Here is a 144,179-nt window from a genome sequence, read left to right as displayed (position 1 = left end):
GACCCGAACCCACGGGCCCAGTTAGCCAATGGGGAACAGGGGGCGGGATGGGAGGCGGGAGCAGGGATCCAGGAAGGAGCGGGGAGAGGGGACGCAAAGAGGGTACAGGGGCCTGGGGGCACAGAAATTCCTTTGTGGGGGGCATCTGGGGTCGGCTTGCCCTGCGCAGCACTCACCTGCTTCCCGATGGAATATTATAGCATATTGTGAGAGTTGCTATCCTGCCACTGCACTGATGCGCAGTGGCGCATATCCCACCATGGCACTGATGGCTGCTGCTGGATGGAATATTATAGCATATTGTGAGAGTTGCTATTGTGCCATTGCACTGATGCGCAGTGGCGCATATCCCACCGTGATGGCTGCTGCTGGATGGAATATTATAGCATATTGTGAGAGTTGCTATTGTGCCATTGCACTGATGCGCAGTGGAGCATATCCCACCGTGGCACTGATGGCTGCTGCTGGATGGAATATTATAGCATATTGTGAGAGTTGCTATTGTGCCATTGCACTGATGCGCAGTGGCGCATATCCCACCATTGCACTGATGGCTGCTGATGGATGGGATGGCTGGTGCTGGATGGAATATTATAGCATATTGTGAGAGTTGCTATTGTGCCATTGCACTGATGCGCAGTGGCGCATATCCCACCATGGCACTGATGGCTCCTGCTGGATGGAATATTATAGCATATTGTGAGAGTTGCTATCGTGCCACTGCACTGATGCGCAGTGGCGCATATCCCACCATGGCACTGATGGCTGCTGCTGGATGGAATATTATAGCATATTGTGAGAGTTGCTATCGTGCCACTGCACTGATGCGCAGTGGCGCATATCCCACCATGGCACTGATGGCTCCTGCTGGATGGAATATTATAGCATATTGTGAGAGTTGCTATCGTGCCACTGCACTGATGCGCAGTGGCGCATATCCCACCATGGCACTGATGGCTGGTGCTGGATGGAATATTATAGCATATTGTGAGAGTTGCTATTGTGCCATTGCACTGATGCGCAGTGGCGCATATCCCACCATGGCACTGATGGCTCCTGCTGGATGGAATATTATAGCATATTGTGAGTGTTGCTATTGTGCCATTGCACTGATGCGCAGTGGCGCATATCCCACCATGGCACTGATGGCTGCTGCTGGATGGAATATTATAGCATATTGTGAGAGTTGCTATCGTGCCATTGCACTGATGCGCAGTGGCGCATATCTCACCATGGCACTGATGGCTGGTGCTGGACTCTTACAGCATATTGTGTTGTGAGAGTAGCTATTGCCCTATGTCAGAGACACAATTTGCCGGAGTTGCTATCACACCCTAACGCCATTGCACTGTTGCGCCTTCTCAGATTCCTGTAGCGGCATGTTAGGCGGAAACCTGTGCAGCTCCCTCTGGGACCACTGCAAAAGATTTAGGACTACAGGTGTTGCGATGAACCCACTTGGTAGCAGTCTGTACCACACAGATTCAATTGGTAGCTGTGGCTGAGCAGTCAGACTTCTCTCAAGAAAAGTTGGTCAGTATAGGGAGCATACAAGATAGGGTAATTCTTCGCAGCAAAACGAGTAAACACGCAACCAGGCTTTAGTATAAAGGTAGCAAGTTATTTATTAATAACAGAACATCTACGGAAAGTACTAAAGCGAACCACGGCAAACAAATCAAAATACAATTACTCTGCAGAATGGAATAAAGCTCAATCCCCGAAAACACAATATCGACAACTCCAGGTCCTACGGCACCACTTATTTTCAGACAGAGGTGTATACCTCAACCCAGATGACACTCGAATATTTAGTGAGGAAGGGAGAGAAGAGATAGGCAGGTAATGAAGTCAACACGGTTCGTACTGAAGCAGGTAAAAATGCAAGGCAAGAAGGCATTAATCACACTAGATCATACAGTTCGGCGGCCAGGCCCACTCGGTGAGAGGTATGGCACGATGTCCTGGAAAGTCTCTATGGGTGATGCGTTCAAGTCTCAGTTAGCAGTTTGATTAGCGACAGGTTGAACCAGTTCAGAACAAAGAGTGAATAAAGCTTGGAGGCAACCCAACGGAACGGAGAGGAATCAGATACCTCACACGGACCGATCGATAAGGGAAGCCAGGCGGTTACGGTACCTTGTTGTGGAAGACCACTCCAGCGGGGGCAGTTGTTCCTGGTGGTGGATGCACGACGGGTCTTGGCCAAGAGAAGAGATGTTCTCGTCGTCGAAGAGAAGATGTCCGGTGTACCACCAGGGAAGAAACCAGCCGCGGAGGGCTTCGTCACAAGGCACCACCTTTCGATCACGATGCCGGAGTAGTGGCTATCCGGTTGCCGGGTGCTCTGCACGGGCAATTCGACCACTGCGTCCAGGGCGATCAAAAAGCACAAAGAAGAAGAAGACTGGTTGTTCCCACCAGCCAGGGAAAGAGCCTCTCCAGCAGGGAGATCTCTTCTGTCGTCGGGAGATTGTGAGACGGTTCCGCAGGGCTCCACCGGAGGTGTCGTCGTGCAGGTCGGCTCAGCGTTACCCTCGTCGGATTCTTTAGGTCCAGTGGTGACGTTCCTGAGATCCAGTCCCAAAAGCCCTGCTTTTATGCAGACGTCCCCCATTCATTCAGCCTAGCTTGTCAATCAATACATGCTAAGTGGTGAGCGGGAAGGCTCACCACCTGGGCCAATCACTCCAGAGTGCGACCTGAGTTGGCAAGGCAACTCGGTCCAGGGTGCCTAAACCCCCTCCCACACCCCTGAGGTAACCCAGACAGAATGGCGCCACTTTGGAGGGTCTCTGTCCAGAGGCCCGCCAAAAGTGGAACAAAAGGGCTCAACCTTTGGTTTAGGAGTCACAGAGAAAAACACAGACGCCATTTTACAACCCGAGTTCTGGCAGAAAATACCACTCGATAAACCTATTTAAGATAAGTAGATCGGTGGTACGTTGGAGATTAACGAAAAACAGTATCAATCTTCAACAATGGGACGAATCCCATAGGGTTATGCTCGGGGTCGAACATAACAAGTAGTTTCCACTGCCACCAGCCAAAACTCGACGAGGAGGGACGGGACAGTGCCCCCTCGAGTAACAGATCCAGGAGTAATCGAATTACCCCTACTAGCACGTCCACAATAAGATGGTTGGTACTAGTTCTGTTAGTAAATTTAGGTCTAGTAAAGCCAATGGTGACTTTACATGCCCGGGGAGACGGTAGTCAGTCCCCGGGTATGGAGTCTATGGTGGGGGGACCAGCTAGTGTGCCCCCGTGTCACGACACGTAGGGTGCGGAGTGACACACATAGAAAAACTTATGAGACCCTATGGAGTAAAAGACCCCATAGCCCATCGAACACATTGACAACTCAAAGGAATCACACACATACATGTCCAAGAGTGAGAGGAAAAGGGTCACACTCTTGGCAGGCAAGAGTGAGAGGAAAAGGGTCACACTCTTGGCAGGATGGAAAAAACAAACTCCAGAAATCCAGCAAAGCTGCTGGGGGACTCACTAGGTTAGGAAATTCAGCCTAAACAGAGAATTCTCCCTAACACTCGCCCCCCCCAGACTAAGGGACAGGAGGATTTAATCCACTCCTGGATGAATCTCATACCTCTAGTCGATGATATACATCCTAGAGAGACCATCAGCATTTTGGTGGTGACACCCTGACCTGTGCTCAATGGTGAAATCGAACCCTTGCAGGCAGATCGACCATCTCAGTAGTTTCGGGTTTTCCCCTTTCATTTGCATTAACCATCTCAAGGGTTGGTGGTCAGTCTGAATAACAAAAGTAGAACCATACAAGTACGGCCTAAACTTCTTCAGAGCCCACACGATAGCAAAGCATTCTCTTTCGATTGTTGCCCACCTTGTTTCAGGATCCTTCAGCTTGCGGCTGATGTAGCAAACGGGGTGCTCCCTACCTTTCCCATCCAGTTGACTGAGTACGGCACCTATCCCTACATTGGAAGCGTCTGTCTGCACAATGAAGTGTTGGCGGTAATCAGGAGCTCTGAGTACTGGGGCTTGGCAAAGAGCCTTTTTCAGGTTTTCAAAAGCTTGATTGCACTCCTCGTTCCATTTAACCTTTTTAGGGAATTTGGGCGAGGAGATGACATTCAGTGGAGAAGCTATGGTCCCATAGTTCTCTATGAAATTCCTGTAATACCCGGTGAGGCCTAGGAAGGCTCTCACCTGAGTCTGAGTAGTCGGTGTTGTCCAATTTTGCACAGCTTCAATCTTACTGAGCAAAGGCCTTATTTCTCCACCGCCTACCTCATGCCCAAGGTAGACTACCTTACTCTGTCCAATTTGGCATTTACTCGCCTTTATGGTCAGATTGGCTCGTCCAAGAGCCTGCAAAACATCTCTCAGGTGGGTTACATGTTCGTCCCAGGAATTGCTGAACACTGCTATGTCATCCAAGTATGCCATGCAGAAGTCCTCCATCCCGGTTAGAACCTGGTTTACCATCCGTTGAAACGTAGCAGGTGCATTTTTTAGTCCGAAAGGCATTACCGTAAACTGGTATAACCCAACGGGGGTAGAAAATGCAGTTTTCTCCTTGGCATGGTTGGTCAGGGCTATTTGCCAATAGCCTGACGTCAAGTCAAATGTGCTGAGGAACTTGGCGGCGCCAAGTTTATCCACCAACTCATCTGTCCTTGGCAAAGGGTGGGCATCAGTCGTGGTGACTGCGTTAAGAGCTCTATAATCCACGCAGAATCTAAGTTCTTTAGATCCGGCCTTTGGTACTAACACAACTGGGCTAGACCATGGACTAGTAGAGGGCTCTATTACCCCGAGATCAAGCATCTTGCTGACCTCGCCTTTGATGTGGGTTCTTACGTTTTCTGACATGCGATATCCTCTGCTTTTGACAGGCAGACAGTCACCAGTGAGTATCTCGTGCTGGCCCCAAGGGGTCAAGCCTGGTGAGAGCGAGAACAGAGAGGCAAACTGATTCAACATAGACTTGCACTCTTCTTGTTGCTCGGGTGTCAGATTGGAGGAGAGATTTACTCCTTCCATTTTTTCATCTAAAGGTAAGCCTCTGAGGAGATCCGGAAGAGCTTCACTCTCTTCTTCTTCCTCGGCCGATGCTAGAAGCAACGCTCCTACATCAGGTCGTGAGACATACGCTTTAAGTCGGTTGGTGTGAAAGACTGTCGGAGCCTCCTTGGGGTTGCCCAAGTCCACCAGATAGTTAACCTCGCCGAGCTTACCCACTACTCGGTAGGGTCCCATCCATTTATCTTGCAAGGCCCTCTGCCTTGTGGGGATCATAACAAGAACAAGCTGGTTTTGAGCGAACTCAACCATGTTAGCCTTTTGATCGTGCCAGTGCTTGACCAATGCTTGTCCAGCTTTCAAGTTATCGCTTGCTTCTGTCATCAGGTGCGACATTCTCCTCCGGAGACCTATCACGTAGTCAGTCACTCTGACTGGCTTGGGGGAAGGAGCACTCTCCAACCCCTCCTTAATCAGGGCCAATGGACCTCTGACGGGATGACCATAGAGCAGTTCGAAGGGAGAGTAGCCTACTCCCTCCTGAGGGACTTCTCTATAAGCAAAAAGAAGGCATGGCAATAGAAGGTCCCACTTACGTTTAAGGGGTTCTTCTAGAGCACCTATCATGCTCTTCATGGTTCGGTTGAACCGTTCTACCAACCCATTGGTTTGTGGGTGGTAAGCCGTTGAGAACTTGTAAGTTACCCCGCAGGTTTTCCACATGGCTTCCATGTAGTGGGACATAAAATTTGACCCCCTGTCAGAGATAACTTCCTTAGGAAATCCGACCCTAGTAAAAATACCAAGGAGGGCCTTAGCCACAGCCGGAGCTGTAACAGTCCTCATAGGAATTGCCTCAGGATACCTAGTAGCATGGTCTACTACAACAAGTATAAACCTGTTGCCTGAGGAGGTTGGAGGATCAAGGGGACCAACGATATCAATCCCTACTCTCTCAAATGGGACTCCCACAACGGGAAGAGGCACTAACAGTGCCACATTCTTGGACCCAACCTTACCAGAGATCTGGCAGGTATGGCAGCTTCTGCAGTGTTTTTCTACTTCGGCCCCCATCTTTGGCCAATAGAAGTAGAGCGAGAGCCTTTCCTTAGTCTTCTTGAAACTCAAGTGACCAGCCAAAGGAATCTCGTGGGCTAACTGCAAGAACTGTGGTCTGTTTTCTTGGGGTACTACAAGGCGTTTGTAGTCTCCAGGTGCAGACTCGGTCGGTTCACTATAGAAGAGGCCATCTTCCCAGTGCAACCTATGTTTCCCAGGCTCTTGCCCTTCAGCCTGAGTTTCTGCCTGACGGCGAAGACCTTCCAGAGTTGGACATTCTCTCTGTCCCTTACTGAAGTCCGCCCTGCTGGGTCCACCTTCTGCCAGTAACGACTGCAGCTCAGGATGGTCAACAGGATCCAGATCTCCAATGAGTTCTTGGCCTTCCATTAGCTCTTCTTCAGAGTCTAATTCTACCATACAGGGTTGTATTTCCCCCTCAGCCTCAGCTGGAGGTGGAGTTACGGGTGTGACGTTGGACAACCGCGGGGAAGTCCGTGTCGGCTGCATTGGAATGTGGGCTGTTGGTTTCGGTTTAGAAGTTTTAGGTTTCCCTTTTACTTCTGTGTTCCTAGAGACAGCGGCCGCCATTTCCAATGGAGCAGGAGTGATTTCTTTCTTCATCATCTCCCCGAGAGTTCCGCGCAGGGTCCTCTCTCTTGCAGGTCTGGTTAGCTCCTGTAACCGTTTACTAGGAGGTCTGGGAGTATGCGATACAACTCCAAGAGTTTTCAAATCGTTACCCAACAGTACGCGTCCTGGTACCTCACTCTGTATGCTGACAGGTATCTTTACAGTCATGTCGTTACACTGGATGAGAACTGGTAATTGGGGAAGCATCTGCACAGGCCCTCCAGCTAACTTGGTGAGGCGTTTGGGTGCCTTAGCAACATCCTCAGCCTGAAAAAACGATTTATCCACCACAGTTATGCTGGCCCCAGTGTCCCTAATGGCAGGCGTCTCCTGACCATTCACCTGGACACTGTCCTTATAATACTCTTTAGTATTATCGGGGATAGAATTATAGACATCTAAATTCTGTTGTTCCCACAACCCCAGAGATACTAAAGAAACGCTGGCTGAGACTCCAATGGGTTCGTCAGCTAGCGGTAGAAAGTTTCCACTTGCCATTTGGACTTCCTCCTCTGGAGCGAAGGCTAAGGAGACAAGCTGGACCCCTGAAGGTTTACCCTTACATCTGGGATCTCCTTTCACGTGATCAGTCGAGCCACAAACAAAGCATTTCCCGAATGCTTTCTGGAATGGTGGCTTGTTCTGACCTCCTTCCGGTTTGGCACCAGAAGACATACTATTCTGCTGTGGTTTTCCCGGTGGCTTACCCTTCTGGTTTTGTTTGGGGCCCTCTTTGGAATGTGAGTTATTCGAATTCTCCTTTGAGTCTTTTTTAGGATGTTTTCCCTCGTCCTTTTTCTGAGTTGCCCCAGAATCCTTGTGAGTAGCCCTGTTGGCAACCCACAAGTCAGCAGCCTTAGCTAGAGTCCTGGAATCTAATTCCTTCGAGTCAGCCAAGTGCTGTCTGAGCTCGGGAGAACAGGCATCATAAATCGACTCCAACATAAAAAGATTTCGCATACCCTCGTAAGTGTTAACTTTGTAACCCTTAATCCATCCCTCTAAGTTTTTCAACCCTTCACTCACCCAGGTAGCCCAAGGGGTACCATCATGCTTTTTGAGGGTTCTAAACCTCTTAAGATACTGGGAAGGGGTCTTCCCGAATCTAGCTATCAATGCTAGTTTCACACTTTCGTAATCCGTCTTATCCACCTCCCCCAATTCCATTACCACATCAGTCGCAACAGGAGGAAGCCTAGAGAACAACCAGGGAAGCAACGCATTCCCGGTGATGTCCTGGAGCCCATGATTGTATTCAAACAGTTTCAGCCAATCCAACACATCCAATCTCGGTTCGTACATACCCACTAATTCTTCGGCATCCGGGGTCTTTTGGGACTGGAGCTCCTAGAGGAACCAGAGGAGAGAGAAGCATTTTCCATAGACAACTTTTTCATTTGTAACTCATGATTAAGCTCTATTTCCCTGAGTCTTAACTCAGCTTGTTTCTGCTCAGCCTGGGCATTCATTCGTCTGAACTCGAGCTCTTGGTTTCGTTCAGATTGAGCCAAGAACCGTGTATGTTCTAATTCGAGCTTCATTTTGTCAAGTTCAAAATAAGCAGGATTACTTGTGGGACCTGGTATTGGCCCCGTAGGCACAGTTGGTAAGGCAGGTAGAGGAACAGGTGAGACAGTTTCGTTAGCCTCGCCGTCCTCGTCAGCCTCTTCATCGCTATCATCAGAATTACGATTCAGATCAACACCATTACTGTTATCTACAGTTGCTGGAGAGTTTGGTTCTTCTGAACCAGTACCCAGACTTTGGTTCGCCAGCAATCTCTCTATCAGTTCTAACTTCTTGCCTTTTACAGGAAGATTCTCTTGTCTACAGAGAGCTCGCAGACTCTCAGTATTTTTATCTGACAAAGACTCTTGGCTGTAAATTTCCTTCGTAGACATGTTTTTTGAAAGTTGCTTTTGTAACGTTTTGTGGTTAGTCGTCCTACAGCGTCGAAAAACACTCTAAACTGTATACTCGATACTAATCCCACCGCTGCCACCAGTGTTAGGCGGAAACCTGTGCAGCTCCCTCTGGGACCACTGCAAAAGATTTAGGACTACAGGTGTTGCGATGAACCCACTTGGTAGCAGTCTGTACCACACAGATTCAATTGGTAGCTGTGGCTGAGCAGTCAGACTTCTCTCAAGAAAAGTTGGTCAGTATAGGGAGCATACAAGATAGGGTAATTCTTCGCAGCAAAACGAGTAAACACGCAACCAGGCTTTAGTATAAAGGTAGCAAGTTATTTATTAATAACAGAACATCTACGGAAAGTACTAAAGCGAACCACGGCAAACAAATCAAAATACAATTACTCTGCAGAATGGAATAAAGCTCAATCCCCGAAAACACAATATCGACAACTCCAGGTCCTACGGCACCACTTATTTTCAGACAGAGGTGTATACCTCAACCCAGATGACACTCGAATATTTAGTGAGGAAGGGAGAGAAGAGATAGGCAGGTAATGAAGTCAACACGGTTCGTACTGAAGCAGGTAAAAATGCAAGGCAAGAAGGCATTAATCACACTAGATCATACAGTTCGGCGGCCAGGCCCACTCGGTGAGAGGTATGGCACGATGTCCTGGAAAGTCTCTATGGGTGATGCGTTCAAGTCTCAGTTAGCAGTTTGATTAGCGACAGGTTGAACCAGTTCAGAACAAAGAGTGAATAAAGCTTGGAGGCAACCCAACGGAACGGAGAGGAATCAGATACCTCACACGGACCGATCGATAAGGGAAGCCAGGCGGTTACGGTACCTTGTTGTGGAAGACCACTCCAGCGGGGGCAGTTGTTCCTGGTGGTGGATGCACGACGGGTCTTGGCCAAGAGAAGAGATGCTCTCGTCGTCGAAGAGAAGATGTCCGGTGCACCACCAGGGAAGAAACCAGCCGCGGAGGGCTTCGTCACAAGGCACCACCTTTCGATCACGATGCCGGAGTAGTGGCTATCCGGTTGCCGGGTGCTCTGCACGGGCAATTCGACCACTGCGTCCAGGGCGATCAAAAAGCACAAAGAAGAAGAAGACTGGTTGTTCCCACCAGCCAGGGAAAGAGCCTCTCCGGCAGGGAGATCTCTTCTGTCGTCGGGAGATTGTGAGACGGTTCCGCAGGGCTCCACCGGAGGTGTCGTCGTGCAGGTCGGCTCAGCGTTACCCTCGTCGGATTCTTTAGGTCCAGTGGCGACGTTCCTGAGATCCAGTCCCAAAAGCCCTGCTTTTATGCAGACGTCCCCCATTCATTCAGCCTAGCTTGTCAATCAATACATGCTAAGTGGTGAGCGGGAAGGCTCACCACCTGGGCCAATCACTCCAGAGTGCGACCTGAGTTGGCAAGGCAACTCGGTCCAGGGTGCCTAAACCCCCTCCCACACCCCTGAGGTAACCCAGACAGAATGGCACCACTTTGGAGGGTCTCTGTCCAGAGGCCCGCCAAAAGTGGAACAAAAGGGCTCAACCTTTGGTTTAGGAGTCACAGAGAAAAACACAGACGCCATTTTACAACCCGAGTTCTGGCAGAAAATACCACTCGATAAACCTATTTAAGATAAGTAGATCGGTGGTACGTTGGAGATTAACGAAAAACAGTATCAATCTTCAACAATGGGACGAATCCCATAGGGTTATGCTCGGGGTCGAACATAACAAGTAGTTTCCACTGCCACCAGCCAAAACTCGACGAGGAGGGACGGGACAGTGCCCCCTCGAGTAACAGATCCAGGAGTAATCGAATTACCCCTACTAGCACGTCCACAATAAGATGGTTGGTACTAGTTCTGTTAGTAAATTTAGGTCTAGTAAAGCCAATGGTGACTTTACATGCCCGGGGAGACGGTAGTCAGTCCCCGGGTATGGAGTCTATGGTGGGGGGACCAGCTAGGGTGCCCCCGTGTCACGACACGTAGGGTGCGGAGTGACACACATAGAAAAACTTATGAGACCCTATGGAGTAAAAGACCCCATAGCCCATCGAACACATTGACAACTCAAAGGAATCACACACATACATGTCCAAGAGTGAGAGGAAAAGGGTCACACTCTTGGCAGGATGGAAAAAACAAACTCCAGAAATCCAACAAAGCTGCTGGGGGACTCACTAGGTTAGGAAATTCAGCCTAAACAGAGAATTCTCCCTAACACGGCATCACTCCATGTCGCGAAGGGCCAGTGCCTCAGAATGGCATTGAATGGCAAGCTTTGGACCCTTGCAAGGACACGTTCCCTATGGCCGGCATGTGCCACCCAGGGGGCTCTTCCCTGGATCGAAAGCGAGCAGAAAAAGATTTTGCTGAAATCAAATCTGATTTAAATTCATGACGCTTCCCCTCCTTGGAAAGCAGACAGCTGTGCTCTCCACAGCTGCATGAAGAGGCTGCGAGTAATGCACATTTTCACAAGGTCACCCATCCCTTTATCATCAGCCACAGTCCCAGCAAAGCATCTCAGCTGTGCTTGCATGCTAACAGCACCGTTCTTTTATGTCTGACAGGCGAGGCTGGCGCGTGACACATGAGCGAGGCCTGCACAGGCCTCTGCTTACCTGCAGTACTTGCAGGCTGGAGTCATATAACACATTCCGTGCCTCGCCAGGCCCAGAGATGCAAAGAAAGCAGCACACCTTGTCCGCCTTATTCTATATGTTGGTAATGTTTCATTTTAGATTCTGAGTGCACACATTTTGCACATTCTAAGAGGCTTCCACACACACTGCGAAATATATGAATGCAAGCAGCAGCATGGATTAGCCTAAAACGAACCATTGCTTTTTAATTCAGTAAACTGGGCAATCTGTCAAAACCCTCGAAGCCAGAAATTCCAATGAATAGAGAACGGAGCAAAGAAGGGGTTAAAAGGCGAAATGACGTTTCAGACATCCATAATCAGGTAGGAAATGCATCGGGGACATTATGCCAAATGTTTTCATACCAGTTTGAGGGATTCTTATTCAAGGTATTGGCATAGTTGACCTAATGCCAACTTGACCTACTCCCATCTGACAGCATCTTTTTGGCCTAATGCGGTAGGTCAAATGGTACACTTTAATAAAAAAAATGGTTGTCGGGTTGGGTAAGGGAATAGGTTGAGGTGGGGGGCAAGTTGGGGGGGCGGTGCGCAGGGTCTCCCCCCGCATTAGGGGAGGTTGCGGTGGGTCTCCCTCCACAGTAGGTCAAATAACTTAGGCCAAATGGGCAGTAGGTCAAGTTTTTAAGGTCAAACAACCCATATCCTTTGTCAAGGCTCACCAAATACACTAGAGCGTAATTCCATATTCCGGCTAACATTCTCCGATGATCTGCCCTTTTATCATCATTACATTTCTGCTGTTTAAGACTTTTTGACAAGTCTTTAGAAGCTATATGTGCTGCCTGCATCTGCCAGCCCATGATCCGATTTTATGCATGTACCAAATATCAAGGTATTCTCCATCTTTGATTTGTGTTTGCAGGCGTGTTTAGAGCGTGAGCAAAGGTGCCGTTTAAGCAGTGAAGACCCTTATTCCACCTGGCAGCTCCATTGTCCATCAGGATCTAGCAAGACCACCTTCCTCATTTCAGTTAGTGTCCGGTTACCTTGACAACCATCACAAGATCTTTGGGACCATTTCTTGATACTTGCAGCTCATCGCCCCACTCTTGACTGCTTAAACCCTTGATCAGCTCATCGTGCCACATGACAACAGTGGAGAGTTATCCGCTTACGTCCGGTGCATAACAGGCATTCACATCCAACTAGAGATTATTAATCATATCTCTGAGGGGGACCAGTCCTCATGTTCCCGCAAATCGAATACTTGCTAAAGGCATCTCCATAGCCTTCTTCATGCCTACCTTAATATCATCAAGGAGCTTGGTCTCTGGGGAAGAGTACTTATGGCCCTGTGCATTAGCTGCAAGTCTATGACCCTGAGATGTCTTTTCATTCTTTCATATACGGTTCCTCCTGGCACTGGAGTCTTTTTTCTTATACATGTGCGGATGAAACCCTAGTATGAAGAACCAATCCTTCACTTTATGATTGGACGACTGGCAACAGCTCATTAAGGGTGTCAGTATAAAATCAAATCTGGGGGTACAGTTTATATTTTAAAAAACCTACCACAACCACCCACAAAGCACAGAGCACAATGTTTACCTTTCGTTCATGTCATTAGATAAATATTTCAATATCTTACATCAGTCCACTTTCATGAATTTACTAATATTCAGCATATAGAGCTTTGTACACAATTAATGTCATCCCTTATTGTAAACAATCCTATCTCCACACCGAGGGTTAATGGCTGGAACGTGATGAATTCATATTAACCATACACATTACAAATTGCTTTGGCCAACCCTCCAGACCATCATTGTTCAGCCTGCCATCCATTACAGAAGGGGACAGACCATATGCATTTCAGCCTTGACTCCAAGAGATCTGCCCAGCGCAAACCTCTATGTCACAGCCTTTCTGCATAATGCCAGGAGCAACTCCATTCATGTTTAGGGTTCATCCAGTGTCATGTGTGAGGTGCAGTTTCAAATTCCAGGTACAGCAGGTTTGGGATCCATGCCTGGACATACCCATCCAACTTTGGGCGACATAGAGCAAACTGAAGATGGATGGCTTGTAACAACTTTAATTTATGAACTATTACTCAGTTTTGAAGATTTGTTTTACAAAGAACCTCCCCTTACCTAACATTCTGTGCCATTACAATCCCCCCAACATTTTCAGACAAAAATCAGGCTGAATTAATCTGAAAACTATTTGTTGTTTAGAATAATTCCTCAAAATTTTAGGTGATCCCCTAACTTTGAATGCTGAAGAAGTCACAAACAATATTCCACACAAATACCAGCAGCTTGTCTACGGAAAAGGTACACAACTTCCCCGCTAATATCTCACTAATATCTACATTCACAGTGCACACAAAAATCCAATTGTATAAAAATTAGTCAGAATAACTATTCTATAGAAAATATAGTAATTTTCAAAATTTTAATTCAAATTATCGACACTACTTGACAGCACATCTTCAAAGAAAACACAACATTTTTTGTATTTGCAAAACTTTTTCTGACATCATCGACAAGCATTGGCGTCAGATTAAAACATTGGCTTCGCATATACCTTTCCAATTTCATGACTGCGTCTACTCTAAATATTGGGCATTGTTGCCTTCTAGTTTGGACATAAAATACAAGTTTGGGTTCAGGATAAAAGCTTCTATTTTGTAGAGTACAATATCTAAATTCATTTAAAGGGTCCCAAAAGCAAGAGAGTATGCAATTTATTAAAGAAAAAGAGTCAATGCATCATGTTTTTGTCACTAGGAGTCCACTTATTGCAACATCCTTTCTTTTTCCTATGCAATGTTATTTAGAAAAATGACATTAGTTAGTAAAATTGACATCATTTTTGTGGCAATACAGATGATAAAACCCTCTTATCTATTCCGCTTTAAGCGGTACATAACTCTATTCAAGACTTCTCTTTTGTTGTATGAATTTCACAGGTCAATAAATTTATCAAATTCTGCAAATATGTGTATCATGTTGTACACCATGTCACAAACCAGGATATACATTGCCTCTGTTAAAACTCTGTGATTAATTAATGTTTGGCTTCTGCAAGAGAATAATATGCCCTGCACAATCCAGATGTGCAGTGCATTCTATTTTAATATACTTTCACAACATTTCCCTTACAGACCTAGTTTTGATTGCTATTAGTGGCTTAACACATTCTTGTGATACATATCTAATTGCACAGGGGTTATTGTTACTAACATTTGACTTGTATTTTGAAAGCCCCGGGACAAGTACTAACTAATAGCCCTAAGCAGCCTATCAAGTAAGCTTTGCTCCCAGTCTGACTTCTGCTTCTGAAGTCTGTCTCGCGAAATCAGTTTCTGTTCTGGAAAATACTTCTGCAGTGGAGTCCCTCTTCTTCAGGGGATTCAATAAATTACAATCAGGTGGAGCCCAATCAGCACTTCTCCTGTCAGACAAGCTCCCTCACTCTGCAGATTTCCCAAGAACTCTCCTCTGTGTGGTTGGCAATGCATTCTTAATAATCTCAATCCATGCAGCATTGATTGACAAAGCAATTTCTGATTGGACAAGGCATTTGATAGGTTTTCATTAGCTACTAACACTCCCAATTATCATCCCATTTACTTCGATTGGTTCAATGTATTTTACCAGGTGACAAAGATAGGTATAGGTAAGAGGGGCCCTTGTACTGACACCTGCTGGAGGCACTACTAGTTTTTGATCATGTGTCCTGCACTTACTCCTCCTCCCCTTGCCCTGACACTTTTCCCTCTCCCCTCATCCCTGCACTTGTGTGTGATCTCAATGGCACTTGCCCTAGTAAGATTGTTGTCTTGTCCTCCCTTTGTTTACCCTCCCTAATCACGCCTTGAAACACTTGTCTATAGGGGCGTTATAAATGTCATATCATATATCATTTCTCTTCTCCCTCTCTGGAGTAATGATCACATTGGAATGAAATATTTATTTCCTTGTATGGGTCTGCACCATATATTCAGAATCACAAGAAATAGTGGATATCCTTTATGATCCAATAACTGTGAGAAAGGTATTGAAATATGTCAATTGATTAATAATTCACACATATTCATTTAGCATGTTTATATGTAGATGATGCAGAGTGATTTGCTGAATTCAAAGTTATAGTAGATAATATGTTTTCCTTATTTGGTGAGTTTTTAATTGAACCCTTTAACTTTGTTTTTCTTAAGCGGTGTATTGCATGTTTATTGAAGTTCATCATTAACAGAAGAAAGTGCTTTGCAAATATAGTGAGACCTCAAGCCAGGAAATAGACGCATAGAAGAAAATGACTTATTGCTTTGCCTTGCGTCAAAGGTTTTGTTTATTTGCAGATCTGGTCTTTTAAAGTACAATCATCCATACTGTAGGAACACTCCTGTGACATTTGACCCTGAATCTCTCATAAAGTACAAATACCCATGAAGATTTGGATTTTGGAATGGATCGCTTGAATTGCATGTACCTTTAAAACCATCTTATATGCTCAGAATGCCTACTGCTGTGTCTGTTTAGTTCAGCTAATTGATTAATTACTGATTAATGGTGTGTCACTTTTGCCAAAATGCTGACCTCTGAACTTTCTGCCTTGAGAAATGAGCTCTGATAAGCCCATGCCAGATTTACAAGATTCTGGCTGCATTGAGCAATGTACAACGGCATTCAAGTAGAAAACAATGCATATGTAACTGAATCTGCATAATCCATACTGAACATTGACTTGTCACATTCTCGCAGAATATGAGAATACACTGGGAGAAAGAGTTTTTTCTTTTGAGGTTTTAACATTATAGGAATGAAAAGCCACACACAATGCACTGTATTTGATGAAATTTCTTACAATTATATTACACTAATATTCATTAATCGTGAAGGCTGGAAGGATTTCAGTCAACCATAGCTTCTGGCATTGTTCTGAGCAACCCTCCAGACCATTTCTTTTCAGCCAGCCATGGGGTTATAGAAGTCTGGTATATGGTGCATGGTCTAGTGGTTCAAGTTTACACCTCCTATTGGTGACAGTTCCAGTCTGATCTGCATAGGGTTGGTCTCCCACTGCAAGGGCACGGACATTCTAAATACAGTTGCATGGAAGATTTTCCTTAGCATTGTCAGTGGTAAGTTTAATTCAATACCATCCACCATGAAATGTTTTGCTTATACTTCTATCTGACCATGTAGAATTGATTGTTACTGAAAATGAGTTCTAGGTGTGTTTAGGAATTTGCTAACAATCTCTTAAGTAGAGCATTTCGAAATTGACAAAATCATCTTGTATCCATTTCATTGACAATCAATTCAAGTGAGTCCTGTCACACTTTGTTGAATGGAGAAGGAAGTCAGGCAAAGTCTATTTGACTTTGTGTCCTTATGTTGCCACAATAATCACCATTATTCCAACATGTAAGAAGCAAATTATCTGTCAACACAGCAATGCCTGAGTGTCTTAGTCTTAATTTTTTGGCGTATCATACAATATCAAGTAAGTTGTGTGTGTATCCTCTTTACTGCATTTGCCATAGGCTCCAAAATGATGTCAGTTGGGGTAGTTCTGGTACCAATATTGTGGGACTTTTTCTGACTTAAAAGCAATCTGCTCTAATACTATAGGCCACATCACACTCCTGCACAATTTTGTATAAGCTGTTTGTCGTATTAATCATCATCTTGTGAAAACAACATGTATCTTGAACCTCATCAAGTGAAATTAGAGCTTGTGGTCTGACCACTAAGAAGCTATGTAGTATACCCCTTTTATTTTCTTTATAAATCTTACTTAATTTTACTTAATTTTACTAACTTACTTACTTAATTTTCATAGATGCATTTAGATATAGCTTCCCCTAACCTGTCACTTTTGGAGATGTGGGAGAACAGTGTTAGCCAAACAAGAAGGACAGCCCTGAACCGGAGTCTGTGGCAGCATGAAAGGAGTCTGAGGAAGCATGGAATGAGGAGTATGACCAAACAGTTGCATAGTGGTTGTTATATAATTTTATATACAGAATAAACAGACATATCTATCCCTAACTAGGGGTAGTTTCCCTATCTCAAACAAACTAAAAACTCAGGCTCCAGAAGTAAAAGTAGTCGGAATCAAAAGTTCAAACTCCTATTCTACCCCTACCTCTCAAACACAAATCCTAATCTAAGAAAAATAATCATCTCTAAAGCCCAGGAGAATGATTCCCGTCTCCTCGGTATGAGTCTCTCAAGGTGTATCGTTCTCAATCTCAGGAAATGTTCCAAGGTTCACAAACAAAGGGGACGATCCCAAGTTCACAACACAAAGAAACATAGTTCCACGATTAATAGGTGGGGCTCAGAGAATGATTCCCTTCTCTTAGTGTGCTCCCCAGTTCGTTGATAGCCTCTTCCAGCCTATCTTATCTTCAATTAGTTTAACAAATCTTTTAAATCCCTCGAAGGGCTTCTTCCTCTCTCTACTTTCTTTACTTTAACTTTCCCCATTGGGACGATGGCGAGGTTCCCCGAGTCCTCCTTCATTTTCCAGTACCACACTTTTGTGGGTCTGGTGTGAAGACATCAGGAAGTAGACACAGACAACTGTGTAAAGCTTGGGTTACACACTTTTATTAAAATTAAAAGGGGGTTGGAAAAAGGCCTAACTTGCCCTATACTCAGGTGGGATTTCCCTTCCCAATTGAAACTAATGATAGTCTGTGTCAGGAAGTACAAAGCAAATATCTGTCTGTGTCCAAAACCTATGCTTGCCCTCACATCTACTTGTTCATAATGTGTAGGGTTGTCAGCATCAAAATGAGAAGTGTTCAAATAAATGTTCTGACCATCTTCCAGCTTGTGATTGGAAAAGGGGTTTACCCTTGCACAAGATTCAGGATTGTTCACTTTGTCAAAAAGAGAGTTTCCTTCCCCTAAACGTTCAAGTCTCTCAATGTTCCAAAACAACACATTTCATTGCCATACTTCCCAGCTTTTCTGGCTGAGTTGCCTTTCACTAATTTCACGAATATCACAGAGTTCAGTTCATTGTTCATTAATATTAGATCACACTAGTTTTCCTTGATCTTAAATCACAGGCTTGCAGGTGAGTTAAGAGGCGTTTCCTTTAGGTGGGTATACTCGGTCTAGGCGCAGTTGTCAGACCACATGGTCCACCCATTACAGGTCACACAACTAACACACCTTACTTGCTTCTTCTTCACAGTGGTTTTGGATGTATCCTCTTGGAGCTCTGTGCCACCATTCACTCAGAGCTTTTGCCACTGCTTATCCTTTCTGTTTACACAGTTTGTTGCATTCTTATGGCACTTGCCAATGCATGTTTTCCTCTATTTACACAATTCACAATTGCTTAAATTCTTATGGCACTTGTCAGTGCTTGTTTTCTTCAGTTTACACAATTCACAATTCCTTACATCCGTATGGCACTTGTCAATGCTTGTTTTCTTCAGTTCACACAATTCACAATTCCCTATGTTCTTATGGCACTTGCTGATGCTTCTTTTCATCAGTTTTCACAATTCACAGTTCCTTATATCAGGACATTTCACCAACTGGTTCCAATCCAATTAGCAATCAATTACACTTGCTTTCATTTGGTTCAGTATTCAAAACAAAAAAAGTTGAATGTCATTCCATTCAGTCATATTGAATAAAGCAGCACCAAATTCCCAGTTTAGTCTCCTGCTGGGAATTTGCACCCTGTGCACGAGCATTTTCACAAGTTCAAAGACCTCTATTTCATGCATCTCAACCGGAAGAAATACCTTGAGTATTGGATTTGGCCGACATTGTCTATACCAAACATTTTTATCCTTTCAGATTCAAAGTAAGGACATTTGGTGATAAGATGTTTAAGAGTTTCTATTTGATTTTCATAGAGCAGAATCGACACATGATGTTGCTAACCCCTATCATCTTTTAGGGCCAGTGCTTTCTTCTCTCTTTAGTTCTGAAGTGATTGAGTTTGAACTTCATATAGAGCGCTCGTGCTTTGTTCCAAGGAAAATGTTGCAAATATGCTCAGATCCTTTGTGTATAAAGCATGCATATTCCTGATGCAAACTATAATTACCCAACACATTCATTGTTGTCAACCAATCATAAGTTTATAGTTGCTTTTTCACACTTTCCATGTTCTTCTGCGCCAATCTTAAGCAATAAGGTCTGCATTCTTGTTTCAAAATCTAACTACAGATGGGGGAGGGGTATCCCTTAACATACTGTTGAGATCTTCATACAAGGAATATCTTGGAGGGTCAATAAATGTGTAATAATTAAGTAATGACCTCCAAAGAAGATCACAAGCTAAATCCCAATCTGTGCCTTATGATCTCGTTGGGCAACGAGTTGGAAAGGCACCCTTGAATACAGTTCAAAAATGCACTCATTTCCCAGAGACACATGAACAAGCCATATAACAATCGAAACACAACTGATCAGGGTGACCAAACGAGGAGAACACGCTCCAGTATTCACATTTATAAAATTAATGACATTCTTTTGTGGTTTCAACAAATGAATTTCAGTTTTAACCAAATGTTTCAATACATACAGTCATAACGAGACAAAATTTCAACAGGACAAACAATATTGAAAGTACAATGACTATACATAATAGAGTGACATTTTAGTCCATTCATTTTGAACTGGACAGGCATCTGAATAACAACAATGTAACATTCTGGGATCAGGTAATCTGGTTCAAGATTAACAATGTTAGTGTAAATCAATTTACAATAGTAGCAGTGTTGACATCAAACACTGAGAATGATGTTGACACAGAAGTGTTTCGGCCAATTAGTAGCTGGTCTATTGTGCTGAGAAATGGATAGCCTTCATCAGGACAAAAAGAAGGAATTTGGTGACGGAGTCCTGTTTCTCTCGGGCAGAAAATGAACAGAGGATGGAGTGTGAGAGTGTGTGTGTTTATTTGGTAGTGGTTCAATAACTCACATAAGGCATTCAATGTTTATTATTTAAAAAAAAGAGAGACCTCACTCCATGTGGAGGGAGGTGGTTATTCTTAGAGTGTCGGCATAGTTTTGCTGGGTATTATCGAGATCCACTTTGCAGTTATTGATGGATAAGAATGCTGTGCGGCTAGATCTTCTTACTCCTCAAGTCTCTAAAAGCAGACAGTGGATAGTGTGTAACACCAATCAAGTGCACACGTCCTGTGCCTACCCAGGGATGTACAGCCCCATAATTACTCCCACTGTCTGCTTTTACAGACTCCGGGAGTAGGAAGATCTAGCCACAAAACTTCTTATCCACCATTAACTACAAAGTGGATCTTGATAATACTGTGCAAAACTATGCAGATTATGCCATTGAGGTGGGTTTCCCCTTTTAGAATGCTTATCGCATACGTACAGACACCATCAGTTAATTGCAGCGCTTTCCTCAATAGCATGATAAATTGATTACTTAACTTTCTATTCCATCTGAGCGACAGCCCATCATTAAAACTCTAGGAGGACCAGAGTGGACTTTTTCTCATGAACTGAAGAACTGTAATTTAGATTAAATTGGATGATCATGTGATCTCCTAAACAAGGATTGATTATGTCACCTTTTCACACCTCGTTATTATGGCTGTCGAGGCACAAATGTGATCAATCTGCGATTTAGAGCTGCCTCTATATCATATAACTCAGTACAATATGTTATGCGTCAGACTTGGGGCCTCCACAGGCATTTATCTACTGCACTTTCAGCCCTTTGCAATGGCACATGCACAGAACGATACGTTCATTGCGATTGCGTTCCATTTCATTTGTATATCATATGTACATGGTGTGGTCACAGTGTTCCTGGTGCAATGTTATGCTGTCCTGATGATGTGCAGCTGACTGTGATGAACAGGGAGTCTATGATGAACTCCAGACATGGATTCTGCAGCAGTGATCCCAGTTGTGCAGACTGGAGGGGGATATGTGGTCAGTGTACTTCATGCTTGCTAAAAGCCGGTGTCATTGTGGAGAGTTGTTCATCAACATTGGACTGGTAAGTGGGTTGATTGGCATGGCCAGCCTGTGGGTGCTGGCAGATCTAATGGGGTAGGTGGAGGGAGGTATCCTGTCAGCAGGCTGTCTGGGGGGTAGTGGCAGACATGAGGGGGGTTGGCGGGTGGTGACAGGAATTGAGGGCGTTGCCTGGGGTGGTGGCAGAGGTGAGGGGGCTGGTGGGTGGTGTGTGGACTTGAGAGGGCTTCCTGTGGTGGTGGCAGAGGTGGTGGTGGAGGTGAGCAGGCTGGTGAGTGGTGTCAGGACATAAAAAGTATGCCTGGGGTAGTGCTGGAGGTGAGGGTGGCTGGTGGGTGGTGTCAGGACTTGAGGGGGCTGTATATGGGGTAATTGCTCAGACATAACTCAATACAGCCATCCAAGGATTGAAACACGCAATTGTGCATGGAAGAGACCTTTATTTCTAACGGCAGATGGGGAGCAGGTGCAAGTGGATCTAGGTCACCTGGCCTAAGCCCAGTCGACTGGTGCCTTCCTGCCTGCCGCTCTTTTTCACCACTTAGCAAGCCCCGCCCACCTGGTGACTTCCTTCTTGTCGCTCTTTTCCACCACTTAGCAAGCCCCGCCCACCTGGTGCATTCCAGCTTGCCGCTCTGTTTCCCTACCTAAGGAGCCCTCCAGCCCCTTTTCCTTTGCAGATGGGGAGCAGGTGCAAGTGGATCTAGGTCACCTGGCCTAAGCCCTGCCCACCTGGTGCCTTCCTGCCTGCCGATCTTTCTCACCACTTAGCAAGCCCCACCCACCTGGTGCCTTCCGGCTTCCCGCTATTTTTCACCACTTAGCAAGCCCTGCCCACCTGGTGCCTTCATGCTTGCCGCTCTGTTTCCCTACCTAAGGAGCCCTCCAGCCTCTTTTCCTTTGCAGATGGGGAGTAGGTGCAAGGGGAGCAAGTGGATCTAGGTCACCTGACCTAAGCCCCGCCCACCTGGTGCCTTCCTGTCTGCTGCTCTTTTTCACCACTTAGCATGCCCCGCCCAACTGGTGCCTTCCTGCTTGCAGCTCTTTTTCACCACCTAGCAAGCCCCGCCCACCTGGTGCCTTCCTGCTTCCTGCTCTTTTTCACCACTTAGCAAGCCACGCCCACCTGGTGCCTTCCTGCTTCCCGCTCTTTTTCACCAGCGCATGAGTGTGGGGAGCGCACGACTGATTATGGACTGAACGAATGTCCTACCTCGTCCAGTATGTAGACTGGACGAGTGGATAAACTACACGAGCATATAGTCTGGACAAATGTCTAGACCTGACGAAGTGTGCGGCCTGGACGAGGGTGCGGTCTGGACGAGGGTGCGAACCAAACGTAGGGTGCGGACTAGACGAATGTGTGGAGCGGTCAAGTATGAGGAACGGACGATTATGTGCAACGGACGATACTTAACATGCCTTGGAATGAAGGAAACTCTTGAAAACATACATCACGCCACACCCCACGCTTACCCTCTCCCTTACACCACCACTCATCTAGAACGCAGAGATACTATGACACCATTCGGTATAACTGTTCCCATATCTACATCTCCCGCTTACTCCACATCACTCTAAGTAAACATTGCTGGTTTCTCACCACCCAGCCAGGCGTTCTTCTCAGGCCTAACGCAGCCAAACTCGTTCCGGATAAAGCCGACCAGAACGAACACATACTCCTGATCTCTCAACCACCACACCTACAGCTAAGAAGCAGCTACCACTTGTTTTCGCACTAGCTGCACACATACATGGTGCGCACACGCACTTTTTGACTCCCCCCTACTCTCTCTACTGACCTGAACTTCGGTTCCCAAGGGCGTTCAACCTACCAGCGCCTTCAGACCATACCAATGGTATATAAGGCGCTATATAAATGCAAAATAACATAACATAACTTAGCAAGCCACGCCCACCTGGTGCCTTCTTGCTTGCCGCTGTTTCCCTACTTAAGGAGCCCTCCAGCTTCTTTTGCTTTGCAGATGGGGAGCAGGTGCAAGTGGATCTAGGTCACCTGGCCTAAGCTCCGCCCACCTGGTGCCTTCCTGCCTGCCACTCTTTTTCACCACTTAGCAAGCCCCGCCCACCTGGTGCCTTCCTGCTTGCTGCTCTTTTCCACCACTTAGCAAGCCCCGCCCACCTGGTGCCTTCCTGCTTGCCACTCTGTTTCCCTACTTAAGGAGCCCTCTAGCCTCTTTTCCTTTGCAGATGGGGAGCAGGTGCAAGTGGATCTAGGTCACCTGGCCTAAGCCCCGCCCACCTGATGCCTTCCTGCCTGCCGCTCTTTTTCACCACTTAGCAAGCCCCGACCACCTGGTGCCTTCCTGCTTACGTTCTTTTTCACCACCTAGCAAGCCACGCCCACCTAGTGCCTTCCTGCTTGCCGCTCTGTTTCCCTACTTAAGGAGCCCTCCACCTTCTTTTCCTTTGCAGATGGGGAGCAGGTGCAAGTGGATCTAGGTCACCTGGCCTAAGCCCCGCCCACCTGGTACCTTCCTGCCTGTCGCTCTTTTTCACCACTTAGCAAGCCCCGCCCAACTGGTGCCTTCCTGCTTCCTGCTCTTTTCACCACTTAGCAAGCCCCGCCCACCTGGTGCCTTCCTGCTTCCTGCTCTTTTTCACCACTTAGCAAGCTCCACCCACCTGGTGCCTTCCTGCTTGCCGCTCTGTTTCCCTACCTAAGGAGCCCTCCAGCCTCTTTTCCTTTGCAGATGGGGAGCAGGTGCAAGTGGATCTAGGTCACCTGGCCTAAGCCCCGCCCACCTGGTGCCTTCCTGCCTGCTGCTCTTTTTCACCACTTAGCAAGCCCTGCCCACCTGGTGCCTTCCTGCTTGCCCCTCTTTTCCACCACTTAGCAGGCTCCACCCACTTGGGGCCTTCCTGCTTGCTGCTCTTTTTCACCACTTAGCAAGCCCCTCCCACCTGGTGCCGTCCTGCTTGCCACTCTGTTTCCCTACTTAAGGAGCCCTCCAGCTTCTTTTCCTTTGCAGATGGGGAGCAGGTGCAAGTGGATCTAGGTCACCTGGCCTAAGCCCTGCCCACCTGGTGCCTTCCTGCCTGCCGCTCTTTTTCACCACTTAGCAAGCCCCACCCACCTGGTGCCTTCCTGCTTGCCGCTCTTTTCCGCCACTTAGCAAGCCATGCCCACCTGGTGCCTTACTGCTTGCCACTCTGTTTCCCTACTTAAGGAGCCCTCCAGTTTCTTTTCCTTTGCAGATGGGGAGCAGGTGCAAGTGGATCTAGGTCACCTGGCCTAAGCCCTGCCCACCTGGTGCCTTCCTGCCTGCCGCTCTTTTTCACCACTTAGCAAGCCCCACCCACCTGGTGCCTTCCTGCTTGCCGCTCTTTTCCACCACTTAGCAAGCTATGCCCACCTGGTGCCTTACTGCTTGCCGCTCTGTTTGCCTACTTAAGGAGCCCTCCAGCTTCTTTTCCTTTGCAGATGGGGAGCAGGTGCAAGTGGATCTAGGTCACCTAGCCTAAGCCCCACCCACCTGGTGCCTTCCTGCCTGCTGCTCTTTTTCACCACTTAGCAAGCCCCGCCCACCTGGTGCCTTCCTTCACCATCACCGTCTTGTGGCCAATGCTGGATTTGACTTTTATGGACTTCATTCACGGTGCGTCACTCTTTCTCAATTCTCATGCTGGACTTCCTTTGCATCTTGTACTCATGGTGGCCCCGAATCATGCTGTTCCCATCTTCATCTTGTATCCTGGCTTGCAACATTATTTGTTACTACTGACTTCTGCAATTGTATTCGCTCTCCATTCTTGCTTCTCCACTCTTTTTGACTGCTTACTCTATGTTCTCCCCTCCTATCCCTTCTCCCTTGTCCTATATCCTCCCCTTACTTTCTTCTATGCACTTACTCTATCAGAATTGTCCCTGGACCTAATATGATAGCAACCTCGTCTGTTTCCTCCACCCTCCCATTACTGTTTTTTCCTCCCAGCACCCCTCCAGCAAAATCTGAAATATCATCAGGGCTAGTATGATAGTCGCTTGTTTTGTTCCTCCCTTTCTGCACCCCTCTCCCTCACCTTTTGTTTTTTCCGGCTCTACCAGAAATGTCGTCAGGCCTAGTACGGTAGTTGCCTGTCTGTTTCCATTTCCTTCCCAGTCTCCCCCTCCCTTCCTTATCTATGTCTTAGCTCTTGCACTATCTGAAATGTCGTCAGGCCGAGTACGATAGTTAATTTCACATCCTTACTGTTCATGTCCTGTAAGAATGTGGTTGTATTTTCCCTTGTTCCCTCCTTTGCCTTGAAGCGCTTTGAAACATATTGTGTATAGGCGCTATATAAATAAACAATCATATCATATCATATCATATCATAACGGCCTGGAATGTTTCTCCTGACAACCAGGGTGTTTAGCTGACAAAAGAAAGTCTCAAAGTTCTTCTATCTCTATCATATATTTATAACCAGACATAAATGACACACCAGTCCTGTTCTAACATACAATCTAATTGGTCTAATTTCTATGAAAAAATAGATTGCCCTCTCTTATTGGGTATGCATGCTGCCTGAAATGCATCATTATTTCATCTTCCAATTACCTCATAATATACTGACCGGCATAAAACGTGTTATTCTCATTTTTAGTGAACACAGGACATGTTTTGCAAATTAGAGGCAGGATGGAAGCAGTTTTTCTTGCCACTTTCAATTTACACTGTATCCCTTCCCTAATGCACCTGCCTGGGATATGAGCGGTATGGCTGCATCAATGAATAATGCTCCTAACGTTTACAATGTTGGAGAGAAGGGCATGACATGGGCCCTGAGTGACATGTTCACCTGTCAACCACCAGAGGGGAAGGGGTAGTCGCTTATGATCTACTCCTCTACAGGGCTACCTGGGTTGGTGGCAAACGTGAGGGAGGCTGGTGGTGGTGTCAGGACATAAAGCAGCTGCCTGGGGTAGTAGTGGCGGAGGTGAGGGGGACTGGTGGGTGGTGTCAGGACTTGAGGGGTCTGCCTGGGCTGGTGATGGAGGTGAGGGGGGCTGTTGGGTATTGTCAGGACTTGAGGGAGCTGCTTGGGGTGTTGGACATAAGGGGGGCTGGTTGGTGGTGTCAGGACATGAGGGGGCTGCCTGGGATGGTGCAGTGGTGAGGGGGGCTTCTGGATCTTATCAGGACATAAAGGGGCTTCCTGGTGGGTAGTGGTGGAGGTGAGGGGGCTGGTGGGTGGTGTCAGGACTTGAAGGGGATGCTTGGGATGGTGGAGGAAGTGAGGGGGGCTGGTGGGTGGAGTCAGGACATGAGGGGGCTGCTGTGACTTAGAGGTATGTGCCAGCGTTCTGTGTGCCTTGGGAGTGGGGGGGATGGTACACAGTTTCACAGGGGTGTGCAGTTACATATGGGGGACCTCGCACGGTTTTGCTGGGGTGCAGTCGTTGCTTACGGGGGACCTGGTGCAGTTTTGAAGGGGTGCAGCCGTTGCTTAAATTGGACCTTGCACAGTTTCATCTGGGTGCCCCGTTACTTATGGGTGACCTCACACACTTTCACAGTGGTGTAGCCATTGCTTACAGGGGATCTCACACAGTTTTTGCAGGGGTGCATCTGTTGCTTACTGTGGACCTTGCATCGTTTTTCAGAGGTGCACTGTTTCTTATGGGGGACCTCGTGCAGTTTCGCTGGGGTGCCCCCATTACTAACAGGGGACCTCATGAAGTTTCACAGGGTTGCAACTGTTACTTACAGGGGATTTTGCACAGTTTCACTGGGGTGCCCCCTTACTTACGGGAGACCTTGCGCAGTTTTGCTGTGGTGCAGTCATTGCTTACGGAGGACCGTGTGCAGTGCAGGTTGGTCTTTGGCTAAGGTTTTGTTTTGCGTGGAGGCATGTTGTGGGAGTTCCTAGGACAGCTCGGATTTCTTTGCGTGTCAGGTTGCTTTGCGGTATAGATTCTATGAATATGCGGTACGCGCAACGGGTCTATGTGGAGTCTGTGCGCTTGTTCTATGAATCAGGCCATGAAAATGCAAGAGATGATACTTTGACTATGCATTAAAAGGAATAAAATACCCCCAAATGTACATAAAAATGGTATTGTAATTTATCTCAGATTTCTGTGACCTTGTAAAGGCACTCAGTCTGTGTTGCCCTCTCTCATCTGTTTCTCCTGCAGTTTCTCTGGACAGTGTGGTTCCATGCTCCAGATCTTGCTCTGGTCTGCGTGGCCGGCCCTCTCTCGTCTTTTTCTCCTGCAGTTTCTCTGGACAGTGTGATTCCATGCTCCAGATCTTGCTTTGGTCTGCGTGGTCGGCCCTCTCTCATGTGTTTCTCCTGCAGTTTCTCTGGACAGTGTGGTTCCATGCTCCAGATCTTGCTTTGGTCTGCGTGGTCGGCCCTCTCTCATGTGTTTCTCCTGCAGTTTCTCTGGACAGTGTGGTTCCATGCTCCAGATCTTGCTTTGGTCTGCGTGGTCGGCCCTCTCTCATGTGTTTCTCCTGCAGTTTCTCTGGACAGTGTGGTTCCATGCTCCAGATCTTGCTCTGGTCTGCGTGGTCGGCCCTCTCTCATGTGTTTCTCCTGCAGTTTCTCTGGACAGTGTGGTTCCATGCTCCAGATCTTGCTCTGGTCTGCGTGGTCGGCCCTCTCTCATGTGTTTCTCCTGCAGTTTCTCTGGACAGTGTGGTTCCATGCTCCAGATCTTGCTTTGGTCTGCGTGGTCGGCCCTCTCTCATGTGTTTCTCCTGCAGTTTCTCTGGACAGTGTGGTTCCATGCTCCAGATCTTGCTCTGGTCTGCGTGGTCGGCCCTCTCTCATGTGTTTCTCCTGCAGTTTCTCTGGACAGTGTGGTTCCATGCTCCAGATCTTGCTTTGGTCTGCGTGGTCGGCCCTCTCTCATGTGTTTCTCCTGCAGTTTCTCTGGACAGTGTGGTTCCATGCTCCAGATCTTGCTCTGGTCTGCATGGCAACGATAATTGCAGTTGGAATATGCCGGACACAGGGCCAAAACGGCTGGGCAAGACCATTTCTACTGCTTGGTCACTCAGTGTCGGCTTGTCCTTTGGCAGGGGTCAGCGCACCGACACATGCATGCTCTATACACAACACATCACTCTCCAGGGGCATAAGGGACCCAGTGCAATTCATAGCCAGAGCATTGATGGACTGAAGGTTAGAACAGTCGGCTGGATCAAGCAGGTGAGAGGGCTGGGCTTGGGGTCATCACTAATGCTCGACTTGCAACACATTGTGTTGTTCATTTTCTTTATTTCAGCCATTTAACAATGGCAAGTCATAATACATCTTAGTATGGGGTATTCAACATCATGTCATTTCCCAAGACAAAGCTCAACATCACTGATGCACTATTTAAATATTTATTCAGCCAGGATAAAGTCATCATCAACAAACACTCTGTACTTCAAAGCTGGTGGTGCATTTTCGTGCATGGCATTTTCTGGCTAGTAACCATTAGTGTTGTCACAGAAAACAATCACGGGACTCACGCTCGGGTGAGGTTAGTTCAGTAAATCTTGAATATTACCACTGCAGAGTGAATGCAGACACAAACAGCACACAATCCCCAAGCAATCCAAGCCTGATAACCAGCGCCTGTATTTATGGTTTTATATCGTTTTACTGCAGTGAATTTAATGCAACAAACAGATGATTTTATGACCTCGCTAAGGAGTAGAGCCAAGCCAACCCAGGCACCCAAGTCCACTGGCCCAGGCTTCAAGAGGTATCAACACATATGTGCAACTTCAAAAGAGTGAACAATCAAAGTGCCTCATCAGGTTTTGCGCTGAGCAGCAGAAAAGCGGCAGTAACGCTATTACCGCTGCATTACCGCTCCACCCAATCCCAAGTTTGGCCTGGAAGTTGGAGATTTACCTACAGCCCTGAGCTGGGGGTAAATCTGCAGCTTTCTGCCCATTTTAGGTGTTATTACTGCCAGCGATATTAAAGCCAGCGCTAATAGCGCTGCAGCTTTCTGCCCATTTTAGGTGTTATTACTGCCAGCGATATTAAAGCCAGCGCTAATAGCGCTGAAAAACCCAAGAGTCCTATGAACTCATGACAAATGGGGACTAACAGCGCTACAACTTGTGCCAGACTGAGTTGCGGTAACACTAATTGCGTTGGCCGGTATCCCAGTGCAGTTACCGCCGGGATGCCGCCCAACTCATGATGAGGCCCAAACTATTCTATCATCATTTGTTTGAAGTGACTTTTGTTTGTGCAGCATACATCCACTTTAGGTGGTGTAAGCATATTTATAAAAATGTTGCTAAGTCACCAGGATACTAACGTCTGAGTAAATACAGTATTAGTTGTCAGGTTTAATTGTGCCATTCTGACGGCGTGCATAAAATTCAATATTTTTTCTATTTTTTTTATTTTATTGTTTCAATGTGTGAACCAAGCTGGAGAGCAACGCACACAGTACAGAGTGTGGGTTGGCAGTGTTTTGGGTGGCATCTTTTAACAGTAGCTCAGTACTGTGATCTGTGAAGGCGCAGGAGTAAGAGACGGGCACGAGGGTGGCATGTTGATTTGCAAAGACTATTATTAATAACAAAAAGAGGGTTTGTCCTGCCTCAACAGAACTAGCTAATGAAACTGTTGCTGTCAGAACGTCCAAAGTAAAGTTTGCTGCGATGTGTCGTAGTCCTAAACATAAGGTGAAAAGGGAAATGTCCACCTGCAGCCCAGCTTTTTAGTCCAAAACAAATGTTCCAAAAAAGGTTTATCAAAACAACTAAAAGTTCTGCAAGACTCAATGGCTTGGCTACCTTTCCCTTGAGTCTTTCCACTTTGTTCAAACTTGTCTCTGTGTCTTTAATGGTTGAGATAAGTCCTTATATTTGATTGTCAGGCCTGGCTCACAGACCCAATAACACAGAAAAATGTCCTGGGCACCTTTCCACGCCGCTCTGGGTCACAGGCCCCTTAGTGAGCAGACGCAGCTCTCAGCTACTGCACCGTAGAAGACCAGCCTGGCTCTCTCTTCCAGCCTCTACTAAGAATCTTCTTATCAATTACCACAGGTCTCTGACCCTGTTCCCAGTACCCCTCCTCTTGGTCCGCTCTACGGCCAAGTGGGGTATTCATCGTTCTTGTCTTCACAGTTCACTTTCGGCCACAGCCTTGGTTTACTCTCTTGCCAAGATCTCTGAGTGTCAGTTGTGTTTGCACTCTTTGGGATTCATCTTTATTGCGTTATGGGGTGCGCCTCACCCGCATGGGTTTCAAACCCCCTTCACTTGGTTTCTTTTACAATGTTCCTTATCGACCCACAACATTGGTTTACTGCCCTGCCAAGGTTTATAAGCACCACCTGTTTGCAAAAAGTTCATATCTCTCTCAATTGCTGCTTAAGCTCCCGATGTGGGTCCTGGACCCCTTCACTTGGTTGTGTTCCCAATTCCCATTATCTGCTTTTTCTTCATTCCACTGTCTTGACCTACTCACCAGCCAAGGCCTGTGAGTATCTCCTGTAGATGCAAAGTTCGTATTCTGTTCACGTTTCGTCAGGGGTACATTACCCAATGTGGGTCCCAGACCCCCTTGACTTTGAGACTCTGCCCTGGTGAAAATCCCTTCTGTGCTTTCACTTCGGTCTCTTGCTCCCTCGGGATCTCCCCAACCCTGGGATTAGCCACCCTTTTACCTGCAGGGTCCTGGCCGTCACCCTCCGGTTGTTCGCAGGTCTCCCAGGGACTTTGGTGGCTTCTCAGGTTCTCCGGGACCTTCTTCGATCCTCCGAGCTTCTCCTCTGGAGTTCAGCAGTTTTTTTCCTGCACTTGAGCGACCCCTCTGGTGTTCTGTCTGCCTGGCAGGCCCCTCTGGTGTTCTGTCTGCCTGGCAGGCCCTGCGTGAGTGCGTCTCTCTCCGAGACACACTCCGCTTCCCTGCCGTATCAGTTTTCATGGTCGTTCCAACCTCTCGACCCTTGCCGAGCCGACTCCGAAGACAGCATGGCTCTCTTCCCTCTCTGTCTTTGAATGACAGCTAGCCAATAAGACCATCAGAAGGACTAGAGCGGGTATTTTGGGTCTAGTCATTGATCTGCATTACATGTGACCTCTTACTCGTCCCAGTAGTTTCTATATATTACAACAATACATGGGGTACTGGGTGATGGGGAATTGAAGGGGATTTGAGAGAAGGTGGCAGGGGGAAAGAGATACTGTGTTTTACTGAGATGGTCATTACTCTCCATGGTGTCCTCCCTCCCCATGAGATCCTTCAATTGAGTACCACCCCCAGGGGGACTATTGGATAGCTGACTCATGGGATGGGGCTCCCCCATCTAAAGTAGTGAAGATACCTTCGATGATTCATCATCGAGTTATGGTCTGTGCAGTGACATATTTGTCAATTGGAATGAGTCCTAGATCAGTTGTTGTTGAAAAAGCCCTTTTTTTGAGCTATTTGTGAAATTGTCGAATTGTGGGGGCATTCCGAGCTAACTCCAGTGTCGAATTCCAGAGGGTGGGTGTGTGACAAGAGAAGGATTGTTTGCAGGTCCTCTCTTTGCTGATGAATTGTGATTCAAACCAGTTGGTCGATTTTCTGTGTGAGGAATGTGTGCTACCAGATATGTGGAGCTTAGCCACAAGGTAACCTGTTGTGGCACTTGTGACTACTTTGTAGATGATACATGCAGTCTTGAACATTATCCTGGCCTAAAGCGGAAGCCAATATAGTTTGCACAGGATGGGCGAGATTCAGTCAAATTTCCGTGCACCTGCGTCCCATCAGGAGGGCATTTCCCCCATCGATGTGTGAGACCACAAGGGCTTGCACTACGGTCTGGACGTCCTGCGGTGGGATGAAGGATTTGATTTTTGCAAAGAGTGGAGATTCACAGCCAGGCTGTTTGGGCCTTCTTGAAAGACAGGCTGATGTCAATGATGAAGCCGAAGGATTTAGCTGAGTCTGAGAGTTGCGGATCAAATCCCTCTAGACACACATCATTGAGCCATTGTTGGACAAGTTGCTGTTCAGTGAGCGGACTGTTGAGGATAAATTCAGTCTTGGATGGGTTTAGTTTTAGGTGGGCAGTTGACATGAAACACTATGGAGTCTTTCTAGGAGCTACATTTGTCCTAGTGCTGAATATAGAATGTAAAGCCCTATTCTTTTTTCAGTCAAATGCTCTTCTCATTTTTATTTATATTTACAAACAAGTGCAGTTTCCATCAACCTTAAGACATTCATTTGCATATATCTACATTTTTCTTACAAAATATGAGCTACACATGTTCCTAATTTGAGCCCTCATAGACAATCAATGCTCATATGGGACTCATATCAGATAAGGGCCTCTTGAGATGGTATTAATGTGTACAGTTTCTTAGTTCGGCTCCTTCTGTCAACCAATGCTCTTTAACCCAATGTTTAATTTAGGATTTACTGTGCTCATTTGAGTTGATATAAACAAAATACTTTTATTTTCACACAGATTTCAACAGTAAATGGTGCTTTTATTTTATGATTCACACAACCTCTGAAATGTCCTCTTGTATAATCACTCTCCTTGAATACACAGAACTCTACAAACATCCTTTCCCAGAGTATTTCTTATACACTTGCAAGTTCAATGATACTTATTAAACGCTACTGCACGCCTGAAGCAATAGGACCTGTTGCACAGGAGCTTAGGTGCAGCTAGACACTGCTCATCTGTACCCTCCACACACTGCATCACTTGCTTTTGCATTTCAAGTCAGGCAAGTGTTCAACCGTAGCCTAAAGACCTCCAATAAGAGTCACTTCTCACCTGCAACGAGGCTCGGTTTTCATACCAGGTAGGGTTGTGGACAGCTATACCCCATACACATACTTGCCAACATGACCCATTCCAATATGTATGGGCTTATCCAGTCCTGTTTTTTTCTTTGCATTCTGGGACTTGTAGTCTGAGTTTTATAATGGGAAAAGTGGAACTGCAAGTCCCAGAATGCAAAGAAAAAAACAGAACTGGAGAATCACCTACAGATTGGAATGGGTCATGTTGGCAAGTATTCATACATGAATGAGAGGCAGTTCATATGAACTCAGGCACACATGATTTTCCAGAACATTGGTGACACAGAGTTTCGATCCTTCCTGTGGAAGGAGGACAGCTCCAGGAGCTGTGAGTTTGGTCCTCCAACCAATGATCTCATTTTATTTTACCCATGCCGCATACAGTTCATCATCACATCCCTTAATGCCTTTCATGCAAGTCATTTATTAGTTATTCATTTCAAATTCCATATCCTAAAATTGAAGACAAAAACTTTGAGTAATGGCTTGTTTCGAGGTAGATTGTATTTCATTCATGTTATGTATTGTTATGTTAATGGTATTTATGTAGCACACCATCACCAATGGAATTGGTCCCCAGGCGCTCTGGCAAATCTGTAAACGAGAAGGTGGGATGGGTTAGAAAGGTGAACGAGTAGGATAGTGAGAGGAGTGGTGTACTGTTGACAGCTTCAACTCATTGGACACCGGGTGCTGACCTTTGGTGCGAGTATTGGATCGGTGTCAGTCCGCGTGTGCTGTTGGTGCGGCTTATGTGTTGTTGCGGTGTGGTGAAGAGTATGCAGCTTGTTGTGCGAGAGATGGTTGTGTGAGTTTTTTCAGTGATATGAGTATGCAGAGATTTTGCGCTTATATTGGTTAGTGGGTTATATGACATTTAACATGCTGACATTCACAGATCTGTCTACGTGTAGCACTTGCTGACCTATATAGTTCCATCTAAGTGTGACACATGCTAACATTCACAATCCTATCTAGATACGGCCCAGGCTAATGTTCTCAATTTTAAGTGTGGCACTCACTAACATTCACAATCCTATCCAGATACGGTGCAGGCTAATGTTCTCAATTCTAAGTGTGGCACATTGCTAACATTCACAATCCTATCTATATACGGCGCAGGCTAATGTTCTCAATTTTAAGTGTGGCACTCACTAACATTCACAACCCTATCCAGATACGGTGCAGGCTAATGTTCTCAATTCTAAGTGTGGCACATTGCTAACATTCACAATCCTATTTATATACGGCGCAGGCTAATGTTCTCAATGTTAAGTGCGGCACTCACTAACATTCACAACCCTATCCAGATACGGCGCAGGCTAATGTTCTCAATTCTAATTGTGGCACATTGCTAACATTCACAATCCTATCCAGATACGGCGCAGGCTAATGTTCTCAATTCTAAGTGTGACACATGCTAACATTCACAATCCTATCCAGATACGGCGCAGGCTAATGTTCTCAATTCTAAGTGTGATACATGCTAACATTCACAATCCTATCTATATACGGCGCAGGCTAATGTTCTCAATGTTAAGTGCGGCACTCACTAACATTCACAACCCTATCCAGATACGGCGCAGGCTAATGTTCTCAATTCTAATTGTGGCACATTGCTAACATTCACAATCCTATCCAGATACGGCGCAGGCTAATGTTCTCAATTCTAAGTGTGACACATGCTAACATTCACAATCCTATCCAGATACGGCGCAGGCTAATGTTCTCAATTCTAAGTGTGATACATGCTAACATTCACAATCCTATCTAGATACAGCGCAGGCTAATGTTCTCAATTTTAAGTGTGGCACTCACTAACATTCACAATCCTATCCAGATACGGTGCAGGCTAATGTTCTCAATTCTAAGTGTGGCACATTGCTAACATTCACAATCCTATCTATATACGGCGCAGGGTAATGTTCTCAATTTTAAGTGTGGCACTCACTAACATTCACAACCCTATCCAGATACGGTGCAGGCTAATGTTCTCAATTCTAAGTGTGGCACATTGCTAACATTCACAATCCTATCTATATACGGCGCAGGCTAATGTTCTCAATGTTAAGTGCGGCACTCACTAAAATTCACAACCCTATCCAGATATGGCGCAGGCTAATGTTCTCAATTCTAATTGTGGCACATTGCTAACATTCACAATCCTATCCAGATACGGCGCAGGCTAATGTTCTCAATTCTAAGTGTGACACATGCTAACATTCACAATCCTATCCAGATACGGCGCAGGCTAATGTTCGCAATTCTAAGTGTGATACATGCTAACATTCACAATCCTATCTATATACGGCGCAGGCTAATGTTCTCAATGTTAAGTGCGGCACTCACTAACATTCACAACCCTATCCAGATACGGCGCAGGCTAATGTTCTCAATTCTAATTGTGGCACATTGCTAACATTCACAATCCTATCCAGATACGGCGCAGGCTAATGTTCTCAATTCTAAGTGTGACACATGCTAACATTCACAATCCTATCCAGATACGGCGCAGGCTAATGTTCTCAATTCTAAGTGTGATACATGCTAACATTCACAATCCTATCTAGATACGGCACAGGCTAATGTTCTCAATTCTAAGTGTGGCAGATTGCTAACATTCACAATCATTTCTAGATATGGCACAGGCTAATGTTCTTAATTCTAAGTGTGGCATGTGCTAACATTCACAATCCTATCTAGATGTGGTGCATGCTAATGTTCTCTATTCTAAGTGTGGCATATGCTAACATTCACAATCCTATCTAGATGTGGTGCACGCTAATGTTCTCTATTCTAAGTGTGGCACATTGCTAACATTCACAATCCTATTTAGATACGGCGCAGGCTAATGTTCTCAATTCTAAGTGTGGCACATTGCTAACATTCACAATCCTATCTAGATGTGGTGCAGGCTAATGTTCTCAATTCTAAGTGTGGCACATTGCTAACATTCACAATCCTATCTAGATACGGCGCAGGCTAATGTTCTCAATTTTAAGTGTGGCACTCACTAACATTCACAATCCTATCCAGGTACGGCGCAGGCTAATCTTCTCAATTCTAAGTGTGACACATGCTAACATTCACAATCCTATCTAGATGTGGCGCAGGCTAATGTTCTCAATTCTAAGTGTGGCACATTGCTAACATTCACAATCATATCTAGATATGGCGCAGGCTAATGTTCTTAATTCTAAGTGTGGCATGTGCTAACATTCACAATCCTATCTAGATACGGCACAGGCTAATGGTCTCTATTATAAGTGTGGCATGTGCTAACATTCACAATCCTATCTAGATACAGTGCAGGCTAATGTTCTCTATTCTAAGTGTGGCATATGCTAACATTCACAATCCTATCTAGATGTGGTGCATGCTAATGTTCTCTATTCTAAGTGTGGCACATTGCTAACATTCACAATCCTATCTAGATGCGGCGCAGGCTAATGTTCTCTATTCTAAGTGTGGCATATGCTAACATTCACAATCCTATCTAGATACGGCGCAGGCTAATGTTCTCAATTCTAAGTGTGGCATATGCTAACATTCACAATCCTATCTAGATACGGCGCAGGCTAATGTTCTAATTTCTAAGTGTGGCATATGCTAACATTCACAATCCTATCTAGATACGGCGCAGGCTAATGTTCTAATTTCTAAGTGTGGCATCTGCTAACATTCACAATCCTATCTAGACATGGCGCAGGCTAATGTTCTCTATTCTAAGTGTGGCATATGCTAACATTCACAATCCTATCTAGATATGGCGCGGGCTAATGTTCTAATTTCTAAGTGTGGCATATGCTAACATTCACAATCCTATCTAGATACGGCGCAGGCTAATGTTCTCAATTCTAAGTGTGGCATATGCTAACATTCACAATCCTATCTAGATATGGCGCGGGCTAATGTTCTAATTTCTAAGTGTGGCACTCAATAACATTCACCATCCTTCTAGATACGGCGCAGGCTAATGTTCTAATTTCTAAGTGTGGCATATGCTAACATTCACAATCCTATCTAGATACGGTGCAGGCTAATGTTCTAATTTCTAAGTGTGGCACTCACTAACATTCACAATCCTATCTAGATGTGGCACAGGCTAATGTTCTAATTTCTAAGTGTGGCGTATGCTAATATTCACAATCCTATCTAGATACGGCGCAGGCTAATGTTCTCAATTCTAAGTGTGGCACATTGCTAACATTCACAATCCTATCTAGATACGGCGCAGGCTAATGTTCTCAATTCTAAGTGTGGCATGTGCTAACATTCACAATCCTATCTAGATACGGCGCAGGCTAATGTTCTCAATTCTAAGTGTGGCATGTGCTAACATTCACAATCCTATCTAGATACGGCGCAGGCTAATGTTCTAATTTCTAAGTGTGGCATGTGCTAACATTCACAATCCTTTCTAGATACGGCGCAGGCTAATGTTCTAATTTCTAAGTGTGGCATATGCTAACATTCACAATCCTTTCTAGATACGGCGCAGGCTAATGTTCTAATTTCTAAGTGTGGCATATGCTAACATTCACAATCCTGTCTAGATATGGCGCAGGCTAATGTTCTCTATTCTAAGTGTGGCACATGCTAATATTCATATATAAAATATTATTTTGTACAACCCAGCCAATGATCACCTCCTGTTTTCCATTATTCTTTTAATATTCTTTTTATATGTTTTAATCTACCTATTAATAGAAAGCATTTTTAATGTGACCCAGCACCTTTGGTAGTTGAGGGGACCTGTCAAGAGGTGCTGTAGGCAGTCCTTGCGGCAGCAAGAGAGTTTCTGTAGGGAAGGACTGGGTGGACTATGCGAAGCGGCAAGTGGAGAGCCATTGCCACGGCAACAGAATGGTGCCATGAGCACTCCACGACAGCCTTGCATAATCACAACCACTTGACACTTCTTGACAGGTGGTCACTTTGCATTTAAGGAAACTAAGAGAAATTAGTAGAACACTGGTATAGAGGTTCAAACCCATCTCCCTTCGTAATCCTGTAGTAATGCCATGGGGATCCAGTTGTGGTAACGGGAAATGGTTTTGGTGATAAATCACCAATTTACTGCCAATTTACTGCCAATTTACTGGCAGACTTGAAATGAAGCCTGAACTGCGCGAACTTAAGCACTGCACCTTGTCATGTGGTGAATTTTCTAAAAAGGAAAGTTAATCCAGGAGGCCACAAGGACACTATTTTACCCAAAGAACGAGGGTTTCATCTCCTCATATCAGAAAGACATCCATTGAACACCACTGAGTGTGTCCTGCTTTAGAACTGGAATTGTATTCTCCTGGAGGCAGCCTCTCAGAGTGCCGTCTTCATTTAGAACTTTGAAATCCCATGGCTGGATTTCAAGACCCCACCCACCTTCCCCCTTGCCCTAACTAGCCCGTTTGGTTTTGCTTTTTTAAGGGATCCTGCCACTAAAAACAGACCAGTGTGCACAGAAGCACAAACATGGTAGCCTAACTATCTGCAAATTGCATGCTAAAGTGAGAACTAAGTCTATTCAGTCAATGTCGTCTGCAAATTGCTCACAATACTTCACCTGGGACCTCCAAAAACCTCTGAAATAAACCCAACTCTTTACATAGCGTAGCCAGGATTGTCTAACAAGCGGGGCCCAAAGCTAATGTAGTTGGGCTCACCACAGTAACATTAACATCTGCAAATGGCAACACATAGTGCTGCTGAGTGGGCAGTTCCAGATTTTGAGTGGGCCTTAATACCCTGTCTACGCCAGCCCTCTTTAAAGTAAATGAGCTTTTTTGGCCTTCCACAAATATATCCTGATTTAGTAACAAGATATATTGCAGTGATGGCTTTTTTTCGCCCTGAAATGTGATGTATGGATATGAAAAATAATGTTAAAAAAAGGTATAATCGTTGAGTCTGAATTGTTCTTCCCTGATCTTAATGATATTTAAAAGATAAGTATGGCTTAGAGTTCATATAGAGTGCTGTACTTTTTCATCAGATTAAAAAATAAAAGGGCAAGTTTGATTTCAGTCTGCAAGACCTGCACAGCGATTTTAATAACTTCCAAGAGTGGTTTTGGAATCCGGCGGAGGGCGCAGAGTTTCGATCACACGCTAGGCTGCAAATGAAAAATGCGGGCAGGGCCCAACATTGATTTTTTGACACATTAATCGGCTGTATGGAAAAAAAAAAGAACGAAAGATCAATAGCAGGAGAAGCATTATATTTATTAGGTTTTTGGCCTGGTCGGCGCAGTGGAAGCAGGCGATAATGAGTAGGTTTTCTCAGAAAGCACTTTAGAGAAAGGCGCCGAAGGTTGCTTCAGCTGAGCGCCATCTGATCTCCAGATTTGAGGCAGGTGAGGACATTGAAAATGGAAGATATTGGGATTTTAAAAGAATAGACTCGTTTAGTCGTTCTCCAGAATCACCTGGATTGTGTTTCAATCAATATTCAAACAGAACTAGAAATCACCCTCATTCAGTTCTGAGCCTTGCATAAGAATTTGGGGGCGGAGTCACGCAATGGCGTGTTTACAGCTGAAATGTACACCCTGTGTAACTTACACACTGATCTGGTTACACATTACGACAGAACCTTAAAGAAATTGCACAAGGGTATGTGGAAATTGACAAAGAAAATGAAGTAAGAACTGCATAAGGAGGAGGGCTGTTGGCAATGTGTTTGTTATGTAGGTGTGGAATATAAAACACGTATATTTTGAAACATTATCTTTCAAGTTCCTTTCTTTCAATACTGCCTCGAGGGCGTTGTTTATGCCTCTGGTATACTTCATAGTCACCCTCTCCAAACCCACCACCAATGTATGGGATTTCCCACTGGTTCTGCATGCCATCCTTGTGTAAGGTAGTTGAGATAACTGTGGAAATCAGCATTTAAAAAAGATTTATGGTATCTATGCATGATCGCTTATGCTAACCTTCACCTGCTTTATTCCTTCCTACAACTCCTCAAGAAACTGCCATGTACTTGGATGTAAGTTACATGTTTGCAGTATGTACAATATGTTCACATGTCACGCTTGAGCACATGGGGTTTATTTTTTGTGAATGGGACAAAATTGAAGAATGCATCGTTCACAGCTTCAAACTTTTTTCAGCAATCATTTGCATGCTTCAAAAGTCATGTGACACCCATTCATTGTGCCCTAATCTCACTGCACCTTTCATTTTCAAGTTCCAGTTGAGCCCAATGGTGGACCTTGCACTTTACTAATTGCATATAATGTATCTCCACGCTTATGCAGTTTCTGAAAAAAAAATATTATTTTTATATTACCATTGTGTAGCAATTAATATTATGTCTACCATGCACGTTCATATTTCACGCCTATGTACATCTTCTAAGTCACATTCCCTTGGGTAAAGAAAACAATGTAGGCGTTTTTATGGCACCAACATAATTTCAAGCAATGCAATAAATACATGTTTAAATTACATCACTGAATCAAAAAATGCTCTTTAACCTAGGTTTTTCTGAGTACTTTTCAGGCATTTTTTACAAACATGTTTCAGTCATGTCTTGTGAGACCTTCCTCAGGGGGCATTGGATCGTGGGGACTCTGGCATGCTTGAATAAACTTGACACCAGATATTCATCATTCAGCATTGACGGCAACTTAATCAATGTATCAAAAGAGATAAAAACATTGGTAGTCTACCTCGACTCAACATTATCTCTTAAAAAACAAGTCAGCAGTATGGCGCCCTCCGCAGCTTACATAAATAAATTGATTTACAGCTGTAAATCATACTTATCTACAAGTAACTGCCTAACGTTAGCTAGAGCACTTGCATTGTCTAAACTAGACTACTGCAACACACTATTCCTAGGCTTCTCTGAACATAACCTAAGCAAACTCCAGGTTCATCAGAACAACTCACAAAGAGCAGCACTCAGCCTACCCAGATCCTGCAGTATCTCCACTCACAGACACAATGTCAACTGGTTGCCTATCTGCGACAGAATCATACTACGCACCTTGGCCATCACGCACAAATGCCTCACTAATTCAGCCCCTAAATGCTTGTCCGATGAAATCTGCAAACACCAACCCTCATGTACCACCAGATCCGCTCACTCTCACAACCTCGTGGTTCCAAGGTTCAACCTAAAAACAGCAGGAGGTGCCAGATTCCCAGCCCAAGCTGCCAAACGATGGAAATCTATTCCCACCCCTCTCAGACAAGAACCCTCCTTTCTCACCTTCAAAGCTAGAATAAAGAATTGGCTGAGCAACACGCCCCTACTCTAAGATGTTACTGTATTGGTAATCTGACCAATGTTTACCCTGCTATTGTACAATTGTATGCGGTTGTCTCATTTGCTTCCAATGTTTATTGCCTCATCATGTATGTATGTAACCTCTAAGACTCTGAAGTGCCCAGTTACCCTAGGGTTCGGTGTGCAATATAAATAATTGACAAATAAAAAATGGTGTCAGTGTCAATGGAGAAATAATAGATAAAGCAGAAGAACTGACATGGTCACTCATTTTCAAAGTGAAGGTAAGCAATGACATCAATATGGACCGGAAGAGGCGATCTTCCTCACAAGAAGTGCGGAAATAGGCCTAAATGAAAGATCCGAATAGTTTAAGACAAAACATAACTTATTCACCACGTCACCAGCAATAATACACAGTGATTTGAATCACCTTGTGATCTGTACATGACTCCTCAGAGGTAGAGCTGAATGTGAGACATAGGAATACCAGCATATAGATTTGATCTACCACATAATAATATGAAGTAGGTAGGAGAGAAATTGCAGAAGTAATAGCAACCATTGAACAGTAATTAAGTAATCAGGAAGACAATGTAAACAAATTGAAAAAAGGACCTGAGGAAAACGTGAATGAGACCTGATGATGCCATCACAAATATAAAACACGTGAGAGGACAGGGGCGTGGCTTGGAGCGCCATCGATGTGGTCGCTCCTCTGAGGCCGCCCGTGGGATGCCCGCCGCCGCTGTCGAATTCCGGCGGTTCTAAGCAGGGTTCCGCATCGCCAATGCCATCTAAAGCGACCGGAACCGACATGGCACAACCTTGCTAAACATAGCCTTCGACCGAGGAGGCGTTCTACCAGAATTTAGCGGCTGAACTTCTCCCCCGTCTTCGACCGAAGAAACCAAGATGGCCGCCAATCCGGAACCCAGCAGCACACGCCACACTCGTCGGTAGCGGGACCCTAGAACGCCGAGGAGCTGGAGAGGGGGAGCGGTACTTAAAACAGAATCATCCAATTCGTACCAAGGCGCCCCGGAACACTCCGGATTGCTGCCTCGGCGGCTACGGCTTACATACACCCGGAGGGACCAAGAGAGCGGGCCTCCACCCCTCCACCCGCTACGCAGAACGAGTCGGGACCCCCGCGGCCATCTTGCATCATCCCCGATGGAGACCCTCTCCCCATACCAACGTTTCCTGGGGCGCCCCTGCCTACTCACCCAGACCTAGTCCAGAGCGGGGGCCGAGGGGGCGAAGCTCTCCAACTGCAGTCTCCCGCCATCCTGGACCTCGCTGCTACTCTCTTAATTAAGACCGCCTGACACGAGCAGCATGTCGAGGCAGACGAAGGTGAGCAAGGGCACAGATATCTCCGCCATGTTCACAGCTCCAGAGAAACCCAAGAAACAGGATCCTCCTAAACTGACCCCACAGAAGCCACAAGAGGATAGGGGCGCTCTCGCCACCAAAGGAGACCTGATAGCCTTCATGGCGGACATCAAATCTGAGTTCCGCGCCTGCCTCTCGGAACTCACCGCTAAAGTTGACCAAACGGATCAGAGGGTCACAGAACTCGAACAGAGGTTCAGAGAGATCGAGGACCATTCCCAGGATCACGCTACCACACTGGGGGAAATGCAAAAATCTATCGATTTCCTGCATCACAAATGCGAGATCCTGGAATTCAAACATGAAGACCTTGAAAATAGGGCTCGTCGCAATAACCTCCGCATTCGGGGCATCCCGTCCTCTATCCCCGACAACAAGCTAGCGGAATACGTGGGAAGCTTCTTTGAGGCTTTACTCCCGGATCTGGACAAATCACAACTCCTACTGGACCGGACCCACAGACTCCGCCAGCGCCGTGGGACAGATTCGGACCCCCCTCCAGATGTGATCACCAGGGTCCACTTCTTTACGACGAAAGAGGCAATATCAGCGATCAGTTGCCAAGGAGAAGAGATCACTTTTCAGAGCACTCCACTTCAAATCTACCAGGACTTTTCACCACTCACTCTCCAGAAAAGAAGAGCACTTCGGCCTCTGACATTGTTCCTCCAGGAGCAACAGATCCGTTACAGATGGCTGTTTCCGACATCTCTCCAGTTCACATATAATGGCACCCTACGCCGAATCAGCCACTTGGAAGACGCAGAGAAAATCTTGCACCCGACCTCACCCCCCAATCCTAGAGGGGACCGAAGACTCTGGACCGCCTCCCTCTCCAAAACCCGACCCAGCGGAATAACAGAAAGAGATGAACGGGGATGCTTCCATGGTCCCAGGCTCCGTCAGCAAGTAAGCCGGGACACAGATACCCCTGCTTGAAGCAGGACCCGCCACCTAAATTGCAACTTTAAACACGGTGGCGGCGGGCCACACCCATGGTTCATACCCACCCCAAGGATACTTTCCATCTCTTGTTCCTTGGGAACCCACAGTACTCGATACGTGATGGGACAGTTGGCCCTTTTGGCCTTAGGTATGACCGTACTGACAATGTCGGTCTACCTCCCTGTTAAAGTTGCGGTCCCCCGTTGGGGCTCCGCGTTAAAACCTCAAGTGCAGAATGATACCAAGAGTTCCCCTAACAGACATGGCAGTTGAACCTCCACCCCAGGACCCCCCCCCCAAACCCAAGGAACGGAGAGTGAGCCTTCAGAGGAACTTCAGTCGCTTCGGATCCTCTCCCTGAATGTTAATGGCCTGAACTCCCCCAATAAGCGAAAGGCAATTCTACTAAAACTTTGCGACGAAGAGGCAGCGATAGCTATGCTTCAAGAGATCCACCTGCTACCAGCAGATGTATCCCGCCTTCGATCCCGGCTATTCCCGCTCCAATTCTTCGCCTCTGGCACAATGTCACGATGCCCGCTCCCGGGGAGCCGGCTCAGGCCCTGCCTGTCCCCGAAAGCGGACATCAAGTCCCCGGGGAAGGTCCCAGCAACCCCTTATAGGGGCCCTTTGGACAGTGTTCTGGCGCCTATGGCGCCAGGCTCATAGAAAACGTCAGTCCTGGCGCCATAGGCGCCAGGCTCATTATGAAAGTGTTTGGGTGCACTTACCTGATGCAGACCATGCTGCAGAACCCCGGCCTCCTTGAGGCCTGAAAGGAACTACTTTACCTGTGGGACTCATTTACCACCCGGGCATGGTCGGGGAAGGATACATACCTGATTGGAGGAAGGACACATTCTAGGAACTTCTTCCAAGGCTATTTAAACCACACCCGATCAGCCACACGTGCTTCGCCTTGTTCTGCATCTAGCAGCTGGACGCTCACCGTGTCTGCTCCTGCATCTTGACTTCTGCCACACCTGCCAGCATCCTGAATCACCTGCAAAGGAAGGGAACAAGAGAACAGAAGAAGGAAAAGGCCTCACCTGCTAAATCTGCATCCCAGAGACATTTCGCCGACAATCCTGAAAAGGAAGACATTTATTTTTAAAAGCACATCGCATCGATCGCTGCAGCGCCGCATTCTACTCACCTTTACAGGGCGCCTCCATGTTCAGCAGCGTCCATCCGGATTCGCAGTCGCGCCCCCGCGCCTAGGGAGAAAAAGACAAGAACAAAGGTGAGAGAAAGAAGGGAAAAGGGAAACTAAAACTCCATGTCAAGACTTACCTGTTGGGTCATTCCCTTTTCATTTCGGGTCCGCGCCGCATCCAGGCATTTTCGGACCCCGGCCCCTAAGGGGAAAAAGACATAAGCGTTAATGAGTGAATGAAAAGACATTACCAAAACACTCATTAAAGACTTACCTGATTTCCACAAGGATTTCACCGCTCACCTCGGGTCGGTGCCTGTTCCCCGGCATTCTGTACCCCGGCCCCTATGGGGAAAAAGACACTAGCATTAGAACATTAATGCATGGACACAAGGGGAACCACTTATAGAAAAACTTACCTGGAAGCCAAGCAAGTTTGGTTCTCACCCATCTGAAAATCCAGTGACGTAACTGGATACCAACGCGCCCCTGCATCAGAAGCAGGATGGAGAGCTCGTCCTTCCAGACCCTAAGGTGAGACGCTACGGGGAAGCACAGAAGGGTTTTGAGGAGGGTGTGAGGGGTAAGTGGGAGGCCGATTGCATTACCCCGCAGACAGTTAACCCCCTATTCTCACCTACAGAAGGATATTTCTGCGAGTCAGACAAGCCAGATCATGGGCCCGGTCCAGTCCGTCTTCCGAACCCTGCGCATCACCTTAGACGAGGTCACAGCAGCGCGAACCAGGCCAGCGCCCCCGTGGGAGTCAGGTGAGCGTTACACACAAGTAAAAAAGGAGGTACGGCGATTCTCTTCAGGAAAGACTTGAACCCACAGATTCTGGAAACGAAAATATGCCCAGAAGGCCGATTTACAGCGATTAAATGCCCCCTGATGGGAGACTTGTATACCCTTATCTCAGTATACGCTCCCAACACTGGACAGTCACACTTCTATGACGCCTTGGGCACATCTCTCGCCACCTTTGTGGAGGGCCAAACAATCGTCGGTGGGGACTTCAACAGGGTTCCCAACCCCACCAAAGACCGATCACACCCCCCGACTCCAGGCGACTTCGCCCAAGCACTCAGCCTCCTTCGATTCTTCAGGACCCTGGAGATAATAGACTCATGGCAGGTGTTTCACCCTGACGAAAAAGATTTCTCCTTTTACTCTTTTGTCCATCGCACCTTCTCAAGGATCGATTTGTTCCTGATCTCCCCGCATATGTTCCCCTCAGTCAAAAAGGTCACCATCGGCACAAGAGCGATCTCCGACCATGCTCCAGTGCTCCTGGAACTCCTGGTTCATAACCCTAACCCCAACATCCCGCGTAAATGGATGCTGTACGACCCGATCCTCAATGACATGGCCACCAGAGACAAGATCGCAACAGGAATAAGTAACCTCTTTAAGGAAAACCCAGCCTCAGACACCTCATTAGCGAACAACTGGGATGCCATGAAGGGAGTAATCAGGGGCTCCCTGATAGCCCAAGGTGCGGCCTACCATCGAGATAGATGACAGACCCGGACGGCCCTAGAGCACGAATTAAGAGAGGACGAGGCACTCCACAAGGAAAAAGGCTGGTCCCCCAAAACACAACGTATCATCCGTACGGCATGGAAAAAACTGGAAGCCCACTATGCGGAACAAACCGCCCAACTAATGGCGAAGGCCAAACATTCATATTATGCGAAGGGCAACAAGGCGAACAAGTTCCTGGTGGCCAAACTAGCCAAGCAGAGACACATCAACGCGATCATGGGCCTGCGTGACGCCAACGGGGTCACACTATACTCAGAGCCCGAGAAGCAACGCCTCGCAATAGATTACTTGGCCCAAAACATGAAGGCAACCCCACGAAACCTATCACAACAGAAGGAATACCTGCAGCAGTCAGAAGTGCCCCGGCTCTTCGACGCAACGAGAGACGAACTGGAGGAGCCCATTACGGGGGAGGAAATTGAGGAGGCCATCAAATCACTGAAAACATGGCTTCTCAACCAGGTTCTATAAGCTATTCAGAGCACAACTGACCCCCCATCTAACTACCCTATTCAACTCCTTCAGGGAAACGGGGGCGGTGACCTCATCGATGCAGGAATCAACCACCATCCTCCTACCCAAACCTGGAAAAGACCCAAGAAGCATAACTTCTTAGAGACCAATCGCACTCTTGAATATCGATGCGAACATATACTCAAAAATTCTGGCAACCCGTTTGAATCGCATCTTGCCGAAGATCATCCACCCCGACCAGGCTGGTTTTATCCTGCACCGGACAGCAGGTGATAATATCCGGAGAACCCTGAACCTGGTGGACCTCGCCTCCCGGAACTCCCAAAAACTAGTCTTGGTGGCTCTCGACGCAGCTAAAGCGTTTGATAAGGTGGATTGGACGTTTATGAGACACACCCTAGGGGCCTTCGGCTTCGGACCGGCTTTCCAAACGATGGTTCTAACTAACTATGATTGCCCTAAAACAAGCCTGAGGATCAACGGCCACAACTCGGCCCCAATCCCCCTATCATGTGGAACCCGGCAAGGATGTCCACTGTCGCCCTTGCTCTTTGCACTCACCATGGAGCCCTTCGCACAAAAAATTAGGCGGAATGACCAAATCAAGGGCATACAAAGTGGCCCTACACACCATAAACTGGCCCTATACGCGGATGACATTTTGCTTACGATTTCGGAGGCCCACTCATCCCTCGAACATGTGATACGCGAAATCACCAGCTTTGGCGAAGTCTCAGGCTTCACCATAAATTTCGATAAATCATCCGCCTTGAGTATTGGCCTCACCCCAGCAGAACGAGAACCGTTGACTAAGATGTGCCCGATAACATGGGAAAGGAGCACCATCCCCTATTTGGGGGTCTACATCCCGGCTGACCCAAGGGAGACATACAAAGCCAACTTTCCCCGACTCTTCAAGGAACTGGAAGGCGACTTGAAGCGATGGGAGACCCAAGAGATCTCACTGCTCGGGCGCATCACTGCATGCAAGATGAGCCTCCTTCCGAGATTCCTATACACATGCGCCTCATTACCGGTGGCGATCCCCACGCCAACTCTCCGAGGGATCCAGAGGAAAATGCTGAACTTTATCTGGAGAGGTAAGAAAGCGAGAATCCCTCTCTGAACTATGTTGGGGAGTCCCAGATTGGAAGGGCTGGGGGTCCCAGACCTACAGGCCTACAGAGTGGCAGGCCAACTGGCCCGGGTCCAGGCCTGGCAAAATACGACAAACCGCCCCAGATGGGTGGAGCTGGAACAATCACGGGCACCCCTACCCCTGCGTTTTCTACCACACATCCCGCCCCCCCTCAGGACCCATTGGGGAGAGCTCCTGCTTTCAACTAAACACACCCTTAGCACTTGGGACTGGGCGCTAAAACGAAAGGGAGTGCCAAGAGGACTGAGCCCACATTCCCCGGTCTTTCATAATCCAATGTTCACACCGGGTACGAATCCTCGCAATTTTCGTAATTGGATCCAAGGTGGGCTGGAGACCATAGACCAGCTGTATATAGGGGAGAGACCTCTCACATTCGCCCAATGCAAGGAGAAGTTCCAACTCCAGGAACGGGATAGCTTCACATATATCCAACTACGCCACTGGTGCTCGCATCTCCAAACCTTGCAAGCAGCAACACGCCCTCCCACTGCCCTAGAACTCACCCTAGGAGACCTTCCAACCCGCGGCAGTGTATCCACCCTGTACAGACGCTTTCTAAGCGACTTCCTGACCACAAGAACCCGATGCATGGCCCAATGGGAAGCGGACCTGGGTCACCCGATAGAGGATCAAACCTGGGTTGACATATGGACCAGAACACATACCTCGTCCACCTGCATCACCAACAGGGAATGCGCGTACAAGATCACGCTGCGGTGGTACTATTCGCCCCTCAGACTTCACCATATGAACCCCCAGGTGGACCACTCTTGCTGGAGAGGATGCGGCCACCCAGGCTCTTTCTTCCACATGTGGTGGGACTGCCCGAAGATCCAACCATTCTGGAAAGCTTGCCTAGGGTCCATCTCACAAATTACCGGAACAATGATTCCCTTGAAACCAGAACCGATCTTGCTGGGAGCTCCAATCCCCGGGATCTACCCGCGCTCCGGACCCAGAGCGAAACTACTAACTCACTGCTTACTAGCAGGGAAAACGGTGGTGGCCCGAACCTGGAAAACCCCGGAAGGCCCCCACATTGCCCAATGGTGGACCAAACTATGCGACATTCTGATAGCGGAGAAGGTGACGGCAGCACAAGTGGGAACTCTACATCGCTTCCAGAACATCTGGGCTCCAGTGCTGCAATTCGACCAGCGCTTCCCCGCCCTGACCTACAAACCCACCAGGGCCCACTGGATCTTAAAAAACCAGGAGAGCCCGGAGGAAGACACATAGTCGCAGAGGCTCAATCCGGACTGCCCGGGAGGGAGGAGCCCGCTCACAGAGCCTATGGGACGGATGGACCAGGGGGAGGGTGGAGGGAGAGGACGCAGGGGGGATAAAGGACTGGGAGTCAACTTGCCGATATAACCACTGCATATAATGTCTGTACTTATCATTCTGCCTTGATTTAAAATAAACAAAGTTAAAAAAAAAAAAACACGTTAGAGGACGGACAATGTAGAAGCAAACTTAGAATACGGGCGGTAGTGAACAGCGGAAACGAAGGCTAAAGGAGAAACGCTAAGGGAGGAGTATAATCGCCATTTCTACAACACAGATCCCTGTGAAAGTCAACAACAGGAAACAGACTACGGAGGACGTGGGAATCATCTAAAAAAGAAGGCGGCAGACCGTGACAAGTGGAAAAGTATGCAGGAGCTGAAATTCAGGATCGCGGAAGGCAACCCAAGAATAGGATGTGAGCCAGGTATACACCCATAAAAGTATAAAATCTAAAAAATCTTAATATCTCGCCACTACAGGGGTTAGAACATCCATCCGTAAATAAATAGAAACGTTATTAGAAAACCGCCACGATGCATGCTGAACGACTGCTGGAAGAAAAAGATAAGATTGGGTGGCCAGTATTTTGGACCAAGTGCCATGTGGAAGACTACAACTTAATAAGGTAAAAGAAAATGCAGATAAAACGGGATAAATGACAGAGTGGGTGACTAGCAGACTAGAAAGGCAAATGACATCTGGTTTCCATCTACAATCATACAGATTAAAGAAAAAGGTGTAATACGAAAGAAAAACTGCAAAACCGATGTAAAGACCTATTTGCAACTTAGAACTGGCGGACATAAGAGTGGGAAAGGAAACTCACTGCATGGCTAACTCATAGGTAATTATGAAAGTGATAGAGGGGGAGTTAAAGAAATTGAAATAATTAGAGTGATGAGGATTTTGAGGAGAGAGTCATGTGAGCATCATGTTGTGACAAGTTTAAAAACAAGTTTAAAAACAAGATTGTGAAGGATGGAACAGTGGAAAAGGAAATATGATAGGGATTAATGCACCCATCAAAAGGTTAATTAAAGTAACCATTAGGTGTAGAAATTGAACTACATCCAAAGACCGGTTACTTTTTTAACCGTCTTTTTTCCTTGTTTTCACAGACCATCATCCAGAGATTGACCCAGAGCCTTAACAGAAAGGACAATGAAGGAAACCTAGATACCAGGCAAACTTTGAGGACAAGCGGAAATCTAGAAACAAAAAATAGTGTTGTTTAATTGTGTGTTTTCCCCTGAAGAATTTCCTGAAAATAAGTGTGAGACTTTAGATGAGGAATGAAACATGTCAGGTGTGTTGTTTGAAGGATGAAAGAATGTATGCCTAAGTGATAGGCCATCAATGTGAAAGCAATCAGGAGACTATCAGTCAGCACCACACATTATATGTGACAGAAATCATCTTTGTGTTATTAGGATCACCAACGCAAGAGATTTAACAAGAATTGCTGCATGACGATTTGCCCTAGAGATTGGCTGTCAGAATAAGAAAATGTTGCATTTTAACATAGGTTTTTTGAAAAAAAACAATAATGAAAAACATTGTATGTCAATGAAATGCCTTGCTAAAAGAACAATAAGATATGATATATATTTTTTAATTAAATTAAAATTGTCATTTTTTTCAATATAAAACCGAATAGTGGTGTGTCTAAGTTCAATTAGTAAAGACATGCACCTAGGGTCAAAAACTGGATGAGGATGAGAGAACAAGGGACCCTTTGCACATATGATGCTGTAGACTGTGTACGGAAGAGGGCTGTTGCAAAGTGGTCCCAGACAAAAAAGATTGGTCATTATTCTCTATTCTCTTGGAGTTGTGAGTGTCAATGGAGAAACATATTTTTTCTGGGTTTTTCATACGTGTATATTTGCTTTTGGGGATTCACGTGTCTCTCGCATTCCAGTTACGACCACCTTCTTCAGTCGAAAGAGTCATGATATCCACAAAGGAGGGAACATTGGTTGATATTGGATCTAAATAAAAAAAAATACACTTCAGCAACTTTAAATTCATTCTGGCTTCCTTCGTTTTCAAGCTATCACTATTTTTTTATGCATTTATCCGTTTTACTCTTTTTTTTCATTAGGGCGGGTATACCTGAATAAAACGTGACTTTATGCTTATTCCAACTAAATTAATGTTGGCAAAAAGACCTCATTTAGTATGGAAATAGTATTTCTCTATCACCTCATACATGTCGTTCTCTCCAAAGTAAATGGTGTTTTATTTTGGCTATTGCCACCTAGTGACACTGTTTCACCACTGAGATAATGGATGGCAATTGTACATTTACCATTTTATCAAAGCGCAATGCACTGATCCAATGTCACATACTGTTTTACTCTGAAAGTCATGGCCCACTTACGTGTCCCAGTTCTAGAACTGGAGATCCACCGCCTCCTAATTTCACGTCTTTCTAATTGCTGCTGTTCACCAATTGTGCTCTGCCATCATGGTCATAACACAACTTTGGTGCCTTCTACTGTTTTTAGTGTTTGCTGTCTCCTACTTATGCATGTCATCTTTCTTTGGCGATGTGGCTCTAATACTTATACTTCACCCAAGGAGTTTTCCTCTCCTTGTGCACTTATTTGTCAAAACACCTGACTTGCAATTTGTTATTCCCTTGCCCTTGGCAGAAGACGGTACTGACTCCTCCTTCAGTCCCAAAGCTCCACTTTAACACTTCCGGGTTAAGTGTTCACACTGGAGTCCACTGTTATAGTGCCACCTGCCTCTCAACCCTGCAGCTGTTCAGTCTCCTCATGTAAGACCCTTGTGTGAGCCCTTTGTCAAAAATATGGTCTCCTATAAAGTAGGGTAATTGAGTTCATGTGCTGTTCCTTTCAGGTAATTCTCTGTGTGTGTGCTGTTTGTGTAATTTTCCGCAATTGGTGCTGGCACCACTGCCTGCCTTGCACAACTGTGATGCTCCACGATTGTGATTTTGACCTCACACGTAGCCTTCACCCGTTTATTTTTGTGTCCTCATCACCATCGCCATATTGCAATATATGAGCATGTGAATGTTGTCGATTTCCACTTCTGGCCTACCCCAGTATCTTTTTCGACACTTTTCTACGTTTTTTGGTAAGCAGTACAGGTGCCAGGGGGATGATGACTCTTCAGTGGAGGAAGCCCACCGCGTATCTGGCAGAATGGTCTCCTTCCTTATCTTGCAGGCATCCATTTTAACCAAGATAATAACTCAATGTTTGACTTCTCTTGAAAGCAAACAAGGGGACAGAATATATACACTATTCATTTTATTTAAGGTTTACAAGCGTGCTAGACATAGCGGTTTTGGCACGCGTACTGCAGGATAAATGGCAGAGCGAACAGAAATGAAGACAATTGCTTTGCACCCCCTTTTAGCTGCAATCCTTTCTATAATCGTTCTTGCAAAAAAGAAAAATTCTGGATAGTTTTGACTAGTTTTGAAAGTGCGGATGTTTTTGCATGTTTTATGTTTCGCAATGTTCTATGTTATCTTTTTTATGTTGTGCGACAGTGTGTGGAACGCACTATTTATTTAGAGGCGTCAAGCAGTTTAATACTTATACTTCACCCACCATAGTCCATTTACTAGCATTGACGTTCCAGTACAGAAACAGAACGGGTTTGGATGACCTGACCTAACCAGCAGAGTCAGTGGTGAAGAATCATGGGAGTTGTAGTTGGACCTGGAGGACGACATAATGAATAACCATGACAAAGAAAATGTAATCAGGCAGGGTTTTCAAAGTCCTGGGTGAACTAATTTCAACAATTTCCAAAAGTAAACTGTAAATTGAAATAAAAAAAATTAAAAAAAAACTTTAAATAAATTTACATTTTCTTGTGACTTTGGCTTCTTTAATCCACCCAACATTTTGGTGACTTTTATTTCACTCCCGCCAGGTTTAAAAAATATATATATTTTTCATCTTATCCCATGCCTGCTATGATGTGAAAGCAGCCACAGTGAAGGTCACTGTTTTCTTTTAAATGTAAGCTGCAGAAATGAAGGAGTGGTCAATGTAGAGCAGTGTTGTATATCTTTGTTTTAAAATTTACCATAAAAAAAGACCCAATGTATCATTCGCTTTTTAGAAATTCCCCCAAAGTTTCAGTGGACTACAATATTGACAAGACACCTGGAGTCAGTCCACTGGCTCCATTTAGAAGTTAAAATACAATGGAAGCCAGCTTGTTTACAATACATGGCCAAAATTCTTCTTCTTCACTTGCATTACATTTACCTTCATCACCCTCTCTGTCCCCTTTCCAAAATCTCACCTACATCCTTGCCTACACCTTTCTCAACCAATCTCACTCTCTTAAAATTCCAAACACTTCTATCTTCTGTACAAACTGCCACATGTATTACCTGCACACTCTTTGATGTGAAGGCCACCTCAATGGCCCTTGTTGTAATGATACAGGCAGTTTTATCCTTAAACAATCTCTCACTTTTACACTTGTTTTCATTGTACTTCTCCTTTTGATATATATTGCTTTTGCATGTCCTTTGTTTCTACTTGATCCTTTTCTTACAATCTTCCCAATCTATCTCGGTCCACTTAGCCTTCTGTAATCAAAGTGGGCACAACTTTGTTTTGGACTTTCTACCTCTACTCATCTCAAAAGCAGATAAACATGTTCTGCAATGAGGTGAGAAGATGTGGGCAGTGACTTTTAACTAATTTCCTCTTTCCAATCCTGACCATTCACCCATCTCCATTTGATGCTATATGTTATATCTTTGTTGAACCTTTCCATAGTTCCATTGGTTTGGAGGTGATAGATGGTGCTGCATTTATGTCTTATACCATTTTCAGACACATAGTTATTAATATCCATGGATTTGAACTTTATAATACAATATTTAAAACGAGATTTGAAAACAAAAGAGGATAAAGATTGCAAAGAAAAAGGGCAGCATTCCAGTGCTGAAGCACAAGTAGGGAGGCACAAGTAAATCAGATCTGTGGTTTACAGCTGAGCTAAAAACCCTCGAACTTTGCCGGAGACAGGCTGAAAGGATATGGAAGTATGTCTATTTATCTGAGCATCGTCTTCTCTATCGGCGTGCCATCCTTGATTACCAAAAAGATATTAGGGTGGCAAAACAAAGCTACTTTAGTAGTATAATTGAACAGGCTATAAACCAGCCTAGAGCTTTGTTTGCCCTTGTTCAATCTCTCGCTGTACAGGCTAAACTCCAGCCTCGCTAAACTCGCAGGAAATGTGTGACTCTCACTCTGTTTTTCAATGAGAAGATAGTTAGCATCCAAGAAGGCATTGTTAAATCTTGCCCATTTTCGTCACATAATCTCTCTTCTTCGTCTGATGTTATCACTGCTGCCAAATTGGCATCACATTGGTCTTCATTTCCAGTGTTTTCAGAGGAGGAAGTACTGCTTGAGCTAAATAGCCTCAAATCTGCTTCCCTTCAGGATTCGGTTCCACTATCTGTACTTAAAGATAACTCTGGTGAGATTGTGGTATGACTCACTGAGGCTGTCAATGACTGCTTTACGTCCGGGATCTTTGATGCCAACTTGACATTCCTCTCTTGAAAAAGCCTGGCCTTGATCGGGCAGTGCTCTCTAATAATCTGTACTCCCTAGTTTGAAGAAATTGTTGGAATCTTTGGTGTCCCCTCTTCTCAGTACCTTTTTGGAATTGTCTAATTTCATTTCAATCGGGTCTTGCCCTGGCAGGTGTACAGAGTCGGTCCTGGTCTCTGTTGTAGACGACTTGACTTGTCTGGTTGACTAGGGTGGGGTGGGAGCTTTGATTTTGCTAGATTTAGCTGCTTTTGATACCATCAACCATCACACCCTGATCTCTTGCCTTTCTACCGCTGGCATCTCAGCCAAGTACTGGTGTGGTTCTCCTCTTTCCTGACAGGTCATTCTCAGTCTGTTTCTCTTCCACCTTTTTATTCTCGTGTCTTCTCTCTTTTATGTGGTGTTCTTCAGGGATCTTCTCTGTCTCCCATATTGTTTAATATATATATATATATATATATCCAACCTCTTCTGGCTATAATGCATGCTTTTGGTCTGTTATGTTATTCCTACGCCAATTACACTGGTTAGCCATTGGTGAGTGGATGGTGAGAAATTGGCTTAAGCTCAACAGTGGAAAAACAGACGTGTTGGTAGTGGCTACAACCACTCCCTCCTTGTTTTGGACCCCAGAGTTCTGACCAGAGAGTCGTGGCACTTTTCCTCAGCTGGTCTCTGCAGTGAAAAACGTAGGCATAAAAATCTCTGCCTCTCTTTCTATTGCTGACCAGGTCTTTCTTGAATGCCGAAAAGCTCATTTTAAGTTATAGACTTTTTAGAAGGTCCTGCCATGTATTCCTGCTAAATTCCATGCCCCTTTTGTTTCCTCCTTAGTCATCAGCAACATTGACTATTGTAATGCCCACTACCTGGCTCCCCCTAAGCATCTTCTGCGGCGTCTCCAGCTGCTGCAAAATTCGGCTGCCGGAGCCGTTCTTCACCCTGAGGCATTCACATGACTCTGCTGTTGAGGCATCTTCATTGTCTCCCAGTGGAGCAACATATTAGGTTAAAGGCATTGTGCATAGTACACAAGGCCTTCTACAGTTTAGGTACCGAATTCCTTCAGAAGAAGTTTGGGCTGTACATATCTGCCAGGTCATTGCGCTCACAGGATCTGAAGATCATATAGCCCCAAGAGTCAGGCTTGCCTGTAGGGGCGGGCGCGCTTCATCATCAGCGGCAGCTAAAGCCTGGAACCAGCTCCCTCTCCCTCTGCCAAGCATTGAATCGCATCTACTTTTCTGTCAAGCGCTTAAGACTTTTCTGTTTTAGCTTCATGTGGACTTGACAGATCTTGCTCTAGCTTAGCGCCAAGATGCCTTTGGGTTTATGTTACGCTCTACAAGTTTCCTTAAAATAAGGTAAGATAAGGTAAGGGGAAGAATGGTAGAATCACAGGGAGGACTAGGGGCCGTTAAAAGAAAAGGAACTGGGAGCAAGGAGTGTGAGTAAAGAACAGAATAATGAAAGCCAAGTTGATAAAGAGAAGAAAGAAGGATATAATGGTTGACTGTGTCAAACGTGACAGATAACTTGAGAAGAACTAAAGGGAAGATGACTTAGAATAACAAGATGAAAGGAGAGAGTCAGAGATAGCAAGAAGAGCCGTTTTGGGAGAGCCAGAATCCCAAAGCCAGGAAGAGAGTTCTGAGTCACAAAGCTAGAAAGTGGTATTACCCAAATTGACCAATCACAATTGACCTTTTGACCCAATTGACCGAATTCCAGTGGACCTAATTGATCTTAAATACAATTGACCATTTAGTTATTATTATATATATGTATAGTGGGTTGGTTTGGGTTTATAATATTTATGGGGATTGGGTGGGAGGTTGCGGGGGGGTTTCGATTGGGTGGGGGGTTGCAGGGTTTTCCCCCACATATATATATCCTAATTGACCTTTTAAATTTGGTCAATTGTACAGAATTTCAATTGTGAATCGGTCTATTGCAATACGATCAATTTGTATACAACCTAGAAGGCTAGAGTGTGGACAACCCATTTGAGCAGCTTAGAGAGGAATGGGAGAAGTGCAATAGGAAGGAAATTAAAGGGGGAGAGGCATAAAGTGTGGACATTCTAAGACTAGGAAGAATAGATGTTTGTTACATAGCAACAAGATAAGGCAAAAGGGTAGGATAAACAGATGGGATTAAGACGGGGGCATGATAATCACTAGGAGCAGTATTTGGATGAGCAGTCAAAAGAAAGAAAGTGATATCAGCCTCAGACAAAGGGTGTAAGGAGGACATGAAGGACATAGGCGGAGAAGAGTAAAGAGATGAGGAAGGAGAGAATGAGAAGGAGATGACGAATGAAGATAAGTTATTCTAGAAGAAAAATAGTTCACAAAATCAGAAGTAGAAATAGAAGAGAGAGAAGAAGGGTTGGGGAGAGGAAGAGAGGATGCAATTTAGATTCTTAAATAGACAGCACAGGTGAGAAGCAAGAGTGAAGGATGTCATACATGTCCACAAGAGTGGAAGTGAGAAGCTAAGAGGCGTTATCAGGGTACAGAGAGAGTAAAGTGTCTATCGAAGGAAGAAGAGAGGTAAGTGCAGAAGAAAAAGATGAAACTTGGAATGACCAAAGGCCACGATCAAAGAAAGTAGTAGAGACAGAAGGTAGATAAGTGTTAAAAGGAAGAAGGAATGGAAATGTCAGAACATAATAGTCCAAAAAGAAGTAAAGCCATCACCCCGACGAGTCACCCTCAAACTTCTTGAATTGTGGAGTAGTTATTCCCTGCACCATTGCAATTTCAAATTAGTTTTCTGCTATTCCTATGAAAGCAAACAGCTGATTTTTATCCATCAGTTCTGGTACATCATTTATTGTTTTCAATGGGTCTTTTCTTGGCTCAGTATGTGTCCCAAGTATTCCATGCTGTCTCAATTGAATGTACACTTGTCTTTGCTTAAATTATGTCTTTGATCATGTGCCTCCTGATCTCTCCCATATATTAAAATATAATTCTGGAAACAAACAACTCTGGGTTGTTGTCAAGGCGAAGTCCGTCCCAACGCAGAAGTAGCAAGAACTCCTACCTCCCCTTGACGGTCTTGGCGCCTGGATTGGTTTAAACTCAGGTCACCGCGACCCTCACGGGGAAAGAGGGTTAGGGTCCACGGATTGGATGGGTTTCGAGGTTGTAGGGTCACCGGATCAAGGGTTAGGGAGAGGTTATGGATAGGATAGGGGTTATTGGGGTTAAAGTGCTTCTCTCAGCTTTCTTGAGTCTGAGCTTTTTTCCTTTTCATTAGCAGCTTTTAACATTTGGACTTTCATTCATGCGTTCATATCTCATGCATGCAATTCCTTTTTGATTAGCAGCTGTTTTGCATTTGCGCTTTCATTCATGCGTTCATATCTCATGCATGCATTACCCCTTAGACTGGAGTCCAACACTCTGTTTTTGTCCTCATTCACAAAGTTTGCCCCAACCTTGGGTTTCTTTAGACACATTATTCTGTTTTGAGTTCAATATTCAGATTCTACATATACTAGATTCATTACAAGATTCACAACATTAATTCTAATACAATGCTTTGGTCACATTAATGTACTTAGCTCTAGTCTTCCCAAGTGCTTCTTCCGCCCGCCGACTCCGCTGACTGTGAGCTGGGAAATCAGGTCTCTGAAGGTGGCGGTAAACTCCTGACAAAAAAGGAGATAATTAGCTTTGCCCCTTTTACACCTTCTGGCTTTTCATGAGTACTCGTAATAGCGAATACGGAATTGAACTGCCCGCAACAGGCGAGCACCAAGTTACGTTAACACTCGCAACCGGCAAATGCGCATCACATGCAGTTTAGTGGATTAATGATTAGTTCGGAACCATTCACGGGTCTCCCCCGAAGTTCAAGAGATTCCCAATTGTTATTGGTAACCGGAGTCTTTTTCCGACTTTAATATCCCTTTAGCAAGCGTTAAATAGCTGACAATGTACTTATCTTTGAGGTCGCAGGGCCTGGAAGTGTATCCGGCAGCGAGGGCGGCCCGCGAGAAGCTTCACTGGAGCTCGGTCAAATGCGTCCTCTCGGTAGCTGAATCGAGCACGGACAAACTTTCGGGTGCTGCGCATGCACGATAGCCTCCTCGCGCATGCGCGTTCTGTCGGGCGTTGTCCTGGGCGTTTCCTGGGCCGGCTGGGCTGTAGTCCATGGCCCGAGGCTGCTGGGAAGCGTAGTCTTCCTTGGGTTCTGCCTCCTGCACACCTTTTACCAACACACCAGGAGCATCTGCACTGGGGACAAAGGTGACAGCGACTTAAGGAGGTTCCTCCCACTACCCCTGCACCTCCCTTACCCTTGTTTTGGCCTCGGGGACGTGGCTTGGACCGGGGGTTTATGACAGTACATCCCCTCCCCGCAGAAGGGCCAGGTTTCGTGGGATGGTTGTGGTGGAATAAACGTATTAGCCTAGGGACATATAAATTGGTGGCGGGTTCCCAGGATCTATCTTCAGGGCCGAACCCCACCCAATCGACCAGGTAATGCAACTTTCCCCCTCTCACCCGTGAGTTTAGTATGGCTTTAACTTCGTACTCTGGGTACCCTTCTATGAAAACCGGTGGAGGCCTCTCCATGCGTGTATTGGGTTTTGCTGGTTTTAGGAGCGCTACGTGGAATACAGGGTGAACCCTCATGTGATCCGGAAGATGAAGTCGCATTGCCACCGTGTTAATCACTTGTGTGATGCGAAATGGACCTACATAACAGGGTTTCAACTTTCGGGAACCTGGGAGGTGCAAGTGTCGTGTTGAAAGCCAAGCTTTATCCCCCACTTGGTATTTTGGGTTCGCACAACGCTTTCTGTCAGCGTACTTTTTGCTTTTGTTTTTGGCTGTGATTAGGTTCTGGTGGGCTTTTTTCCAGATTTATGTTAGTCGAGTTACTTTCGTTTGCACCGATGGTAATGTATCCGGAGTACGTTCTCCACTTGGTTGTATGTATGGGTTGTATCCGTATGTCATTAAAAAAGGAGAGTATCCTGTAGAGGCAGGCTGAGAGTTGTTATAGGCTAGTTCTGCTAACCACAAGAGTTCGACCCAACCCTCCTCGGTTCCACGTGTAAAACAGCGAAGATACTGTTCCAGCGTTTGATTCAGCTGTTCCGTCTGCCCGTCGGTTTCTGGGTGGTAACTACTAGACATCTGTAGCCTTATACCTATCTTCTCACAGAAATGTCACCACAACTTGGACGTGAACTGCGATCCGCGATCCGAGACTATGTTTCGTGGTACTCCATGCAGGCGAACAACATGTTGGAGGAAAAGGTTTGCAAACTCTTCCGCTGTCGGCAGGCCGCAACTAGGTATGAAATGGGCAAGTTTGGTAAATTAATCTATTACCACCAGTATCGTGGTTTGTCCTTGATCTGGGGGTAGTTCCACTATAAAGTCTAACGGCACCGTATGCCACGGTTGGGAGGGAGTGGGCAAAGGCCTCAGGAGTCCTGCTGGTTTTTTATGATCCGTTTTCTTTTGAGCACATATTTCGCAATTTGCCACATATTCTCGTACATCTCTATGTAGGTTGGGCCACCAGTAGTGTCGCTGTAGTAGTTCTCGTGTTTTTTTCATACCCGGGTGACCTGCCAATGGTGAATCATGACACCATTTGAGGGCTTGAGTCTGTAGATTCTTGGTTGGTAAATATATTGCTTTGTCTTAAAACGGTATACCTCCTTGCAAAGAACGGTTTAGGTTTGGATCCTCCCATTGGAGTAACTGTTTTGCTGTCATGGCATTCCCCACCTCTTCCAACAAGGCATTGGTTACACTCCCCACAATCTTGATTGAAGGCACAATGGGTTTTGCTTCTTCATCTGGTCTAGGAGAAACCGGTAATTCAGGATATCTGGAAAGTATGTCTGCTTTCTTGTTCTCTTGTCTGGGCCGATATGTTACCATGAAGTCAAAATCAGCGAAATACATCGCCCATCGTAGTTGTCGTGGGGTGAGAGCTCATGCTGACTTTAGAAATTGGAGATTGCGGTGATCCGTCAGCACCGTTATGGTGTGTCTTGCTCCCAGTAGATAGTGTCGCCATTCTGCGAACGCCGCCTTTATGGCTAGCAGCTCACGGTCTGCAATCGTGTAATTTTGCTCTGCAGGATTTAGCTTTCGTGAATAATAAGCTACCGGGTGTAAATGTCCTGATTGGTCTCGTTGAGATAAAATCGCCCCAAGAGCATAACTGGAGGCGTCAGTTTCCACTAGAAATGGTAACGTTGGATCTGGATGTAGCAGAACGAGGGCTGTAGTGAACGCCTCTTTTAACGACTTAAAACTATGCTCTGCCTCGGAATCCCACACAAACGGTTTCCCCTTTGTGAGTAGACGGGTAATGGCTAGGCTTTTCTCTGCGAACCCATGAATGAATCTTCGGTAGAAGTTTGCAAATCCCAGTACAGACTGTAGTTGCTTGACATTTTGTGGGGCTGGCCAATCCAGAATTGCTTGTACCTTGTGCGTATCCATTTTTACGCCTTCAGGAGAGAGTATGAAGCCGAGGAATTCCACTGTGGTCTAATGAAATGTACATTTTTCCAATTTGGCGAACAGATGGTGTTCTCGTAAGCGTTGTAAAACGGATCTGACATGTTGCACATGTTCTTCCTTGTTCCGGGAGTAAATCAGGATGTCATCGATATATACAACGACGAAGATGTCTAGAAAACCACGTAGGACCTCATACAAGAAGTGCTGGAAGGCGGCGGGTGCGTTGCAGAGGCCGAACGGCATGACCTGGTACTCATAAAGTCCAAATTTTGTTCTGAAGGCAGTCTTCCACTCGTCCCCCTCACGCACCCGCACCAGGTGGTAAGCACCCCGTAAGTCTAACTTGGTGTAAATGGTGGCTCCTCGAACTTGATCCAGCAGGACCGGTATCAACGGTAGGGGGTATCGATTTTTGATCGTAATACGGTTCACCGCACGATAGTCGATACACGTCCTGAGATCTCCGGTTTTCTTTGGAATGAAAAACAATGGTGATGAGACAGGGGATGCGGAGTGACGGATGAACCCATTTTTGAGGTTAGCGTCTATGTATTCCTTGAGATGCTGGTTTTCTGATTCTGTTAAGGCATAGATTTGGCTGCACAGCAGGGCAGCCCCTGGTTCCAGATCTATCCTACAGTCAAATGATCTATGTGGTGGTAATTTTTCTGCCGCCTTTTTGCTAAAGACATCCTGAAAATCTTGATAGTCTTGCGATAACCCTACTAACGGCTCGCCATTGTTTTCCTGTGTGGCTCCTAGAACCAGCACCACGTGTTCCAATTCTTTGGTGCACTGAGTCCTGCTAAAACTAGAAGAAAAACAAACTGTTCTGCGTGCCCAGTCAATTACCGGGTTTTGCAGCGCTAGCCAAGGCAGCCCAAGAATGAAACCAAACTGAGGGGCAGCAATAATATCGAATCGAATGTGCTCTTTATGTCCTTGGATGTTCAAAATCATCTCCTCCGTCTGCTGTGTCACTGGCCCAGATGTTAACAGAGATCCATCGACTGAACGAACCTCTTCATGTATATTCTTAGTGGCCACTGGTAAACCCATCTTAACTGCGTAATCGGAATCCACATAGTTACCAGTAGCACCAGAATCCACCATTAGTGTAATCACCTGATCCCTTTGGCGTGTCTGCAGAATCCCAGTAACGGTAACATGGGCTTTGTGAACCTAGGTCACATTACCCAAGTAATGCTTGTGGGCGTTATGATGATTTTGGCTCGGCAGATCCCCCCTCCTTACTGGCGAGCGTTGGCTTTTCCCGACGAGGTGGCATTTCTTGGTTTAACCCCACATTCTCTCACGAAATGTCCGGTCTTGCCACAATACATACATAGTTTTTCTCTTCTGCGCTTTTCTCTTTCTTCTTTAGTTATCGGTCCCCGAACCGTCCCGATTTGCATGGGTTCTACTTCTGAAGACTTCGCAGCTGCCTTGCCTGATCCAGGGGCAGTTCTTGGGTAATCCGTTCTGGTTGGATTCTGTTTTACCTCCCATTTACGTCTGTCTTGCCTCCTTTCGCCTTGCCTGTGGTCTAAACGCAGGGCTAACTCGATCATTCCTGTGCAGCTAGTTGGTTGTGGGTCCACTTGCACTATTAGGTCCTTCAACTCCTCCCTAAACCCTTGAAAAAAAAAGGGCCAGTCTTTTTTCGTGAGGCCACTCAGCTTCAACTACTAACCTGTTGAACGTGGTCACATACCAAATGAGTTCCCTACTTCCTTGCCGCAAAGTAAGTAACTCCCGATCACGGATCAAAGAGGCTGCCTTCCTATCAAACATTTTGCCGAACTCTTCCTGAAATTCCCCCCAGTCGTACAGCAAGGCATCATCCTTCTGAACTAAGGGGGTTGCCCAAGCCGCAGCGTCCCCCGTGAGGTAAGAAATCACAAAAGCTGTGCGGGACTGGGCTAAACGAAAGATCGATGGCTTGGTCAGGAAATGCAGCTGGCATTGGGTCATAAATATGGAGAACTTTTGTGGATCACCCCCATACCTTTCCGGGGTGGCTAAGGGCATGGGCGGCTCTGTGGTCACTTGCACCTGCACCGGGGTAGGAAGGTCCTCTTCAGGAAGGGGCCTAACTTGAGCAGTGAGATCTTGCACACGCTGGGCTAGCGTTGCGTAATCCTGCCTTGTGGCATCTAAAGCATCTTTTAGCTCATGTAGGACGCAAGCTATATCTTCCATGATCACAGAGTTCGAGCTACTTGGGCGTTTAAAAATACGTGGGTCCGTGCTTCTGTCAAGGTGAAGTCCGTCCTAACGCAGAAGTAGCAAGAACTCCTACCTCCCCTTGACGGTCTTGGCGCCTGGATTGGTTTAAACTCAGGTCACCGCGACCCTCACGGGGAAAGAGAGTTAGGGCCACGGATTGGATGGGTTTCGGGGTTGTAGGGTCACCGGATCGAGGGTTAGGGAGAGGTTATGGATAGGATAGGGGTTATTGGGGTTAAAGTGCTTCTCTCAGCTTTCTTGAGTCTGAGCTTTTTTCCTTTTGATTAGCAGCTTTTAGCATTTGGACTTTCATTCATGCGTTCATATCTCATGCATGCAATTCCTTTTTGATTAGCAGCTGTTTTGCATTTGGGCTTTCATTCATGCGTTCATATTTCATGCATGCATTACCCCTTAGACTGGAGTCCAACACTCTGTTTTTGTCCTGATTCACAAAGTTTGCCCCAACCTTGGGTTTCTTTAGACACAGTATTCTGTTTTGAGTTCAATATTGAGATTCTACATATACTAGATTCATTACAAGATTCAGAACATTAATTCTAATACAATGCTTTGGTCACATTAATGCACTTAGCTCTAGACTTCCCAAGTGCTTCTTCCGCCCGCCGACTCCGCTGACTGTGAGCTGGGAAATCAAGTCTCTGAAGGTGGCGGTAAACTCCTGACAAAAAAGGAGATAATTAGCTTTGCCCCTTTTACACCTTCTGGCTTTTCGTGAGTACTCGTAATAGCGAATACGGAATTGAACTGCCCGCAACAGGCGAGCACCAAGTTACGTTGACACTCGCAACCGGCAAGTGCACATCACATGCAGTTTAGTGGGTTAATGATTAGTTCGGAACCATTCACGGGTCTCCCCCGAAGTTCAAGAGATTCCCAATTGTTATTGGTAACCGGAGTCTTTTTCCGACTTTAACATCCCTTTAGCAAGCGTTAAATAGCTGACAATGTACTTATCTTTGAGGTCGCGGGGCCTGGAAGTGTATCCAGCAGCGAGGGCGGCCCCGCGAGAAGCCTCGCTGGAGCTCGGTCAAATGCGTCCTCTCGGTAGCTGAATCGAGCACGGACAAACTTTCGGGTGCCGCGCATCTGCGATAGCCTCCTCGCGCATGCGCGTTCTGTCAGGCGTTGTCCTGGCGGTTTCCTGGGCCGGCTGGGCTGTAGTCCACGGCCCGAGGCTGCTGGGAAGCGTAGTCTTCCTTGGGTTCTGCTTCCTGCACACCTTTTACCCCCACACCTGGAGAACCTACACTGGGGACAAAGGTGACAGCAATTTAAGGAGGTTCCTCCCACTACCCCTGCATCCCCCTTACCCTTGTTTTGGCCTCGGGGACGTGGCTTGGACCGGGGGTTTATGACAGTTGTGCCCTGAAAAATCATCCGGAAAACAACTTTAGCTGACATTAACCCAACAGGCATGTGAGTGAATTGGTCCTCCAGAGTGATGAATCCAGTCAAACCTTAAGAGCTGACATGTAACATTATTTGATGGTACACTGATTTCAGGTCAAGTGACAAAATCAACCGGGCATCCCCGAACGTGAACTGCACCTCTAAGATGTTTAGGAGAGGGTCACAGTTTGGTTTTATGCCTTTGTTCAACGTGCAGAAGTCTATACACAATCTTGTTTTTCCACTTGTTTTTGCAACTACCACCAATCGTGGTATCCATTCTGCCTTGATGTTTCGATGATCTCAAAAGTCCATCTTTTGCCATCTTCTCCAATTTTTCCTTCACTTGGTCCCTAATGGACAAGGGACTGTTCCTTGCATTATGCACACTGCTACTGACTTCAGGTGCAATCTTATTTGGTGGACACATATTTTTCCTCAAACACTTTGCCTATTGCCAGTTAAATATTACTTCTTCCTCATTTGCATCCAATGTTATGCTCAACTTCTTTTGAAGTAGCCATCACAAAGGAAGTGACATCCCTTTACTCTTAACATACAGTTTTCCCATATCTTCCCTGCATCGTAACTCTTAATTTGCTGAAAACCACTGTAGAATCATTAACTTGGCTTAAATATACGTTTATCCAAGAGTTATTGTCCTCCAAACATGTGATCGAAAATGTGTTCTTGTAGAAATGTATATTTAACACCTGAGTCTGTGATCATGCACAAGTGGATTGCGTTAAGATCAACCACATCCTTGAGTTCTTCCAGATCCTCCTCTTCATCTTCGATAATTAAAATGGCTTCCACTTCTCCCTCATTCATCTCCTTCACCGTGTTAATGCTGCGCATCCTACAACATTTCGACAGATGTCCTCTCCTCCTGCACTTGCGACATGTCATATTTACTGTTGGACATGTATGACTATGGGCTATGTGTCTAGTGGCATCACAACTATAGCACCTACATTGATCTTTACTGCTTCTGGAATTATTGAGCCTCATCATTCGACAGGGTTGTCTCATCGCACCTTTGCTGATTGTTCCACTAGCAGGCATCTTGTTCACCACTGCTATGTTTCCTCCTATCGACATCTTTTCCAGCCCGTTCACACACCTTTTCATGTGTTTCACTTCTTGAGCAATCCTAAGAACTCCTCTAAATAAGGATTCCTTTTGGCTCATAGCTGTTCCCTTATCTTTCCACCCCTGCACTCCAGCATGAATTGGTCCCTCAATCTTTCATCTGTTTGGGACCCAATATGACATGTCCTTGCTAGTCCCATTTGCGCTATTAAAATTGTTCTACTATCTGGTCTTCTTGTTGGCCACATTTGCCAAATTTGTATCATTTTAGTTTGACACTAATTTTAGCTTCACAATGTGTGTCTAACTTGACAATTCATTTCTTATATTCCTTGAGCTCCCCCGACTCTTCAGTGTTCAAGTTAAGTAAATCATTGAATGTGTGTTGCGCAGCAGTGCCTAGACAAGGCATCATTAGCAAATTCTTTCTCGCTCTGCTGTAGTTCATTCGGCACACTGCATAAGCATAATGTTTAAAGGACTTTTTCCATCTCTTCCAAGGTTTTGGCAGTTCTCCAGGAGGGGAGAGAAGGCTATGGCTGGAGAGATCTTTTTGGTACTATTCTTTTCTAATGTAGGTTTCTGTTATTTCCTTTTACTTTTCATTTAAGCTTCAGCACTTTTTTCTACTGAAAAAACACCTTTCTCCTGAATCCTTTACAGAGTGACACACTAAGCGTTATACTCAGCGCTCTTCAGACGTTTACACAGTAGTTGCCAAGCAACCCTTGGCAGCATTCTACAGTGGTGCATGGTGGCACGAGAGGTCCTTGCTTCTAATACTGGTACATATAGGCTCCGTCACACGCACTACCCTGGACCCGTTGCCTGTCGCCCTTCGCGCCCATGGCCACATGTTGCTTGTAAATGGCACTAATGCCATGCCGCTCACCTCTTCTTATCGTGCCAGAACCAATGCACTCCATATTACAGACACTTTGCACTGGTGCAAGTGCAAAGCTTGCACGGTATTAGCACTAGAGCAAAGTTTGCCCTATTTTTAAAAACACTGGGACACATTAAAAAAACGATTGCACCCCGACAAGTGCAGTGTGGCATATTAAAGGCACCAGTCCTAAAACTGCCCTAGTGCTAAAAAGATACATTTATGATCTATTTTTGCAATGCTATTAGCACTGGGGCAAACTGCCCTGGTGTAAAAATGTAGTGGACATGCATCTTTTTTGCACTTTTTTCTTTTTTCCCCTGGTGCTTTTAACATGCCAAACTGCACTTGTCGAGGAGCAATGGTTTTTTAATGTGTTCCAATATTTTAAAAAATATGGCAAATTGTACCCTAGTGCTAATACCGTGCAAACTATGCACTGGTGCAAAGTTTCTGTGATCTGGCCCCAGGGATATATGATATGATAGGTTAGTTATAACGCTCTTAATACCCAGAGGTTACTAAGCGCGGACACGGGGAACAAGCCTGTGTTGCTAAGGGTCCTCTTGCTTCCAAGGCGAGCACGTTGCCCGTGAGCTATCCTTGCGAGACTCTGATATAACACTCTCTCCTGTCAACCGTCCCCTCCTTCCTTTCTCTCTCACCTCATTCATTCTGGATCCCTTGCGCATCCAGAATGCAGCCTGCAGAGTAACCTGCCTACACAGCACCTGAAACCGCCAGCGCGGGGTTGTGTTTTTATTTGTAAAATATCTAAAAAGTGACTTTTATAGCAGGTAATTTATCAGACAGTTTTTCATGATTTGTAGGTGTATATTTGTATCTTCACAAGTGTATGTTGGTGTCATTATGCAAACTGGAAAGGGATATCAGCGTGACGTGTCTATTTCTAATTAATAATGTCAATCTAAATGCAGCGTTCTTGTATTCTCTCCAACTCTCCCTTTCTTCTGGACATTGCAATGTTCTTTGCACACCAATCGTTCCCCACAAAGCCTTCTGCTGCCCCTCGAGTCAAGTCTGTCCTATGAAACATTAATGCATGCATACATAAAAGAATTTGCCACAGAATTCCACATCCAGTTAACCCCTTGTGCTCCTCAGAAAAGCCCTGGCTCCTACCGATCGCGTGTAGTGGCATCTCTCCGAAGGTGGCTGTATATTCTGAGGCGATCCAATTGTTTGGACCCCCAACCCCCCGCCTTCCTCCCCCGCTGCTGGGGAAACCCGGAAGCTCAGCACTGACTGCCAGAGTACTTGCCTTTCATTCAACTCCTGAGACGCAAGGGTGTTGCTAGGTATGAAAAAGATCCGGGGCTGCGCTAATGTCGGGACTGTCGGGACTCTGGGCTAGCTAGGCTTTTAGTTGTAGGCCCTGAGCTTCTATCTGGGCTAAAACCAAAAGACCCGGGGCTATAGCCCCCCTAACCCACCCCCCCTAGCAACGCCTCTGCAGTCCCGTCCACTTCCGCATTTCGTTGGGCTTCCAGTATGTTCAGAAATTGCAGCATACCAGACCCCCTTCCTACATACTATTTAATTATGTTTAGGGTTTTTATAAGATGCTGCATTCAAATGACAAGCAGCATAATAGCCCTATAGGTGAGGGTGGCACAGGGAAATAAAGCAGAAGAGTGATGATATATGACTGATTTACAGAAAGTGGCAACCTATTTGGGTTTACGGGACTGGCACGGGGCCTATCAGAAGATGCAGTCTTCTTCTTCTTCTCCTTCTTCTTCTTCTTCTTCTTCTTCACCCTGTTCTCCTTCTTCTTCTTCTTCTTCTTCTTCTTCTTCTTCTTCTTCTTCTTCTTCTTCTTCTTCTTCTTCTTCTTCTTCTTCTTCTTCTTCTTCTTCTCCCTGTTCTCCTTCTTCTTCTCCCTGTTCTCCTGCTTCTTCTTCTTCTCCTCTGCCTTCTCTTCTTCTTCTTCTTCTTCTTCTTCTTCTTCTTCTTCTTCTTCTTCTTCTTCTTCTTCTTCTTCTTCTTCTTCTTCTTCTTCTTCTTCTTCTTCTTCTTCTCCCTGTTCTCCTGCTTCTTCTTCTTCTCCTCTGCCTTCTCTTCTTCTTCTTCTTCTTCTTCTTCTTCTTCTTCTTCTTCTTCTTCTTCTTCTTCTTCTTCTTCTTCTTCTTCTCCCTGTTCTCCTTCTTCTTCTTCTTCTTCTTCTCCCTGTTCTCCTGCTTCTTCTTCTTCTCCTCTGCCTTCTCTTCTTCTTCTTCTTCTTCTTCTTCTTCTTCTTCTTCTTCTTCTTCTTCTTCTTCTCCCTGTTCTCCTTCTTCTTCTTCTCCTCTTCCTTCTCTTCTTCTTCTTCTTCTTCTTCTTCTTCTTCTTCTTCTTCTTCTTCTTCTTCTTCTTCTTCTTCTTCTTCTTCTTCTTCTTCTTCTTCTTCTTCTTCTTCTTCTTCTTCTTCTTCTTCTTCTTCTTCTCCCTGTTCTTCTTCTCCCTGTTCTCCTTCTTCTTCTCCTCCTCCTTCTTCTCCTCCTCCTCCATCTTCTTCTTCTTCTTCTTCTTCTTCTTCTTCTCCCTGTTCTCCTTCTTCTTCTTCTTCTCCTCTTCCTTCTCTTCTTCTTCTTCTTCTTCTTCTCCCTGTTCTCCTTCTTCTTCTCCTTCTTCTTCTTCTTCTTTTTCTTCTTCTTCTTCTTCTTCTTCTTCTTCTTCTTCTTCTTCTCCTCTTCCTTCTCTTCTTCTTCTTCTTCCTCTTCTCCCTGTTCTCCTTCTTCTTCTCCTTCTTCTTCTTCTTCTTCTTCTTCTTCTTCTTCGTCTTCTTCTTCTTCTTCTTCTTCTTCTTCTTCTCCCTGTTCTCCTTCTTCTTCTCCTTCTTCTTCTTCTTCTTCTTCTTCTTCTTCTTCTTCTTCTTCTTCTTCTTCTTCTTCTTCTTCTTCTTCTTCTTCTTCTTCTTCTTCTTCTTCTTCTTCTTCTTCTTCTTCTTCTTCTTCTCCCTGTTCTCCTTCTTCTTCTTCTTCTTCTCCTCTTCCTTCTCTTATTCTTCTTCTTCTGCTTCTTCTTCTTTTCATTGCGCAAGGTTAATAGAACATTGGGATCCACAAGGACGCACGATTAAGCGATGTTAGCTGCCAGTGACGGCTGTCAGGCTTCTGCCCAGCCACTCATGTCACATATGAGGGATAGCTGTAATGGTAATGCTACATGTAGTTAATTAGGGTTCCAGAATTCTGCACTGCTGGGACATCCTGCTATTCCAGGAGGCGGCAAGAACACCCTTATTCAGAGGTTAAAGTCAGCAACGTCACTTAGGGGTCGCCAGTAGTCACACATGTGACCCCTGAGGTCTCCCTTGCTACCCCTGTGGTCTCCCTTGCTACCCCTAAATAATTGTATTTTTAAAAAAACATTGTTTTTTTTAATGCAAGCTACTGGCCTGTGGCCAGTCCCAATTGGATCTTTGCTTCTGGAGTGGCTGGCTTTCTTGTTCAGGACTCTTAACAAAACAGGGGTTCCACAAGTCTAACACTTTCAGCACTGACCCTAAACAAGAAAGAAAAGAAATAACAAATAATGTGTCTTTCTGGAATTCTATACTTTAATAATTGCTAGATTCATGAAAGGTTTCTTTCAGGCACATTTCAGGGGGTGAGTCACTGATTTAGTCTGTTCTTAAATACCTCAATTCTGCCTTTCATCTTTCTGACATTGATAAATGAGTACCAACACAGGTTGGGTGATATTGTATGTATTTTTGTTCTATATAAAGCGCTTAAGCGTAGCTGCTATATAATAACACATCATTATGATTTGGCCATGGACGTCTGCTTGCATTCATAGTAATTTGGTAATATGGGCCTATACACACTGATCCTAATGATACATGTGGCGATCCATTCTTGTATGAAATGTATATCACATTATAGTGATATCGTAACCATATTTTTCGTAGTGTACAATGCTATGTCATGCCACTTCCTGTTTTGTCAAGGGGTGAAAGATCATGTTCCATCGATTCCCGCGATATCACTTGGAGGTGGGGTCAAATGCCATCACTTTCTGTGATGTCATCAGAGGTCAAGGGGTCGTGTGATGTCGCGTCCGCTGCCCTGGCATTTTGGTGAAATGACGTCCTTGGGCAAAGTCTATCAGAAAATGTGGGAGCTCACAGCCACGTGCAGCCTTTTCAGTCAGAATCTCGCAGACTCGCCTTTCTGTTTCAGCTGGACTGGCGAGGAGGGTTGGTGACTAAGTGGACCCTCCCTGGCATGGGGGATGTGTACACAGGAGTCCACAGGCAAACGCAAAAACAGCGGGGCTACGCTGTCAGTGAGAGGAAAGGTGATGACTACTGGGCGAACCTTAAAGCCAGTGCATTTAGTGAAGGTTGAGAACCTAAAATTGTACCAGGGCCCAGCAGAAAACAACCAGGAACATCTGCCAAGCCAGTGCACTGCTTGATGGGTGCTGTAGTCCTGATTGTCCTTAACATGTGAGGCAATGGATGTGCTGTGCAGTGTAGACTACTGTACTGCTTGATGGGAGTTTTGATCCTGAGACCCCTTCAATATGTCAGCCAGGGGAACGGGTGCACTGATCCTTCAAGTGCGCTGCTTGATGGGAGTTGTGGTACTGAGACTCTCCAATATATATCAGCCAAGGGAGATGATGCTCTGTGACAGTCCTGAGAATCCCCAGGGTGTAAGCCAAGGGAAGTGGTGAACCGACCAGCCAAGTGTGCTGCTTGATGGGACTTGTACTCCTGAGACTTTACAGCAAATTCTAGCGGCTGTAAGAATTTAAGGAGACTACAGAATACACGTGTGGATCGGTTTCTGGGTCTTCTCAGAAATTCGATGCAATACAAACATTGAGTAGCATGAAAGGGGGAGGGAAAGGGAATATTTAGGTTTCACAGTAGTGATGTGATTTATAGGAAATGCCTCCATAGAATAAGGTAAATGGGACACAGGGGAGGGCTGGGAGTGGGTAAATGGGAAGAAAGCTGCTGGATGGGAGGGGAGGGCTGGGAGTGGGTAAATGGGAACCAAGCTGCTGGATGGGAGGGGAGGGCTGGGAGTGGGTAAATGGGAAGCAAGCTGCTGGATGGGAGGGGAAGGCTGGGAGTGGTTAAATGGGAAGAAAGCTGCTGGATGGGAGGGGAGGGCTGGGAATGGGTAAATGGGAAGCAAGCTGCTGATGGAAGGGGAGAGCTGGAAGTGGGTAAATGGGGAGCAAGCTGCTGGATGGGAGGGGAGGGCTGGGAGTGGGTAAATGGGAAGCAAGCTGCTGGATGGGAGGGGAGGGCTGGGAGTGGGTAAATGGGAACCAAGCTGCTGGATGGGAGGGGAGGGCTGGGAGCGGGTAAATGGGAAGCAAGCTGCTGGATGGGAGGGGAGGCCTGTGAGTGGTTAAATGAGAAGCAAGCTGCTGGATGAGAGAGGAGGGCTGGGAGTGGGAAAATGGGAAGCACGCTGCTGGATGGGAGGGGAGGGGAGGGCTGGGAGTGGGTAAATGGGAAGCAAGCTGTTGCATGGGAGGAGAGGGCGGGGAGTGGGTAAACGGGAAGCAAGCTGCTGGATGGGAGGGGAGGGCAGGGAGTGGGTAAACGGGAAGCAAGCAGCTGGATGGGAGGGGAGGGCTGGGAGTGGGTTAAGGGGAAGCAAGCTGCTGGATGGGAGGGGAGGGCTGGGAGTGGGTAAACGGGAACCAAGCTGCCAGATGGGAGGGGAGGGCTGGGAGTGGGTAAACGAGAAGCAAGCTGCTGGATGGGAGGGGAGGGCTGGGAGTGGTTAAATGGGAAGCAAGCTGCTGGATGGGAGGGGAGGGCTGGGAATGGGTAAATGGGAAGAAAGCGGCTAGATGGAAGGGGAGAGCTGGGAGTGGGTAAATGGGGAGCAAGCTGCTGGATGGGAGGGGAGGGCTGGGAGTGGGTAAATGGGAAGCAAGCTGCTGGAGGGGAGGGGAGGGCTGGGAGTTGGTAAATGCGAAGCAAGCTGCTGGATTGGAGAGGAGGTCTGTGAGTGGTTAAATGGGAACCAAGCTGCTGGATGGGAGGGGAGGGCTGGAACGGGTAAATAGGAAGCAAGCTGCTGGATGGAAGGGGAGAGCTGGCAGTGGGTAAAAGGGGAGCAAGCTGCTGGATGGGAGGGGAGGGCTGGGAGTGGGTAAATGGGAAGCAAGCTGCTGGATGGGAGCGGAGGGCTGGGAGTGGGTAAATAGGAAGCAAACTGCTGGATGGGAGGGGAGGGCTGGGAGTGGGTAAATGGGAAGGAGGCTGCTGGCTGGGAGGGGAGGGCTGGGAGTGGTTAAATGGGAAGCAAGCAGCTGGATGGGAGGGGAGAGCTGGGAGTGGGTAAATGGGGGGCAAGCTGCTGGATGGAAGGGGAGGGCTGGGAGTGGGTAAATGGGAAGCAAGCAGCTGGATGGGAGGGGAAGGCTGGGAGTGGGTAAATGGGAAGCACGCAGCTGGATGGAAGGGTGGGGCTGGGAGTGGGTAAATGGGAAGCAAGCTGCTGGATGGGAGGGGAGGACTGGGAGTGGGTACATGGGAAGCAAGCTGCTGGATGGAAGGGTGGGGCTGGGAGTGGGTAAATGGGAAGCAAGCTGCTGGATGGGAGAGGAGGGCTGGGAGTGGGTAAATGGGAAGCACGCTGTTGGGTGTGAGGGGAGGGCTGGGAGTGGGTAAATGGGAAGGAAGCTGTTGCATGGGAGGAGAGGGTGGGGAGTGGGTAAACGGGAAGCAAGCTGCTGGATGGGAGGGGAGGGCAGGGAGTGGGTAAACGGGAAGCAAGCAGCTGGATGGGAGGGGAGGGCTGGGAGTGGGTAAACGGGAAGCAAGCTGCTAGATGGGAGGGGAGGGCTGGGAGTGGGTAAACGAGAAGCAAGCTGCTGGATGGGAGGGGAGGGCTGGGAGTGGTTAAATGGGAAGCAAGCTGCTGGATGGGAGGGGAGGGCTGGGAATGGGTAAATGGGAAGCAAGCTGCTGGATGGAAGGGGAGAGCTGGGAGTGGGGAAATGGGGAGCACGCTGCTGGATGGGAGGGGAGGGCTGGGAGTGGGTAAATGGGAAGCAAGCTGCTGGATGGGAGGGGAGGCTGGGATTTGGTAAATGCGAAGCAAGCTGCTGGATTGGAGGGAGGTCTGTGAGTGGGAAAATGGGAAGCACGCTGCTGGATGGGAGGGGAGGGCTGGGAGTGGGTAAATGGGAAGCAAGCTGTTGCATGGGAGGAGAGGGCGGGGAGTGGCTAAACGGGAAGCAAGCTGCTGGATGGGAGGGGAGGGCAGGGAGTGGGTAAACAGGAAGCAAGCAGCTGGATGGGAGGGGAGGGCTGGGAGTGGGTAAACGGGAAGCAAGCTGCCAGATGTGAGGGGAGGGCTGGGAGTGGTTAAATGGGAAGCAAGCTGCTGGATGGGAGGGGAGGGCTGGGAATGGGTAAATGGAAGAAAGCGGCTGGATGGAAGGGGAGAGCTGGGAGTGGGTAAATGGGGAGCAAGCTGCTGGATGGGAGGGGACGGCTGGGAGTGGGTAAATGGGAAGCAAGCTGCTGGATGGGAGGGGAGGGCTGGGAGTTGGTAAATGCGAAGCAAGCTGCTGGATTGGAGGGGAGGTCTGTGAGTGGTTAAATGGGAACCAAGCTGCTGGATGGGAGGGGAGGGCTGGAACGGGTAAATGGGAAGCAAGCTGCTGGATGGAAGGGGATAGCTGGCAGTGGGTAAATGGGGAGCAAGCTGCTGGATGGGAGGGGAGGGCTGGGAGTGGGTAAATGGGAAGCAAGCTGCTGGATGGGAGCGGAGGGCTGGGAGTGGGTAAATAGGAAGCAAACTGCTGGATGGGAGGGGAGGGCTGGGAGTGGGTAAATGGGAAGGAGGCTGCTGGATGGGAGGGGAGGGCTGGGAGTGGTTAAATGGGAAGCAAGCAGCTGGATGGGAGGGGAGAGCTGGGAGTGGGTAAATGGGAAGCAAGCAGCTGGATTGGAGGGGAAGGCTGGGAGTGGGTAAATGGGAAGCAAGCAGCTGGATGGAAGAGTGGGGCTGGGAGTGGGTAAATGGGAAGCAAGCTGCTGGATGGGAGGGGAGGACTGGGAGTGGGTACATGGGAAGCAAGCTGCTGGATGGAAGGGTGGGGCTGGGAGTGGGTAAATGGGAAGCAAGCTGCTGGATGGGAGAGGAGGGCTGGGAGTTGGTAAATGGGAAGCACGCTGTTGGGTGTGAGGGGAGGGCTGGGAGTGGGTAAATGGGAAGCAAGCTGTTGCATGGGAGGAGAGGGTGGGGAGTGGGTAAACGGGAAGCAAGCTGCTGGATGGGAGGGGAGGGCAGGGAGTGGGTAAACGGGAAGCAAGCAGCTGGATGGGAGGGGAGGGCTGGGAGTGGGTAAACGGGAAGCAAGCTGCTAGATGGGAGGGGAGGGCTGGGAGTGGGTAAACGAGAAGCAAGCTGCTGGATGGGAGGGGAGGGCTGGGAGTGGTTAAATGGGAAGCAAGCTGCTGGATGGGAGGGGAGGGCTGGGAATGGGTAAATGGGAAGCAAGCTGCTGGATGGAAGGGGAGAGCTGGGAGTGGGGAAATGGGGAGCACGCTGCTGGATGGGAGGGGAGGGCTGGGAGTGGGTAAATGGGAAGCAAGCTGCTGGATGGGAGGGGAGGCTGGGAGTTGGTAAATGCGAAGCAAGCTGCTGGATTGGAGGGGAGGTCTCTGAGTGGTTAAATGGGAAGCAAGCTGCTGGATGGGAGGGGAGGGCTGGGAACGGGTAAATGGGAAGCAAGCTGCTGGATGGAAGGGGAGAGCTGGGAGTGGGTAAATGGGGAGCAAGCTGCTGGATGGGAGGGGAGGGCTGGGAGTGGGTAAATGGGAACCAAGCTGCTGGATGGGAGGGGAGGGCTGGGAGTGGGAAGCAAACTGCTGGATGGGAGGGGAGGGCTGGGAGTGGGTAAATGGGAAGGAGGCTGCTGGATGGGAGGGGAGGGCTGAGAGTGGTTAAATGGGAAGCAAGCAGCTGGATGGGAGAGGGGAGCTGGGAGTGGGTAAATGGGGGGCAAGCTGCTGGATGGGAGGGGAGGGCTGGGAGTGGGTAAATGGGAAGCAAGCAGCTGGATGGGAGGGGAAGGCTGGGAGTGGGTCAATGGGAAGCAAGCAGCTGGATTGGAGGGGAAGGCTGGGAGTGGGTAAATGGGAAGCAAGCAGCTGGATGGAAGGGTGGGGCTGGGAGTGGGTAAATGGGAAGCAAGCTGCTGGATGGGAGGGGAGGACTGGGAGTGGGTACATGGGAAGCAAGCTGCTGGATGGAAGGGTGGGGTTGGGAGTGGGTAAATGGGAAGCAAGCTGCTGGATGGGAGGGGATGGCTGGTAGTGGCTAAATGGGAAGCAAGCTGCTGGATGGGAGGGGAGGGCTGGGAGTGGGTAAATGGGAAGCACGCTGAAGGATGGGAGGGGAGGGCAGGGAGTGGGTAAATGGGAAGCAAGATGCGGGATGGGAGGGAAGGGCTGGGAGTGGGTAAATGGAAAGCAAGCTGATGGATGAAAGGGGAGGGCTGGCAGTGGGTAAATGGGAAGCAAGCTGCTGGATGGGAAGGGAGGGCTGGTAGTGGGTAAATGGAAAGCAAGCTGCTGGATGGGAGGGGAGGGCTGGGAGTGGGTAAATGGAAAGCAAGCTGTTGGATGGGAGGGGAGGGCTGGCAGTGGGTAAATGGGAAGCAAGCTGCTGGATGGGAGGGGAGGGCTGGGAGTGGGTACATGAGAAGCAAGCTGTTGGATGGGAGGGGAGGGCTGGGAGTGGGTAAATGGGAAGGAGGCTGCTGGATGGGAGGGGAGGGCTGGGAGTGGGTAAATGGGAATGAGGCTGCTGGATGGGAGGGGAGGACAGGGAGTGGGTAAATGAGAAGCAAGCTGCTGGATGAGAGGGTAGGGCTGGGAGTGGTTACATGGGATGGAGGCTGCTGGATGGGAGGAGAGGGCTGGGAGTGGGTAAATGGCAAGCAAACTGCTGGATGGGAGGGGAGGGCTGGGAGTGGGTAAATGGGAAGCAAGTTGCTGGATGGGAGGGGAGGGCTGGGAGTGGTTAAATGGGAAGCAAGCTGCTGGATGGGAGGGTAGGGCTGGGAGAGGGGAATTGGGAAGCACGCTGCTGGATGGGAGGGGAGGGCTGGGAGTTGGTAAATGGGAAGCAAGCTGTTGGATGGGAGGAGAGGGCGGGGAGTGGGTAAACGGGAAGCAAGCTGCTGGATGGGAGGGGAGGGAGTGGGTAAACGGGAAGCAAGCAGAGGTATGGGAGGAGAGGGCTGAAAGTAGGTTAAAGGGAAGCAGGCTGCTGGATGGGAGTGGAGGGCAGGGAGTGGGTAAATGGGAAGCAAGCTGCTGGATGGAAAGGGGGGCTGGGAGTGGGTGAATGGGAAGCATGCTGCTGGATGGGAGGGGAGGGCTGGGAGTGGGTAAATGGGAAGCAAGCTGCTGGATAGAAGGGTGGGGTTGGGAGTGGGTAAATGGGAAGCAAGCTGCTATTTGGGGGGAGGGCTGGGAGTGGGTAAAAGGGAAGCAAGCTGCTGGATGGAAGGGTGGGGCTGGGAGTGGGTAAATGGGAAGCAAGCTGCTGGATGGAAGGGTGGGGCTGGGAGTGGGTGAATGGGAAGCATGCTGCTGGATGGGAGGGGAGGGCTGGGAGTGGGTAAATGGGAAGCAAGCTGCTGGATAGAAGGGTGGGGTTGGGAGTGGGTAAATGGGAAGCAAGCTGCTATTTGGGGGGAGGGCTGGGAGTGGGTAAAAGGGAAGCAAGCTGCTGGATGGAAGGGTGGGGCTGGGAGTGGGTAAATGGGAAGCAAGCTGCTGGATGGAAGGGTGGGGCTGGGAGTGGGTAAATGGGAAGCAAACTGCTGGATGGGAGGGGAGGGCTGGGAGTGGGTAAATGGGAAGCAAGCTGCTGGATGGAAGGATGGGGCTGGGAGTGGGTAAATGGGAAGCAAGCTGTTGGATGGGAGGGGGGGCGGGGAGTGGGTAAATGGGAAGCAAGCAGCTGGATGGGAAGGGAGGGCTGGGAGTGGGTAAATGGGAAGCAAGCTGCTGGATGGAAGGGTGGGGCTGGGAGTGGGTAAATGGGAAGCAAGCTGCTGGATGGAAGGGTGGGGCTGGGAGTGGGTAAATGGGAAGGCGGCTGCTGGGTGGGAGGGAAGGGCAGGGCGTGGGTAAATGGGAAGCAAGCTGCTGGATGGAAGTGTGGGGCTGGGAGTGGGTAAATGGGAAGCAAGCTGCTGGATGGAAGGGTGGGGCTGGGAGTGGGTAAATGGGAAGCAAGCTGCTGGATGGAAGGGTGTGGCTGGGAGTGGGTAAATGGGAAGCAAGCTGCTGGATGGAAGGGTGGGGCTGGTAGTGGGTAAATGAGAAGCAAGCTGCTGGCTGGGAGTGGGTAAATGGGACGCAAGCTGCTGGATGGAAGGGTGGGGCTGGGAGTGGGTAAATGGGAAGCAAGCTGCTGGATGGAAGGATGGGGTTGGGAGTGGGCAAATGGGAAGCAATCTGCTGGATGGAAGGTTGGGGCAGGGAGTGGGTAAATGGGAAGCAAGCTGCTGGATGAAAGGGTGGGGCTGGGAGTGGGTAAATGGGAAGCAAGCTGCTGGATCGGAGGGGAGGGCTGGGAGTGGGTAAATGGGAAGCAAGCTGCTGGATGGAAGGGTGGGGCTGGGAGTGGGTAAATGGGAAGCAAGCTGCTGGATGGAAGGGTGGGGCTGGGAGTGGGTAAATGGGAAGGCGGCTGCTGGATGGGAGGGAATGGCAGGGCGTGGGTAAATGGGAAGCAAGCTGCTGGATGGAAGGGTGGGGCTGGGAGTGGGTAAATGGCAAGCAAGCTGCTGGATGGAAGGGTGGGGCTGGGAGTGGGTAAATGGGAAGCAAGCTGCTGGATGGAAGGGTGGGGCTGGGAGTGTTTAAATGGGAAGCAAGCTGCTGGATGGAAGGGTGGGGCTGGGAGTGGGTAAATGGGAAGCAAGCTGCTGGATGGAAGGATGGGGTTGGGAGTGGGTAAATGGGAAGCAATCTGCTGGATGGAAGGGTGGGGCAGGGAGTGGGTAAATGGGAAGCAAGCTGCTGGATGAAAGGGTGGGGCTGGGAGTGGGTAAATGGGAAGCAAGCTGCTGGATCGGAGGGGAGGGATGGGAGTGGGTAAATGGGAAGCAAGCTGCTAGATGGAAGGGTGGGGCTGGGAGTGGGTAAATGGGAAGCAAGCTGCTGGATGGAAGGGTGGGGCTGGGAGTGGGTAAATGGGAAGCGAGCTGCTGGATGGGAGGGGAGGGATGGGAGTGGGTAAATGGGAAGCAAGCTGCTGGATGGGAGGGGAGGGCTGGGAGTGGGTAAATGGGAAGCAAGCTGCTGGATGGAAGGGTGGGGCTGGGAGTGGGTAAATGGGAAGCAAGCTGTTGGATGGGAGGGGAGGGCGGGGAGTGGGTAAATGGGAAGCAAGCAGCTGGTTGGGAAGGGAGGGCTGGGAGTGGGTAAATGGGAAGCAAGCTGCTGGATGGAAGGGTGGGGCTGGGAGTGGGTAAATGGGAAGGCGGCTGCTGGATGGAAGGGTGGGGCTGGGAGTGGGTAAATGGGAAGCAAGCTGCTGGATGGAAGGGTGGGGCTGGGAGTGGGTAAATGGGAAGCAAGCTGCTGGATGGAAGGGTGGGGCTGGGAGTGGGTAAATGGGAAGCAAGCTGCTGGATGGAAGGGTGGGGCTGGGAGTGGGTAAATGAGAAGCAAGCTGCTGGATGGGAGGGGAGGGCTGGGAGTGGGTAAATGGGAAGCAAGCTGCTGGATAGGAGGGGAGGGCTGGGATTAGGTAAATGGGAAGTAAGCTGCTGGATGGGAGGGGAGGGCTGGGATGAGGTAAATGGGAAGCAAGCTGCTGGATCGGAGGGGAGGGCTGGGAGTGGGTAAATGGGAAGCAAGCTGCTGGATGGGAGGGGAGGGCTGGGAGTGGGTAAATGGGAAGCAGGCTGCTGGATGGGAGGGGAGGGTTGGAAGTTGGTACATGGGAAGCAAGCTGCTGGATGGGAGGGGAGGGCTGGGGATGGGTAAATGGGAAGCAAGCTGCTGGATGGAAGGGTGGGGCTGGGAGTGGGTAAATGGGAAGCAAGCTGCTGGATTGGAGGGGAGGGCTGGGAGTGGGTAAATGGGAAGCAAGCTGCTGGATGGGAGGGGAGGGCTGGGAGTGGGTAAATGGGAAGCAAGCTGCTGGATGGGAGGGGAGGGCTGGGAGCGGGGCTGCACAGCCTGGTTAGCAGGACAACATGACGTATTCCGCATCTGTGAATACAGCAGGGCATAAGTGCCAAGGACGAGTATGCTCGCATAATGGTCCGGCACTTAAGTTAAACTCTGCAGTAAGACTCATCTCTGTCACTTAATGCACCTTCTGTGTGTATCCTGCAGTCAAGCTTAAATTACAAGTTTTCCAGGAATCCCGCCGGGTTATCGGCAAACTGATCTACCGTTTCTGCCGCCTGATACCCTAGAATTTCCGGGATATTGCAGTCTGTGGAAAGGCCGGTCTTTCCCCATTCCATGGAGCCCCATAGCACTCCATGGAAGGGAATGCTGGTGTCACTAGCGGCGGTTTTACCGGGCCGGTAATACCAGCAGTTTTTTCCCGGTGGGGGCCTGATTTACCACCAGCTATTCGCAAACCAGTAGTTTGGTGGTGCTGTAAAAGTGCCGGTTACAGATTTACGAGCACTTTCACTGCACTGCCAAACTTGTAATGACCCCTCATTGGGCATCATCATAAATGTGCAGGTCTAGTAAAAAATGCTGGAATAAATTCAGGTAATACCGGCATTTTTACCAGACTGGCACTCTCCAAGTTTGCCACTAGGGGCTCTGATCTACCGGCAGGCCTGACCTACCGGTCCTACTAGTGCCCGTGATTGCGGCAAATCCACTCCATGGTGTACTCTGGGACTCCATGGAATGGGAATTTACCGCCGTTGCTGGCACCCGTAACATCCCAGTAATACCAGGATAGCAGGTGCCGGTAACGGTAAGGTGGGTTACTGGCAAACCTGTAATGAGGGCCATAATGGTCAGTAGGTCTTGGAAAGGGTCAGTTACGTGGCACACCATTACACAGCAATGCAATCGTCGGATGTTACTTAAAGGACCACATTGGATAGTAAACATACAACTTCCATGAGTCAATGAGGACCATGAACATGAGAAACGTCATCATTACAGAGATCTGGATTTATTTTTGCCTCCTGAAGACAACGGGTTAAATGTCCTTTTTGCTTAGCCTAACACACCAGCCGAAAGTAATACACCCTGAAAGCTACACGAGTGACATTCAAATGAACTTCCAAACTTCTCAAACATCGGTGGATTTTGTCAAACTCTGAACGCTCTGAGCACCTAGACCCAGTCCTGCGTAAAATGATTATACATTGTGACTGTGTGGGTTCCCTGCAGCACAAGGCGTGTGCTTTGAGAGCACGTTACATTCAGTGCCTGCCCAACGATTTGGAAAACAGATAATGAGTTTAATTTTGATTATAAAATGCATGATACCAGAGGGGGCTTGACTTGCAGTCTCTGAGAAAAGAAAACACAGAGAAGGGTAAAGACAAGTCAATAAACATCTCTACACCTTGTTAAATAGCCGGTTCCTTCCTGCCACTGTCACCAATAACACACTGACCAATGGGGGGCGATGCAAGTACCAAGATGCAAGTCACTGACGTCTTTCCGAGAGCATCTGCCCTCTCTTTCTCTCTCAATCTTCCCTCCACAAAAAGAGACGATCCCATTGCCCCCATGGTCAAAACGTGATAGTGGATAAGACAAGGCAACTTTCCTTCACACGATAAGTCACAGATCCTGCCTCAGCACAAGGGACTCTTAATATCTGATGTGTTATTACTTTTACAATATGTTTATTTTGCACCAAGGTCAATAAAAACAAAGCATGTAAGAACTTACATAATCATCTATGCACCAATATTCAGACATGCGATTCGGCCCTCAAATGCAATATTCATTAGCATTCTATATATACTCAATTTAAAGATTAAAAAGGGATCACCTTCGGGCATGACATAAACTCAAGGAAGTCACATTAGTGTATATACAAAGGTTTTTTTTTTTCATTAAGGCAATGAACAATAACATTTTCTTCTCCCTCAAGACATCACAGCCTCCCTCAATTTCATCAAGGGCACATATTACACAAAGTTAACAGCATCAAACACATCTTTTCAATAAAAACTATCATTCTATTCTGCATTATTTAAAATACTATTGAATTAAGATTTTCTTGGCTCAGCTTCCAGCAGATCCTAAATGTTTAGCAACCCTTTGCCGCACTGAGAGACTCAGCATCTCCAGAGGTCTATGATCCACTAGAAGTAAGGACATGAGCAGACTTGGACTCCAATGGTGCAAGATGGAAAGAACCATAACATGGGCCATCTCTGTCTATGCTCAAAGACTCTGGAACCTCCTCCCTGCCAGCATCAGACTCACCCATCCCTTCTACAGTTCAGGAAAGAGTTCAAGAGTTTCCTGTTCATGGAATGACTCCTCACTAACCTAGGTCTACAAACCCTCCACTGCCCAGCCTACCTGAGAGCTGGTGATCTGCTCCCCACCGTTTCCTCTCCTGAGTGCTTGTAGATCCCATGCTGCCAATTGCCCACCCTCCCCTGCTAGCTCCACACTCCTTTTTCTCTGCTTCTCTCACTGTGTTCTTCTCCCTATTTTAATTTTTTATTTATTTGTTTTGGCTCAAGGAGCCTTTACAAAATATCAGATAAAAAAACAAACAAGTTACACCATTTCTTTGCAAATGTACAAATGTTTTCCTAACATAAAAAGATAATAAAAGAAAAAGGACAAAGAAAATAAACCATTTTGTACTCCTTGTTTGCCAACCCTGCCACTTTTCATTGCATTTGTACTTTCGGTTTTATATTTTCAAAAACCGTCTGAGTGCTCAGTGTTGTGGTAGACTATTTTCCTGGGCTACTGAGGTTAAATGATTATTTCACAGTTGATTAACACCTGGATAGCTGCTGATGTCAATGCGCTATTAGTACCAGAAGTAAGTCTGTCCCACAAGAAGTCTGATATAATATCCTCCTCTCGGCGCACAAAGTTCCTGAATAGTCTTGACAGATGTATCCATGAGCCTTCACAGTCCATAGGTAAATGCCTAAGTGTTTGCTTGGCAGGGTTTATGCAAATCGAACACAGTTTTTTTTGCTTTGTCCCCTTGGTTTCGCTTTTCTAAAACTACCCCGCAATGGACCAAATTTAATCTCATTCTGATGAAGTTTGAATGCAACTTTCTATTTGGGAATTTCATAAGATAGCGCGAAAGACACCCAAGATCCTTTTCCCCCCTCAAAAACGCACTTTGAACTGGATCTGATCTAACCTTCTCTATTGTTTCGATCCAGTCTAGGAGTTCCAGTTTTTTTTTTTTTTTTTTATTTTGAGTGGGTTTAGGACCAGGGTTTCCTCATCAAGGTCTATTTTTATGAGTGCCTTCGTTACCTTTTCCCCAAGTGAAATCAAAAGTGATGATGTACCCTGCAGCTTCTGGACTTAAGATCTCCGTAAAGGGAGGTCTTTTTGCCCGTAATTATTTCTTCGAACAGGGAAATCAGTTTCCAGTCTGCCATACACTTCAGTGACTTTAGGCCCAGCTCAAATCTCAGACTTCCTGTAGATGTACAGCTTGGAAGTCCCAAGACACTTTTCCACAGCCGACCCTCAAAACTTTCCCAGTTTGCTGACCAAAGACTTGGTTTGGCTTCCAGTCCATATAGTATCACTGGAACCACTTTTGCTAGGTAATATTTCACTAGTGGAGGGATGGAAAATGTACAGAATTTATAGTTCAGTTTGATCATTTGTGATGTGGTTTGTGTTACCTTGTCCATTATCTCAGATTCTGCCTTATATTGGGCTGATTGGGCGTGTATATTATAACCCAGATTGTTTATGGTTTCTACTACTCTAATACATTCGTTCCCCCAGTTTCCAGTTTTTGTATTTAGTTTTTTGACAAAGGATGTTTAAAAATGAGGATGTTTGATTTAGCGGGGTTGACTGTTAAACTATTAATCCCAACATACTTGTTCAGTCTTGTTAGCAAACATTGGAGACCGATTGGTGTTCTATCAAGAAGTACTATATCGTCTGCGTAAGCCAGCCAGCAGATCTTTCTCCCATTTAGGGTGGGGCTGGCCAACGCAGCAGATTCTAAGAAAGGTCCCATGTCTGCCAAAAACAGATTGAAAAAGAGAGGCGCTCCTAGGCACCCTTGTCTGACCCCCCTGATTACCTCTATTAGTTTTGAGAGGTGGCCCATTGCATCAAGACAAACTCTTAGGTTTGTAGCTCTGTGCAATTCCACCAAGATGGACAATAGTGTTTCTGGCATTCCCCACCATCACAATTTTTGCTAGAGTAATGCTCTTTCTACTTGATCGAAAGCTTTCGATAGATCGATCCAAGCTCCATACAATGGGAGTGATTTCTTACTCTCTGTTTGCTTGTTCAAGAGATTTAGGATCAGACCATTCACTGATGTCGAGTGTCCCTTCCGGAATCCTGTTTGGAAGCATGATAGGATGTCATTTTGACACATGGTTTAATAGGAGTTTCATAAATATTTAGCTTTCGATGTCGAGCAGCGCTATTGGTCTGTAATTTGCTGCTGCCCGACGATCCCCATTTAAAAAAAACGGTATTACCAATGAAGTTTTCCAAGAGATTGGAAATGCCCGTTTCTTAAGGATTTACCCAAAGACCCCAGATAATAGTTTTGACCATAGTTCCGGTTCACTTTTGAGTGTCTGGTAAGTCAGGCCATTCAATCCTGAAGCTTTAGATGTTGAAGAATTAATTACGATTTTGTAAATTTCCTCCTCATCAAAGTTGAGTTTCCAAGGTATATCTGGCCTGGTCGTAAAATAACAGGTGCTGTGACTCTTGCAGGTTTCTGTTAAATATTCGACCCAGCCTTCTTCAGGGACTAGGTTACAAAGGGAGTTACCTGTTTTTCCCTCAAATTGGCTTTCTCTCTTTTTTTTTTCTATTTTCAATTGTTCTGCCGGGTACCCTATTTTCTTGATTTCTCGCAGGGCTTTCCTATGTTCTCTTTTTCTTCTTTTTGTTGTTTCATCAAAGGCATGGAGATGTTTTTGTTTATCTCTCCCCACTAAATCTCCTGGTGCCAGTGTTGCCCAAAGAAATTTAGTGAACCTCTGCGGGTCGCATTCCAATTTCTTTTAGCCGCTCATTGAGCTTAAATCCCCTGTCTTTATATTTCACGAATCTGAATTTCCCTTTTTTTCCCTCTAAGTTCTAAGTTTCTCTCTCTGTTTTTAGTCCTAGAATGTTTTGATATGAAAGCTCAAGTCTGCTATGATCACTGCCCCCGTCCTGATTTAAAACAAGAAGGGATGGTGATGCGTGCAGATTCCTCGAAACAAAGATGAAGTCTAAAGCAGAGGATGATTTCCCTCTATGTCATGTTGTATATGTTTTTAGATCTCCCTCTTGTGAGCTAATAACCATTCTAAGGTCCCATCGTTCCATGAATTCCTGCCACATTCTTCCCCTACTTGTCTTCCTAGTAGTTGAGTTTTTGCTTTTTCCTTTTTGTGGAAATAGGCACTTTGTGTTGAAATCTCCTGCCAAAATGATGTTACTAGAGGCTGAGTTCACTTTCACTGCTTCCAGTAATAGGCCCAGGTCTTCGAAGAAGATGTCCAGTTTTGAGCTGGCGGGGTTCCAGTATACGTTTATTATGACCAAGATTGATGGTTTCCCTTGTAGATGTATTTCTGCTCTACATGCTTGAATACTAAAAGCATTATTCCAAATTGCTACTCATTTTTTGAAGATTTGGTTCTTGAGGGCTATAAGCAAACCTCCTAAAGGTCGCCCTAGTGATTTTTGTAAAGCCGTTAGGCAATACTGTGTGTATCCTTAAATGTCTAATGGGTTAACCAACCAGGTTTCTTGTAGTAAAACAACATCCCCCTGGTTAAATAAGTGTGCCCGCATTTCTTTTGCTTTTATAGAACTGGAGCCCCGAGAGTTCCAACTGAAAACATTTAAATCATCCTTTCTAAAGTTGCTGCGTGCCTATTCCTAGTTTCTGCAGTACTTGCGAGATAATCTCTGGAAGGAGTTAAGGTGTTTTCTTTTGGGCTTGGTTCCATTTCTCTGCTTCCCCCTTTCATCAGGTTCAGTTCACTTGAGATTTCCCTTCCCTTACTTTTTAGTGTTAAGGTGTTCTGATGGTTAATAGTAATATTTCTTTCTGAGTCGTTACATGAAACTTCCAACCCGTAGGATTCTAGCTCCACATACTCTTGCAACATAACATTTCTTGCTTTCTCTGAGGCAAATACCAGTTCAACCAGGAAGGGGTCCTGCGACATTGGAAATGTAACACTTTCTATATCTTCTGTTGACAGACATTGAAGGTTTTTCACTTTCTTCATTATGCCCAGGATTACTGCACGGCTCAGTGATTTATGACGCCCTATGTTAGAGCGCAATCTCAACCAAACTCTTTGGATGGTATTATCTTTTAGATTACTTTGGTTCGGATATTCGCTGGTTTTTGATGGTATCTGCGTTATCAAATGGGCGTTACCTTGGTTTTCCAGGCTATTTTATTTTACCGACTTTCCTTCACCATTTCGAACTTTGTCCTCGTTTGTTACAATTAATTTTGTTTTGTTCAGGCTTGTGGTGGTAGTCGGGTTTATCGAAGATGCACTGAGTTCATTGCCAGTCTTCTGTTTCTTAACTGTGAAGATAGGGGCAATTCTTGTTATGTTCGCACTGTGCTGCCACAGTATCGTTTGAACAATAGCTCTTTTTTCCTGGTTGAGGGTCTTTTTTCAAAAAGATTGGGGCCCTCTTTATTGCTTTAGTAGCAATATTTTTTTGAGGGCCTCCATTTTGTTCTTTAATAACTTCTAATTTTCCTAATTTGGATTGATTTTTCGGTGAGCTCTGTTCTGTTTCTGTCCTCAAGTTTTTTGCTTGCTTCTACCTTATTCTCGGTATGCAGACCGATGATTACTTTTGTAATTGCTACAATTTCTTCTAGTTTGTCACAGTTTCCTGTTTTGGCCTTGTTAGAGTTCTTTTTTCTTCTCTTGGCTGGTCATGTTTTTTCCTGAGGGAATGTGTGGGCCTTGGACATTGCGTGTTGGACTTTTCAATTCATCGCTGTTACCAGAGGTTTTAGGGTTTATCTGAGATTTTACTATTTCTTTTGTGTTTCCATTGTTTTTGATGTCTTTCAGCCCCTCCTTTTGATTTTTCTTTGTTTTAGGGTGTACGGTCTTTGACCTTTCTCTTTGTGCAAGACGTTTCCTCATGTTTCTCCTCCCTCTTGAGGTCTGATCACCGGGATTCTGCCAGTCTGGGACTGTCTCCATTTGCTTCCCATTTGTTTTTTCTGGCTGCCTTTTTTGCGCCCCTTCTTCAATTTCCATTTATCCTTTAACTACGTTGGCTAGCCTTTGGAATTCTTCCAACACCGAGTCTGAGAGCGGCGTATCATCTAGTGAGTATTCAAAGTGTTTTACACGTTTCCCTCTGCTAGGTTTGATTTCTGAGTTTCTTTCAAAAGAGTGAGGACCTCTCCCAATAGTTTGTTATTTTGTTTTTCCATGTCGTTTTTTTCTTTCAGACTTTGCTCTATAGAGGAGATATCAAGTCCTTTTTTTACCATTTCCAGGTTTAAATGCCGAAGCGGCAGAGTCATGTTGGTATTGGTTGCGGCTACCAGACCGACTAGGGACGAGTCACACAGTGCTATTTCTTTTGTCATCTCCAGAAGTGTCCCATTTTGTGCTTGCACCTCCATTTTTAGCATTTCAAAAACTGAAACCAATGAATTAAGAACAAAATGTAGAGCTTTCAATGTTTCGGTTTTTGGTTCTGTTTTTGTTTTGGAGTCTTCATGGTGGACTATGTCTCTTTGTTCTTCTGGGGTTTGTCTTGTATTTTCAAATGACTGTGTGTTTTGATTAATTGGTGTTACCACATTTTCCCCTTCACTTGGTATAGCAATTTCATTCCCCAGTTTTGCTGGTGATATGAGGATTTCCGTGCTAGAGGGTTGCCTCGGATTTTCCCATAAAATTAGTGATTCCCCTTGAGTTCTTCTCTTTGTGGCTGCCCACTGAATGACCAGGTAGTTCTTCTGCATGTATTTGTGCCTGGATTTGCTGAGGAGTGTTTAGGTGTATGTTTTCCTGAATTTGTGGGTTTACAGAGGTGTCTATTTCATGATATCCATTTAAGTATGACCCATCCCCTTTTCTCTCTATGTCTCCATGTCTTTCGTACTGCGTAGTTTCATTTCAAGTCTCTGAGTACAAACACTGGTTAGAGTTTTTGAGAAAGACTTTGGGCTGGCCACTTCTTGTGGAATTCCCCCTATATATGTTTGACTGAGTTGTAAGGTTTATGGCAAATTGCCACTGTGCCCCGTACTATCCCACAATCAGGCAGTTATAGACCCTCTTCACCATAAACACACCATAAACATACCAAGTCTCTGTGCTAGAGAGCTGTGTATCAGGTAAGGACCTGAGCTGTTAGTATTTCGCACTATTTTGTTCTTTAGGGTGAACGGGATCAAAGGAGTTAACTCCCGCAGTCTCCCGCTCGCTCTGAATACTTGTTGTAACTATAATAATTACAGCATACAGCGTGTTTGGAGGAATATTCTTATGTTCTTCTGTTTTATGGGCAACGTAATTGTCTCCACAGTCTTCCCCTGCAATAGGGCGCCTGGGATACCAGCACACAGCGCACAGCACACGACCCCCATGGATTGAGTGCTAATGGTTTCTAATACTGCCTGGTCAGCGGGTGTGCAAATCAGCGGGTCGAGTCTCAGTTTTCTCTTACCACCCTTCCTGACCCTCTCCCTTACCGGCTCTTATTCTCCTGGGCTCTTCCAGCTCTCCAAACTCACTCAGACTCACTCACAGTTCGGGTTTGCGAGGATTGTAGAGTTTGCCACTTCAGGCCGCTTGGATCACGTGGAACGCGAAATGCTCCGCTCCGATCCAAACTCACGCAAGTTCCGGTCTAAGCCCCAAGCTCAACCCGTCCTTAGCCTTCTGGCCTCTAGACCGCAGACCGCAACCATTCGGGGACACTCGCCAGCCGCAGCCACAGACTCTCTCCGGCAAACTCTCTTCGGACTTCCCATTAGAGGAAAGAACCTAGCTCCAAGTCACTGTCAAGCCGCACTGAGAACACACTGAGAACACACACGAAGTCAGCCGCTTCCGACAGCTGTTCTTCTCCCTATGATTGTAAATCACTCTGTTGCTTCCTGAAACTCGCCCATTGCTAAATAATGCTCTGCTAATAATAATAATAATAATAATAATAATAATAATAATAATAATAACAACATTAATAGCGACAGGCAGTACTCTTGTGTATAGTGCTCACTCATACTCGTTGCTTTTCCCGCCTACTAATCAATTGAGCTGTTGATCTCCAGGTGGCTGTTTAATAAGCTTCTGTCTTGATTGCTTGATAATACGCAGAGCTGCCAACCATATGGGGATATTCCGCCATCCCTTAATCTTGTTTTCAATCGCACCAGGGTCCTCACATAACTCGAACAAATCAATTTCTCTGCATGTTGTTCTCATAGTTTTTAGCCAGGGTATGGACATGACACTGGGCGAAGCCAAGAACAGAGAGGCTTTCCTAAGAAACGAATTAAAAAAAGCAAAAGAGGTCCTCGAATAATCTCTTTTTGAGACGTGAGAAAATCCATCCAAAACAATTTATCAGCATCTCCACTACACAATCTACGAGAGTGACAAATACCTTTAATAATCACTGTAACTTCCGTAAGAGAGAAACTAGTAGGGTGTGACATCAAATTATCAACAAGATCAGAAGATATTTCCAAAACCTGACAAAACTATGGGGTTTCCTTCCGATCATTGGACACAATCCTTACGGCTCTTGTGTATCACTCAAATACACTCAACAACAGGGGCGTTGCTAGGGGGAGCTAAGGGGGGTATAGCCCCTGATCTTTTGGTTGTAGCCTCGGATAGAATCTCAGGAGCTACAGCCAAAAGACTAGCTAACCCCCAGTCCCAACAGTTCCGACATCAGCGTAGCCCCGGGTCTTTTCCAGACCTAGCAACTCCCCTGCTCAACAACAAGAAACAGTAGGTCCAGAAACTGCAATAGAACAATGGTTATTTATGAAATTTGATGCCCACTGTCGCTGGTTGATATAGGTCAGACCAAGAGAAAAATTAAAACAAGAATTGGTGAACATCATAACTATATAATAAAACATGATCTCCATTTTGTTTACATCTAGGTATACGTATCAATAAATATAGTATCCCGGCTCTATTGGCCCAACATTTTGTCCAAAAAAGGCACAAAGATGAGGCAATAGATTAGATAATAATAGCACCGGTATAACGTATAGACTCAGTCGAGACATGCTATGTTCCTGCATTACTTTGGATCGAATTATCAAATTGCGGCCACGCATTACACGTGACTGAGTGGGTCAGGCAGGTCAGGCGGATCTTCTGTGACATGTGAAAATGGCAATGGAAGCAACTCAGGATTTTTGGTCAGATTGCAGTCCCGATCTTTTCTTTTTTCTATTTCCTCTTGCTGGTACCCCCACATGCATATTTGCTGTCTTGTGGGTATGTCTACCACACATATAACAAACATTTTTTTGCAAATAGCTATTTATGCTTATTGTATTAAAAGAAGGGGACTGAAATTAATTCTTTACACATTGAAGGATTAGTTCAATAGTCAGGCACTGAAACCGGTAGACAGTAATTGCTACATTTAGGAGGCTAACAATTCCTTACTATTTTTCGAGCAATTGTAACCCCATAATTCCTGTTGAGTAACAATAACCATCTGCAGCAAGTTGGGCAGTTTTTGTCTTCTTTTACAATTGGTGGGTTAGGGGGCATGGCTAGGCGGCACACCGTGCAGATGTGCCTACCGTGAGCTCTGCGTCCGAGCGCCAGTAACACCAAAATAAGCATGTTAAAATGCAGAATCTCTAGGAGTGACTTACATGGCCAGAAGCGGAACAGCACTGGGAATCATCGGAGCGAGGTTTCCGAAAGGAATCAGAGACGTTTTCTAATGCTGGCAGGAGAAGTGTTCACGGACGGGGTGTCCCTCAAGATGGCAGCTCCCACCGTTGTGGGTTGCCGTCCCCTTCCCACTGAAAGTTCGCCGGCTACAAGCAGAGGCGCCAGGTTCCTTGCCCAGAGCAAGGCGGGGAGGGCGCGAACCTCAATGGCAGGCATATTCTCTGAACGAGAGAGGGAGAGTGGAGCGACAAGGTGCCGGAGCTCGCTGCAACTCTGCGTCCCCGGATGCGGACGAGCAGACCGCTGTGGTCTTCCGACATAGCTGGAGATAGAGGCGGGGAGGCCAATCTGTGATCAACAAGGCGGTGAGCCCGGGGTGCGGAGTAACGTGCTCCGACTGAGGGGAGGAGAAGGAGAGGCTTGCTGGGACATCGCAGCACAAGACACACCCGGGCCGGGCCCCGCAGGAGACAGTCACGCACCCCGTAAACCGAGGTAGGCACGGTGGCCACCAGAGGCGGGGAGGGGCGGGCCAATGACGGGGGGAGCCTCTGGGGAGGAGAGCCCACCACATCTTCGGGAGCTGGGGCTCTCGCTCCCTGGGAAGCATTGAATGCAGCAGGAGAGGAGGGGTGCTGCAGCTTGAGGGTTTCCATCAACGGCTCCTCCATTATCGCCCAACGAGTTGTGCTGAGCTGCGTGACATTGAATTCAGCTGGATCGCTAGGCATCGGAGGCTGGGAGTAGAGGGCTGGTGCCTGGGTGTACCTCTGGGGTAGTGAGCTCTCCACAGCATCGGGAACTGCAGCTCCTACTCCCTGGGAAGCTCTGTACACAGCAGGAGAGAAGGGGTGCTGCAGCTTGGGGGTTCCCATCAACGGCCCCTCCATTAACATTCAACGAGCTGTCCTGCGTAGATTGGCATTAAAATTAGGTGGACCCCTTGGCAGCAAAGGCAGGAGAGGAGGGGTACTGTGGCTAAGGGGTTTTCCATCATTGGCTCATTTTGATGAGTTGGTCGCGCTGAGTGACATCGAGATCAGGCGGTCCACAGGCACTGGCTACCGGGTTTAAAGACTGGAGGGGGGTGTCTGTATTTCTGCTCTCTATATGATAGAGGGGAGGCACAGAGGACCCCAACCAAGATTCTCTATTATTGGTACGTGGTCAAGCAATCAAGGCCTAGCTTCTCAGAAGGTGATGCAGGCTGGTTCTTAAGTACAGTGTAGTCCCCAAGCCCCCACAAAGGAATGTCCACACACTGTATTAGTTAAAACACAGTCTTTATAGAATTATATTCAAGGTTATGTACACTATGACAATAACTCACTTTGTGCTCAGAAAATCAGCAATGGTAAATATATACAGTTATAAAGTGGTACCACAAATATTATCAGATTTCATTAAAGTGCATCAACTGTACTCAGGTTAAATGTCACACAGATCAAATTAATAAAGGAAACCAACAATAGAAAATAGGAGGAAAGCAGTTGGTTGGAACAGTTGGCAGAATACTGGCCCGGATACCTAGCCACAGTTCTGTGTGGAGATCCCCCCCACCTGGGCAACCTGTAAAGCAAAGATTTATCACAAGCCCAGTCCATGTATTGTTCTATGAGTCTCATTTCCTTCTACAATAGTTCTACAGCCCCAATGTACCTGGAATTGTAATGTTCGTTGATGGGAAATCGACGGCCCTTTTTCAGTGCCCTCCCTTTAAGGCAGGAGTCATGGGTCGTCGAACGTCCGATGGAGAACAGGGTGAACTATGGTGGTGAAGTGGCAGCTTCGTTCCTAGCGGTGCTCGTCGACGACGGAGCGTTGGGTCCTGCAAGGAAGAGGCATGCCGGGCACCTCGGTGACGATAGTTCTGTACCACAAAGAGATGATGAAGAACTGTGGCCCAGCAAGGGCATCGAGTCGTCAGCGTCTCTGTGGTTTTTAGGTGGCGGAAAACCCACCGGCGGATGCTCCTCGGCACGTCGACGGTCTGGCCTTCTTCAGCGGGATAAGCGGGCGGTGATGCAGACAAGAGCATCCGTGGATCAAATAAAGTTCTTAGGCAAACGGGAGCACGGCAGCTCCAGTCGGCAACAGCGGTTGTCGACAGTGGCGGACAACAGTCCGGGCGCTTCTCCTTGGGATTCCACGACAGTCCCCGTCTCCGGTCGGCAGCCTGTCGTAGGTCTGTCTACCAGGGAGCTTTTGCAAAGATCAGCTGGTGCACGATGGTCCCTCATAGCTGGGGAAGAGGGTGCCTTACCAGGTCCTCTCTGGGTCAGTCCTTGGAGGCAGAGCAGCTTTCAGACTGTGAAGGAGAGCAACAGCAATTCTTCTCGTCCAGTAGGGCTTCAAGGTCAAGTTTCAGTTACTCCAGTTACTCGTCGTAGTGGACTTCAGCTTCTGAACACAATTCCTAGCAGTGAGAGGTCCCCAGATATACTGTTGATCTCTCATTCATTCTGCTGGGTCATACTCAAACATCCAATCACGACTAAGGGCATTCATGCAGGCAGGTAGCCAATTAGGCACACAGTGCATTCAGGCCATTCACTTCTCTCCAGACACTCACAACAAGTTATGTGTATTGGGAGCCATTCAACACTCCATACTGCATTCATACCTGTTTCGGGCAGGTCTGTTTTAGGCATTGTGTCAACCACCAGATACTAGAAACCCACAACCTAGAATGCATATTCGTCACACACTCCATTCACCCAGGTCCCACCCACAGGCGTACCCACAACATACGGTCGTTGAGAAGGCTCCAGCCAGTCTCGTCTGCACTTTCCCACACTGCCATATATGGAACTTCCACCCAACAGCCAGTCAGGGGGAAGGGACAGAGGCAGGGCTTCCCGGGACTTCGGGAAGATCAAGGTAACAGGTTATGGAAGGCAAGAGGCTTGGGGGCCATTTTGTCTCCATCAGGAATCTACTGATTCCAATGACAGGGCCTGGGCATCCCAAAATGGAGGACGCTCAGGGCACCAGTCATTTCAGCACGGAGCTGCCACCAGCCCGTACCATGCTCTGTGGGTCACCCACAGGTGCCCAAACACATAAACTAGGGGAACAGGGTTGCACCCCTGCCCAGGGGTGCCATAAGGGTATCCCATGGGTCTGTTCACGAAACCAAAAGAGAGAGCTGCACCGCCAGGAGTCTCACACGGACTCCTGCACGGAAAACACAACAGAACACACAATAAAAATCAGTAAAGCACAAGGATACGGAGGCCCTGTCCCTCCGATGCATTTCCAGCATCACACCGGGCAATGCCAAAAACAGGGGGCAAGCAGAAATCTCAGGGCATCAAAGCCTTCCTGACAACACAGAGATTGGGTGATACTCCAATGCAAACAATTAGGGCGGAGGTTCATCTGGTTCCTAAACTGGCAGCCCGACAGATATGGCGTTCACTAGGAATGACTTTGAAGAGATGCTGAAAGCCTTCAAACAGGACATCACACAAGAAATAAAAATGTAGATTAAAACCTCCAAAGTCTCATTGGCCCGGTCACTTGCCGACCTATCCTCACATCTCGGTGGGCTCGAAACCAGAGTCAATGAGTTAGAAAACATCACATGTGAACAGTCCCACGACCATGAGACTCTGGTGGAAAGAGTTAGAACCATTGAGGAGCACCTAGAAGATGTTTGGGCTAAGCAGGCTGATCTTGAAAATAGGTCACAAAGGAATAATGTGCGCCTCCGGGGGATCCCACGACAGGTACCGGACCAAGATCTTCCGGACTATGTAAGTGACTTATTTAGGTCTCTACTGGGCCTCAGCACTTCAGAGTCGTTGTCCCTGGATAGGACCCACCGTGTATACTCAACCACCCAGCAAAGGAAGAATCTGCTTCCAGATGTCTTGACCAGAGTGCATTTCTATCGCCAGAAAGACGAGACCATGGCGGCAGCCAGGAAGGCGGAGCCAATACAATTCCGTGGAGCAACATTAAAGCTGTTTCAGGAACTCTCTCCATTCACTTTGTCGAGCCGGAAATGCCTGCAGAAAGTAACGGCTTGGCTTCAAGCTCAAAAAGTTTGCTACCGTTGGGGATTTCCATGCTCCCTGATTTTTGACTTTCGCAACCAGCATTATGTAATATCCTCAGAAAGCGAAATTAAAGACTTGCTGGCTGGAGGAAGCACAGACATCTCCTCGGAGCCTTCGATGCACGAAACACTAAAGCCTGATTTAGCCCTTACCCCGAAAGACAAGCGAAGGAAACCTAGGGACTGGGCAGGTCTGAGGCCTAAGGAGATCATATCTTCAATATTGCCCCATGCGGATTACGCCCAGATTGTTGAAGGTTAATTGATGTTGGTTAATCTTAGGAGGTCATTGCGAGCCTCCATAGTGTTGAATTTCCTTTTTCTAATTTTGGCTTTTAAGTTTTCCTTCTTGGTATTATCAATGATCACACATATTTTTTACTATGCTTACTTGTCCTTTTTGGTTTTCTGCCACTTAACTGCTGTGTAACGTGCACTGACTCACCGAAGTTTAACCTGAACCCATTTGGCTGGTATTTTGCTTTTACTCACCACAGATCAGTCATGGCTCACACTGTAATGACTCACCTGAAGGAGTGTTTTACCCTCGCTCTCTTTAATTGGGCTTACTTGAGGTGAAAACCTGAGCGACCCTAACATGGCAACCCTGAACTTTAAATGCATTTCCCTTAATGTGCAGGGCCTGAACTCCCCTCTGAGATGTAAAGCACTGTTTCATAGAGTGGAGTCCCTAGGCGCATCATTTTTATTCCTCCAGGAGACCCACTTGCTACCGGATGATGAATTCCGCCTTAGCGACAGGCTCTACCCCACCAAATTCTTTGCCTCAAGTGGAATGAAGAAACAAGGGGTTGCCATCCTGGTGCGCAAGGGTTTTGCCCTCAAGACCCTGGGGGTGGTCCGGGATGAGGAGGGAAGGTTTCTGTTAGTGAATGCTATTCTAAATGGACGTAAAATCACGATGGTTTCTATATATGCCCCAAACACTAGGCAAGACATGTTTTTTACAAAATTGTCTAAAGCTTTATTCGAACATGTAGAGGAAGAGGTCAATCTAGGCGGGGACTTCAATGCAGTGATTAACCCACTAGTTGATAAGACACTGGCGCCAACATTAAAAGACAGGAACAACTTTAGGGCTCTCACCGCATTGCTAAAGGACCACTCGTTCATTGAAGTGTGGAGGTATTGCCACCAAGAGGAAATAAACTACACATACTTTTCAGCAGTCCACGGGGGATTCTCAAGGCTGGATATGTTCTTTATCTCAGACTCGCTCATTCAGAAGGTGCTGGATGTAGTTATACTCCCCGAGGCACTTTCAGACCACCCCCAGGTTTTACTGACAATAGCCCCTCTCCAAGCCACCCCTCCTATGACACCCCCCCTGGAGACAAAATTACTTCTTACTAGATGACCCAATGATCTGTGCCCATATAAAAGAATCTATGGATTTATATTACAGGGAGAATGACACTGCCGATGTTAGTTGGGGTACAATTTGGGATGCAAGTAATGTAGTGGTCAGAGGGCACTTTATTGAGCAGGCTGCACAGCGGGGGACGGCTAGGAGACTACTGCAGTAACACCTAGAGAGCAAAGCACTTAGATTAGAGGAGGTGCATGAGAAGAAACCCTCACAGCGAGCATTGAGAGACCTACAGATGGCTAACAAAGAGCTTGAGGCACATCACATAGGGAGAGCAGCCTACTGCATGATGCGTACTAAAAAATTTTATTACACAAAGGGAAACGAGGCTAATGAATTATTAGTAGCTAAGTTGGGGAAACAAGCAAAACAAAATAGGATTGACTTCCTGTGGGATGGGACAGGCAAAGGCACTTTCTCAGAAAGGGGTAAATGCTGCATTATCGAAGAATTTTTTAAAGAACCCGCAGCCCTGCATCGGGGAGACCCACAAATTGCCAGTGACTTCATAACCACGGCAAATCTCCCACAGCTCCCACAAACATTACATGAGCCTCTAGAAGATCCAATATCCGCAGATGAAGTCGAACCAGCTATTAAATCACTTCCTCTTGGCAAAGCCCTGGGCCCGGACGGGTTTTCAAACAAGTTCTATAAAACCTTTTGAAAGGAGCTCACCCCACAACTCACAAAACTATTTAACATTATTGGGAAACAGGCTCGGTTACACAGTCCATGGCAGAATCGAATACAACCCTAATTCTAAAACCGGGGAAGGATCCGGCAGAATGTTCATCCTACCGGCCTATAGCCCTGCTTAATACTGATGCAAAGTTGTTTAGCAGGATCATAGCGCAACAGCTGGGAGAGGTCCTACCTTTAATCATAGATAGGGATCGGACAGGCTTTATTCAGGGTCGGTCTACCCACGACAACATCCGCAGGGCAATAGACCTAGTAGCCCTCAGCCCCTCGGTCCCAGGCCCCCTCTCGTTGCTATCTTTAGACGTCCACAGGGCATTCGATAGCATGTCATGGGACTACATGCAATTAGCGCTAAAATGTTTTGGGTTTGGTCCGAAATTCTCTAGATTGGTCCTGTCGAACTTCCAGATCCCTTCCACTCGAATATGAGTAAACTCGCAATGGACAACCCAGATATCCCGTGGTAATGGGACCGGACAAGTGTGCTCCCTACCCCCACTAGTTTTCGTGCTAGCGATGGAACCCGTAGCCCAACATATTTGCCTTCAACCGGAAATCCAGGGGTTCGAGGTGGGAGACCAGTGCCCTAAAGTTGCATTATATGCAGATGATGTGCTCTGTTTCCTGAAAGAAGCCCAGGCCTCGGTTCCACCACTTATGAGTCTGCTAAACCAATTCGCGCAGATCTCGGGATTTACGATAAACACGGCAAAATCAACAGGCTTGAATTTGTCTGAACCCCCAGACACACTAGACGCCTTGCAGGAAACTTACTTTCTTAGCTGGAAGAACTCCAAGATTACATACCTTGGAGTGCACCTGACTCCCATCTTCTCAGACATGTTAAAAGCCAACATCCCCCCCCTAATAAAAGACTCTAAAGAATGGGGCAATTTAGCGCAGTTAAAATGACTTTACTCCCTCGGCTTCTCTATACATTTCAGGCTCTCCCTGTCACGGTTCCCGAGCGAAAGTTATTAGACCTACAGCAGGAGATAAGCCGCTTTATTTGGCAGAGGAAAACACCTAGAATCCAGCGTAAAATTCTTACTCGGGGTACGCAGTTGGGAGGTCTGGGACTCCCCTCCTTCTCTTGATACTATCGAGCAGCTCCAATTGCCCCCATCCTAAGCTGGACCAACACAACTGCCCCCCCAAATGGCAAGATATTGAACAGTTTTTCTCTTGGGTCCCTCTCTCTCACCTCCTTTTCCTCCCGTGTGAGGCGCGCATCTCTCAGAAACTCCTCCTCTCGACTACGGGTCCACTCTTCGTTGCTGGGATAGATATTGCGCAACTTGGGGATTCCCCTCGGGATTAGGCCCCCTTTCCTCGGTCACACAGAACCCAGCCTTTACTCTGGGGCTTCACCCTAACTCATACAAACTCTGGAAAAGGGAAGGTCCCCTGAGACTGCAAGAGCTCTATGCAGATAGCGTTCTGTTGACCTTTGTCCAATGCAAGTAGAAGTTTAACCTCCCTGAGACCGAGAGATTTAGGTATATACAGCTCCGGCACTGGATCACTAACCCGACCGTCAAAAAAGCTGCCATTAGGGACTGGAAATAATTATCTCGGAAGGGCAGAGTGCTCACAGAATAACGTCTTGCTACCACCTTCTGGAAAACGTTCCGGAAGATGAGACCAGAGATGTTTTTATAGGAGGGCAAAAGGGGCACTTGCCCAGGGCCCCACCTTGGAGGGGGGCCCACAAAGCTGCCTGATGTGAAGAAGTAAGATTCCATTGTTCAACAGTCCTAAATAGCACACGTCAGGATATTGTATGGGGTGGTGCTGAGGGTCTAAGCCTTTCTGTTTTGTCAAGTACATTCTGCCTTGATCAATTCATCATGTATTTCTTTCTGTGTTCACTGTGGTAAACATAGTTTGTGTGTTCCTTACGGCACCACTCTGTAGCATTCTTTCCTTCCTGTGGGAATTATGTTGATCATGTGCAATAGGCAATGGTGAAATGCATATTGATAAATTGAGTGCCACAATGCTTCAGAAGTTAGCTCAGTGTGTGAAGCACCCATTGCAGAGATAGATATGTGTCCATATGTAAAATTAAAATATCACATTCCAGCAAGGCTGGCTGAGCCTTTCCTATGTCTGAAGTTTATAAACCTGCCTGCATATGTACTTGGTTTATTAGCAATGCACTATTATTAGCAATGTACCTGCACCAGATAGGGGTTGCTATAAAAACTAACATATAATCCGCAGGGTGAAGGTCTACAAATTGGTCTGTTCAGGTGTGGTGTTGTAAAACCTAGGCAATCGCTTCCAACGATGGCATGAACTGTTAATACAAGACGTGAATAAGTATCCAAATTCAAGACTATGGAACAAAAGCGTTCCTGTTTGTATCCTGGATTTGCCAATGGTCGATACAGTGATCCTGGTCAAATCGTCTAGTATATCTTACATTACTGTGCTGTCTTCTGTGTGGTTTGCCTCCTCACATGCTGGTGGCTTCGTTTAGCCCATTACTTGATCTTTCTTCTTATGTAGGCCATTTGGGTGGAAGGGGTGGTAGACAGAAGAGAGCGGACCAGATTTGCAGGCCTCAGGCAAGCATATTGTAAGGTCTGCTGGTTGGACCCAAACAACGGTTTGCTTTTTAAAAAATAAAAGTCGAAGGTTTTATGCACGTTTATAAATGAAAATGTCACAAGCCATTGTTTTGGAAATATTTAAAGCTGTACAATACAAAAGACAAACCCAGATTAAATTAGATAAATCACATTGGTTGGTATGCTGGTACTTATATACTTCCCTTGATGATGGAGATAATGAAGCTATAACCATTCCCATTTTGCATAACACCCTTATATAATATTTTGTTTAAAAATGTTCATGTTTGGTAATGTGATTTGTCTACTTTCCAAGTCTGTTTTTATAAAATGAGATTGTTTTAGTTTATGGTAAGAACTGGAAAAGAAATTGTTCAAATGCAGAATTTGCAGAGTTTGCACAATTCGCAGCTTCACCCCTTCACCCCTTAAACAATGTGTGATCCTGGGCATCTCCTTTAATCTTGTATTGCCTAACCTCTCAATATTGCCACTCCTTAAACTTTTCAAAATGATCAGCCCTTCCAAGTGATTTCCTTCTCATGGTATGATCTTCATAAAAGCCTTATTCATGGTTTCACTCTCTTAATAGTGGGCATATTTATATAGCACACCACAGGTATTTGTTCCTTTAATTCCTAACGGCAACACTATTTGAAAACCATATCGCACTTCAAATCTCAGTCTGTCTGGAAAAAGACACCTTCCTGGTAGCTTTGAATCCGTATCCACTATCCATGCTACGGTATGTGTAGCGTTCTCCTTCCTTCTAATTGGTCTCCTCTGTCCATGCTACGGTATATGTAGCTTTCTCCTTCCTTCTAATTGGTCTCCTCTGTCCATGCTACGGTATGTGTAGCTTTCTCCTTCCTTCTAATTGGTCTCCTCTGTCCATGCTACGGTATGTGTAGCTTTCTCCTTCCTTCTAATTGGTCTCCTCTATCCATGCATGAGCACTTTTGCATTCTGTGAGGCAGCTAATGTGAGTTCTCTGTCTATTATGGGTTACATGTACCTTTTACATACGGTCCTGTATTTATACTACAGGCTGCATACCTTCAGAGCAGTCACCGGTAGCCTGAGGGATCAGCTGGTTTAGGGAAGCCCTGCTTGGCCCTGCGGGCCCCGTGAGTTCAATTGTGCAAAAAGAATAAGAAAAAAGTGTTTATTTTGTATGGCGCTCTGAGCGCGTTGTTGTGCCTGCTTTACCCCCTCCCACTTCCTGGTCCTCCTCTGCCTTCCCGCCTCCCTGCCCGCCCACCCCACCCCTCTGATTGGCTGACTAGCAGCCTCCCTCTGGCCTACTCGGCGGCTGCTCCCCCCGCTCGCTTCTTTGTTCATCCGAGCGTGGGAGAGCAGTCACCGGTAGCCTGAGGGATCAGCTGGTTTAGGGAAGCCCTGCTTGGCCCTGCGGGCCCCGTGAGTTCAATTGTGCAAAAAGAATAAGAAAAAAGTGTTTATTTTGTATGGCGCTCTGAGCGCGTTGTTGTGCCTGCTTTCCCCCCTCCCACTTCCTGGTCCTCCTCTGCCTTCCCGCCTCCCTGCCCGCCCACACCCCCCCCCTTTTCCTCTTCCCCTCCTCCCTCTGCCTATATCCACCCCCCTTCCTGGGCAGCCCCCTGCCCGGCAGCCCCCTCGGCTAAGGGCCCCTTAGGCAAAGGGCGGCTCCTACGGTTGCGGCTCCCTGTGTGTCTGCAGGTGTCCGCAGGGGACGCCTGGTGCCTGTACTTCTATCTCCACCTTCTCCCGGCCCACCCCTTCTACTCCTGGTCACTTCATTCACATGGTGTCTTCACCTCACTGTGTCCCACAGTTGCGGTAACTAGGGTTTTCTCCCCTCGCAGGATTCTCACACTTAGGTGACCTCTGTACCTAATGCGCACTCACCGTTCTGAAATGTGGTAAACTTGGCCTTGCCGCTTACTTCCTGCCTGTGTGCTCTCTGTGCTCTCGTATCATCTGTCTCCCCCTCCCCACTCCCGCCTACTCCATGGTGCTCTCTATCTCGCCTATCTTCTCTAACTGCTTCTCTATTGACTATCCTGCTCTCCTCACTAAATCTGGTAGGAAAAAGTTTAAAAAGGACATTCTGGTCTCCAACCCAGGCCTCCCTATCGCTGACACCTACACTAGTGCCTGCTCCAAGGAAACTCTCACTGACATCCTCTTTTTCGTACCTTCGCCTGACCTATGGACCCTTCATATGGTCTCTGTGCTCTCTCCTTTCTCCTCTTCTCCCATTAATGGTGGCACCCGCTGGGATGTCCTCTTGGCCTCCTTCCACTCCTCTAAGGCCATCATTAATGTCTACACTAATGGGACCGTCTTGGTCCAAGGCCCTCAGGCCAACCTTCATCTCTTTGATAGACGCTTCCCACGCCTCATCAACTTCCTTTCCTCTCCTGCTGTCCCCCCTCCTCTGTCCTCGGCTTCCTTGCCTCTACGCTCCCTCCCTGCCCCCTCTCGTGCTACTTCTTCACCTCCCTCTTCTACACGTCCGCAGGGCGTACCTCTGATCTGTACCCCTCCCCGGAAGTCCTTCAAGGATGGCAACCTTCTCCACATTGCCACTCTTAACTCTCGCTCTGCAATCAAGCATTCTTCTGATATCTGTCACCTTATTGAGGAACTGGACCTGGACGTCCTAGGTCTCACTGAGACCTGGTTCATGGCCAGCTCTGTCACCAGCCTTGACACACTCCTACCTGACGGTTACAAGATCCTCTCTGTGCCCAGGCCCAACCGTGCTGGTGGGGGTGTGGCCCTTATCTTCCCTGAGTGGATTCCTGCCTTTGTCACTCCTACGCAGTCCTACTCCTCTTTTGAATGCCTTGTCTGCCATCTCTCTCTCTCTCCTAGCCATTCCCTTACCCTGGCTACTGTCTATCGGCCACCTGGTCAAATCTCCTCCTTCCTCTCTGAGTGGGCTGACCTCTCCTCCTCACTCCTGTCCTCTACCACTCAACTCCTCTTTCTTGGTGACTTCAACATCCACTTGGATGCCTCCTGTCCCCCCACGGGACTTTTTCGTGACCTCTGCGACTCTCTCTCACTCTCTATTCTCCCGTCTGGGCCTACTCATTCTGCAGGGCACACTCTTGATGCTCTGATCTCTTCTGACCTTCCCCTCTCCGTCCCTCTCTCCACTCCTCTCTCCTGGAGTGATCACTTTCTCCTATCCTCCCACCTCACCCTCCCTACCCCTCAGGCAAAGCCACCCTCACCACTGCCACCCACCTTCTCGGTCATCCGACCCATGAAGCGCGTGTCAGTTGAGGCTTTCGCAGCCACCTTCTCACCCCCACCTCCCCCCTCGGCTGACTCCCACCCTGACACAGCCCTCTCCATGCTCCACTCTGCTATATCTGATACTCTTGATATCCTTGCCCCTGTCATGAGAATCCGCCTGAAGCCCAAAGCCAAATGTAACTCCTGGTATGACTCGGATCTTGTCACCCTAAAACGCAAGTGCAGGGTGGCAGAGAGGAAATGGCGTGCTTCATGTTCATCCTCTGACAAACTGGCCTGCCGCCTGCTCCAAAGGCAATACCGTCTCTCCGTTCTCACCAAGAAGAGAGCCCTTATCCAAGCCCGCATCTCTGCGGCATCTAACAACTCGGCCGAACTATTTAAAATCTGCAAGGAGCTTGCCAACCCTGCTGCAGTCTCTACCTCTCCTGTCCCCTCCCAGGCCCTCTGCACTGCACTGGCCTCTCACTTCATCTCCAAAACTCAGGACATCCTATCCTCACTCTCCTCCTACCACCTCCCTCCCTCCCTGTCCGGCTCTTCCTCGGGCCCTTCTGCAGCCACCCCTCCTCCCTCCTTCTCTGCCTTTCCCCTTTTTTCTGCTGACGAGGTTTCCAGACAAGTCCGATCTATGAAAGTCTCGTCTAAACAGGTTCACCCCTGTTCCTCCAAAACTATCAAGGACTCCCTGGCCCCTGCCCTGGCTGACTTTTACAACCACTCCTTCGCCTCTGGAGTTTTCCCATCCCCCCTTAAGCACTCCCTTGTGCACCCTCTTCTTAAGAAACCCTCTTCTGACCCCTCCTGCCCGGCTAACTATCGCCCAATCTCCATCACTCCCTTCCTGGGCAAGCTCCTGGAGAAACTGGCCATCTCCCAGCTTAACCTCCATGCTGAATCTGTTGGCAGTCTTCATGACCATCAATCTGGCTTCAGAGCTGCCAGAAGCACGGAAACTGCTCTCCTGAACATCCGTGAGGACCTCCTTTTGAACCTCGACTCCAACACTCCATGTGTTCTCATTCTGCTCGATCTCTCTTCTGCCTTTGACACTGTCAACCATGCCATCCTGCTCAACCGTCTCCGTGATAACCTGGGTATCACTGGTCAGGCTCTGGCGTGGCTGACCTCTTTCCTCTCCAATCGACCCTCCCAGGTCCAACTCGGGTCCTTCCTCTCTGACATCTTTTTCTCCACCTGTGGTGTCCCCCAGGGATCTAATCTCTCCCCCTGGCTGTTCAACCAGTATCTGGCACTCCTTGCCCACCACATAGCTGCTCTCTGCCCCAACTTTCAGTGCTATGCGGACGATACCCAGCTCATTTTCAGGCTACCCTCGGCCTCCTCCTCTCCCTCCCTCATCTCTGACTGTCTGTCTGCTATCCAGGAATGGTGTGCCGCCAATGACCTCTGCCTTAATGCCAGTAAGATTGAGATTCTGCTCATCGGCACACCGACTCCCTCCTTCCCTGCAGCTCTCTGGCCGGCCTCTCTTGGCCCTCTTCCTGCTCCTACCTGCAAGGCAAAAAACCTTGGGGTTATCTTCGACTCCACACTCTCCTTCTCTCCTCATATATCTGACGTCTCTAAGAAGTCACACTACCAGCTGCACCTCCTCAGAGGTATTCTTCCCTTCCTCTCCTTCCCGCAGAAGCTCGCTGTCTCCCGAGCCCTGGTTCTCTCAAAACTGGACTACTGTAACAGCCTTTATCTTAATCTGCCTGCCTCCACACTCCGCCCTCTGCAACTCATCCAGAACAGAACTGCGAGACTTGTCCTTGGCCTCAAGCCCAGGGACCGTATCTCTCCAGGACTGAAATCTCTACACTGGCTCCCAGTGGCTGCGAGGATAAAGTTCAAAACCCTCTGCATTGTCCACAAGGCCTTCTGGGGCCTGGGGCCTAAATACCTTCAACTCTCTCTTCCTAAATATCTTCCTTCCCGAGCCCTTCGCTCATCCGTCTCCAACTCCCTCAGGGTCAGCCGCTTCTCGAAGCAACGAGCTGGGGGTAGATCTCTCTCCTCGGCAGGGGCCTCCCTCTGGAACAGCCTTCCTGCCCCCCTGAAACTTGAGGAGAACCATCTCCGGTTCCGGAAGCACCTCAAAACCTTCCTCTTTGCTTCTGCTTTCTCTCTCCCTCTCCCCTGCTAATTCTTCGCTGAAACTGCACTGAATCTGCAACTGGGCCACTCTCACCGACCTCGGTCCTTGGCTCAGCCACTCTCCACTTGCACTGCGGGACTGTCTCTGTATCCCTACAGCCCCCCCTTCCCAGCACTTGTTCTGCACTTACCTTGCACTTGCCACCAGCTGGCCCTTTTATTTATTTATTCTACTTACCTTGTACTGCACTTCCCCCCTCCCCTTCCCCAAGCACCTCTCCCCTCCCCCTCCCCCTGCACTTGCGCAATCTGAATGACACCTGGCCTAGTAGGATCGTTGTCTGTTCTTCCCCTTGTTCCCCCCTCCCTGCCTCATCGCGCCTTGAAACACCTGTGTATAGGCGTGTTACAAATGCCTTATCATATCATATCATATCATATTGATACAAATTATTCTGTATATGCTAGAACAGTAACCTCTTCGTAGACTGCTAACTTTGGTATTCAAATGTGACTTGTTTATCATTCTGATTAGAGCACGAATGAAGAGGGTAAGGGGACCTAAAGGGAGTAAACATGCTTATTATGCTGCGAGACAGCATATCAACCTCTAGGTTGTCAGCGTGAAGGGTTGGGGGGCGAGGGCACGACCAGTATTCTTGATCCCATAATTCCTTTGGTTTGGTGGAGGGGGGCCCCAAAGATGTCCATGCCCAGGGCCCCAAAAGTACTTAAGATGGCCCTGGAAGAGACACTTCCTAACATGCGGGCATGGGAGAGGGAACTGGGGATTGAGGTACCTCAGGAATCATGTCAGAGAATCTGGGATAGAGCTCATCGGTCCTCCAGATGTACAACAGTTGGGGAGTGTGCACTTAAGATCTGCTACTGATGGTATTTCTCTCTGCAGAAGTTGCACACGATAAATCCAGACTACCCTGATTCATTCCGGCATGGCTGTGGAGGGAGGGGAGACCTGGGTCACTTGTGGTGGCCTTGCCCAATCATCCAATCCTACTGGCTAGAAATCCGGTTGAAAATCAAAGATATATGTGGAACCCTGCTCTCTGTGGACCCTCACATAATGCTATTAGGTGACGTACCAGATGACGGGTCCTGCCCACTGTCTGGCCCGAGAGCTAACCTGATCATTCAATTGCTCATGGCGGCCTGCCTTACACGAGCCCGATTTTGGAAAGAATTTGAGGGCCCCCACATAGTGTATTGGTGGGTAAAGGCTTGGGAACTTCTTGGAGTGGACAAAATAACAGCCGCGATAGATGGTCGGACATCCAAATTCTCTCGCATCTGGGGCCCATTCCTGGACCATGTGACAGAGAAAGAACACATGTTTTTCCAGCCTAGGCTGGTTAAGTTTCTTCTGCAGCCTTGCAATGCTTTCGATGTGATTGATGAACCTGCTAGACTGAAACCCGAGCTGGGGGGGAGATATGCCTTCCTAGAGGGCGGGGCCACGAAATGCTACTAGTCTTGGTGAATCTTTTTTTTTTTTTCTTTCCGTTCTTTCTCTTCTCAACTAAGAGCGCTACCGGTTCGTAAGTCGAATTGTATTCTTCTTGAAATTGTTGATGAAATCAGACTTGTTTGACGACCAACAAAAGTGTTAAAATGAAATGTTGATGCGTTGTTTAAGAGACTAATTAATGTTGCAATCGTAATGATAAAAAGTGGAATCTTAGTCTGTCCCTGAGCATGCCGATGAAATTGGTATAATAGAATGAGTTGCAGAGTTGTCAAACGAAATGTAGATGTACTCCGCACAAGATCAATTAATGTTACAATTTGCAATGAATGAATGTCTGCTCAATATTTCAAAAAAAGATGTTGACAAAAAAAGAAACAATTGGTGGGTTCATGAAAAACAACAACCAATAGTTTTTTTTTTTTTTTTAATTAGAGAAACCTTAAGAAAATGCAGTAAGTCTATGGGCTAATAAAGTGTTTTGTACCCTTAAAAAGATTACTGACTATATGCCATTGGTGTTGCTCTTTTATTAACTTCATTTTTCATTTACATCCAATGAATGAAAAAGAGTGATCTAGGAGGGAAAATGTTGATAACCTGCTCACTAAACTGGCTTAATCAGAAGCACTGAGTTGACATACTCAATAGATTTATTTTCTTCTAACACCGTCTACTTTTAGATAAGCGGCACATCAGCGCTTCCCAGTATTAGCTCATCATTAGGCAGCTTTAGATAGAAAATTGCCCTGTCCTTGTATCTTCCTGAATAAACTCTAGTCCCTCCTATGACCACATAGTGACTGATAAGTATGTTGCAGAGATTACTTACACAGATGTTTGGCCCTTTTGGTGTTAAAATATTGATAAGTTAGCACTAAACCCTGTCCATTGACAGATTGCCCCCCGTAGTACTATTGAAATATACAGTTGGCACTGCCAGCCAAAGCCGCGCTAACTAGCCAGTGCCAAAGGTCCATGCTAGTGTGCCCGATACACATGTATAGTGTACACACTTGAAGACAGTGGCTAGTGGCCTGGTAGTGTTGTACAATATTCAGTTGGCACGGCCAATGGACGGTCTCAATAGCCAGGGCTTAAGGCCCCGACTAGTGGGCCTGAAAGACATGTATAGCAGCCATGGCTACTAGCCTGGTCATGTAAATTAGACAGTGGACACGGCCGAAGGCCATGGCCAGTGGCACAGAAAAATACTATCATTTAAAAAAACCTTTGAAATTCACTACAAATCTTTCATGACTTCTCAAATGTGCTGAATTTCAAGGGTATGTTTGGGTCCCCAGTGCTTCACCCAAGTCATATTTCTGGTGAGAGAAACAGAGGCTACAACAAATCTGAGAAATGAACAGGGGATTGGAGTAGCCTAATGGCACATACCAAGTCCTTCTACTGACGGGGTGTTTTTCAGCCAGGAACACACACCAGGCCAGTTTGCATGCGTCACTAAAATGCAATTTACTTGGACCTGGTGACTATTGCAAGATCCCTTTGTGGTTGTAGAAGCACTGGTAAACTCACATCTCGACTATTGTAATAGTCCGATGATAGGGATTCCAGCGAAACAGATGTTGAGACTTCAGAGGGCACAGAATGCAGCAGTTAGACTTATAGCACACTTAAAGAAAAGAGATCATGTTTCAACATCCCAGAGAGCACTCCACTGGCTCATGGTGGAGGATCGAGTACAATTCAAAGTGGCATGCCTTATGTATAAGTGTCATTATAAAATTGCACTCAGATCCCTGACCACAAGAATCCACCATCATCAACCAACCAGAGACCTCCGGTCAGGAGATAAGATTTTGGTGGATGTTCCACCGACTAAATGCACCTCGAAAGGTGACAGGAGGTTCTCTGTATCTGGCCCAAAATTATGGAACAAGCTACCTTTTTCCATACGATCATGCAAGTCTCCAGAGGGTTTCAGGAAAGAATTGAAAACCTTCCCATTTAAGTGAACCCAACTATAGGGCAAGTACAGCCCCTCACAGCTAAATGTCAACTCTTAGTTAACAACTGTGCCCGAATGCAGTTGGTCTGCCTGGTGTATGTTTAGAAATAACCAAAATCAAAACCAAAATCAAAATCAGGTTAATTGACAGAAACCAAAAGGCTTCTTTTGATTTGTATCTACATGGATGTAATAGCAAGTCACCTCTGAAACAGAATGTATTTCTCTGACGCCTTTCAAAAAAGAAACTGCACACTGTGATAAAAGGGATGGTTTCTTTCCATTCAGCTTCTGGGTTGATGCTCAGACAGAAGCACTGTGCATATTTATTTTCCTAGAATTTTAGGATTGTATAATTAATAAGATGGAAAACTGAGTTGCAATTGAGAATTCATATTTTGTAACAAATTAGGCTTGTTGTCCCCAGTGGAAGCAAACCAGTATTGCACAATATTATTTTTCAGAGTGCCGTTGCTGTGTGCATAAACATGCGGAGGCAGATGATTTTTACACTTCTAATTTAATTTTCAGTCCAATTATAAACACAGTGTGTACAATGATGACTATGCACAGTCTAGTTTACATCCATTCAACCTTGCAGACAATGGGGTACATTACTATAAATGGTCAGTGGCAGCAGAGTCTTTGCTCAAGGGTGAGTGATTGTCATTACACCAATTACAGGTGTTCTAGTCTCTCAAATCTTCAAGACTACAATTAAAACATCCAAAATCTAACTCTCCAGGTAATTGAAATAGAAACTCAGCAAAACCTGTCCCTGTGATAATCCAGATAGGTATTTATCTTTATGTAGCGCTTCATGAATGGATCGTCCAACATCTAGATACTGTGATTATTATACCTCAGTTAACCAACCTCTGAAAGATGTTAGCCAATAAGATAGCTCAGCAAGTTGAGCACTTGTTGCTGCAATCTCTAGGTTGCAGGTTCGAATTTCGGCAAGGCCAATGTAGCCTTTCATCCTTTCGAGGTCGATAAAGGAGTACTGACTTTTGTTTGGTGATAATTGTGATAAATATGTTCTATATACAGCGCTTCGCCAAAGGCGCTATATTAATAACCATTTGACCATTAGATTAGATATAGAATTTAGCATGTAGTCATTGCCCCTATGCACTGTTGTATCGTAACATTGGCATACCATTAGATAATAATAGCTCCAGAAAATAAAGACTTTCATTAAACCTCAAAAGACAATTCTGCTATCGAACCTCAAAACACACAATACAATTAATGTTTGCTTTACTATGTAATTGGCTATGTTTTTGTGATTGCACCATTTAACTATACACAGGAGAGATGAAATGGCTAGACCTTAGAGAAATAATGAAAGGTGCATTCTGTGACAATGCAGAAAGCTGCCGCATAGTAATGATTTCCATACAGTTTTTGCGCACGTCAGCTGGATGTCGCATACATTTTACTCTCTTGCAAAGGAGAAAAGTAATTTTTACTCTCTTAAAATCACATTTACTCTCAAAGTTTAAAAATAGTGAGTAAAATACTCCCACCTCAAAATCTTATCTGGAGCACTGAGGATCGGGCTTGGCCAAGGGAAACATCTAAGTATACGTTTCAATAGGAGCTAGGACTGTGATTGGCAGTCCACTATCAGGTGGACAACATCTGCTACCTCTAACACATGTCATCTTCAGAAACATTAGATACACAGTTTCTCATTGGTCTTCATACGATAAGGTCCTTCATTATATGGACTAATGTAACTGGTTGGCACGTTTGTACCATGTCTGGAACATTTGGTTCATTTAGCAGCACGTCAGCCCAGACCTAGGTGCAGGGAGATGGGGCATAACACTACCTCCAGACCTAAATAGCCCAGCCTCTCATCGCCCATGCCTTCAGCCATGAAGATTGTCTTAGTACTTGGACATGCAAAGTATCCTTGTCTTTGAGAATGCACAGGAGTGAGTGCATTCACTATCGTGTTCTGCAACTCTTTTTTCATCCTTGGCTCACGTGACAGGAGACTGCAATTTGATCCATTTTGCAGGTTTAAAATCCCCTAAATGAATTAAACTTAACACGCTTGGTGTTCTTATTTTGCTTATTTGCACCTTAACAATGGCAGATTCATCCTCCGCACGTTTTCTCATTTCCAGAATAAATAGTTGACCTCGGCTGCTTCAGTCTTGATTCTAGTCCAGACAAGCTCATCTTGCAGCTCCACAATTCTGTTTATTCATGCTGCAACACAGTTTTCTCTTCTCACTTCCTGGGTCTTGGCTTACTAAATTCATCATAACGATGTCCAGCTCCTATACAATGGTGGCTTCGCCTGCATTCTTTTCACTACGTATAGCCAGCTTCTATGATGACTTAGTCTCCATACGTTTCAGCAGCTGTACATTTATTGAACAGTTGATTTATTTTCTGCAGTACCTTGTGCATGAGCAATCTTCTTTTTATACTTTGAAAGTTCACTTGATTCTTTACTTCGTCATTAGTTTCTTTAGGATCTATATATCCTTTTCAGTCAGTATCTCGTGTCGTCGTGCATACTTTTTATAACGTCACTGGCTTCTTTTCTTTGCTATTTCTCATATTCATTCAGGGAGTTCCTCCCTTAGGTCATCAGCACTTCAGGGATACATTTGGTAGGGTTATCTCAACGAGTATCTTCTTTCGAACACACACTGCAGTATTGGCACAACGGCTGGTGTCAAACACGGAACAGTCTCATGTCTTCAGCTTATCGGAGGAAGGGGCGCGGGGTCTCCTACTGTGGTATGTAGTTGCTCCTCTACAAAAGCACAAGCCAACAAAGAATACACAAACCAAAACATGGGCCTATGTTATTCTCTTTGCAAAATGTATAAATGTCACAACTCACATTGTGTCGGGACTGTAGGGATATTTGGGTGCTACTTCATGCAAATAACAGCATATGTATACAGATCCCAAGGGAAGCAAAATGGGTGCTTTGTTAGCAGTGTTTAAAAGCAGCTATTTCGAAATGGGTGCAAATGGCAGCTTTTCTCAGATGCAGCCAGTAAAATGGATGTTCATTTTTAAAAATACTAAATGAAACAGGTAGTCATTTTAAAGTAGGTGCAAAATAGGGGTACAGTTCAGCATGGTAGTGGGATTAAACTAAAGGTAGGAAAGAGATGGGAAGTTACATGAAGCAGGTAAAATGCCACATTAGTTTTTCATTAAAAATAAATAAATAAATACATAAATAAAACAATGCAGAAAAAGACATGGTTTCAATGTGCATATTTACACATTAGGTATTTCTATATGTGATAAACTGCATTGTGGAAATAACCTATACATAAAAGAATATACTAACCAAAAGCCCATTAACCAACTAATTGTCCCAAATTAACATTGTAATGCAGTTGGTCAACACAGGTGAAAATTCATTCGGTTTTAGTTCTTCTATGGAGAAGAGAAAATATGCACAGGAAAGAAAAAAATAGATGAATTTGTACAATGAAAGCTTCCATTGTTCTGGCAGGAAATACGTTGTTACATGAAGGCTCTTGTAATGTGATTGTTAGAAGTCTGGGGGTGTTAGAACCACATCAGGAAAGGCTGAGTTAATTTGTATAAGTGGCTAAGCTGGGGGTGGTCAGACCTTGCTGAGAATTGATTCCAACCAGTGCCTCCCGGGGATGCTGGGCTCTGGGGGTTGCAGCTTGAAGAAAGTTTGAAGACAGGGCAGAGGGAGTTTCGTCCTGGCTTCGGAGTGACTGGAATTCTAAAGACTGTGTCCGTGGGCTGCGTGAGGTTGAGTAGATAAGCTCCAGCAGCAAGAGACACAGGCAGAACATAGAAGCAGACTTCAAAATAATTGTAAGTCAAGTTAAGTGAGGAGCATGTGGGATCGGTGACATGTGATCAATTAGCTTAGGGTGCCAGGTTATAAAGCAAAATGATTGTTTTTGTTGCTTTCTGACTGCATTTGTTTAAAAGAAAAAATGAATACATATTTCCAGACTCGTCCATGTTGCCCTGTGCTTGTTTTCTTCTCTCTTTTTATCTTTTAGAGGGCCTGAGTTGTGATTGCTGTTGGTAAGAATATATGTAACTGTAATATTATGAGATGTAACATTTTACGCTTGATTGGGTACAATAATAACAGATATCATCACACAAGCAAAGCTGGTACATTTTTGGGATTCATTTCAGGCCTCTAATGATTACTGTTTCAAGGGGAAGGAATGGTTGGGAGGTTTTGATGTTTACACTACAGTGGTAAACCATTTACCACTTTTGTTACAGCCAAAGGTAAATTTAGGAAACAATAAAGAATATGCATATGCAAGATAGAAGGTTGTGTGTGTGTGTGAATGGGCTTTCTCTGCATGCTGAAGAGAAAGCGGTGCCCTCCAAGGCACATAGGTTACTGATGTAAATAAATCAGTAACATGAGCGACATGCAATAAGAGCATTCTGTATAATCTTACTGAGTTCCCTGAACGTGTTCCAGGTCCAAAGGTTCTTTATTGTCACCCAAAGGTGGGTCATAATTATAAAAAGGGAAGGTTTGTTTTATTTTAGGGCTGTATGAAGGAAAGCATGCTCACCACTAAAATTACCACTATACCGCAAAAATAAGATACCACTAAAAATGACCACCAAAGTAAGCTAACACTAAATTACCACCAGAATAAGATAGTTCTGAACTATTACCAAAATAGGTTGATACTGAACTACCACCAACAGTAAGGCCAATTTACCACCAAAATACCACCAAAACACCACAATACTAAAATACTGCCAAATCAGGAATTTGCCCTAAAGACAAAATCTCCAACAGGACTCTTGTGTAACAATAGCTGCACAATGGTTACCACTGTGTACTATGTCCACCCAGATACCCTCCTCCAACCTCCTCTTCTACCCCAGGTGACAACCCTGGAATTCCCACCCATTTGCCTTCACCCCAAAACTTCACTGTCTCCCTGCTATCCTGATCAAGGAAACAACAGCTGAACTCCCATCAACACTGCCCACCCCTGCACTCCCCAGTTACCCCCCACATACCCCGTCCATTTCCCCAACACTAACCTCAACTCCTCCTCTGCTGGCCGGGGTTCTCCTGTCCACTTTCACGCTACATACATGTGTAGAGGATGTTTCACACTGAATTACATGCAACATTCTGTTTCCACAATTCATGGAGGGGACTGGGAATTGCAATGCAGGTGGGATGTCAGATATAAGCCATTGAGTAATTGATTACTTTTGGGTACTAAAGGGAATTGCAAGGGCCTTAACATACTGGCCTGGTGCATAGAGTACGTAGTGTGCGTATATGTGACGCCTAGTTCAGTACCTTGCCTTCGGTGCACTGGCAGGGCTGAATGCATCTTTCTGGTACTCATCCAGTTTGAAGGTACTCAGTCACAGCAGCTGTTTATCTGTCACCTCTGACTCTTCTATCTGCGATTTCATACGGCAAAGAAGGCTTCAATCATGTTGTTGCACAGTCTCCGAGTTGGCTGAGTGGTTACCTGTCACTGCGGTTGTTCCTCCAAGAATCTGGTTTAACGGGTTCAATGGTGGTTTAATGGGGCGAAGCAAAGATCCATGGCTCCAGCAAGCCCCCTTTGCATGGGGCTGACCATGTTCGAATGGTGGCTTAAAGTTTTTTCGGGTCTACAGGGCATCAGCGACAGCCAGGAGAGGATATTCTGTCAACATCCGCACGACCAGAGCTGGCATCGGCTCTGACTGATGCCTCTTTGGTACCTCCAGACACATTGCCACTGTGTGGGATCCTGGTGTCCTGGGCCTCTGCTGTCCAGTAACGGGCAAGCTCATTGGTTCTTCAAGCAAGCGGCCCTTCGATTCCACAGGAACAGTGTGGGAAGGGTTTCCCTCCCTGCTGGATCTCTTTGCCTTCACTGACATAGAATTTGCGTGTAAGCCCTTACATCTCCAACAAGTTAACCAACACAGTGCATCTATCCCACACTACCTACTAGTCGAGGGCTGTTTGGTTCCAAGCTCTCACTGGGGTCCAATGGGGCAACTCCCTTGTAGACTGCTCTCCCTTTTTTGCAGCAATTCCCAGGCTGCCTTGCTTTTGATTTATTTGCTGGTGGGCAGATGCAGAGCATGCTGGGAAATTCATAATGGCGGCTGTGACTGTCACTGTCCCTGAGCTCTCAGGCTACATCACCTTCGCCATTGTCCCGCTTCCTTAAACACAAAGGGCACGGGCCTGCATTTGACACACCTGTCCTAATCATCTCCTGCTTCACAGGCTTTAGGAGTTAGTTATTGAACCTTGGCAGGGCCCCAGTAATACCCCTAGAGAGGTGAATGTGCCACTTGTTATGAAAAAGGGCCTTTATAGGTTGGGCCCAACACTTCTGCGGCCACATTGTCCAACATTTGCACAGGTGCTAAAAATGAAGCAAGCCCTTCAATAAAACTTGATGGAGAGAACACGCTTGCTCCATCACTGAACTGATCAGACTGTTGTTTGTACTATGTTTGCTGCATAACGTAAACATGCATCTGTTTACCTTGTTTCTTTTCATGTTACACAGCAAACACAGCAAATAAAACGGTTGTCTTAATTTTTTTCCCCTATGAAAACATGCTTAGTAGAGACAGATTTGAGCCAAACCAGACTTGATTATCTAAGCAGCACAACTGGTGCTGAGGCCATTTGCTCCAGCGTTTTGTGCACAAGGGGAACGTTTTAATAGCATCCATTCTGAGAGAGGGTTCTGCTTCCTTGAACGGGTGAATGAGTTAAAACTAGCATGGTCATATATTGTTTTATGTACTTTAACCCCTTAAGTGCCAAGGACGAGTATGCACGCCCTTTTTTGCATAGACTTGCATAATAGCATGGCAGTTGAACGATGCTTTATGAAAGCTGTTCCACACTTGGACAGATGAGCACTTCACTCTACAGGCACTTTTGATGCTGGACGGCTGCCATTTCCTCTTCCAGCAGCAGGGGTGTCTTTGGAATTTGCACAGCAGAACACTAAGGGCCTGATTCACAGAAGCGTTTTCTAATGGTGCAAGGCCATAGGGAAACGTTCTTTGAATCTGTCCACCGTTTGACAGTGATTTAGTTACTCACCCCATGAGCCAGAAACCAGCCCGGATTTGACCATTAACAACACTTTTTACCTACAGAGCACATTAGGAGAGTGATTTTGTTTCGTAAACCATCATTTCCTACAGAACCCACCTGCATTTTGTTCTAAACACTTTACAAAAAAAGGTCGGGTTAGTGCACCTCCCAGACGCCACTCTGTCTCCGAGTCAATCTGCGGCCTTGGATCTGTCGCCTTTTAAATGCTGAAGCGAAGCTGCTGTCAGGTAGTGGCAAGACAGGCTCTGGCTTATTCCGGGGGACCTGCAATAGGTAGCTTGTCTACACCGCCTCACGAAAATGAAGAAAAAACATCAGACAAGTGTTCACACCTAGGTGGATGTGCCGCGGTTTAAGCGGTCACAAAGTGCTCTCAATTTCTGGCAGGTATTAGATACCTCAAAGGGGGATCGATTGATATTCCAAAGATTTGGTGAAGTTGGGACCAAGAGAATAGGATTCGGCTCTGGTGTTCTTGGTGGCAACCGGTCCCTAACCACACCACCTCCCTCCTTGTGTTCAATGCAGCCTGCGATGGCCTTGACCGGTGGCATTACCCCGGTGCTAATGAGAGTGCAAACGCAATTCAGTCGGGGTGTTACGAAGTATCATTGCCGCTGCATGATGACAGGGAAGGCCTTTACATCAGTCACAATTTCAGAAAGTGTGACATCATCAGGGCTTTCCAGTAACAAGAGTCCAGATTCGGGCTTTGGTGGCCAAACACAGATTGAGGTGCGGTGGACCACAGTTTTGGGCAACATTCTCCTCCGTGAAATACTGTGTTGACTCCCTCCCCCAAATCCCCACACTCTTCCCAAGCCCTCCAATCGGAATTCACGGGACCACCAAATGGACTCTATAATCCTATTGAAGAGTTGGCATCTCTTTCCTACCTCTGATCTTGCCACCAAATGCCTCACCACAAACACTCAGTTCAGTACTTTTAAAGCCGAGTACGATCAATTTGAATTCGTCTTCGGAAAGCATAATCTCCTGGGTCCTGTTGCAGGAGAGCGTGTCTGACACATTATCTCAGACTCAAGTCCCCGCTCTGGTCTACTTTGCATCAATTTACATCTGCTGGGCTACTTTGTTGAGTCCCCCGTGAGTACATTCCGCAGTGTCTATTCTTGAAGGATGGATACCCAGCCAACAGATGCATTCTGAATATAATGTACTCCGTGTATTCCGGGCTTTGGTTAGGTTGGTTTGTTTGTTCTCTTAAACCTTTATGACTGTTCCACAAAGCCGGGAGGCACGTGCTTTCTGGCAGACAATATAAATGTAATAAAGTGCTGTCTGGGACGCGAGGAGTTATTGGCCTCGAGATACAGCACCTGTGGGACGTGTTCACTTTATCTGGATTTAAAGCTCTATCTCCGGCTTTATTAGGATGAGAAACGGCCGCCCCGGCATCGATGCCGCAGGATCCAGTACGCGGAATGAAGATAGGCGATAGCCACGCACCAAAAGTACAAATATAACACAATGACTTCATACTAATGTATTATTAACACTTTTCAAAAGCGATAGCTCTTAGGTGTTAGGCCAAATAATAATTGGTGCTTCATCCCTAATGCCGGAATAATGATCCACCGAAGACATCGTTGGCAAATTAGTGATCACTTTAGGATCACTGCGTGCTGTGCACAATTGGGGCCATGATATGAGTGCTCAGGAGGCACCAATGGGTAACACTTAGCTTGCAGGTTGAGATCCCCAGCTTAGCCATTCGGATCTTGGACGCGCCCCGCAGAACAATCACCTCAAGGCTCCCAATGGCAGAGCTCCCGAGCCATGTCCTCAAATCCCAAATGAACTTCCAAATTCACAATGATAGACACCTTTGGTACTTGTGGAATGTACCATTTGCTAGACAGATACAAGAGTTCATAGACAAGGTCTAATCTATCAAGTTTAGCAGTCTCGCAGATGTCAACGTTTAGACAATTGTTCTTCAGAAGACTATATCATATTAATGCTAACAGCGTGTGGTGTTTGTTAATTTTTTTAATTTATAGACGATAAAATACCTAAAATATGTGAAGTTGTGGGCTAGTGGGTAGTTGGGTGGAATGTGCAGGAGGCCAGTGGCTTGATTCAACTGGACCAGAGTGGTGTCCCAAGGACCTTGGGTGACCCTTGAACTAGGTAACTATAGCTTGCACCCAAACCTTAAAGATCAAGGGTTGTGACCCGGGCCGTGGTCTTCCACGGTGTGCAAAGTGTCACCAGGAACACTGGCACAAGGACCCAGAATGAAGATCCGGAAAGCCTTTTCGCGGAACTGGCGCTTGCAGTTTACTTTGGACAATCCTATCACATTTGTGGGTGAGTTATGGGGTTCTTGTGGGAGTGCAAAGCAAACACGGCTGTCTACCGCTGCTTTTCAGTGGACCTTACAATGTCCATATCCTTTGTTGATTCCTCAGACATTCCATCACATGATGGTACGTGCCCCTCTGTATCTCCTGATGTTGAGGAGGATATGCTTCCATTGACTCCCAGAGGTATCCAGCTTCAGTTGTATTATGTTCTGCCACTGTGATTGACACCACACACCACTGTAAATTGATTTGTCTCCAGGTGCTCCAGTGTGTCTGGTTAGTGGGGAGACAGGGGACATTGAAGATTGCTTTGATGCTGTGCCGTGCGTCCAGTTTGGATGTACCTGGGTACAGTGTGTCGGTCTATTTTTAAGTGGTCTTTGTCGAGGGCACAGAGCAGTGGTTAGTGCCTCGACTGGTTTGAGAGGTGATTCCTAAGTGCTAGTAAGTTGACTATTGACCCCCCAAATCATATGACTCAACAAGCAGGCGTTCTGAATGAGATTTTCTTCTTCAATGTAAGACTTCTTGTAACCATGCAAATTCACTTTTATGAACTTAGAGAATATGAAAAGATGTTCTAAGCATGGCATGGAGAAAGGAGTGCAAATGGGCTTTTGCTCATGAAAGATGGCTCTTTTTTAGTGTTGGCCATTAGGTGGTGCTTTAGTGACACCTAAAAGACAACACTATCACAGTGTAGTGCAACTATGGGGCATGTGACATGTGGGGTGGGGCACACAGCATGTGAGTGTTGTCTGATTATTTACAGACCCACTGACTGCCAGAATGAAAGCTAATCCCTGTGGACGTTCACACCAATTACCTGCCCTCTCTGTGCAAAACACATCCTCCTGGGATCTCTGTGAAACAGCTTTAGCATCGTCACGGTCATCATTTGTATCGCGCCTTTCACCAGTGGTACGGTCCCAACGCGCTGTAGGTAGAACACCCTCGCCAGACCGAAGTCCATGTATGGGAAGTTCATCGGAGGAGTTTAGACTATGTGCATACATTTTAGCCAAAGTGAAGTTGGGTAGGCATGGCCAGGTCCCTAATAGTGTGTCATTGTGAGTAGTGTACGGTTGCAGATGCGTGCGGGTTGGTGGCCTTGCCCTCTGTTATCTTCCGTAAGCATGGAGTGTGATAGGTACCCATTTGCTATTGCTGGTTTCAAGGTTTTGTAGGTGTAGCATCGACTCTTAAAAACACAGCAAGCAGTGGCAAACTTGAAAGTCTTGGTACCTTGGGCGCAGTGGCTAATTCAGATGCCCAGCTAAAAGTAAACACGCAGTGGCTCACTTGGAAGTCTTGCTAACTTTGGACACGGCGGCTAATTCAGATGCCCAGCTAAAAGTAAACACGCAGTGGCTCACTTGGAAGTCTTGCTAACTTTGGACACGGCGGCTAATTCAGATGTCCAGCTAAAAGTAAACAAGCAGTGGCTCAATTGGATGTCTTGCTAACTTTGGACGCAGCGGCTAATTCAAATGTTCAGCTAAAAGTAAACAAGCAGTGGCTCACTTGGAAGTCTTGCTACCTTTGGACACAGCGGCTTATTTAGATGTCCAGCTAAAAGTAAACAAGTAGTGGCTCAATTGGATGTCTTGCTAACTTTGGACAAAGCGAATAATTCAGATGTCCAGCTAAAAGTAAACAAGCAGTGGCTCACTTGGAAGTCTTGCTAACTTTGGACACAGTGGCTAATTCAGATGTCCAGCTAAAAGTAAATAAGCAGTGGCTCAATTGGATATCTTGCTACCTTTGGACACAGCGGCTTATTTAGATGTCCAGCTAAAAGTAAACAAGCAGTGGCTCAATTGGATGTCTTGCTAACTTTGGACAAAGCGACTAATTCAGATGTTCAGCTAAAAGTAAACAAGCAGTGGCTCACTTGGAAGTCTTGCTGACTTTGGACACAGCGGCTAATTCAGATGTCCAGCTAAAAGTAAACAAGCAGTGGCTCACTTGGAAGTCTCGCTGACTTTGGACACAGCGGCTTATTTAGATGTCCAGCTAAAAGTAAACAAGCAGTGGCTCACTTGGAAGTCTCGCTGACTTTGGACACAGCGGCTAATTCAGATGTCCAGCTAAAAGTAAACAAGCAGTGGCTCACTTGGAAGTCTCGCTGACTTTGGACACAGCGGCTAATTCAGATGTCCAGCTAAAAGTAAACAAGCAGTGGCTCACTTGGAAGTCTCGCTGACTTTGGACACAGCGGCTTATTTAGATGTCCAGCTAAAAGTAAACAAGCAGTGGCTCACTTGGAAGTCTCGCTGACTTTGGACACAGCGGCTAATTCAGATGTCCAGCTAAAAGTAAACAAGCAGTGGCTCACTTGGAAGTCTCGCTGACTTTGGACACAGCGGCTTATTTAGATGTCCAGCTAAAAGTAAACAAGCAGTGGCTCACTTGGAAGTCTCGCTGACTTTGGACACAGCGGCTAATTCAGATGTCCAGCTAAAAGTAAACAAGCAGTGGCTCACTTGGAAGTCTCGCTAACTTTGGACACAGCGGCTAATTCAGATGTCCAGCTATAAATGAACAGGCAGTGGCTAGCTTGGAAGTCTTACTAACATTGGGCACAGTGGCTAATTCATATGTGCAGCTATCAAACAGTAACCACATTTTAGCCTGCCAATGTTATTTCTAAGCAGCCCGCTGAGAGTCCATGGCTTACTTGCGGCATTTTCTGAACTACCAATGTAATCAAAATGTCCTAAATCAGCCGCTTGATTTATATCTGTTCCTTGCGCTGAAATCCTGTAAAAACAAGCATTGACAAAGTCAAGAGTTTTGGCTTGTGCATAGATGATATTAGACAGGCATTTGTTAAGCATTGCCATCACATGCACAAATAATTACAATATGTTTCCATGAGTTGACCACTTTTCGCCAGGTAGTACCATTATGGCAGTGCTTGCCAGGCCTACAAAAAAAGTCCAAGCTGTGGTTTTGGCAATGCGCGTTTATTATAGCTTTGTTGGATGATACGGTTACTGTACTGTGCCCATACATGTCATGTGTATGCTTCTGCATTCGTGCCCTTCTGCACTTTATTAACTTTATCACTGTTTTTTTGGTTGTAATTTGTGTTTGCTTACTTGGCAATACGAGACAACATATTTAAACTGTAACCCTTACCTGCCTGGCACCCATTGTAAACCTCTGTTATGTTATGTGACTGTTATTTTTTCATGTGCACGCTCTCCAGGTTTTTTTGCCGGATCTGAATTGCAGGGGCCGGGGTCAGGTTAGAGGAATAAGAGGAAACATGAAAGATAGCTTTGCCTTTGTGTTGATGTGTGCAGCCTGAATGGGCCTGCATGGGCCTGAATGAGCCTGGATCTCTGCACACAGGTCTGTGCCTTGATGTTATTGTCCCAGGTCACAGAGGTGTATCTGGAGGGGACCCGTGTGTGTCTGAGGTCCAGGGGTGCAGTGACTGTGGGTGCGGTATGTGAGTGACTTGTCATCATTTTATCTTTATTTCAGAATGTAACCATAAAAAGTACACGAAAAGCTGTGCATAGAACAAACACATCACATCAATCATAGTATATGATATGATAAGTCATTTATAGCGCGCCTGTACTCAGATGTTTCTGAAGCCCTGAAAGGGCACAAAGCAATGGGTACAGTGGGCATAGATATATTTCACAATAACATATTAGTCATTAAAAACAGATACAAGTCCTTTATCAGGAGGATAGCTTGGGGGCAACTCGCTCACCTTGGGAACAAGATGATGCAGAGCAACACAGGTTCGATCTCTAAGTCAGCGCTTAGAAACCTTTAGGTATTAAGTACCTTGGGATCAAGACGATGCAGAGCAACACAGGGTCGATCCCTAGGTCCGCGCTTAGAAACCTCTGGGTATTGAGTACCTTGGGATCAAGACGATGCAGAGCAACACAGGGTCGATCCCTCGGTCCGCGCTTAGAAACCTCTGGGTATTAAGCACCTTGGGAACAAGATGATGCAGAGCAACACATCCGCGCTTAGAAACCTCTGGGTATTAAGCACCTTGGGAACAAGATGATGCAGAGCAACACAGGTTCGATCCCTAAGTCCACACTTAGAAACCTCTGGGCATTAAGCACCTTGGGAACAAGACGATGCAGAGCAACACAGGTTCGATCCCTAAGTCTGTACTTAGAACCCTCTGGGTATTAAGCACCTTGGGAACAAGACAGTGCAGAGCAACACAGGTTCAATCCCTAAATCCGCACTTGGAAAGCTCTGGGCATTAAGCACCTTGGGAATAAGACGATGCAGAGCAACACAGGTTCGATCCCTAAGTCTGCACTTAGAAACCTCTGGGTCTTAAGCACCTTGGGAACAAGATGATGCAGAGCAACACATGTTCGATCTCTAAGTCCGCGCTTAGAAACCTCTGGGTATTAAGTACCTTGGGATCAAGACGATGCAGAGCAACACAGGGTCGATCCCTAGGTCCGCGCTTAGAAACCTCTGGGTATTAAGCACCTTCGGAACAAGATGATGCAGAGCAACACATCCGTGCATAGAAACCTCTGGGTATTAAGCACCTTGGGAACAAGATGATGCAGAGCAACACAGGTTCGATCCCTAAGTCCACACTTAGAAACCTCTGGGCATTAAGCACCTTGGGAACAAGACAATGCAGAGCAACACAGGTTCGATCCCTAAGTCTGTACTTAGAACCCTCTGGGTATTAAGCACCTTGGGAACAAGACAGTGCAGAGCAACACAGGTTCAATCCCTAAATCCGCACTTAGAAAGCTCTGGGCATTAAGCACCTTGGGAACAAGACGATGCAGAGCAACACAGGTTCGATCCCTAAGTCTGCACTTAGAAACCTCTGGGTCTTAAGCACCTTGGGAACAAGATGATGCAGAGCAACACATGTTCGATCTCTAAGTCCACGCTTAGAAACCTCTGGGTATTAAGTACCTTGGGATCAAGACGATGCAGAGCAACACAGGGTCGATCCCTAGGTCCGCGCTTAGAAACCTCTGGGTATTAAGCACCTTGGGAACAAGATGATGCAGAGCAACACATCCGCGCTTAGAAACCTCTGGGTATTAAGCACCTTGGGAACACGATGATGCAGAGCAACACAGGTTCGATCCCTAAGTCCACACTTAGAAACCTCTGGGCATTAAGCACCTTGGGAACAAGACGATGCAGAGCAACACAGGTTCGATCCCTAAGTCTGTACTTAGAACCCTCTGGTATTCAGCACCTTGGGAACAAGACGATGCAGAGCAACACAGGTTTGATCCCTAAGTCTGCACTTAGAAACCTCTGGGTCTTAAGCACCTTGGGAACAAGATGATGCAGAGCAACACAGGTTCAATCCCTAAATCCGCACTTAGAAAGCTCTGGGCATTAAGCACCTTGGGAACAAGATGATGCAGAGCAACACAGGTTCGATCCCTAAGTCTGCACTTAGAAACCTCTGGGTCTTAAGCACCTTGGGAACAAGATGAGGCAAAGCAACACAGGTTTGATCCCTAAGTCCACACTTAGAAACCTCTGGGTATTAAGCACCTTGGGAACAAGACAATGCAGAGCAACAACGTTTTGATCCCAAATTCTGCGCTTAGACACCTCTGGGTATTAAGCACCTTGGAAACAAGACGATGCAGAGCAACACAGATGCGTTCCCTATATCCATGCTTAGAAACTTCTGGCTATTAAGCATCGATGATGCAGAGCAACACAGATTCACTCCCTAAGTCCGCGCTTAGAAACCTCTGGGTATTAAGCAGCTGGGGAACAAGACAATGCAGAGCAACACAGGTTCGATCCTTAAGTCCACGCTTAGAAACCTCTGGGTATTAAGCACCTTGGGAACAAGATGAGAGGGAGCAACACTGGTTTGATCCCTAAGTCCGAGTTTAGAAACCTCTGGGTATTAAGGCATTATAAATAAGCAATTACAATTACATTGGATAATATGCATTAGAAACCTCTGGGTATTAAGCACCTTGGGATGAAGACGATGCGGAGCAACACAGGTTTGCTCCCTAAGTCCGCGCTTAGAAACATGTGCTATTAAGAACTGATGAGACAGAGCAACAGGTTCGATCCCTAAATCCGTGCTTAGAAACCTCTGGGAATTAAGCACCTTGAGAACAAGACAATGCAGAGCAGCACAGGGTCGATACCTAGGTCCGCGCTAAGAAACATCTGGGTATTTAGCACCTTGGGAACAAGACGATGCAGAGCAACGCAAGTTTGATCCCTAAGTCTGTGCATAGAAACCTCTGGGAATTAAGCACCTTGAGAACAAGACAATGCAGAGCAACACAGGGTCGATACCTAGGTCCGCGCTAAGAAACCTCTGGGTATTAAGCACCTTGGGAACAAGACGATGCAGAGCAACACAGGTTTGATCCCTAAGTCTGCACTTAGAAACCTCTGGGTATTAAGCACCTTGGGAAAAAAGATGATGCAGAGCAACACAGGTTTGTATTATAAATAACCAATTACAATTACAATGAATAATATGCATATTAAATCACATCCATAGGGAATTATTTTCTTTGACATCCTCAGGACAATGCTAGTGATGAATAGTTCCGAGTGTCTCTCTCCTCCTTAAAGCCCTGGCCAGATAATTGGAGACAGCAAAGATTACATCAATTGTGTTGATCCTTTTACAGAGGCCTTCCCCTCCCATAAATCATAGAGTACCTCTATTTAACAGGCACATTTCTACACCTGATGTCACTGTAGTGTAACCATAAAGAAAGACTGTCTTGCAGGCACTCCGCTTTACCGGAGCAGGAAGGACATGGACTATCCTGATTCCTATTCCACCTGGCTTTGGTTTTTGCTAGAGGTAATATAGATCCAGGGACCTTTTGAAAGCTCTCGCCGGTGGGCTCTCGATGAGACACAGGGAATCCTCTATCATGTGGGTTTCTTTCAGAGACGGAAATCCACAGCCCACACAGGGAATCCTCCATCATATGGGTTTCTTTCAGAGACAGAGATCCACAGCCCACACAAGGAATCCTGCATCATTTGGGTTTCTTTCAGAGACAGAGATCCACAGCGAACACAGGGAATCCTCTATCACGTGGGTTTCTTTCAGAGACAGAGATCCACAGCCCTCACAGGGAATCCTCCATCATGTGGGTTTCTCTCACAGACAGAGATCCACAGCCCACACAGGGAATCCTCCATCATATGGGTTTCTTTCAGAGACAGATATCCACAGCCCACACAGGGAATCCTCCATCATGTGGGTTTCTTTCAGAAACAGAGATCCACAGCCCCCACAGGGAATCCTCCATCATGTGGGTTTCTTTCAGAGACAGAGATCCACAGCCCACACAGGGAATCCTCTATCATGTGGGTTTCTTTCAGAGATAGAGATCCACAGCCCACACTGGGAATCCTCTATCATATGGGTTTCTCTCAGAGACAGAGATCCACAGCCCACATGGGCTTCTTTCAGAGACAGAGATCCACAGCCCACACAGGGAATCCTCCATTATGTGGATTTATTTCATAGACAGAGATCCACAGCCCACACAGGGAATCCTCCACTCCATCATGTGGGTTTCTTTCAGAGACAGCGATCTACAGCCCACACAGGGAATCCTCCATCATGTGGGTTTCTTTCAGAGACAGAGATCCACAGCCCACACAGGGAATCCTCCATCATGTGTGTTTCTTTAAGAGACAGAGATCCACAGCCCACACAGGGAATCCTCCATCATGTGTGTTTCTTTCAGAGACAGAGATCCACAGCCCACACAGGGAATCCTCCATCATGTGGGTTTCTTTCAGAGACAGAGATCCACAGCCCACACAGGGGATCCTCCATCATGTGTGTTTCTTTCAGAGACAGAGATCCACAGCCCACACAGGGAATCCTCCATCATGTGGGTTTCTTTCAGAGACAGAGATCCACAGCCCACAAAGGGAATCCTCCATCACAGCCCACACAGGGAATCCTCCATCATATGGGTTTCTTTCAGAGACAGAGATCCACAACCTACGGACAGATCCAAACATGTGGTTATGCACTGGCCTCTCAAGAAGTGCCTGTGCGCCTCAATAATGATATGTCCAGTTTCCCATGGAGGCATTCTGGTAAATACCAGGGGATTGGGGGTTAGTTTAGGCAAGTGGACATACGTTTGAATGTGTCTAAACCATTTAAGGGAAAGAACATTCGGATAAGAATGGATGTCTATCAGAGTATCCCTACATGTTGACAGACTGTCACAGGACCAGATGCATACATGATACAGGTGTGATTGTTATCAGTGATGCATGTCAGGCCCAGTTCCATATGTGCAGGTAGGGTAGAGGTATTTTTTTGAGACCACAATTAAACCTTTAAACCATTTATTCTCTGTCACTGCAACATCAGAGGCCTTTTGTTGCCCCCACAATTCTGCTGTGTAAATAGGAGCTGCCATGGCCTCAGCTCTTTAGATTTCTGGGGCTCATACATCTTTGTTGAAAGGATTTGCAGAAACTAATTGTATCGCTACACTTTCTACCTGAAGTCAGAGTGGCCTTGTTGATGTGTCCCCTCCATAGCCCATCTGGTGAAAATCTCACACCCAGGTAGTCAAAATGAGGGCCCTCTTCTATTTCCTTGTCATGGATAATAACGTCTATTCTGGTACGTGCATCACAGTTGCTTGTAGAGGTGTAGAGTTGTGTTGCCTGGAGTCTGATGGTAGAGATTGTTAGCACACCGTGTGCAGGAGGTGCATACTGGCATTGCTTGTGGAATTTTTAGATTTGACTGCATCAGACTGGCGAAGGGCCCTGTAGGAGGTTTCAAGCACCCATCAGCTGGGGCATTGGCAGATTGCATAGGAGGGTGCCAGGGCTAATTGGGTGTGTTAAAAAAACCGAACTTCTGATCAAAGGGATGATGGATTGGTGTGATACCAAACTTGAAATGAGTCCAGCACTGTTTTCTGCACACTTTCCAAATGCTTCAACTGGTAGACATCCAATCGATCATCCGGCGTGTTTGTTTACTCCAAGCAAGGCTTAATCAATAATCGCAGAGCCGCCACACTGCCATCGCACGAGACTCACTTAGTACCAATCAAAGAGCGATGCCAATTTCTCAAAATCGTGCACGTAGCAGAAATGGCATCGCTGGCTCTTTGACCCTGATGATGTCACAGGAATTGAGAGCACATGCTGTGTTACCTAAAGACCATTACAGGGACCACCCTCACCTCCCGCGCCAGTAGGTTAGCAGCATTGATCTTTTTAGTTTGGGCTACTTGGTGGCAGAGCCAACTATCAACCGAAACTATGGACACATGGCATATGAAGAGGGACAACAGCTCCAATGCGTTGTTTGCTTATTTGCCCCCATTGCCATATTAATCTCCATGGCCATTTCTGGCCAGTTCCCGCCCCTTCCTACACAAAACACCTTCTCATGGGAACTCGTTATCAAGCCTTACCTTCAAACGTTGCATTTGAATTGCCTGCCAGTGTTTCTTTAAAAGGAGTCTTCAAGAAATAACGGCTTAGTTGGAGCTGTAAACGCTCTACTGGTGTAATAAAAATGTCTTACCTAGGTCGTCCTTAACCACTCGATTTATAATCACTATTTGTGTCCTTCACTGAAGTCCTGTAAAAACAGTTTTGGCTTGTGGATAAGTATTAGGCATTTGAGAGGCACTGGTATTAGAAGCCCTGTAACTCTCACCATTTTGCACCTTCTACCATCATTGGCCAGTTAGTATCACTATGGCTGCGCCTGGCAAGTGCCTTTCCCATGCCTACACAAAAAGCCCAAACTCTTGGCATTGACAAGCTTGTTTTTAATCTCCAACTGAGCCACGCGTCATATGACCCAGGCTATGACAAACAGACTGAGCGAGTTCAATTTTGGCAAGTAAGTAGGGCACTCAGTCACAGTCCACACAAGTCTAAAGTGCTGAGCACAAACATACCTAGGACACACCCCAATGGTTATGTTCAGAAATAGAGAAATACGTTACATAATACACACATTAATAGAGGAGATCCAGAGATCAAAGGAGAATACACATAAATATTGTGATAATAGTAATCATTGCATAGTAATGTTAGGGGTAACAAATGGTACATCCCATGGCATTAAGGTCAATGCTCTTCATTAGGCTCAATGCTCTCCATTACTATCAATGGTCTTCATCAGGATCAATGCTCTTCATTACTATCAATGCTCTTCATTACTATCAATGGTCTTCATTAAGATCAATGTTCTTCATTACTATCAATGCTCTTCATTACTATCAATGGTCTTCATTACTATCAATGCTCTTCATTACTATCAATGGTCTTCATTAGGATCAATGCACTTCATTACTATCAATGCTCTTCATTAGTATCAATGGTCTTCATTAGGATCAATGTTCTTCATTACTATCAATGTTCTTCATTACTATCAATGGTCTTCATTAGGATCAACGTTCTTTATTACTATCAATGGTCTTCATTACTAGCAATGGTTTTCATTAGGATAAATGCTCTTCATTACTATCAATGGTCTTCATTAGGATCAATACTCTTCATTACTATCAATGTTCTTCATTACTATCAATGGTCTTCATTAGGCCCAATGCTCTTCATTACTATCAATGCTATTCATTAGGCTCAATGCTCTCCATTACTATCAATGGTCTTCATTAGGATCAATGCTCTTCATTACTATCAATGCTCTTCATTACTATCAATGGTCTTCATTAGGATCAATGGTCTTCATTAGGATCAATGCTCTTCATTACTATCAATGGTCTTCATTAGGATCAATGCTCTTCATTACTATCAATGCTCTTCATTACTATCAATGGTCTTCATTAGGATCAATGGTCTTCATTAGGATCAATGCCCTTCATTACTATCAATGCTCTTCAGAAGGCTCAATGCTCTTCATTACGCTCAATGATCTTGAGGAGGCTCAATGCTCTTCATTGCTATCAATGCTCTTTATTAGGCTCAATGCAAATCATTATTCACAATGGTCTTTATTCGAATCAATGCTCTTCATTACTAATAATGCTCGTCCTTTGGGTCAATTGTCTTCATTCCTACCAATGCTCTTAATTGGGATCAATACTCTTCATTAGGCTCAATGCTCTTAATTACTATCAATGATTTTCCTTAGCGCCAATAGTCTTCATTACTGTGAATGGTCTTCATTGGGATCAATACTCTTCATTGGTGAGATAAGGCGTTCAGAGTCACCTGAACTTACGAAGGCCTCCAGTACAAGCGCACCCAATGTGGTTGCAAGACTCCTCCATCATTGATTGGCCCACTTTATTTTTTATGATGCAGACTGCTTAGCTCACCACTAATCGTTTGTTCCTTGTTTTTTTAATCTCCAACTGAGCCACGCGTCATATGACCCAGGCTATGACAAACAGACTGAGCGAGTTCCATTTTGGCAAGTAAAGTCCACACAAGTCTAAAGTGCTGAGCGCGACCATACCTAGGACACACCCCAATGGTTATGTTCAGAAATAGAGAAATATGTTACATAATACACACATTAATACAAGAGATCCAGAGATTAAAGGAGAATACACATAAATATAATGATAATAGTAATAATTGCCTAGTAATGTTAGGGGTAACAAATGGTACGTCCCATGGTATTAAGGTGAATGGCTTTTATTAGGCTCAATGCTTTTCGTTACTATCAATGCTCTTTATTAGGGTCAATGCTCTCCATAATATCAATGGTCTTCATTAGGATCAATGCTCTTCATTAGTATCAATGCTCTACATTACTATTAATGCTCTTCATTGCTATCAATGGTCTTCATTAGGATCAATGGTCTTCATTAGGATCCATGTTCTTCATTACTATCAATGCTCTCCATTACTATCAATGCTCTTCATTGCTATCAATGGTCTTCATTAGGATCAATGCGCTTCATTACTATCAATGCTCTTCATTAGGATCAATGGTCTTCATTGGGCTCAATGCTCTTCATTATTATCAATGATGTTCATTAGGTTCAGTGCTCTTCATTACTATCAATGCTCTTCATTACTATCAATGATCTTCATTAGGATCAATGCTCTTCATTACTATCAATGCTCTTCATTAGGATCAATGGTCTTCATTAGGATCAATGCTCTTCATTACTATCAATGGTCTTCATTGGGCTCAATGCTCTTCATTACTATCAATACTCTTCATTACTATAAATGCTCTTCATTAGGCTGAAATCTCTTCATTACTATCAATGCTCTTCATTACTATCAATGCTCTTCATTACTATCAATGCTCTTCATTAGGCTCAATGCTCTTCATTACTATCCATGCTCTTCATTACTATCAATGGTCTTCATTAAGATCAATGTTCTTCATTACTATCAATGCTCTTCATTACTATCAATGGTCTTCATTACTATCAATGCTCCTCATTACTATCAATGGTCTTCATTAGGATCAATGCGCTTCATTACTATCAATGCTCTTCATTAGTATCAATGGTCTTCATTAGGATCAATGTTCTTCATTACTATCAATGCTCTTCATTGCTATCAATGGTCTTCATTAGGATCAACGTTCTTTATTACTATCAATGTTCTTCATTACTAGCAATGGTTTTCATTAGGATCAATGCTCTTCATTACTATCAATGGTCTTCATTAGGATCAATACTCTTCATTACTATCAATGTTCTTCATTACTATCAATGGTCTTCATTAGGCTCAATGCTCTTCATTACTATCAATGCTCTTCATTAGGCTCAATGCTCTCCATTACTATCAATGGTCTTCATTAGGATCAATGCTCTTCATTACTATCAATGGTCTTCATTAGGATCAATGTTCCTCATTACTATCAATGCTCTTCATTACTAGCAATGCTCTTCATTACTATCAATGGTCTTCATTAGGATCAATGCTCTTCATTACTATCAGTGCTCTTGATTAGGGTCAATGCTCTTTATTACCATCAATGCTCTTCATTAGGCCCAATGCTCTTCATTACTATCAATGGTCTTCATTAGGATCTATGCTCTCATTACTATCAATGTCTTCATTACTATCAATGCTCTTCATTACTATCAATGGTCTTCATTACTATCAATGGTCTTCATTAGGCTGAATCCTCTTCATTACTATCAATGCTCTTCATTACTATCAATGCTCTTCATTACAATCAATGCTCTTCTTTAGGCTCAATGCTCTTCATTGCTAGCAATGCTCTTCATTACTATCAATGCTCTTCATTAGGCTGAAATCTCTTCATTACTATCAATGCTCTTCATTACTATCAATGCTCTTCATTACTATCAATGGTCTTCATTGGGATCAATACTCTTCATTGGTGAGATAAGGCGTTCAGAGTCACCTGAACTTACGAAGGCCTCCAGTACAAGCGCTCCCAATGTGGTTGCAGGACTCCTCCATCATTGATAGGCCCACTTTATTTTTTATGATGCAGACTGCTTAGCTCACCACTAATCCTTTGTTCCTGGTTTTTTTTAATCTCCATCTGAGCCACGCGTCATATGACCCAGGCTATGACAAACAGACTGAGCGAGTTCCATTTTGGCAAGTAAAGTCCACACAAGTCTAAAGTGCTGAGCGTGACCATACCTAGGACACACCCCAATGGTTATGTTCAGAAATAGAGAAATACGTTACATAATACACACAATAATACAAGAGATCCAGAGATTAAAGGAGAATTCACATAAATATAATGATAATAGTAATAATTGCCTAGTAATGTTAGGGGTAACAAATGGTACGTCCCATGGTATTAAGGTGAATGGCTTTTATTAGGCTCAATGCTTTTCGTTACTATCAATGCTCTTTATTAGGGTCAATGCTCTCCATTACTATCAATGGTCTTCATTAGGATCAATGCTCTTCATTAGTATCAATGCTCTACATTACTATTAATGCTCTTCATTGCTATCAATGGTCTTCATTAGGATCAATGGTCTTCATTAGGATCCATGTTCTTCATTACTATCAATGCTCTCCATTACTATCAATGCTCTTCATTGCTATCAATGGTCTTCATTAGGATCAATGCGCTTCATTACTATCAATGCTCTTCATTAGGATCAATGGTCTTCATTGGGCTCAATGCTCTTCATTATTATCAATGATGTTCATTAGGTTCAGTGCTCTTCATTACTATCAATGCTCTTCATTACTATCAATGATCTTCATTAGGATCAATGCTCTTCATTACTATCAATGCTCTTCATTAGGATCAATGGTCTTCATTAGGATCAATGCTCTTCATTACTATCAATGGTCTTCATTGGGCTCAATGCTCTTCATTACTATCAATACTCTTCATTACTATAAATGCTCTTCATTAGGCTGAAATCTCTTCATTACTATCAATGCTCTTCATTACTATCAATGCTCTTCATTACTATCAATGCTCTTCATTAGGCTCAATGCTCTTCATTACTATCAATGCTCTTCATTACTATCAATGGTCTTCATTAAGATCAATGTTCTTCATTACTATCAATGCTCTTCATTACTATCAATGGTCTTCATTACTATCAATGCTCCTCATTACTATCAATGGTCTTCATTAGGATCAATGCGCTTCATTACTATCAATGCTCTTCATTAGTATCAATGGTCTTCATTAGGATCAATGTTCTTCATTACTATCAATGCTCTTCATTGCTATCAATGGTCTTCATTAGGATCAACGTTCTTTATTACTATCAATGTTCTTCATTACTAGCAATGGTTTTCATTAGGATCAATGCTCTTCATTACTATCAATGGTCTTCATTAGGATCAATACTCTTCATTACTATCAATGTTCTTCATTACTATCAATGGTCTTCATTAGGCTCAATGCTCTTCATTACTATCAATGCTCTTCATTAGGCTCAATGCTCTCCATTACTATCAATGGTCTTCATTAGGATCAATGCTCTTCATTACTATCAATGGTCTTCATTAGGATCAATGTTCCTCATTACTATCAATGCTCTTCATTACTAGCAATGCTCTTCATTACTATCAATGGTCTTCATTAGGATCAATGCTCTTCATTACTATCAGTGCTCTTGATTAGGGTCAATGCTCTTTATTACCATCAATGCTCTTCATTAGGCCCAATGCTCTTCATTACTATCAATGGTCTTCATTAGGATCTATGCTCTCATTACTATCAATGTTCTTCATTACTATCAATGCTCTTCATTACTATCAATGGTCTTCATTACTATCAATGGTCTTCATTAGGCTGAATCCTCTTCATTACTATCAATGCTCTTCATTACTATCAATGCTCTTCATTACAATCAATGCTCTTCATTAGGCTCAATGCTCTTCATTGCTAGCAATGCTCTTCATTACTATCAATGCTCTTCATTAGGCTGAAATCTCTTCATTACTATCAATGCTCTTCATTACTATCAATGCTCTTCATTACTATCAATGGTCTTCATTGGGATCAATACTCTTCATTGGTGAGATAAGGCGTTCAGAGTCACCTGAACTTACGAAGGCCTCCAGTACAAGCGCTCCCAATGTGGTTGCAGGACTCCTCCATCATTGATTGGCCCACTTTATTTTTTATGATGCAGACTGCTTAGCTCACCACTAATCCTTTGTTCCTGGTTTTTTTTAATCTCCATCTGAGCCACGCGTCATATGACCCAGGCTATGACAAACAGACTGAGCGAGTTCCATTTTGGCAAGTAAAGTCCACACAAGTCTAAAGTGCTGAGCGTGACCATACCTAGGACACACCCCAATGGTTATGTTCAGAAATAGAGAAATACGTTACATAATACACACAATAATACAAGAGATCCAGAGATTAAAGGAGAATTCACATAAATATAATGATAATAGTAATAATTGCCTAGTAATGTTAGGGGTAACAAATGGTATGTCCCATGGTATTAAGGTGAATGGCTTTTATTAGGCTCAATGCTCTTCGTTACTATCAATGCTCTTTATTAAGGTCAATGCTCTCCATTAGTATCAATGGTCTTCATTAGGAACAATGCTCTTCATTACTATCAATGCTCTACATTACTATCAATGCTCTTCATTACGATCAATTGTCTTCATTAGGATCCATGTTCTTCATTACTATCAATGCTCTCCATTACTATCAATGCTCTTCATTGCTATCAATGGTCTTCATTAGGATCAATGCGCTTTATTACTATCAATGCTCTTCATTAGGATCAATGGTCTTCATTAGGATCAATGCTCTTCATTACTATCAATACTCTTCATTACTATCAATGGTCTTCATTGGGCTCAATGCTCTTCATTACTATCAATGATGTTCATTAGGTTCAGTGCTCTTCATTACTATCAATGCACTTCATTACTATCAATGGTCTTCATTATGATCAATGCTCTTCATTACTATCAATGCTCTTCATTAGGATCAATGCTCTTCATTAGGATCAATGCTCTTCATTACTATCAATCCTCTTCATTAGGATCAATGGTCTTCATTAGGATCGCTCTTCATTACTATCAATGCTCTTCATTACTATCAATGGTCTTCATTAGGATCAATGCTCTTCATTACTATCAATGCTCTTCATTAGGATCAATGGTCTTCATTAGGATCAATGCTCTTCATTACTATCAATACTCTTCATTACTATCAATGGTCTTCATTGGGCTCAATGCTCTTCATTACTATCAATGCTATTCATTAGGCTCAATGCTCTTCATTACTATCAATACTCTTCATTACTATAAATACTCTTCATTAGGCTGAAATCTCTTCATTACTATCAATGCTCTTCATTACTATCAATGTTCTTCATTACTATCAATGCTCTTCATTAGGCTCAATGCTCTCCATTACTATCAATGGTCTTCATCAGGATCAATGCTCGTCATTACTATCAATGCTCTTCATTACTATCAATGGTCTTCATTAAGATCAATGTTCTTCATTACTATCAATGCTCTTCATTACTAGCAATGCTCTTCATTACTATCAATGGTCTTCATTAGGATCAATGCTCTTCATTACTATCAGTGCTCTTGATTAGGGTCAATGCTCTTTATTACCATCAATGCTCTTCATTAGGCTCAATGCTCTCCATTACTATCAATGGTCTTCATCAGGGTCAATGCTCGTCATTACTATCAATGCTCTTCATTACTATCAATGGTCTTCATTAAGATCAATGTTCTTCATTACTATCAATGCTCTTCATTACTAGCAATGCTCTTCATTACTATCAATTGTCTTCATTAGGATCAATGCTCTTCATTACTATCAGTGCTCTTGATTAGGGTCAATGCTCTTTATTACCATCAATGCTCTTCATTAGGCCCAATGCTCTTCATTACTATCAATGGTCTTCATTAGGATCAATGCTCTTCATTACTATCAATGTTTTTCATTACTATCAACGCTCTTCATTACTATCAATGGTCTTCATTACTATCAATGGTCTTCATTAGGCTGAATCCTCTTCATTACTATCAATGCTCTTCATTACTATCAATGCTCTTCATTACAATCAATGCTCTTCATTACGCTCAATGCTCTTCATTACTAGCAATGCTCTTCATTACTATCAATGCTCTTCATTAGGCTGAAATCTCTTCATTACTATCAATGCTCTTCATTACTATCAATGCTCTTCATTACTATCAATGGTCTTCATTGGGATCAATACTCTTCATTGGTGAGATAAGGCATTCAGAGTCACCTGAACTTACAAAGGCCTCCTGTACAAGCGCTCCCAATGTGGTTGCAGGACTCCTCCATCATTGATTGGCCCACTTTATTTTTTATGATGCAGACTGCTTAGCTCACCACTAATCCTTTGTTCCTGGTTTTTTTTAATCTCCATCTCAGCCACGCGTCATATGACCCAGGCTATGACAAACAGACTGAGCGAGTTCCATTTTGGCAAGTAAAGTCCACACAAGTCTAAAGCGCTGAGCGTGACCATACCTAGGACACACCCCAATGGTTATGTTCAGAAATAGAGAAATACGTTACATAATACACACAATAATACAAGAGATCCAGAGATTAAAGGAGAATTCACATAAATATAATGATAATAGTAATAATTGCCTAGTAATGTTAGGGGTAACAAATGGTACGTCCCATGGTATTAAGGTGAATGGCTTTTATTAGGCTCAATGCTCTTCGTTACTATCAATGCTCTTTATTAAGGTCAATGCTCTCCATTAGTATCAATGGTCTTCATTAGGAACAATGCTCTTCATTACTATCAATGCTCTACATTACTATCAATGCTCTTCATTACGATCAATGGTCTTCATTAGGATCCATGTTCTTCATTACTATCAATGCTCTCCATTACTATGAATGCTCTTCATTGCTATCAATGGTCTTCATTAGGATCAATGCGCTTCATTACTATCAATGCTCTTCATTAGGATCAATGGTCTTCATTAGGATCAATGCTCTTCATTACTATCAATACTCTTAATTACTATCAATGGTCTTCATTGGGCTCAATGCTCTTCATTACTATCAATGATGTTCATTAGGTTCAGTGCTCTTCATTACTATCAATGCACTTCATTACTATCAATGGTCTTCATTAGGATCAATGCTCTTCATTACTACCAATGCTCTTCATTAGGATCAATGGTCTTCATTAGGATCGCTCTTCATTACTATCAATGCTCTTCATTACTGTCAATGGTCTTCATTAGGATCAATGCTCTTCATTACTATCAATGCTCTTCATTAGGATCAATAGTCTTCATTAGGATCAATGCTCTTCATTACTATCAATACTCTTCATTACTATCAATGGTCTTCATTGGGCTCAATGCTCTTCATTACTATCAATGCTCTTCATTAGGCTCAATGCTCTTCATTACTATCAATACTCTTCATTACTATAAATGCTCTTCATTAGGCTGAAATCTCTTCATTACTATCAATGCTCTTCATTACTATCAATGCTCTTCATTAGGCTCAATGCTCTCCATTACTATCAATGGTCTTCATCAGGATCAATGCTCGTCATTACTATCAATGCTCTTCATTACTATCAATGGTCTTCATTAAGATCAATGTTCTTCATTACTATCAATGCTCTTCATTACTATCAATGGTCTTCATTACTATCAATGCTCTTCATTACTATCAATGGTCTTCATTAGGATCAATGCGCTTCATTACTATCAATCCTCTTCATTAGTATCAATGGTCTTCATTAGGATCAATGTTCTTCATTACTATCAATGCTCTTCATTACTATCAATGGTCTTCATTAGGATCAATGTTCTTTATTACTATCAATGTTCTTCATTACTAGCAATGGTTTTCATTAGGATCAATGCTCTTCATTACTATCAATGGTCTTCATTAGGATCAATACTCTTCATTACTATCGATGTTCTTCATTACTATCAATGGTCTTCATTAGGCTCAATGCTCTTCATTACTATCAATGCTCTTCATTAGGCTCAATGCTCTCCATTACTATCAATGGTCTTCATTAGGATCAATGCTCTTCATTACTATCAATGCTCTTCATTACTATCAATGGTCTTCATTAGGATCAATAGTCTTCATTAGGATCAATGCTCTTCATTACTATCAATGGTCTTCATTAGGATCAATGTTCCTCATTACTATCAATGCTCTTCATTACTAGCAATGCTCTTCATTACTATCAATGGTCTTCATTAGGATCAATGCTCTTCATTACTATCAATGTTCTTCATTACTATCAATGCTCTTCATTACTATCAATGGTCTTCATTACTATCAATGGTCTTCATTAGGCTGAATCCTCTTCATTACTATCAATGCTCTTCATTACTATCAATGCTCTTCATTACAATCAATGGTCTTCATTAGGATCAATGCTCTTCATTACTATCAATGATGTTCATTAGGTTCAGTGTTCTTCATTACTATCAATGCTCTTCATTACTATCAAAGGTCTTCATTAGGATCAATGCCCTTCATTACTATCAATGCTCTACATTACTATCAATGCTCTTCATTACGATCAATGGTCTTCATTAGGCTCAATGCTCTTCATTACTAGCAATGCTCTTCATTACTATGAATGCTCTTCATTAGGCTGAAATCTCTTCATTACTATCAATGCTCTTCATTACTATCAATGCTCTTCATTACTATCAATGGTCTTCATTGGGATCAATACTCTTCATTGGTGAGATAAGGCGTTCAGAGTCACCTGAACTTACGAAGGCCTCCAGTACAAGCGCTCCCAATGTGGTTGCAGGACTCCTCCATCATTGATTGGCCCACTTTATTTTTTATGAAGCAGACTGCTTAGCTCACCACTAATCCTTTGTTCCTGTTTTTTTTAATCTCCATCTGAGCCACGCGTCATATGACCCAGGCTATGACAAACAGACTGAGCGAGTTCCATTTTGGCAAGTAAAGTCCACACAAGTCTAAAGTGCTTAGCGCGACCATACCTAGGACACACCCCAATGGTTATGTTCAGAAATAGAGAAATACGTTACATAACACACACATTAATACAAGAGATCCAGAGATTAAAGGAGAATACACATAAATATAATGATAATAGTAATAATTCCCTAGTAATGTTAGGGGTAACAAATGGTACGTCCCATGGTATTAAGGTGAATGGCTTTTATTAGGCTCAATGCTCTTCGTTACTATCAATGCTCTTTATTAGGGTCAATGCTCTCCATTACTATCAATGGTCTTCATTAGGATCAATGCTCTTCATTACTATCAATGCTCTACATTACTATCAATGCTCTTCATTACGATCAATGGTCTTCATTAGGATCCATGTTCTTCATTACTATCAATGCTCTCCATTACTATCAATGCTCTTCATTACTATCAATGGTCTTCATTAGGATCAATGCGCTTCATTACTATCAATGCTCTTCATTTTTATCAATGGTCTTCATTAGGATCAATGCTCTTCATTACTATCAATACTCTTCATTACTATCAATGATGTTCATTAGGTTCAGTGCTCTTCATTACTATCAATGCACTTCATTACTATCAATGGTCTTCATTAGGATCAATGCTCTTCATTACTATCAATGCTCTTCAATAGGATCAATGGTCTTCATTAGGATCAATGCTCTTCATTACTATCAATGCTCTTCATTAGGATCAATGGTCTTCATTAGGATCAATGCTCTTCATTACTATCAATGCTCTTCATTACTATCAATGGTCTTCATTAGGATCAATGCTGTTCATTAGGATCAATGGTCTTCATTAGGATCAATGCTCTTCATTACTATCAATACTCTTCATTACTATCAATGGTCTTCATTGGGCTCAATTCTCTTCATTACTATCAATGCTCTTCATTAGGCTCAATGCTCTTCATTACTATTAATACTCTTCATTACTATCAATGTTCTTCATTAGGCTGAAATCTCTTCATTACTATCAATGCTCTTCATTACTATCAATGCTCTTCATTACTATCAATGGTCTTCATTGGGCTCAATGCTCTTCTATACTATCAATACTCTTCATTACTATCAATGGTCTTCATTAGGCTGAATCCTCTTCATTACTATCAATGATGTTCATTAGGTTCAGTGCTCTTCATTACTATCACTGCTCTTCATTACTATCAATGCTCTTCATTAGGCTCAATGCTCTTCATTACTATCAATACTCTTCATTACTATCAATGCTCTTCATTAGGCTGAAATCTCTTCATTACTATCAATGCTCTTCATTACTATCAATGCTCTTCATTACTATCAATGGTCTTCATTGGGCTCAATGCTCTTCATTACTATCAATACTCTTCATTACTATCAATGTTCTTCATTGGGCTCAATGCTCTTCATTACTATCAATGATGTTCATTAGGTTCAGTGCTCTTCATTACTATCAATGCACTTCATTACTATCAAAGGTCTTCATTAGGATCAATGCTCTTCATTACTATCAATGCTCTTGATTAGGGTCAATGCTCTTCATTACTATCAATGCTCTTCATTAGGCTCAATGCTCTTCATTACGCTCAATGCTCTTCAGGAGGCTCAATGCTCTTCATTACTGTCAATGCTCTCTATTAGGCTCAATGCAAATCATTATTCACAATGGTCTTTATTCGAATCAATGCTCTTCATTACTAATAATGCTCGTCCTTTGGGTCAATTGTCTTCATTCCTACCAATGGGATCAATACTCTTCATTAGGCTGAATCCTCTTCATTACTATCAATGCTCTTCATTACTATCAATGCTCTTCATTACAATCAATGGTCTTCATTAGGCTCAATGTTCTTCATTACTAGCAATGCTCTTCATTACTATCAATGCTCTTCATTAGGCTGAAATTTCTTCATTACTATCAATGCTCTTCATTACTATCAATGCTCTTCATTACTATCAATGGTCTTCATTGGGATCAATACTCTTCATTGGTGAGATAAGGCGTTCAGAGTCACCTGAACTTACGAAGGCCTCCAGTACAAGCGCTCCCAATGTGGTTGCAGGACTCCTCCATCATTGATTGGCCCACTTTATTTTTTATGATGCAGACTGCTTAGCTCACCACTAATCCTTTGTTCCTGGTTTTTTTAATCTCCAACTGAGCCACGCGTCATATGACCCAGGCTATGACAAATAGACTGAGCGAGTTCCATTTTGGCAAGTAAAGTCCACACAAGTCTAAAGTGCTGAGCGCGACCATACCTAGGACACACCCCAATGGTTATGTTCAGAAATAGAGAAATACGTTACATAATACACACATTAATACAAGAGATCCAGAGATTAAAGGAGAATACACATAAATATAATGATAATAGTAATAATTGCCTAGTAATGTTAGGGGTAACAAATGGTACGTCCCATGGTATTAAGGTGAATGGATTTTATTAGGCTCAATGCTCTTCGTTACTATCAATGCTCTTTATTAGGGTCAATGCTCTCCATTACTATCAATGGTCTTCATTAGGATCAATGCTCTTCATTACTATCAATGCTCTACATTACTATCAATGCTCTTCATTACGATCAATGGTCTTCATCAGGATCCATGTTCTTCATTACTATCAATGCTCTCCATTACTATCAATGCTCTTCATTACTATCAATGGTCTTCATTAGGATCAATGCGCTTCATTACTATCAATGCTCTTCATTAGGATCAATGGTCTTCATTAGGATCAATGTTCTTAATTACTATCAATGCTCTTCATTACTATCAATGCGCTTCATTACTATCAATGGTCTTCATTAAGATCATCGTTCTTTATTACTACCAATGTTCTTCATTACTATCAATGGTCATCCTTAGGATCAATATCTTTCATTACTTTCAATGCTCTTTATTACTATCAATGGTCTTCATAACTATCAATGTTCTTCATTACTATCAATGGTCTTCATTACTATGAATGCTCTTCATTACTATCAATGAACTTTATTACTATCAATGCTCTTCATTACTATTAGTGGTCCTCATAAGGATCAATGTTCTTTATTACTATCAATGTTCTTCATTACTATCAATGGTCTTCATTAGGATCAATGCTCTTCATTACTATCAATGGTCTTCATTAGGATCAATGCGCTTCATTACTATCAATGGTCTTCATTAGGATCAATGTTCTTTATTACTATCAATGGTCTTCATTAGGCTCAATGCTCTTCATTATTATCAATACTCTTCATTACTATAAATGCTCTTCATTAGGCTGAAATCTCTTCATTACTATCAATGCTCTTCATTACTATCAATGTTCTTCATTACTATCAATGCTCTTCATTAGGCTCAATGCTCTTCATTACTATCAATGCTTTTCATTACTATCAATGGTCTTCATTAGGCTCAATGCTCTTCATTACTATCAATGCTTTTCATTACTATCAATGATCTTCATTAGGCTCAATGCTCTTCATTACTGTCAATGCTTTTCATTACTATCAATGGTCTTCATTAGGCTCAATGCTCTTCATTACTATCAATGCTTTTCATTACTATCAATGGTCTTCATCAGGCTGAAATCTCTTCATTACTATCAATGCTCTTCATTTCTATCAATGGTCTTCGTTAGGCTCAATGCTCTTCATTATTATCAATACTCTTCATTACTATAAATGCTCTTCATTAGGCTGAAATCTCTTCATTACTATCAATGCTCTTCATTACTATCAATGTTCTTCATTACTATCAATGCTCTTCATTAGGCTCAATGCTCTTCATTACTATCAATGCTTTTCATTACTATCAATGGTCTTCATTAGGCTCAATGCTCTTCATTATTATCAATACTCTTCATTACTATAAATGCTCTTCATTAGGCTGAAATCTCTTCATTACTATCAATGCTCTTCATTACTATCAATGTTCTTCATTACTATCAATGCTCTTCATTAGGCTCAATGCTCTTCATTACTATCAATGCTTTTCATTACTATCAATGGTCTTCATTAGGCTCAATGCTCTTCATTACTATAAATGCTTTTCATTACTATCAATGGTCTTCATTAGGCTCAATGCTCTTCATTACTATCAATGCTTTTCATTACTATCAATGATCTTCATTAGGCTCAATGCTCTTCATTACTATCAATGCTTTTCATTACTATCAATGGTCTTCATTAGGCTCAATGCTCTTCATTACGATCAATGCTTTTCATTACTATCAATGGTCTTCATCAGGCTGAAATCTCTTCATTACTATCAATGCTCTTCATTTCTATCAATGGTCTTCGTTAGGCTCAATGCTCTTCATTACTATGAATGGTCTTCATTGGGATCAATACTCTTCATTGGTGAAATAAGGTGCTCAGAGTCATCTGAACTCACGAAGGCCTCCAGTACAAGCGCTCCCAATGTGGTTGCAGGACTCCTCCATCATAGATTGGCCCACTTTATTTTTTATGATGCAGACTGCTTAGCCCACCACTAATCTATCACAGGGCAATCAATGAATAGCAATTACACCCTTAAATCCCTCTTGGGTATTATTTGGGAAAATAAATCAGATTACTCAATGCACTTTGATGCTACAGCAGGATGATTTCAAGGATGTGCCGGCACATCTGTAATACATCTGAAATGCATACTTACTGCTACTTACATCTATAGGACAATTCATCTTTTCAACAGGAGGAGAAATGACAGGACTAAAAATATGCATGTATTTGTGTATTAAATGTATCCTGTGTGACTGGGAGGGAAGAAGCCGGACTGTGGCTGCGGGGTCTCTCCCAGTAATGAACATTTGGGGTGGAGGGAGTGAGTAGGACAGCACTGAGGGCGTCGGGGAGGAGGGTCTCATCTTGGCTGACACTGTAGCGGGAAACGGAACATGGCAACTATAAGTGACAGCGAAAGCAGACAGAGCTTTCACCTCTGGCTAGAGAGAGAGGTGACTGCTGCACTGTGAAATTAAATTGTCTCACACTTGGAGAATCTCGGGTGAATTAGACGGGAAGGAGACAGTGTGGATCCTGGGGGGATGTCAGAGCTCCCACCCTGGGGGGATGGAAAGTGAGGACGATGACAGGAGTGTGAGATTACTTCTGAAATACAAACCCCAAGTGCTTTCCTGAGTGGCAGCACGGGGTTATGTTTTTCTTTCGGCCTGTATCCCTTTCTCTCAGGCTAGGAGAGTGCCAGTGACCACAGAATTTCCCCCAAATCATGGCTTTAATGAAAGCAGCGGCATATGTGACTTGACTCCTTCACATCATTCAGGGACATTAATTTACCAAAATAGCTGGGCCAGGGGAAGTGACGTTATGCACCTGATGACTTATCAGGAAGTGACATCGCTTATGACAAAGATACTACAATACACTTAAGGGTAATAAAATAATACGTTTATTTTTTTTATTGTTTGAAGCGCCAACTTAGCTTGAAAGAAGTGGAGCGCTGTACAGGGTTTGGGTATTCAGCATTGGGCTGGCGTCTTTTAACAGTAGCGCAGTAGTGGTCTGTGCGTCGGTCTCTGCATCCATTGCGATTAGGCCTCGGCCAGGTGTTGTTGAAAACCCCATATCTGGCGAGATCTGCAAAATTGGTGAATTATGGGAGCATTTTGAGCCAATCCATGGAACACGTTCCAGACGGTGGAAGCGTGACAAGAAAACAATTGTTTGCGAGTCATCTCTTTGTGGAGGAGTTGTGAGTCAGGCTGGTTGCTCGATTTGGTGCACGAGGAATGAGTGCAACCAAATATGCAGAGCTTATCTGCCATGTAC

The sequence above is a fragment of the Ambystoma mexicanum genome, chromosome 10 (assembly GCF_040938575.1).
Source record: "Ambystoma mexicanum isolate Mex_15411 chromosome 10, UKY_AmexF1_1, whole genome shotgun sequence".
NCBI classification, from domain to species: domain Eukaryota; kingdom Metazoa; phylum Chordata; class Amphibia; order Caudata; family Ambystomatidae; genus Ambystoma; species Ambystoma mexicanum.
The sequence above is the reverse complement of the archived record's forward strand: the minus strand, read 5'-3'. Positions refer to the sequence as shown.